The sequence below is a fragment of the Strongylocentrotus purpuratus genome, unplaced genomic scaffold (assembly GCF_000002235.5).
Source record: "Strongylocentrotus purpuratus isolate Spur 01 unplaced genomic scaffold, Spur_5.0 spur5_scaffold_12, whole genome shotgun sequence".
Taxonomy (NCBI): domain Eukaryota; kingdom Metazoa; phylum Echinodermata; class Echinoidea; order Camarodonta; family Strongylocentrotidae; genus Strongylocentrotus; species Strongylocentrotus purpuratus.
In genome coordinates this window covers 5443860-5567142 of record NW_022145597.1, presented here as the reverse complement: position 1 = coordinate 5567142, position 123283 = coordinate 5443860, and the positions used below count along the sequence as shown (strand labels likewise).

The following is a 123283-nucleotide window of genomic DNA, read 5'->3' as shown; positions in this document are numbered from 1 at the left end:
AAGATAATGTTAATGATATATGTTTATTTTGCAAACGAGTATTATTTTTCAACTGTTCTGTATGAACGTTATAAACGATGTAAATATGTTCATGTTTATTCAGGGCCTCATGGAAGGCCACTACTTATTGGTGAATGGGCTACCCTGTCAAAAGATTAGAAATAAATAAATTAATTAATAAATAAATAAATAAATAAATAAATAATGCTTTGGAATTATTATACACTTTGTGATATAATACATAAAGTACTGTTGAAAGATAAAATAAAATTCTGATACACTTTCTACTGTCATGTGTTTTTCTTCAATGAAATGAGCTTTTCAAACATTTAAAAGATATTTATAATGAGTGCGTGTATGTGTTTGTGTATGCGTAAGTCCTTCTTCTGCTACCTTCCTACATCTCGTACCCTTTTCCCACTACAGTCAGACTTCCATCCTACGTCTACCCCCATCCTACGTCTACCCCACCCTACCCCAGCCCCACCCTACCCCAACCCTACGTCTACCCCACCCTACCCATTCTTCAATCCTTCCTCTACTACCATCCTACGCCTACTACCACCCTACCCATTCTTCCATCCTAACTCATTTACCATCCTTCGTCTACTACCACCCTACCTGTACTTCAATCCTATCTCTACTACCATCCTTCATCAACCCCAACATTATCCATACTTCTATCCTACCTCTACTACCATCTATTATGTCTATTACCATCCTACGTCTACTACCACCCTACGCCTACTACCACCCTTGGTCTACCCCCATCCTACGCCTACCCCCACCCTACCTGTTCTTCCATTCTACCTCTACTACCACCCTACGGCTACTCCTACCTTACCCACTCTACCATTTTACCCCTACTACTATCCTACATCTACCCCATACTACGTCTTTCCCCTACCCATTTTCCCAGCCTACCTCTACAACCACCCCACGTCTACTACCACCCTACCTGTTCTTCCATTTTACCTCTACTACCATCCTACCTCTACTACCATCCTACGTCTACCCCCACCCTACCCATTATTCCATATTGCCTCTACTACGATCCTATCTCTACTATAATCTTTTGTCAACCTCAATACTGCCCATTCTTCTATCCTACCTCTACATACCATCCAACGTCCACCCCCAACCCTACCTGTTCTTCCATCCTACGTCTACCCTATCCTACGTCTACCCTCTACTCGTTTTCCCAGCCTACCTCTACTACCACCATACCTGTTCTTCCATTCTACCTCTACTACCATCCTACGTCCACCCCCACCCTACCTGTTCTTCCATCCTACGTCTACCCTATCCTACGTCTACCCTCTACTCGTTTTCCCAGCCTACCTCTACTACCACCCTACCCCTTCTACCTCCCTACGTCTACTACCACCCTTTCTGTTCTTCCATTCTACCTCTACTACCATCCTACATCCACTCCACCCCCACCCTACCTATTCTTCCATCCTACGTCTACTACCACTCTACCTGTTCTTCCATTCTACCTCTACTACCATCCTACATACACCCCGTCCCCACCCTACCCATTCTTCCATCCTACGTCTACTACCACCCAACCTATTTTTTCCAACATCTACTACCATTCTACGTCCACCCCCACTCTACCCCCACCCTACCCGTTCTACCTCCCTACGTCTACTACCACCCTTTCTGTTCTTCCATTCTACCTCTACTACCATCCTACATCCACTCCACCCCCACCCTACCCATTCTTCCATCCTACGTCCACCCCCACCCTACCCATTCTACCACGATACCTCTACTTCCATCCTACGTCCATCCCCCACTCAACCCCCACCCTACCCCTTCTTCCATTCTACTCTACTACCATCCTACCTCTACTACCACCCTACCTGTTCTTCCATTCTACCTCTACTACCATCCTTCCTCTACTACCATCCTACATCTACCCCACCCTCCCTGTTCTTCCATTTTACCTCTACTACCATCCTACGTCCACCCCCACTCTACCCCCACCCTACCCATTCTTCCATCCTACCTCTACTTCCACCCTACCTCTACTACAACCCTACCTGTTCTTCCATTCTACCTCTACTACCATCCTACCTCTACTACCATCCTACATCCACCCCACCCCAACCCTACCTGTTCTTCCATTTTACCTCTTCTACCATCCTACCTCTACTACTATCCTACATCTACCCCATCCTACGTCTACCCTACCCTATGTCTACCTTCTACTTGTTTTCCCAGCCTACCTCTACTACCACCCTACCTCTTCTTCCATTCTACCTCTACTACCATCCTATGTCCACCCCCCCCCCACTCTACTCCCACCATACCCGCTCTACCTCCCTACGTCTACCACCCTTTCTGTTCTTCCATTCTACCTCTACTACCATCCTACATCCCCCCACCCCCACCCTGCCCATTCTTCCATCCTACGTCTACTACCACTCTACCTGTTCTTCCATTCTACCTCTACTACCATCCTATGTCCACCCCCCACTCTACTCCCACCATACCCGCTCTACCTCCCTACGTCTACCACCCTTTCTGTTCTTCCATTCTACCTCTACTACCATCCTACATCCACCCCACCCCCACCCTACCTGTTCTTCCATTTTACCTCTACTACCACCCTACCTGTTCTTCCATTTTACCTCTACTACCATCCTACCTCTACTACCATCCTACGTCTTACCCCACCCTACCCATTATTCCATATTGCCTCTACTACGATTCTATCTCTACTATTATCTTTTGTCAACCTCAATACTGCCCATTCTTCTATCCTACCTCTACATACCATCCACGTCCAACCCTACCTGTTCTTCCATCCTACGTCTACCCTATCCTACGTCTACCCTCTACTCGTTTTCCCAGCCTACCTCTACTACCACCATACCTGTTCTTCCATTCTACCTTTACTACCATCCTACGTCCACCCCCACCCTACCTGTTCTTCCATCTTTCGTCTACCCTATCCTATGTCTACCCTCTACTGGTTTTCCCAGCCTACCTCTACTACCACCCTACCCCTTCTACCTCCCTACGTCTACTACCACCCTTTCTGTTCTTCCATTCTACCTCTACTACCATCCTACATACACCCCATACCCACCCTACCCATTCTTCCATCCTACGTCTACTACCACCCTACCTGTTCTTCCATTCTACCTCTACTACCATCCTACATACACCCCATCCCCACCCTACCCATTCTTCCATCCTACGTCTACTACCACCCTACCTGTTCTTCCATTCTACCTCTACTACCATCCTACATACACCCCGTCCCCACCCTACCTGTTCTTCCATTTTACCTCTACTACCATCCTACCTCTACTACCATCCTACATCCACCCTACCCCACCCTACCTGTTCTTCCATTTTACCTCTACTACCATCCTACCTCCACTACTATCCTACTTCCACCCCACCCCCACCCTACCTGTTCTTCCATTTTACCTCTACTGCAATCCTACCTCTACTACTATCCTACTTCCCCCCACCCTACCCCTTCTTCCATTCTACCTCTACTACCATCCTACCTCTACTACCATCCTACATCCACCCCACCCCACCCTACCTGTTCTTCCATTTTACCTCTACTACCATCCTACCTCTACTACCATCCTACATCCACTCCACCCCACCCTACCCATTCACCCATCCTACATCCACCCCCACCCTACCCATTCTACCATGATACCTCTACTACCATCCTACGTCCATCCCCCACTCTACCCCCACCCTACCCCTTCTTCCATTCTACTCTACTACCATCCTACCTCTACTACCACCCTACCTGTTCTTCCATTCTACCTCTACTGCCATCCTTCCTCTACTACCATCCTACATCTACCCCACCCTCCCTGTTCTTCCATTTTACCTCTACTACCATCCTACGTCCACCCCCACTCTACCCCCACCCTACCCATTCTTCCATCCTACCTCTACTACCACCCTACCTGTTCTTCCATTCTACCTCTACTACCATCCTACATCCACCCCACCCCAACCCTACCTGTTCTTCCATTTTACCTCTACTACCATCCTACCTCTACTACTATCCTACATCTACCCCATATAGTCTACCCTACCCTACGTCTACCTTCTACTTGTTTTCCCAGCCTGCCTCTACTACCACCCTACCTGTTCTTCCATTCTACCTCTACTACAATCCTATGTCCACCCCCCACTCTACTCCCACCCTACCCGCTCTACCTCCCTACGTCTACTACCACCCTTTCTGTTCTTCCATTCTACCTTTACTACCATCCTACATCCACCCCACCCCCACCCTACCCATTCTTCCATCCTACTTCTACTACCACTCTACCTGTTCTTCCATTCTACCTCTATCCTATCCTACGTCTACCCTCTACTTGTTTTCCCAGCCTACCTCTACTACCACCCTACCTGTTCTTCCATTCTACCTCTACTACCATCTTATGTCCACCCCCCACCCTACCCGTTCTTCCATTCTACTCTATTACCATCCTTCCTCTACTACCATCCTACATCTACCCCACCCTCCCTGTTCTTCCATTTTACCTCTACTACCATCCTACGTCCACCCCCACTCTACCCCACCCTACCCATTCTTCCATCCTACCTCTACTACCACCCTACCTGTCCTTTCATTCTACCTCTACTACCTCTACTAGATTCGTACATCCACCTCACCACCACCCTACCTGTTCTTCCATTTTACCTCTACTACCATCCTACCTCTACTACCTTCCTACATCCACCCCTCCCCCACCCTACCTGTTCTTCCATTTTACCTCTACTACAATCCTACCTCTACTACAATCCTACCTCTACTACCATCCTACGTCCACCCCCACTCTACCCCCACCCTACCCCTTCTTCCATTGTACCTCTACTGCCATCCTACATCCACCCTACCCCCACCCTACCTGTTCTTCCATTTTACCTCTACTACCATCCTACCTCTACTACTATCCTACTTCCACCCCACCCCCAACCTACCTCTACTTCCATTTTACCTCTACTGCAATCCTACCTCTACTACCATCCTACGTCACCCCCACCCTACCCCTTCTTCCATTCTACCTCTACTACCATCCTGCACCCACCCCACCCCCACCCCCACCCTACCTGTTCTTCCATTTTACCTCTACTACCATCCTACAGCTACCCTACCTTACCCACTCTACCATCTTACCTCTACTACCATCCTACGTCCACCCCCCCCCCCACTCTACCCCCACCCTACCCATTCTACCTCCCTACGTCTACTACCACCCTTTCTGTTCTTCCATTCTACCTCTACTACTATCCTACTTCCACCCCACCCCCAACCTACCTGTTCTTCCATTTTACCTCTACTTCCATTTTACCTCTACTGCAATCCTACCTCTACTACCATCCTACGTCACCCCCCACCCTACCCTTCTTCCATTCTACCTCTACTACCATCCTGCACCCACCCCACCCTACCTGTTCTTCCATTTTACCTCTACTACCATCCTACAGCTACCCCTACCTTACCCACTCTACCATCTTACCTCTACTACCATCCTACGTCCACCCCCCCCCCCCACTCTACCCCCACCCTACCCATTCTACCTCCCTACGTCTACTACCACCCTTTCTGTTTTTCCATTCTACCTCTACTACCATCCTACATCCACCCCACCCCCACCCTACCCATTCTTCCATCCTATGTCTCTGTAACACCAGGTTCGTGCTTCAATATCATGCATATAGTTACAGTCAACAAAGGGATATAAAGACAATAGTAATTGATTTACTGTTTCACCTTTAATCTGCTTATCCGAAGGGTGGATAAAGCTAAGGCATGAGATATACTTTTACAGATAATCAAATAACAAATGTAATATACTTAAGGGACCACTACGATTTACATTAATAAGACCGGTCGTTTATAAAGAAGAAGAAGATTGTCCGCTCATCAATGAATATGGAACGTTGCTATCAAACCGCGTATTGCCGGAGAACAATAATTAATTCAGGATAGCATTCCCTATATGATCATTCCTGCATAGCGTTCATATAAGTCGATTTAAATATGGAGGCCGTTATCCAATGGACAGGGTTGATGGGATGAGTTGCGTAAACTCTTCAAGAAAGCCGAAGATTCGTTTCTCCGCAGTGAAGGGCTATAAAAGGGAGGTTAATAAAACAAAGCAAGTATACTGGGCATACATTAATACATAACAAAACCACATACTGAACTGGACAGAGATACCCTTTATTGACGTTGACGCCCTCAGTAGCAGGCTGACTACCGATTTGACCAGATCAACGCCAGAATTCACATATTAGTTTGGATAATAACAATATGTAAAAGAGACATATAACACAACATAAAATAATCTCTTTCCAATTCAGTGTTTCACAAGAGTGGCAAACAATGCATTAATTGTTCAAAGGCAATCGCATAATAAGGCGAAACATAGTTAATAAACATAGTCAAAGATATAACAAAAAGCAATGTATAACGAATATAAAAAATCCTCTCAAGCAGAAGCCTGTAGTATAGTACATGTACATGTACTAAAACAATCAGATCCTTTCTCTACACAGACTTTTCCTTCTGTGTCCTACTGACCAACTGGCATCTAGTCTAGGTCATTCAGACCCTATATGCCTAGCTTCTCCAAATCAGGATAATTATATCTAATACTGTATTAACAAGGCTGCTGTTAACAAACAGTTATTTACATATAATACAAATATACTCCACAGGAGATGTACTATATGCCTATGCATTGACCGACATAACTCTCACTCATGAGACTATAAACAAGGTAAAAAAAAAGGTCTTCAGAGAATAGACTATGTAGTGAATCACAAGTTCCCTGCAATGACAAAACATCTGACAGAGAATGGAAACTTAAATGATATTCATCGCGTGAACAAAGTTTTAAGAAGTGAAATACATTTATCTAGCAATATACAAATACATATATATACATCACTCTAGATCAAGAATGAGAATGTGAGAATTAGTAGTAAGAATATCATTCTCTTACCTATAAAAGGGAGCCAGCACCAGTATACGTCTTCCCCTCACAATATTCAGGAGCAAAAGAGAATAACCCATGATTGCAATGTCCAAATAAGCGGACTAAAGATAACATTCAAGGAGAGAGGTGGTCAGAGAAGAGAGAGTGGAGGATAGAGAAGCCTATAGGATTATGTGCATAACAGGTGTATATCCCCACACAGTAGAGAGAGGGGAAAGGAATCGGAGAGAGATGAGAGAGAGAGAGAGAGGGGCAACTGTAGTTAAATGAATCAATGCTGAGGGAATGATGGCCATACTATATAGTCACAGTTTATGAGTGTTACATCTCCTACCACCTTGTTCTTCCATCCTACCTCTACTACCATCCTACATCCACCCCACCGGCCTACCTGTTCTTCCATTTTACCTCTACTATATACTATCCTACGTCCACCCCACCCTTCTATGCCTACCCCCACCATACCTGTTCTTCAAGCCTACCTCTGCTACTATCTTTCGTCTACTACCACCCAACCTATTTTTTTCAACATCTACTACCATCCTACATCCACCCCACCACACCTGTTCTTCCATTTTACCTCTACTACTATCCTACGTCCACCCCACCCTTCTATGCCTACCCCCATCATACCTGTTCTTCCATCCTACCTCTACTACCATCCTACATCCACCCTACCCCCACCTACCTGTTCTTCCATTTTACCTCTACAACTATCCTACTTCCACCCCACCCCCACCCTACCTGTTCTTCCATTTTACCTCTACTGCAATCCTACCTCTACTACCATCCTACGTCAACCCCCACCCTACCCCTTCTTCCATTCTACCTCTACTACCATCCTACATCCACCCCACCCTAACCCTACATGTTCTTCCATTTTACCTCTACTACCATCCTACAGCTACCCCTACCTTACCCACTCTGCCATCTTACCTCTACTACTATCCTACATCTACCCCATCCTACGTCTACCCTATCTTACGTCTACCTTCTACTTGTTTTCCCAGCCTACCTCTACTACCACCCTACCTGTTCTTCCATTCTACCTCTACTACCATCTTATGTCCACCCCCCCCCCCACTCTACCCCCACCCTACCCGTTCTTCCATTCTACTCTATTACCATCCTTCCTCTACTACCATCCTACATCTACCCCACCCTCCCTGTTCTTCCATTTTACCTCTACTACCATCCTACGTCCACCCCCACTCTACCCCACCCTACCCATTCTTCCATCCTACCTCTACTACCACCCTACCTGTTCTTTCATTCTACCTCTACTACCTCTACTAGATTCGTACATCCACCCCACCACCACCCTACCTGTTCTTCCATTTACCTCTTCTACCATCCTACCTCTACTACCTTCCTACATCCACCCCACCCCCACCCTACCTGTTCTTCCATTTTACCTCTACTACAATCCTACCTCTACTACCATCCTACGTCCACCCCCACTCTACCCCCACCCTACCCCTTCTTCCATTGTACCTCTACTGCCATCCTACCTCTACTACCATCCTACATCCACCCTTCCCCCACCCTACCTGTTCTTTCATTTTACCTCTACTACCATCCTACCTCTACTACCATCCTACATCCACCCCACCCCCACCCTACCTGTTCTTCCATTTTACCTCTACTACAATCCTATCTCTACTACCATCCTACGTCCACCCCCACTCTACCCCCACCCTACCCCTTCTTCCATTGTACCTCTACTGCCATCCTACATCCACCCTTCACCCACCCTACCTGTTCTTCCATTTTACCTCTACTACCATCCTACATGTACCTCTACTACCATCCTACTTCCACCCCACCCCCAACCTACCTGTTCTTCCATTTTACCTCTACTGCAATCCTAACTCTACTACCATCCTACGTCCACCCCACCCTACCCCTTCTTCCATTCTTCCTCTACTACCATCCTACATCCACCCCACCCCCACCCTACCTGTTCTTCCATTTTACCTCTACTACTATCCTACAGCTACCCGTACCTTACCCACTCTACCATCTTACCTCTACTACCATCCTACGTCAACCCCCCCCCCCCACTCTACCCCACCCTACCCGTTCTACCTCCCTACGTCTACTACCACCCTTTCTGTTCTTCCATTCTACCTCTACTACCATCCTACATCCACCCCACCCCCACCCTACCCATTCTTCCATCCTATGTCTCCTACCACCCTACCTGTTCTTCCATTCTACCTCTACTACTATCCTACATACACCCCACCCCCACCCTACCTGTTCTTCCATTTTACCTCTACTACCATCCTACCTCTACTACCATCCTACATCCACCCCACCCCCACCCTACCCATTCTTCCATCCTATGTCTCCTACCACCCTACCTTTTCTTTCATTCTACCTCTACTACTATCCTACATACACCCCACCCCCACCCTACCTGTTCTTCCATTTTACCTCTACTACCATCCTACCTCTACTACCATCCTACATCCACCCCACCCCCACCCTACCTGTTCTTCCATTGTACCGCTACTACCATCCTACCTCTACTACCATCCTACATCCACCCCACCACACCCTACCTGTTCTTCCATTTTACCTCTACTACGTAGAGAGGGAACATACATGCGCGTACCCTAGATAACACTGAGTGGGTGGGGGGTGGGAAGGGGAAGAGAAAAGTCGGGTGAAAAAGGGGGAAAGACAAGGAAATGGCGCTAAGTGACAGTAACGGCGAATAAGGGAAAAACTGTAATCGGGAGATTTGGGGTCATTCCAGAAGGCTTGGGAAACGTTATTGAATAGAGGGGGCCGGGCCGGCCGCATAAAATCTCGAGCCACGGATGCAAAGTTAAACGTTACAAACAGCCCCTGCTTTTTGAAAAAAATTGAAAAGGGCACAATATTTTGGATGTCTTTCAAATAGAAGTTATATACTAAACAGTCAAATTTTAAATTAACGGTAGGGCCGCTTCACAACTCTTATTTTGCCCTTCATTTGGATTCAGCTCATACCAACTCGCTTGTGCTTATATTAAATTTTGAACTAATGTTAGTAGTGATAATGGACAGCGGTGGCGATCCTGGGCCCGATAGAGGGACACGTCCCCCCGGAAATTTAGATATATAGCTAGAAAGAAATATACATGTAGCGGAAAGAACGTACATATTGGACTAAAGGATTTTCTAGAATGCATAATTTCAGCATTCTACATTGCAAAATCTCGCTTGGTCTCTACGCCCCGCGGCCCTCGCCCGATAACACAAAACTAAGATATGACGCTCCCGGTCGCGATTATTTCATGGTTGGTGTATAAATAGATCTTTTTCCCCTTTCATTTCTACTGACCTAATTGTATGCTATCACAATCATGATTGTTTCATTTTCCCTTTAAAGCATGCGTAGCTAGGGGCGGTAGGGGCAGTAAAAGGACATAGGACGAAAAAAGGAGCAGACAAAGAAACAATTTTGACAAGTCTAAAACGGTACAACAAATCATCTTCTTTCTCTAATAATTTAATGAAACGTTAAGCTTCTGCGCTTTGCGCTGGAAGGGGTAATCTGAATTCTGAGAAGGATTAAGAGTCGGGAATGGAACAACGAATTATCTTCTTTCTCTAATAATTTCATTAAACTATGAAAGGTCAAAGCTTCCGCGCCTCGCGCGGAAGGGGGAAAATGAATTCAAACAAGGATTAAGAATCGAGAATGGGACAACGAATCATCTTCTTTCTCTCATAATTTAATGAAGCGTCAGAAGCTTACGCGCTACGCGCGGGAAGAGGAAAACTGAATTCAGACAAGGATTTAGAGTCGAGAATGGAACAACGAATCATCTTCTTTCTCTAATAATTCAATGGAACGTCAAAGCTTCCGCGCTTCGCGCGGAGGGGGGAAACTGAATTCAGACAATAATTAACAACCGAGAACGGTACAACGAATCGTCTTCTTTCTCTAATAAATAATGAAACGTCAAAGCTTCCGCGCTTCGCGCGGGAGGGGGTATGGAAACTGAATTCAGACAATGATTAAGAATCGAGAACGGTACAACGAATCGTCTTCTTTCTCTAATAATTTAATGAAACGTTAAGCTTTTGCGCTTCACGCGGGAGAGGGGGGGGGGGGGGACTCAATTCAGACAAGGATTAAAAGTCGAGAACGGTACTCTTAATTCTCTAATGATGTAATGAAACGTCAAAGCTTCTGCGCTTCGCGCGGGAGGGGGTATGGAAACTGAATTCAGACAATGATTAAGAATCGAGAACGGTACAACGAATCGTCTTCTTTCTCTAATAATTTAATGAAACGTTAAGCTTTTGCGCTTCACGCGGGAGAGGGGGGGGGGGACTCAATTCAGACAAGGATTAAAAGTCGAGAACGGTACTCTTAATTCTCTAATGATGTAATGAAACGTCAAAGCTTCCGCGCTTCGCGCGGGAGGGGGTATGGAAACTGAATTCAGACAATGATTAAGAATCGAGAACGGTACAACGAATCGTCTTCTTTCTCTAATAATTTAATGAAACGTTAAGCTTTTGCGCTTCACGCTGGAGGGGGTAATCTGAATTCAGAGAAGGATTAAGAGTCGAGAATGGAACAACGAATTATCTTCTTTCTCTAATAATTTCATTAAACTATGAAAGGTCAAAGCTTCCGCGCTTCGCGCGGGAGGGGGAAAACTGAATTCAGACAAGGAATAAGAGTCGAGAATGATACAACAAATCATTATCTTTCTCTAATAATTCAATGAAACGTCAAAGCTTCCGCGCTTTGCGCGGAGGGGGGGGGGGGATGAATTCAGACAATGATTAAGAACCGAGAACGGAACAACGAATCGTCTTCTTTCTCTAATAATTTAATGAAACGTCAAAGCTTCTGCACTTCGCGGGAGAGAGGGGGGAACTCAATTCAGACAAGGATTAAAAGTCGAGAACGGTACTCTTAATTCTCTAATGATGTAATGAAACGTCAAAGCTTCCGCGCTTCGCGCGGGAGGGGGTATGGAAACTGAATTCAGACAATGATTAAGAATCGAGAACGGTACAACGAATCGTCTTCTTTCTCTAATAATCTAATGAAACGTTAAGCTTCTGCGCTTTGCGCTGGAGGGGGGAATCTGAATTCAGGGAAGGATTGAGGGTCGAGAATGGAACAACGAATTATCTTCTTTCTCTAATAATTTCATTAAAGGGAAAGTCCACCCCCAAAATAAGTTTGTTTCGATAGAGGCAGAATAATAAGAAAATCAGGTGAGTGAAATTTTGAGCAAATTCTGAATGAAAATAAGAAAGTTATGAATTATTGAAGTTGTGATCAATCAAATACAAATTGGCAACTCTGTGACTTATTATACGAGCTCTCCTTCATTTGCTTTGTGCATTATATTCCATAAAATCATGTTTTCTTCGTTATTGATGATGGAATATATATTTGTTCCTTGCAGGGGGAGTATATAGAAACATATTTGCAATTATTATATTTAGGGTGCATGTATGGTTGAAATTTTTCTTGAGGGAAAATGAAAATTTTAGATTTTTTTAGTACTGAGCAAATGGAAGTTGAGCTCGCATGATACGTCATAGAGTTGCCAATTTGTGTTTGATTGATCACAACTTCAAAAATTCTAACTTCCTTATTTTTAATCGGAATTTGCTCAAACTTTCACTGACTGTTTCTCTCATTTTTCTACTCCTATTAAAACTAACATAATTTCAGGGTGGACTTCCCCTTTAAACTATGAAGGGTCAATGCTTCAGCGCTTCGCGCGGGAGGGGGAAAACTGAATTCAGACAAGGAATAAGTGTCGAAAATGGTACAACAAATCGTCTTCTTTCTGTAATATCAATTAATGAAAGGTCAGAACTTCCGCGCTTCGCGCGGGAGGGGGGGGGGGGGGAGCAAGGGGAGGAACTAAATTCAGACAAGGATTAGGAGTCGAGAACGGTACAACGAATCCTCTTCTTTCCCTAATAATTTGCCCGAATCTTTTCTCGTATATTTTGGTGATAAATAACACTTTCACAAAATACATATTATCCTAAATTTTTTGCTCGCTCGTTTCGCTCACTAGCCGAACTGTGAAACCAGAAAATTACTTTTTCAGGCAAGAGGCTTCAGCCCCCCCCCCCCCGATGAAAATGTCAAAAAAATTACCGGTATGGTGCTTCTAATATACTGTAAAAAAGAATTTGTTCATTGGTAATTTTTACGTATTTTTTCCATGTAGAATTTACTTGAAAACATTAGTTTTGCCACTTACGCACTAAATTTAAGTCTTGCTAACTCAAACTTTCAATTTAGTAGAACATACGTGGAATATTTAAGTAAAATCAAATACATAAGAACTTTAAGTAATTTCAGCTTGTATTAATTTAGTAATTTTAACTCAAAATCAGAAATTATACGTATTACTCAAACAATTTATGTTGATTATTCTTATCTTTTTAAAGTAAGGACCGATGCAGTGCGTAATAGAAATATTTACATAATTTATGAATATTCATTAAGACCAAATTAAACTCTTTTTTAAATAAAACAATTCTTTTTTGTGGTTGAATGAAAATTTAAGGACTTTAAAACATTTACTAATTCATTTAACATGGCTAAGCAAAGACAAGACAATTTTTAATTGTTACCCAGTTCAAAACCAATCAAAACTTGATGTTTCAGGAAATTGTCAACCAATTTTCCTTTTAAGATGCTACAATCAAGTATATATAAAATTTGGAGCCTTTCAATATGTGTCGAATTGAAGCGTATGTAATAGTTAAATCTTAAATAGAAGTAGTGAATGATAAGTGGATTTTACTTGGTAGATTAGATGGGTACCAAATCGTGCAATATGTTATCCTATCATAGCTTTTTTTAAATTATCTTAAATGATTACAATACTTAAATTATTAACGTTAATGTAACTCGATTTAACTGAGTAAAAATTTATTCAGCAAAATAAGTAAATTCTACTTAAGATGCCGTAGGTAATATTTATTTAATAAAAATAAGGCAATTCTTTTCCTCAATTTTATTGAGTTATTTCGACTATTATTTGTTTACAGTGTATGACCTTGTCAGTATTGGTATGTTGAGTTGAAAAACGGTCTGCGCAATTTTCAAATTTCCGCCCCCCCCCCCCCCCTACTGGAAAATCCTGGATCCGCGCCTGCAACACACATGATGATGCTGTGTGTTGAGACTGACAGTGAAAGAGAGAGGAAGAGAGAGAGAGAGAGAGAGAGAGGGGGGGGGGGAGAGAGAGGGAGAGGGAGAGAGGGAAAAAAGGGCAATTTCGTTGTTAAAAGTATGGATGAAATATGAAGCAATATCAATTTAATTCTGGCCAATATAGCAGGAATATAGGCTAAAGAATACTCTTCTAATATAGCTGTTTCATTTTGATCGGTGGATAAACAAATATTAAAATCCTCAGTTTGGGCATGCCTGCGATTGCGGTGCAGGGCATAAGGGGAAAAATTAATTGCTGCGCAAATGAATCACTGTGGCAGCAAATCGATTCAATTTTATTTACACTCGAGGCCCTAAATTTATTTTCTAAAGGTAAAAAATTTAGGCCTCCCCCAATCTCTTTCTCACTAGTTTTAGCTCCTGTGCGCCTGCCCCCCCCCCCGCCTATCTACCCTGGCCTGGTTAGATGTAGACCGAATTTTCCGTCTCTTTCGTTCGTTAAGCCTCTTATTTGGGTAGGGTCGGATCTACCGAAATAAGAGGCACAGGGTCGGCGCCCGACCCATACACAAATAAGAGGCTTAACGAACGAAAGAGACGGAAAATTCGGTCTAGGATAGATGATGACACATTTAGAACTCCATCGCAGGAATAGTTTCACGGGTTAGCCCTCTGTATATATTTCAATATTTTAGATGTATTTAAATATAATTTACGAACAAAGTCATGAATGAAACGGGGGAAAAATAGATAAAAAATAAAGTTCATAGTGCGCAATCTGGAAGATACCATACTGCATGCTGTCATCAGAAGTTAGCTAGATTTAGTGTACGAAGTCATCATAGAGATATCTAGTCCGCTATCTTCCATTCAGAGCGCGCCATTTGAAGTTGAGAGAATCAAGTTCTGGAGCTACAAAACTGGTAATAAAGCCTAATTAAGAGAGGACGTCGTCGAACCGAACATCAATTTGTCAAGTTACAACCGACAGGCTAGCACAAGTACAGGTATTGTATATAACAGTTAGACCCTAAACCTGTTATATCTAACTCCTCATCCTTGGATTTGATCGTCAGCGATCCGCCCGGCTGGGCCCGGTCTCAGGACCCCTCGGCTTCGGGCTGAGCTGCGGGAGCGGGAGGTCTACCTCTACTCTAGTAGGGTGTCTAATCGCGCACTAGACAGAAATAACCATCTGATTTGGGTCATTTCTTTGATAAAACTGACATGTGTTGACATTCCCCAATACAGATGGTAACCCAGATATCTCGTACCGTGGGGGTAGCTAGAGCCAACAATGTACATCTTTTCGTTCAAAACATTTTCTCCCCGATTTTCGATTTTCTATTTGGATCTAGACTTTTCTGATTTCTAAATCAGATGTAAATTAGGTCAGTATGTCATCTATATTACTAATATGCAAAATCGCAGCGGGGGGTCCAAAACGGTTCCTCAAAAAACGTCTTTCCCCGACCCCGCTCGCCTCCGCCGTGGCGCGGGAACGGTGACACAATTCCACGAGGCATGTCTCCCGCAACCCGCGTGCCATGTCGACCTCGCGATCGACGTCCATGCCGTTAAACGTGGTATTCGAGGTTCCGGGGAGGACGGGCGGACGAAAGCACGGCGGGCGTCGGGGATTGCAAGGAGGCGACGAACCCGCGAGAGCGAGTTGACAAGGCGTGCTCCCGCCCTTTGTCTAATTATCAAAGAGAGACGAAGAGACACACAATAGACGAGAATCCACTCGCGTCAACGGGTGTAGCAACTATCTGTGATAGTACGCCTAATCAATCATTGCACACAGAGCATACAGGATTTCAAATGCCTTCCGGCGCCCAACTCAGGCGGGTCATCACGGCGCTCAAGCCATCGTTTTACGCTGCGCCGCAGTTACTGCACTACACTGTATAGATTCGATTTCCGTATGTTTGATTTCGTTTAGCGTTGGTTATTTGAAACTTTTGAACTCCGAAAGAATATGTTAAATAGACTCTTGATGTTGGATTTCTTTTCTACTGACCTGTTAATGAAAGCATGAGGGATAAACAAAACAAAATAAGGACTGCTCTGTAATCGGATGGTGGTGGAAATTATCACTCCCTCGATTTTGTTCAAATACTGGCCCTTCTATCACCCCCTCGGCTTTGCCTCGGGTGATAGAAGGACCGGTATGAACACCACCTTGGGAATGATAATTTCATCCTCATGAGCAGTCAATATTTGTGTATTTTCACTGAGACCTCCGGGACCTCTCTGAAGTATGATCCATGCAAAATATCATTTTGTTGATCATTTTGTTTAATAGAACATGTAGTTGTAATAATGTATGTTAAGCCAAATTAAACAATTGTTACTCATGTTTTGATTAATTGGAACAAGTTCTAATTAGAGATGAGTGAAAATATGAAAAATGAAAATGGGAGGATTGAGAACAGTATTCGTAAGAAACTGGACGGGAAAGGAATAATGGGAATAAGGATGGGAATGAATGAAAAACAATAATCATAAATAATGAAAGTGAAAACGAAAGTTAAAGCGTAAAATAGTTTGCATCAGTTTATTTACAAATTACTAATTTCATTTTTTCTTTTAATCTTCAAGTTTTATTATATGTTACAAATAAAAAAAAACATTTCAAAATGATATATGAAACAGCAAACAAAAGGTTGATATTCTATCGAATTAAATATTAATAACAAGAGTAGAAAAAGAATAAAAGGATAAAAAGTAGGCCTATACCAAGAGGGACAATGAAATTGAAATTAAAAGGGGGAAAAAACACAGAAAAACAAACATGAATAATAAAAATAGATCATCTAACATGAAAATTGAAAAAAATCGATAGCACATCATAAATACAACCACCCACCCCTTAGAATCCCGTGGATTTTCCACGGGTCCTCCTAGTTTGTCCTAATTGCAGTTATCAAAATTTGATAACTTAAATATTAAATGTATAATTTACGGACTTACTTATATGAATTATCCAATTTGTATCTCAGAACTGTGAAACAGTACGTACATGCACGTACTCGAACATAGGGTTATATGACCCGGCGGCCAAAATATTTCCGGGTCAACCTACCAACACATAGCCAAATGGCCAATCAGAGCACTTGTTTCGTGGGAGTTCGTTGGTCAAGCCGGGCTGACTCGTACGTAGCTACGGTAGCTATTGGACGTTTGGACTACTATTGGACGACGAGACTTTCTCGAATTAATCATTAATTTAGGATCTAAATGAGCTATGAGGATGTAAAGAGTGAAAATCTCGTTGCATATCTCATTCATCGCGGTCCGGTCGAACCGAACCATTTGTTCCGTACAGTCCCGTACAGTCCCGATAGGCCATACTTTAGTCTCTATAATCGGAGGTCTAGTGGAGCCAGACGTAGTCTCAGTGGAACAACCGACGACTAGAGAGACTGAAGTTTTCGGTCTAATCGCGCACCAGGTTTTGTGTGCTAAAACCCTTCCCATAGACATGACATAGCACTCATCCCTAGATCTATGCAGTCTATGTGCATTGCAAAATTGGTCAACGTTTAAAAAAAAAAAATTTAGATTCAAACCTTTATCTGTTGTGATTCTGAAGGTAATAGTAGGGTGTCTGATCGCACACCCGATGTTGTGTACTAAAATTCTTCCCATAGAGATTACACGCATCCCTATGCAGTCTACGTGCATTGTGCGACCATGCAAAAAAAAGTCAATTTTTTTTTTTCAATTCGAGATTCAAACCTTTATCTGTTGTGATCCTGAAGGTGATACTCAATAAATGAGGTGTCATATGAAAGAGCAGGTGAATTCCAATATTTCCAAAGAGGCGTAGCCCCCGAAATTCTAAAATTATCTTGGTCAAAACAGCAATTTAAACATTGTGTCCTGGCTAACTCTGAGGTTTGTCACTTTTGAGATATGACGCCCCGATCGATAAGTAGTCCCAGTCCTAAGGAACAATTCTATGTGCTTATATTTTCGCTAGCCCCCAGGGATCACAACTGATAACAGTTTAAAAATACCCTTCTTGCTATTTGGTGGATCAGCTAATTAGGGGGCGTGCGCTCCGCTCAGTCCAAACCATGGTTACATCGCGTAACGTCTCCGCGTACAAACGAAACCCCAAATTCAATTACACATTATAGTGAAAGAAAGTATGGGTGGCCATTCGCGCCATAGAACCCGGAAGTGAATACACGTAATAGTCAATGGCAATATCGCGGAGACAACGTGCGTTGTCTCCGCGATATTGCCATTGACTACAACGTGTATTCACTTCCGGGTTCTATGGCGCGAACGGCCACCCATACTAGTCAATGGCACATATCGCGGAGACAGCGTGGCTCAAGCTGCAAGTCGCGCATTGGCTTAGTGTCGTAATACGGAGTTAGTAAGGCACCATGCATGCAGCTTGAATGTGAAGGGTGGGTGATGAGCCCATTTATTTGTAAACAGCAATATACATCAGCATGAAGAAAACCCTGCAAATCAATCAGATGTGCCAAACATAAATACAAGACAAGTATAGATTCTTATCAACATATATCTGATACATAGTATACAACAATGTGGGCGAGGTAAACAGACAGTAAATTATCACGCCGTTGGTTTACATCATTACATAAACTGGCATTAATGTATTCTACATCAATGATAATATAATAATTAATTAAATTAACACATATTATATGAAATTACATATTCAAAATACATTAATAAACAACATTATACCAATTAAACAATGTGTGTATTAAATCATATCCTACCCAAGGTCTCTGAAGCAACAAGCCGGAGCAGCTCCCGGCTCCCAAAAGACAACACAGTCCCAGCTAGACCACACTACAGCTTCCAGCAAACCTCGCTAGCATGTCGTCTATAACAAATCATTAAAACATCCTTATAGTATACTAATAACATATTATATAAAGTAACTCATCAATTAAATTATCATACAAAGATTCCATGGGCGCCGCCATCTTTATCACAATATTAACATCATACGCCCTCAACGGCGAAATCATTACAATCAATAATTCACGCACTAAATACAGGTAGGCGTTAACCACTAACCATTTAAAAGACAATTTATCTAAACATCATATAGAATAAATGTAATAACATTTATTTAAACGATCAATTGATTTACTGGATACAATATCCCTATGAAGACATACTATTCTGACTAACGGAAGTTGTCAAGTACAAAATCAAATACATTCTCCTTCCAAAATAATCCTTATTTTCCTCTCCTGAAGGACATGAAAACATTTCATAGACACGTATCAAAGCTTACAATCTTTACTATCAAAGTGACATTTAAAGAAAACAACTTACTTCTTTCAAAGGTGTAAAAACGTAACAAGGGCGTTGCACACTAATATACGGCCCGACACACGCACAACCTCCTTCGCCCATGACAAGATGCAATGTGTGCCTACGTATCTGCTATGTCAGGCATTTGTCGTAATACGGAGTAAGTAAGGCACCATGCATGCAGCTTGAATGTGAAGGGTGGGTGATGAGCCCATTTATTTGTGAACAGCAATATACATCAGCATGAAGAAAACCCTGCAAATCAATCAGATGTGCCAAACATAAATACAAGACAAGTATAGATTCTTATCAACATATATCTGATACATAGTATACAACAATGTGGGCGAGGTAAACAGACAATAAATTATCACACTGTTGGTTTACACTGTATTACATAAACTGTGACATCATGCATCAATGATAATATAATAATAAAGACAATATCATTGTCTTTAATTAGCACATATTATATAAAAGTACATATTCAAAATGCATCAATAAACAACATTACACCAATTAAACAATGTATATATATTAAATCATATCCTACCCAAGGTCTCTGAGATACAAGCCGGAGCAGCTCCCGGCTCCCAAAAGACAACACAGTCCCAGCTAGACCACACTAATACAGCTCCCAGCAACCTCGCTAGCATGTCATTTCTTTCAAAGGTGTAAAAACGTAACAAGGGCGTTGCACACTAACGGCCTATACGGCCCGACACACGCACAACCTCCTTCGCCCATGACAAGATGCAATGTGTGCCTACGTATCTGCTATGTCAGGCAGATTCCCGCGCCCACATATAAAGACCTATCACAATTCTATAAACAAAATATCCTTCCTCTTTTTGCTATTCTTGTACAAACACCTTTTGAATGAAGTAAAAATTAGTTATTACACATTATAAGCAATCTTATTCCTTTTTTACATAGACTCACAATATATCAATTCTTCCTCAAGATAACAAAACAAACTTATAAATCGAGGAACTACATTTCATTCACCATATTTTTAAACGGCAGTTTTATGCAAATTATATACAAAGTCATTTGCATAAGAAAAACATGTATAAATCCAATTTCCCACATTAGCAACATGCGTACTATTTGCATACGCTTGCATATCGCGCGATACAGCTGTTTGTCTGAATTTAGCAAAACAACATCACTCTGCGTGGACGTCTTTTTCGTCGATTTGACCAAAATGATATGAATATACCAGCGTTTTGGAGGGGCTGTAACTTTTGATAGAAACATCGGTGAGACTTGAAATTTGAAATGTATTATTCTGATAACATTTTTTATTCAAATATCAAACAAAAATGGTGAAAAACGATCCCAAATTGAAAATTGAAAAATCGTTCAGACACCCTAGTAATAGTAGGGAGGCCAATGCCCAAATCTAACTTTTTAATTACTAATTTGTTTATAATAAAACAAAAGATTAAAAGAAAGCATTTTCTTTCACTAAGACAATATAGTGACGGGATATTGATCTTACTGGGCCTGCTGTTTAACTACGAAATACTATAAACTACTATAATAAGGTTTAGATCCTACCATAGGCTGTAGAACTAACTGGTACTTGAAGTCTCGATGTAGCACTGATGTGTGGAGCTCCACTAGACGCTACGTAGACTCGAAATTCAGTGAGAAGGGCAATCGGCGGGTGTTGCACGCTTGCTGTCTCAGTTCAAATCTGGCATACCCAGTATGGGGTATAACCAGGAAAACTATCTGCGAGTGCCGCCGAATGCGATACTCGTGCATATATGGGCTGAATCACTACATTATTCCCCACTTAATGAGTTTGAAGCCTACTTCTAACTTAAACTAAACTAAAACTAACTTAAAACTACTCCCATACCGCAGTGCGGGGTCACGCCGTTCCTGCTGTTGGATGGGTCAAGGACCCTCCTTGCCAGCACCAGTGAAGTCTTGGCCTTTCCAGAGGGCGGGCGCCTTTATCATACCTTAATAAGTACCGGAGCTCCAGATCCTTGGCTTAGGATTTTGCATGAACGCGCAATGCATGTGACGTAGACTGCATAGGGATGCATGAAATCTATGGGAAGGGTTTTACCACACAAAACAGAGTGCGCGATCAGACACCCTATTACATGTACATTCTATATTTGTGGGAAGTCCCAAGAGATCCTTTAAGTTTTAAGTCATTTTGAACTAGACTAGTAACAGCAGGTGGATTATCTACATGTACTGTACATACTATTTTTTTCTCACCAATCTATTCTAGGTAATGGACGCTTCAGCTTCATCAAAGCAAAGGACTGAAGATGAGAAGGATGCATCTAGTAGTAGTATCACGAAGAAGGTCATGGGAGATTCACTACATGAATATGAAACGCAGTACTTTGGATTCACACCAAAATCATTCATAGATGGAGGTGAGTCTTTCTTCTCTCTCTCTCTCTCTCTCTCTCTCTCTCTCTCCTTGTCCCTATCCCCTTTCCTCATGCCCCCACCCTCTCTCTTCCTGTCTACTTCCCCCTTTCTCTTGTTTCCTCCTCCTCTCTCTCTCTCTCTCTCTCTCTCTCTTTGTTTCTTCTCTCTTCTCTCTCTCTCCCTCTCTCTCTCTTCTCTCGTTCACTCACTCCCTTTCTCCCTTCCCTTTCCTCTTGTTTCCCCTTTCTCTCTTTTGTCTGTCTGTCTGTCTGTCTCTCTCTATCGCTGCCTCTACTATGCGGTGAGGGTATATTTGTTTACTCCTGTATCTGTTATGTTGAGTCCGTCTCATCAATTGATTATATTTTCAACAAAGCGATATAACCTTGATATCGAATTGCACTGGGTGAATGGGTGCGAGCAAAAATCAGAGAACCAGATTACCCCTTCCAAAAACAAACAAAAACTGAGATTCGTTCAGTCATTTTGATTGTAAAGAATTAGGGAAAGTAATTTTAGTGACATTTTAAAATGTAATATCTGATTCCCCATAATTTTGGAAGTGAGCTACTGTATGCACTCTGCCATATCAAGCAATCTCTCATATGATAATTGATATCCTGTCATTCCGTGCTGTCGCATTCTATTTCTTCATCTTATCTTGAATAATGTTATTGGTATCTATGTATGTATGTTTATGTACATGTATGCATGTATATGTCCAGCTCTCACAGCAATAGAAAGCCACAAGGGTGGGCAAAATTATGTCTTAGTTGGAAGAGGCGGTAGATGTTTTTTCATTTTCTTTTATTTAAAAGCCATCTTCAAAACCGGTTGCATGTACATTTATCCTTGAAAAAGTAATGTAATATATATTCTTTTTTTTTAGTAAATAAAGAATAAAGAACTTGATATAAATCCATAAGAAAGTTTGATCATTGGGGGATTCATCATTCTTGAAAGTATGACACTGGAATGACATATAACATGCAATTTGAATACCTAGTGGTTATTACAAAGGTTTTGATTTGTCCCCATACAGTGTACAATGCTGTAGCCGACTACCTGTATGACAGTGTTGATGCTGCAGACAAATATATAGCAACAGAGGTAAGCATGGTTGATATTGTGAATTTCATTAGAGGAATATATCGAGGGGTCAGTGACACAAAGACGTAACTCCATTTTGGCCATTAAGAAAAAGTGGTTTATGTGTCACTGAGCACTTCGGCCTTAAGGAGTTAAGTCTATGTTTCACTAGCCATTGACTTCAATGGGGTGTTGGGTGGAGTTAAGTCTTTGTGTTTCCTGGAAAGGCCACATTTTTCTGAACATTTTGATATCAAATACTCATTTTGGCAAAATATGGAGTTACGTCTTTGTGTCACTGAACCCTTGATGTGAGTTAATACTCCTTGATGGTGAAAGTCAGAAGCTAATTCCAATTAATTCCTCAGTTTTCTTATTTGTGGGTACAACAGTTATTCATTTCAGAATTATAATTGATCCAATACAAATTAGCAACTCAGTGACGTACCTTGTGACGGCTCCTCTTCCATTTGCTATGTATTGGAAATTCTTATGGTTTTTGATCTATTTAATAGAGGGGAAGATTTGTGATATTTTTGTTCCTTTGTAATTTTCTCTGCAGGCTCAGCAAGGGAGGCAACCTGTATGTACAGAGGCAGTTAGACAGGTATGAAAGTGTCTCTTATTTAAAGCCAATATTTTTATGTAAAGATGTAGAGGTGTCGTGGTCTAGTCGATGTCTAATGTCCTTTGGCAAGACATTAATCTACATTTGTTACACTCCACCCAGATGAGGTAAATAGGTGCCCGGTAGGAAGAAATTCTTGGAATGCTTGAGCGCCTTTTCATGGTAGCTCGGCTAAAGCCGGCATAATTATGATTGCAGAGCCCTTAAGGAGAACAGTATTGATAGGCCTACTGATGACGCTACCCTGGGTAAACAACACATATAATTACCGGTATATAGATATGTTCACCGATCAAGGGCTCAAGGATAGATTTATGAATTGTTAAATTTGCGTATAGGCCACACTAGCACTACCAATTATATAGTATTCAATAATTATCATTCTACTTCCGGGGATCACGACTCATTACTGATTAACACCAAGGAGTTACTCTTTGGAATCAAAATCATCATAATATAAGAATTTCTTTGGGAAGTGACGGCTCGTGTTATAGTGTAGAGACACCTTTTGTGACTTATGACAGGGCTTACTTAAGTGATTGCGATGCACAACATTAGATACTGGAAATATTTTTGCTTGTAGTTAAATTTGTGAAAATAAAAACCCTGTAAAAATAACCAGCTTACTTTAGTGATTGCGACCTGCGACAGTAGATGCTGGAAATATCTTTGCTTGTAGTTAAATTCGCTAAAAATAACTGCTTATTCAGTATGCAATTGGGAAATAAGAGTATTTGTGAGGAAAAGGCTGGGCTTTTCATTTCTTTTTTGACAAGTTCACATCTAAATCTGATGAATAAGCAGCTGTGCAACAATTAATTTTGATTTGATACAACTACTATCTATGTGTAATTGTGTATCCATGTGCATCTTTTCTCTACGCACATAACAAACTACATGCAATATGGAGAATGGACTTGTCATTAGGATTCCTGTTGATCTTCATTTTGTCTCATTGTTGCAAACATTTGTTTTTCTTCCAGTCTTCAGACAGGTTACTAGCCCATCTACAGCTTGCCTTTGATAAGGCATTTGACAGACTGGAGACATACCTCATTAAGAACATCTTCCCTATCCCATCTCATGTTGTCTTACCCGAAGACAAGGTAACCAGTCACCTCACAGGTCAAATGTCATAGGTCAGGGATAGAAAGAAGTATTAAGGAGTATCTAGGCACTTGATTGGCCAATTGCATATCACCTGATATTGCATGCTTCTCCGATTGATGGATAAAGCAAGATTACATTTGTATTATATTCATTTGTGTATGAAGTCAACTGTGTCGGGGTTGGGGATCTTGGGCAGTAACACATTTTTAAAGTGGATTTTTTTCTTTTTTCTTCTATATATCATTATATCAACAGTTTTCAAGAGTTTCAAAATATGGAGAGTCATGCTTTGACAGTGCAGTCATGTGCATGCATGGGGGATATCATCATGTCAAACAACTCCAATTTGTTTTAAAACCAATTATTAACAATCCCAATTCTTAAAAGTTTTCCTGTCAAATCAATCATTTGTGACATTGAAATTTATTAATTGCATTAAAATTAGTTTGAATGTTGACCTCAAACAGATTTGGTTGGTCCACATTAAGTATCTGAAAATTCATATTTGTGCATTCAAAGTTCAGACATCAGAGATCAAGATAATTGACACCGGAGATCAAATGTCAGAGGTCATTGGTAGAGGTCATTAGTAGAATGTTTTATTTACCAATTACATACTCCTGTTGACATCTTTGGTCTGATTTTAGTATGCCTTGTGCTTAAAAAAAATGATGAAATCATTGCAGTATTGAGATTTATTAGGCATCATTTGCCATTGAAGTTATTTTTTTCTTTCTATTTGGCTCTTCTTCTTTTTTTATAGATTCATGGGGAAGTGATATTGATGGAATCAGATGAAACAAGACTGGATTCAGAGCTTGAGGAGTTGAGACACAGAATACGCAATGTAAGACGTTTTTCTTCTTCATATTATGGTAGTATGTACGCTCGTGAGAACCAACTTTAGATTTTTGTCATTTTGGCACTCAGTTTTCAACAGCAAATCATGTAAACAAATAAGCTTAGATATACCAGCTTTGGTGAAAATAAGGAACTCAACTTCTCTTGTTATTCGATCTTCTCCAATGCATAATTTCACCAAGGATATTGATGGTTATATGAGTGATGGGAATTAGGGGATATCCCTTTGACCCCCAAAGCTACAGTCAGGTTCTGTGATTTGAGTTTTGACAGAAAAATGCTATTATTTTTTTTAGCTTAATATCTTGTTCGTAAGTAAAGTAATGATCAAATGAGAGGTAAAGATCAGCTTAATTCCCTGGTCATGATCTAAATTGTATTTTCATTTCATTTGGACTCTTTTCATAAATGTACATGGTTTTGAAAGTCATGTTTAGCTCATGGTGTTTAATACATGTTTTTTTATGTTACACTGTTATAACACAGCTGCCATCTACTTCTATTTTGAAGCAATTGTTCTTATTGTTAACCTTCAAACTACTGATTTGAACCCTGGATTATTTTTTTTCTTTTCTGAAGACTTCTGACTGACTATGCACATAAAAAAGAACATTGTATTATAACACAGCTGCCATCTACTTCTATTTTGAAGCAATTGTTCTTATTGTTAACCTTCAAACTACTGATTTGAACCCTGGATTATTTTGTTTTTCTTTTCTGAAGACTTCTGACTGACTATGCACATAAAAAAGAACATTGTATTATAACACAGCTGCCATCTACTTCTATTTTGAAGCAATTGTTCTTATTGTTAACCTTCAAACTACTGATTTGAACCCTGGATTATTTTGTTTTTCTTTTCTGAAGACTTCTGACTGACTATGCACATAAAAAAGAACATTGTATTCTGAAGTTGCCTTGTGAGATTCCTAGTTTTTGCTGTGGAATGTTGTCAGTTTTGCTTTAGTCTTAACTGTCTTTTTATTTTCCAGGCACAATATGTGAATGCTAGACTTGAGCAATGGTCCAATGATGTGAAACAGATTCAAAACCTCCTAGATGATTTACTCACTCAATTGGAAAACTACCAGAAAATCTGCATACAGGCAAACGGTAAATATATCTTTTCTTAAATTGTACTGCGTAAAATAAATTACTGTGCACATTTAAAACTTACGTACTCACATGAAAAGATGATAATGAACTTATATTTGTGTGGACTCTATTGTTTTTTTAATGATTTTTTTATGCTATTAATAATTAACTATTTTATGTTTCTGTGCTTTTCATTTTCTATGTTTGTACATATACAAGATATGCACTTGCAATGTTAGTCAAAATGTTAGGAATACATCCTTTTGTTGATACGATACCTTGGGATTCAGAAGAAAAAAATATTTGTAACTTTGGCTCAAGGTTGTATACATATTGTTGCCTACGGAAAAAATGTATTAAAGAAAATTGCATGGAGTTAATATTATGATGGATAAACACACACACATATATATCTTCTTCATTTAATGTAATAATAGTGGCTGATCTGAAAGAGTCAATTGTATTCATGGCAACTAGAGCAGAGAAGCTGCTTGATCTGTCGAGGACATTACATCTTAACAGCACAAGGGTAAGTTACCTGGGCATTGTTTCACAAAACTGTCATAAGTACAAGTTTATTGACATCCCATTGAAATGCGTGTTGAATTCAATACATTCGTTTTCAATGGGTTGTTAGTGAACTTGTGCACATGATATTTTCTTGTTTTTATATATTGCCTTGTATGCATCTTGTCAATTAAAATTTTGCTGTTGATTTTTATGCTGCTAGTAAAATGAAATATGAATAAATGATATGTGGGGCAGATCAGATCTTATTTAAACATATTTGTGGCTTACACCCAGTAAATAAGATTGATTGATTGATCTCATTTACTGGGTGTAAGCCACAAATATGTTTAAATAATTGAAATTTCTCCCAGGAAGCATTACATTTATAAAAGATCAGATCTTGTTTCACATGGAATGCACAAATATTTGTTATTTAATGTTCTGATAGCTAGTCGTGACTTTTCAACTACCGGTAAGTTTTAAACTTTGTATTAAATGTGATATTATTTTTTGAGGTTTGTACTTATGCAGCTCTTGGAGAATTCCCAGATTGGAAATATAAACTGTTGAAAAGACCTCCCATATCATCATATCATTTTTGTTTTTGTCATTCCAGAAAAGAGGTTTAGAAAATAACGATGATGCAAGCATTCCTGTCAAGATGAGTCTTCGGAGTGGATCGACCTGAATGGTATTGTCATTCTTATCTTTAAATAGCATGTTGGGAGGAATAATAAACCTATCACAATCTTGTTTGTGCCAAGAGTTTGCATGTTTGTTATCACCTCTTTGACTCATACTCTTGCTGTAGATGTGACAGGATGGTTAATATTTACTTCCAGATTGAACTATGACAAAGGAGCTTGGCTGGAATGTTCAAAGAATACTATCATTGAACAGATTGAATGTTGGCTGAATAGCTTAATACTTCTCGTTGTTTGGCTTGCTACACCAATTTAGTGGAACAATTTTGAACTATCAATATTATCGCCATCAAGATTTTATATCATTCTATAAAGAGTAATTATGGAGAGAACATCAACTTTGGATGTAGCTGTATTTCATCCTCTTATTTGCAAGATGTTTTTCTGCTGCAGTAGGGGCATCATCTTCATATCTTTTCTAAAGAAAACTATGATTCATGATCGAGTGAACTACACATGATGTATTATAGGCTGGACATTATCATTTTATTCTACAGTACACTCACCTCCAAAATTCAGAACTCCTCTATAATATTTCAAGTTATATTTAAGTTTCTGCCTGATGAAATGTAATTGGACTTTAGAAATCTGAATTTGTTTGTGGATATACATGTATTTGTTTTACTGAAATCTGTAGCATGCAGTTGAAATTTAGTGTATATAAACTATCGTCCTAACCCCTGGGTAATAGTTGTAGAGCATCAGATGTGTCAAGTCTGACCGACATGAGCGCTATACAAGAACCCACTGTTGTTAGTATTATAATGGTTAAAGTAACTGCCAGGGGGGGGGGGGGGGAAGAGAAAGTTTATTGATGTATTGATAGAAAGGGGACAGATCAAGAGCAATATATGAAGTCAATGCACCGTACATGCATACATCACTTAAAGGGATCGTTTAACATTGTTAAATCTGAGATACACGGCCCTACTAGTTATTAGTGTCTGTGATATGGTGTAATATTGAAGCCCTAACAAAATCGCGCTTCAAAATGATCAAGAAGTGCGTCAAAAAAGTAAAAAATCTTTGAGTGACCGGTTTTACCATACTCGTTTTCCCCAATAGACTGTAGTGTTATGAAAACCGTCAGGCGAACGGTTTTCAAAATTTGTAATTCCAATCATAAATATCTTGATAATCAGACAGGCGATCGGCTTGTAAAAGTCATGGGGTTCCTGACTGACCTAAAGGTTAATAATTATCATTGCATCATGAGCTAAATCCAGAATTTTGTTTCAGAATCTGAGACAAAGTTACCGGATCCCTTTAAAGGCACTTAGCCAAATTTATTCCTTTCAAATCATTACCGGTAGGCAGTTCTCACTGTCCAAACTATTATCATTCATAACCATATGGAATTCTATGGTTTCTTCATAACACTGTTAAATGCTAGCCCATTGACTACTGAATAGTCATATCCCCAGTGGGTTTAATACAGGAATCACTCAGTTATAGCAGGCAGTGAGTTAATTGAATGTGTTGCTCTTAATATTCTGTTGGTATAATTGGAAGTGTGATTTGAAGTTTAATTCAATTTTCTTTATCTGTCAGAATTTTTTCTTCTTCAGGAAGTCGTATGAAAAAATAAACAGTAGAGACTGTGATTTAGCTGCATAATATATTTCAAAGTATTTTATTATCACATTTTATTCTACTCAAAAAACTATATTGCAATTATGTTCTAATTTGAATAATAAAAAGCCCCTTTGTACATGCAATTTAAACTATTCAACCAGTTATACCCTAATACATCATTTGAATAAGAAAGATGGAGACAGAGAAAGTGAGAGAGAGAGAAAAAGAGAGGGGGGGGGGGGAGGGGGAGGTAGATAGATGTATAAAGATACATGTAGATAGATAGACAAATAGAGACAGAGAGAGGGAGAGATGAAAGAATGAAGTTATATTATCTCATGTTACATGTATATACATTGTATAAACCACTATCTTTACCAAGCTAAAAATGTGAGAGAAAAACAAAGGGAGATATTTTATGTCATACATGTATAAACTGTTGAAAACTGAACATATCCATATTCAAACCCATATAAAAATGTCCTCAACAACTAATCAGAATTTGATGAAGATTAAGATTCATCCAGTATTGTCAAAATTATAGCAAAGTGTAAATCAGTTACAAGAAGTGCAATGTATAGTTCAACTTACTTCTCTGCGATGTTTCTTCAGTTCCTACAATAGTTCAACTTACGTCCAGTAACTGATTAGGAACTAGTGAAACATCTCAGAGTTGAACTATACATTGTACTTTCGGTAAATGATTTATAATTCAATATAATAACTAATTGTAGTGTGTATGGTACAAAAGTAAAATTTAAAATGCTAAGCCATCAGGACTAACATAAAAAATAAAATAAAACAGAGGTATTAATACGAAGTATTCTACTTTCATTATGATTGAATAATCAAGTTTAATTTGATAAAATTGATAACACTTAACCATCAAGACTTACATAAAAATGAAATAAAAAATAGGTATGAATATGAACATTATTACTTCCATTATAGTTGAGTAATCATAAGTTTAATTTGATAAAGTTGATTATGCTAAGCCATCAAGACTTACCTGTATATTAAAAATTAAATAAAACAGAGGTACGTGTATTAATATGAACATTTTTACTTCCATTATAATTGAATAATAATATTTTTGATTTTATAAAATTGATAACGCTAAGCCATCAAGTATTCCATATAAACATGAAATAAAACAGAGGTATTAATGCTTCCATTATAATTGAATAATCACAAGTTCATCTTTTATGAGAAATATTAGCTTTGCATGTTGATCATTGTGTTTTATGTGTGAACCATATCTAGCCTAGCCTGTGAGGGGATTGTTTAGCCTTGGCCTTGGAGCAATGAAACTCTCCTTTGCTTACAGAATTCTGATATGAGTATCATGTAAAAACATTATAAATGATGAAATATATATACAGCAGCAGGTCTTATTTGAGTACATTAGCTATAGACAAGAGCTCGATCAAAATGTATCCATCGGGCAAATTTGCCATTTGTATTATGAATTGTACAATAACTTAACATTTAAAGTATTCAAACGTTGAATCAGTAACATAGGCCAAATTGTAGCCAAGAAAACAAGGATATTAAAGTGAAATATTTCTAGGGAAAGGAAATTTTCAAGAAGCAAATCTAGTACACGTATATTCCATGTGATGTAGTTTACTTTTCTGAATAAGTTATAGCCAGATATTTACTGTACTAAAATTGAGAGAAAGTGTATATTAAATGTTTCTTCTAATGGCACTCCGGGTTGATTTGTTTTTGTGTGTGAAAGTGATTGACAAAGTCTTTCTTAAAAGATTAAAAAGGTTTGTTTAAGATTCATCTGGGGCCCGTTTCACAAAGCCCTTTTTCAATGACAAATGACAAATGACAAAAATCAGTGACAAATCTGCTGATAACCAATCAGAAACAAGGATTTCAGTAGCTTATAACAAAAACTGTCGTTTGTCACTGATGACAAGTTTTGTGAAACGCCCCCCTAAAGTACATGTAGACCTTTCAGCAACTATTTATAAGGATCCCAAGACTATATTGTTTGGTCCAGCATAACTTCAGTCTCTTGAAGCTTAAACATGTGCTGTCTGGTACAAGCAATTAAATCCTTTCTGTCATGCAAATATCTCTGCTGAAGTTCTAACTACCCCAAAACTTCAGATCATCTCCATCAGATGTAAATGTGAGGTCAAACTACATATACCTTTGTGACTTAAACTTGTTCAGTAGTAAACATTTTAGCTATGGACATTTTTTAAAATAATGTTCTCAGCAGTATATTTTCATACTTTACAAAGCTCTGAACCTTTTTATTGTACCTCACCATAGACCAAACTTCTTCCCATTTTATAAGAATAAATGAGCAGTAATAGGAATCGAAATACACTATTATGAATACATCAACCATGAAACAAATTATAAATGTTGAATACAATATTTGAGTAAAGTCAACTTATTAGCATACATGTACATATTAAATATACACTTCATCTTGTCCAATTTCATTGTAAGTGTTGTCAATACCATATTGAGTACCGGTACAAATTATACACTATTTACATAGGTTTTACTTGAACCACAGGTATACCAAAAGCATCATAATATCACAGCTTTATACTTACATTACAATAAATTAAGAAATGTTACCATGTGATTACATACATTAGATATACATTTACAAGGTAGTTACAAGGTAGTTACTAGTTAGATATCATCATGATGTTATTAATATACACATTGTTATATTTGCTTAAAAAGATAAGTCTGGGCATTCTAATGAAATTTACAATGAAAATTGTCAAAGCAAGTTCCCTTTTGACATTCTTGTCAATACGTGTAGTTGTGAAGGCTAAGCCGTGCTCAGATTTTATTTAGTCTATTTGACCTGATTTTAGTATAAATGAGTCTTATCAAGAATAGCTATAAATCTTCATACTGTTAAAACCAAGTATTATCATTGCCAAGGGGATGTACTTGGTTAGTTTCAAGTGCCCAGGACTTTCCCTATCAGGAAAATATAAAATAATTTATCAGACTATCACAAATATATTAGTTTTTATAATATGGCAAGTTGAATACAAACATGAGATTATATCATTCTTAACACTGATTCCTCTATTCAATAGCTAATTGTAGTGTTACATCTTATAAAAGCATTTTTACAAGCAGAAAAGATGTGAAAATATGACCACTTTTAATACAGAGGCTTTAGAATTTGCAAACTTGGTGCCAAGAATATGGTTGTTTGGAATATTTCAATTTTTACAAACTTTCATTGATTCATTTCTTCTAAGTGTCACAGTGTTAGATATATAGTACATTTTGGTCCATATGTAAATTTTCACTCAGTCACAATGACAATTTTTGGGGTGTATATACAATTATTTCTAGAGTTTTGAAAGTAAAATTCTGGGACCTGTTTCACAAAGCCTTTTTTCAATGACAAATGACAAAACTCAGTGACAAGTCTGCTGATAACCAATCAGAAGCAAGGATTTCACTAAGCTTATAACAAGAACTGTCATTTGTCACTGATGACAAGCTTGTAACAAGGGGCCCTGGAGTAATATAAGATTTAGGAAGTAAATGCAGCTTTGTTTAGATATCTTCCGCCCATCCATTTTCCCGTCCTCCGTAGCGTGCCCTGGTAGAGTATGTAGGGAACTTCTCCTGGACATCTCTCAGCTGTTCTTCATTATCAACGATCTTAATAAGGAACGGACTTCCTGGAACATGTTTGTCGGACCATTTCACGTGGATTGTGTAATCCCCGACTTCACTTGGGTTGTACAGAACATCAATGGTACGATCACGCGTGTCGTTACGTTTCATTTCAACGCGGAACGCACCTGAATGAACACAACGATATTGTCGTCATTAAAACGTTTCATCAAATTTCTCAGTAGACAGAACATGGTTAAGAAACTGGCTAAGAATAATGATAAACTTTACTTTTTTTTCAGAGGACATTGAACTTTTTAATTGAACTATATGGATAGGACTAAGTTCATAGATAATAAGATCTGAATTGCTTGCTTTTCTGTTGTAATATAAGTTTGATGACTGACTCCAGTCGTCAGATATATGCATGTACATGTACATAATTATTGAAGCTGGTTTTCATAAACTTCAAGACATTTTGTATAAAACAAATCCATATATGACTTTTATACCCTGATCATGTTTTCACATGCATCGTAATTGTAGATATTGGCTGTTGCCCCTATATATTTTCATGCTTTTTATCTCGAAAATCTTTTTCCTACTTTTGTCTGGAAACAGGAAGAAAAATTTACACCCCTTTGAGAAAAATATACCTTCTTCCTATTTTTCCCATTGAATATATGAACTTTATCATTTGTGGACGATGTAGATTTCTTACCTTTGGGGCCATGAACTCTGACCTTGAGTTGACCTGATCCAGCTCCCTTAGTCTCACAAACAAACCTTCCTCTGAACTTGGTTAGGATACCATGCTCTAGACCAAACCCATGACACACCACCTGGCTGGCGTCAGGGGCACCAGCAACCCGCAACACAAATGGGCTTCCTGAAAACGTACAAAAGTTTATTTCATTTAATAATAATAATAATAATACAGCATTTATTATGCGCCATCGATCTAGTAAACTATTCTGAGGCGCAGAGGGATAGTATTAGAATGAGATACATAGAGAAATGAGAAGGGGGGGGGGGAGGGAGGAGGAAAAAAAAAAGTAGCTGTAACAATTATTTCCTTTACAGATTACCATAGTTGCAGTGCATCAATGATGTTTATTATTGTTTCTTCTAAACACACATCATGTATGTCCAGGGGGGTGTTTCACAAAGACTAAGATTGACTTTAAGTTGGACTTAACCATTTCAGGCCGTTCATGCCACTGTAAGCTCTCACCATTACTGGCATTGCTTTCTCAAGGGATGTACAAATCATGGTCGCAAATGTACAGAATTTAAATTGAAGGAAAAAATAATATCCAAATATCATAATGGTGAGAGCAAACAGTGGCATGAACGGCCTGCCATACGTCGATCTTAGACTTTGTGAAATACTCCCAGGATTACATTGTTACTTTACATGCGTCTCTATTCTGTCCAAACTTGTCCAATTTGAGATCTCTTTCAATACGATAATAATACTCGATAATACGAGGGACTTTGGAAAAATCAAAATTTGCAAAGGGGTGTAGCCTAATAATATACTTGTATGTTTGACTATATCCATGCTATCTTGTACTTTAGATCGGGGGTGTTTCACAAAGATTTTAAGTCGAACTTAACTCTAAGTTGGACTTAAATATTATGGAGAGCCATTTGTAGCCTTATCATGAAATACATTCACAAGCAAAATTGAAGTATTTTTAGACTTTTCATAAATTCCACATCAAGAATATGAAATCTCCCAAGATAATAGAAAATATGAATGATTTGAAATTTTGAATCAACATTTTATGCCTTTTAAAATAATTTGACAAAATATTTTCAATGATGCTAACGGCTTTCCATAATTGTTAAGTCCAACTTAGAGATTAGTTCAACTTAGGATCTTTGTGAAACACCCCCCCAGTTTTAATATGTGCACCTACCTTGGATATGATCTGATCCGTATTTGACCTCAAGAACGTGTTTACCTTGTTCCTTAGGTGTGATGAGCAGAGAGAATGTGTTATCTTGGTTATTACCAATGTGTACCTCAGCCAATTGAGCAGGACCCATGCAACGAGCCGTGAGATCACCTGTTTGGAATTAATCATACACCCGAATATGTCTTGTGCATAGGAAAGGAGATATTTGTGCAATTTGAAGTAAACTGTATAGTAGACTATGTTTTAGCTTGCGATGTGTCATGTCCAGTCAAGGACGCTTCAATAAGCCGACTGGTCTTTGGTTGCAAATGGTTGTTGACACATGACAGAGTCAAGGGACTTTGGGAAACAACTAGAAATCTTCAGAACTACTGAATTGTGAGAGAGGAAGATCCCTCAACATTTTCTGGAGTTCCTTGAATCCCGTCATGGGTCAACCACCATTTGCCGCTAAAGACCAATTAGACTGACGAAGAGTCCTGGAGTGGACGTGAAACGATGAAGCTAAAAATTATGGTAGGTCCAGTTGACTTGTCTGTAATATTTAACGTTATTTATCTACTACCTGGGTGATTGAGAACATTCATAGATGTATGTATGTAATATTGATACAGATTGTTTGGAGGGCAGTTTGTGAGGAACACATACAAGATCTTTAATTTCACTACAGACACACATATTTGTTGTAACTGTCAAGATTCAAATTTAATATTGATACAGAAAACCTTTATTGGTTGGGGTAATTATAACATGTAGTTTAAGCTTCTACCAACCTTAATATTTAGTAGACAAGCTTTCATCCACTCATATGGACTTTCTCAAGCCGAGTGATTATTCAAACAGTCTCTTGCTATCTGCTGCCTCAAGAACACTGGAGCAAAGATAGGTGACAGTCAAAGAAGGCTTGAGAAATTCCATAGAAGTGGATGAAAGCTTGCCTACTAAGTATTAAGGTAGGTAGAAGCTTAAACTGCATGTTAGATTTAAAGCCCCTCTGCACTTGTCTGCAATGGAGGGATTAGATCTCCTTGCATGGTCACTGACAGGATCTCATCAATTCAGCTCTCAATTAACATAAGAAAAAGGGCATCATGGATCAACGGGTACCTCTTAGGCATTGTTGGCTGTATAGAGGGCGCAAATAGCTATAAGTAGTGCAGTGGGGCTTTAATAATCTTTTCTTTGATTGGATTATTTGATGAAGTCTTACCAGCTCCTGCTTCTCGTCCATCGATTACGAGTCTTGATGTGTTATGAGCGACAAGCATTCCTAAGGCTGCTCCGGATGCCTTCACCCGATTAGCATGAGATTCTCCTGCTATGTTCACTTTGAAAGGTGATCCATTAACCTGCCTGTCAGACCAGGCCAGGTGAAGCAGATAGGTACCTGGTGAATAATAATATTTGATAATTTAACGTTTAATTTAACATTTTTAACGTTTTTGTATAGTGCATAGGCATAATTGCATGTCTCTATAGATGTGCTTTAGAGAACAGAATACAGAAGGAGTGGAAATGGTGCACTGGGTTCATAATTGTTGAATCTTATAAAGTGCTATATAAATATGGTTTTGAATTACTTTTGAACTATTAAACTGTTTCTGTATTTCTAAGGTATTCTGGCCAGTTATTCCAAAAATAGTGGCTGCATATGAAAATGACTTTTCCCTGTAAGACTTTGTCATAGTTTGTGGGACATAAAATAAGGACTTTTCACTGGAGGCAGCCTTCTTTGTGGTTTATACTGACCCTACTATTGAACAGACATTTCATTTTTGTTTAGATTTCAAGTAATCCCATCTCAAACAAAACATGATTTCATTAGTACCATTTCATAAATGTTAACAATGGCAGAAGTTTGGATGTGTTTCTGTCAAATAATAAATCACATGCCGGACTTGCTTTGGTTTTTCTGATATTTATGTTATAAGATTTACCAGATTTTGCTTATATGTAGGTTATATGGCTGGCAAGGTTTTTCTAGTGCGTAGGTTACTATTCGACCTATACATGGAGGTCTCATATGTACGTTGAAATAGTTTGAATTGACTTACCAGGTTTTTCTGGTGTGTAGGTTGCACGATATTTGTGGTTCTCAAGGCGTGTGAGGGTGACATCTATATCTTCATCTAGACCACTCATTCTTACGCTTGGGTTACCTGTATCATGAAGTATACATTGATTTAGCAAGAAGTGGAATAATGCACTCTTGTATCTGCTTCTCTCTCTCTCTCTCTCTTTATCTCTCTTGCTCTTTATCTCTCTCTCTCCCATTCCTACTCTCTTTTGTCCCCTTGTCCCGTATTTCTCTTTGTTCTTTCTCTCTCTCTACATCTCTCCTATTCTTTCTCATCCTCTGTCCTATTTTCATCCCCTTGTCTTTTGTTCCTATCCTCTTTTGTTCCTTTCCTGTCTCTCACTATATATATATATATATATATATCTCTTTCTCTCTCTCTCTCTTACTCTCTTTCCCTTCATTTCTCTCATAATCTCTCTTGCCTCTTACATTATCTCTCTCTCTCTCTCTCTCTTGCTCTATCTATCTCTCTCTCTCTCTCTCTCTTTCTTCCTCTCACTCTCTCCTACTACTAATCTTCTGACTGACCTGGTCCAGCGGTAGATCCATCGATGAGGAACTCAGTCTTCTTGAAGACTTTTCCGACCTCCATCCCATCTCCTCTGATCTTCACCTTAGTGTGATCCACTGGAATCTCTTCTGTCTTGGAGTATAACTTGAGTGGTGATCCTTTTATGGGGAAGCCTGACCATGTCACCTTCAACTCATGTTCACCTGTATTGGGAGTGTATACATTCTCCTTGATTTGCATATTGTGACATTGTGATTTTATTTAACCAGGAAGTTTCACTTCAAAGCCCAGCACTAGCTAACATCCTTTGGCAATACATTAATCCACATTTGCCACTCTCCACCCAGGTGTAAAATGGGTACCTGCCAATTGCTGGGGTAATAGTGATTACAGGGCCATCAGAAAGAACCGTATTTATGCTGATGAGGCTTCCTTAGGTAAACATTTTAATTGCAGTTATTTTTGTCGATATTACTCATCTTCTTTCCTATTGCGTCTCGCACCTTTCTTCTTCGTTTCTTCTTCTTCTTCTTCTTTTTCTACTTGTTGTTTATGTTGTTGTTGTTATAATACAGGCCTAAGTGTTTTAAGATGGTGACGTACCTTGTTCATCTGGTATGAATGTTACACTCTGTCGGCCTTGCATCTCCGCTTCTACATTGAGAGGTACCCTGCTGGTCGGTGTGTCTAGGTCCGCCTGCATCATACCTGAAACAAACGTTAAAGACGCATAGTAGTCAACTCTCTTTGGGAATGGGCTTACCCAATAACTGGTGTTGTCAATCACCAGGATTGGCCTTCAGTTGTATGACCAACAGGCCTTATGTTATGTTTTGCATTTTCAACCCATTTGCTCACATGGTGAAGTCCTTATCTAACTTTTACCTTACTAGAAGACTCTCTAAGAAACCAGAAAGGTCCCTCCCAACTCCCTGAAGAAACTAAGGGGTATTTCTTGATACTATGGAAACTATTTCTTGATCTGCATGAGGCGCAATGGCTCAGTGGTAGAGCAGTGGTCTCTTAACCAGGAGGTCCCGGGTTAAAAACCAAGTCAATTCACTTGTATCCTTTGGTAAGGCAGTAATCCTCATTACCAAGTCCCTCGGAGAGGACTTAAGCCATTGGTCCCCTGGTTGTTTACTCACAAGCATATACATGCTTTCTTAGCTTTCGGGTAAAACAATCATCAAACAAATGTATGTACTTACCAGGTCCTGCTTCAGTTGTATCAAAGACAATCTTGAATTCTTTGTTTCTTGTCATTTTGTGCATACCGTTGACCGTCTGATCATTCTTGATGCTGCTTTTCACCACTCTCACTTTTCTGGGATCAGTCACTTTGATGTGATAGGGACTACCTAGAGATTCAACCCAAAGAAATGTTGGAGATCTTGAACAAGGTTTTTTTTTATACCTCAGCCACACCAACGAACCCGACAGTCTGACAACAGACAGAACAAACAATTACATTACCACAAATGGCCAACAATTGGTTTGTTTGGATTTGGTCTTGAGCCGGCTCGGCAGTGTGACTGAACTGAACTGAGGTATTAGTCTGTAACAACCATTACTGTAAAACCAGAGCTCTTTGACTTGAAACTTTCATGATTTGTAAAACGACAGCCATTTTCACATCAAGAATAATTCTTGTAAAATTCAGTGTTCTGTCAATTTTTATTTAATAATTGTTTTATGGCATTAACATTTTGCGAACGTGAACCACTCATGGAATTCTAAATTCTAAAATGTGTAGCATAAAAAAGGGTTAATTCATCAACATGACGTTTTCTTGTCACTTTATTCAGGGCTCCATCCATACTAACATTCTTCATAGGGGTTCAGATTGATATTTTAAACTTCTGCAGTGAAAAATGTGTTTAAAATGTTTAAATTTTGGGTCAATGAAGACATAGATTTGGGGCACCCATGAGTCTATAGCCCTGTACATATTGAGCCATGCTTTATTACTTAAGAAGGGAAAAATGGAACAGTTTATAAGTTTTAATGAATGAGTTTATTACCTGGTATTTGTTTGTCCGACCAGAAGATCTTGAGTGTGAACATACCCACTTCCACTGGTATGTAAGTCACTGTGTATGTACCATCCCTGTTCTCATCAACACTCACTTTGGCCATGGAGTTTGGTCCTAGAAACAGATAACAGTGTGATAATTAGAATCCTTTTACATACAATTTTCCTTTTACAGAGGAAAGCGAATAATTAGAGATAAAAAGAATGGAGAGGATACAAATAACAATAATGATAATACTACTTCTAATACTTATAATATGAGAGCAAAATGCATTACCGTATATACAACACCACTCTCTTGTTCCTATAAGAAACATGATCACAAAAACTTATTGAAATGAGAGAATATTACAAATAAATATAATATGATTGGAATATCATTTCTTTAGACTACGTTATGGGATATTGGCATGGAGTTGATTTCTTGAAAACTTTGTGATCTTGTTATTACAACATTCTAGTACTGCACTTTCCTTTTACAGCTATATTTGAAGAAATTCTTCTTTCTAAAGTTGATATAAAGCTTACCTTCAACCTGTACTCTAAGCTCCCCTGGCCCTGCTGGTGTAGGATCTACGGTGAATATTGCTGGTGTGTCTTCCCTCGCTCTAGATAGACCCTCCCCTGTTGCTTTGCACTTGGAAGGATCCCTTACTGCTATCCTCATTGGGTCATCTGTGAAAGGAGGAATTCACCATTCATTATTAAGGGGTGTGTCAGTGTTTTTTACCTGTTCTGTTTAAAAATGTGGTATCTGCAATAATTAATAATGAAAATAAGTCAGTGTTTTCTTTTCCCTTTTCATGAACCATAAAGCCTGAACACCTTTTCATTCTGTGAAATTGAAAAATCCAGAATACTAGCTTAATAGCACGAAATATACCAAAATTCATTCATATAGTAGTAAACAAATCTTAGATAACATAGCATGATTTCATAACACAGATATTCATTTAATAATTCAGGATTTCATGATACGCTATATCTCATGAATAACCATAAAATTACATTTACTTTGTGATTGAGCTTGGTGAATGCAAAATCATTCAGTATGGTTCACAGAACAGTAACTTTAGCAGAAAAAACAAGTTAAACCAAAAAGGAGAGAAAATTATTACCTGTTATGGACTGTCCATTCCACTTGATATCCACGACATAGGAGCCTGTATCCTTTGCCTTGGTATGTACAGTGAAGACACGCCCTTCCCTCGTGATGCGGACAGGGAGTCGGTTGTGGCCATTAGTGATGTCCACACTGATATCACCTTGCCCTGCTTCCTGTGTATCAACTGTACATGATCAAACAAATAAAAATATTCATAGCCCATATTTAATGTTGTTTTCCATGATTAATCAATTTGTTCATGACATAATTGTTAATAATAATGATAATAATACAGACATTTATAACGCGCAACATATCCACCCAGAGGGTGCTCAAGGCGCTTACAATGAGCTACATAGTATACTTAGATACAATTTTGCTTACATTATACATGGTTTAAAAAAAATGATATTAGTTAAAGTTGGCCATTAGAAAAGTTTTCAGGCTGGCCTTGAAACTATCTACTGATTTACAGTCCTTAGGAGTGTTAGGGAGACTGTTCCACAATCGGGGAGCTGCTGAGGCAAATGCTCGATCTCCCCGTGATTGTTACAAGGTAAACCTAGTTTGAAGCATGGTGTGTAACTGTATGATAATAATAATAAAGACATTTATAATGCGCAACATATCTACCCAGAGGGGGCTCAAGGCCCTTACAATGTGGCCAAAGTCATGATTAATTTGTGAACCCTAACCTTCAAGGACCATCCTCACAAGCACTTTGCTTTTCTACTAGTCCTTTCCGTTATCCATACTGTATTTTGTATTATTTACTTGTGTTTTATAGCTATGGTTAAATAAAATATCTTGAATCTTGAAGATGATTACCTTGGAACTGAAGTTCCTCTCCAATGAAAGCAGATGCATTTCCTCCGACCTTGACATTCCTTGGGTAAGAAGACATGTCTTTCGCAACGTTGACCTTGATAGGGCTCCCTCTCACCATCTCACCTCGGCATCTAACTGAAACCTGGCAAATCAATGTGCATAATCAATAACAATAGTTCTGCGATGTCCCTATTAGTGATACATGTAGATATGTATAATCACCCAAGTCATCAAATTCAGGTTTACTTGCACACACTATATGCAAATTCTCCACTCCCTCGGGAGAATTCTAGGCAGGCATTTTATTACTTTTTTTTGCGGATGTCCACGTTAATGATAATCATTTACCCTTGACTTTCACAAGCACATTTTGTCTTCTTTATTTCAACTATTAATGATTTTTGTGTCACATTTTGCATGTCTTAGAATATTGTTGATCAAAATACTTGTTGTTACTATAGTGTATAATTTTGCACAAGTAGTTACATTTCATTTCGAAGTAAGAAATATTGTTATTTGAATGGAGTGGTCATTATGGGGGAGGGGGCAAAGGGGGTAGATCTTACCTTATGCATACCTGCATCAATGGAGTGACCTATATGGACTGGGGTTGGGGAGTGATCAGTGCTGGGGGGGGGGGGGGGGGGGGAGAGTGAGATCTTACCTTGTGCATGCCTGCATCAATGGAGTGACCTATATAGACTGGGGTGGGGGAGTGATCAGTGCCGGGGGGGGGGGAGATAAGATTTTACCTTGTGCATGCCTCCATCAAGGGGAGTGACCTGTATGGACTGGGGGGGGGGGGGTTAAGACCTTAACTTGTGCATGCCTGCATCAATGAAGTGACCAGTATGGACTGGGGTGGGGGTGGGGGAGTGATCAGTATGGATGCGGGAGGAGGTGGAGGGGGAGGAGGGAGGAGGAGAAGGAGGAGGGGGAGTAGATCTTACCTTATGCATGCCTCCATCAAGGGGAGTGAACTGTACTTCCACCAGCTCAGTACTAAGAGCTTTAAGACTGATCGGGACGGGGCTACCAGGAGACTCAATCTGAGCTGAGATGTCTTCCACCGAGACCTGCTGATCCAATACTCTCACATGTATGGTCACCTGATAAATCAAATCGAATCAAATCAAATCAATTTATTGAAATAGAATCCTTAAAACAAAAGGATCAAAACAAAAGATTAAATTGCATTGTACACCTGCCACCTGGGTCCTGTTGCACAAAACTTACCACTGACCTTTAACTATTCCATCAATGTTGACTACTATGGTAACATCACTCAACCGCCAAATCAAGGTACCCATGGAAGTGTTAAGCACATGGTGTCAGGCCTACTCACCTTGATTTCCTTATAGTTCTACCTTCTTTACTCTGCTATTCTACATTTTCTACTAAAATTGTTTGGCACATGTCATTTTTTTTGGTAATATTGAACATTCAAGTGTAAATTTCGTTGGGATTCTGTGAGAATTTATTTTCTATCATTACCAGAACTCAAGTTTATCTTAAACTCATATATTAAATTTAACACAGATATAATGCTCTTCTGGCTCGAAACAGATGGAATATAGTTGAAGCTTTCAGTGGTTAAAGAAGAAATACATATACCGTATACACCTGTGTATGAAAAGCAGATGAATGGTTTAAGCATGATTGCTATTCCTTTTCAGTGACTGTATTTACAGCCATATGAAGGCAGACAATTGCTGTTCCAAATATAAATTTATTTGTTCAAAGTTCACTAATGATGCATGACACATTCTGTTCTGGATCAGGTCTTGTTTGACTGATTTCATTGTTTGGAGTTACTGTGATATGCAGAAACAGGTATTGGATATCCTACAGCACCCACATGAACTGTATATTTGGATTAGGTTGCATTATTGTATCAATTATTGCCGCATTATTTCTTATATCAATCACTTAAGACTCAAGAGCTTCATGCTTGCTGCAAGGCGGCCTGCGCCTGATTGTAGGTGGTTCAGCTGAACCCAAGACTTATCAAACCATATGTGGCAGTTAGGTCCAAGAAGACTGCACCAGTCACATGCTTACGGTCAAAGGCTTGCTCAATAGATGATGAGTGAGACAATCAACTTGGTCGATTCATGAAATATATGACATCACACTATACCTTCTTTTACATTTATGTCACATTTCTATTCAATTGAAACCAAGACCACTCTAACTTCAGGGACTATTTAACATTCAAACTACATATCTAAGAAGCATAACCAAGAATGCAAATTTGAATGACATGAAGAAAAAAAATCAAAGATAATAAAAGTAAGCTTCATGCTACATTCTTACATGTCTTTCCCAAGCAAACAGTGTAAGGCTTAGAAAAGAAGGTAACAAATCTTGACAGCTAAATAATAGACGTTTAGCCTTAAATTTTCCATTTGTTTTTCAATATTTAAGAATCAATTCCAAAGTTAACCGCAATTAAGAAAAGACTTTTAATAAAGTTAAATTCCTTTCCAAAGTATCCATTACTCTATAAAAGAAGTGTTGACCTTGCATCTGTGACTATTTGCACTGTACCTGTTATTATGATACATGATTAATCAACCATGTACCTGCATTCCTCTCCCAGGCCACAACACATGATATCGAGTGTTTAGTGACACAAAGAAGTAACTCCATATTTTGCCAAAATTAGTATTTGATATCAAAATGGGCTTTCCAGGAAATACAAAGACTTAACTCCACCCAACACCCCATTGAAGTCAATGGCTAGTGAAACATAGACTTAACTCCTTAAGGCCCAAGTGCTCAGTGACACATAAACCACTTTTTTCAAAATAGAGTTACGTCTTTGCGTCACTGACCCCTCGATATATACAATTACAGAATTGAACACAATTCAACACCTGGTAGGATTGTTCATTCATGCTCACAGAGATAGAGAAACATTCTACTTTGAGCTGTGTGCAACAGGTCACAAGAAAATACAGTAGTGCTCTCTGGACGTGGTATTCAACATTTCTCTGGCTGTGGAAATTTTTTATAGAAAGTCTTCAGAATGCCAAGAAAATCAATATCAAACAAACATTGAGTTAAATATAATTATTACAAAAAATAGTAAGTGGTAATGGTGTTTCATTTCCAAGTGTGCATCACTAGGAATACAATGAAATACATATAGTGTATGAGGAGGTTTATCTTTTCAGGCACCAGGGAATATCCATTTGCCTGAAAATTTGTAATATGTTATTTTTCCAAACAGTTCATATGCACAGTTCAACTGCTTTAGTAATTTAATAACCTTTTCATTTTTACAAAACACCAATATGCCTTAATTTGGTTCGCAGTACTTTTAATTTGAAAATCAGCATGATCTGTTTCATTTCTCTGGGCTAGATATATTAGAATAATGAAAAAGGGTGAGTGAAAGGTCAACTTTAGACCTGATGAAAAGGCTCAAGAGAAACTGCTTAAATGAACATAATAGATCTTCAAAACTTAAAAAAATAATTGGTATGGATTTCTTATTGTTAATATTGATGTATAAAGGGATAATGATGAGAGATGCCATACATACCGGTACTTCTGTATTAGCTTCATGAACTTCTCCATTAGGATTAGTATCCAGACCAGTACATCTACTGAGATCAATCTTACAACACAATCCCCAATCTGTTGTCTTCTGAGATGCGTATGTCTCAGCTCCAAAGCTAGTCTTAAAGGTTTCTGAGACGGGTTTAGCCCGGTGGAACCCAGCAGCGTAGGCCATCACGTTCAGTTCATCCACAGAAGGTTGACTCAGTTCAGTCGCTGTCAATGTGGGATCAACATTCAGTTTACGACCCGCTTCGATTCCTGCAAGAAATCATTGAAAATCTGCCTTACGACATCTTGAACTTGATGCGAGTACTAGTGGTAGGAGTAGTAAAGTATGCTACAATACATCTTGCCTGATGCCACAAGTCAATCGTTTTGTTTCGTAAAGCAAGTTTACTGGAAATTAAAAACAGGTTGACAATTTTTTTGGAATAATTCTGAGCAAGTGTTGACTGACTTTTTTTTCAATTACAAGATCAAGCAAGCAATCTTTATTTACTGGGTGCAAGCTAACAAATTCTTTACCACAATTGAAACTTCTCCCAGGAAACTTCTCCTTGACATTAAAGCTACTGTCCTAATGGCTGACTAATAAATATTAAAGTCAGAATGAATCAGGAGAGCTGAGGTATTTGTTTCCAGTTCATCGCGACTGAGCAATTGACCAATGGCCTGGTGGTAGAGTCGCTGACCAGCAACGGTAGATTGCAGGTTCTAATCCCGCTGGTTCCAAGATTTTTAATGACTCGTTTTCAATTACAAGATCGAGCATGCGATCTTTATTTTCTTGGTGCACGCCAAAAATTTCTTTACCCCCCCCCCCCCCCAAAAAAAAAAATCTGAGCAAGTGAATTTGTTTTGTTGTTTGTTTTTAGAGCAAGTTTGTTCCTGTTAATTAGTAGTAATAGTAGATGTACATTCATATTAGTATAATATACAAATATACGAAGCTGTGAGAAAGAATAGTGGAAATTATTTATCTGAGGAAGGACTGGCAAAGTACTATTTTTTCTGAGGGGCAAAGCCTCGAGGAAGAAATAGTAACTATTGCAGTCCCTCCGAAGATATATAATTTCCACTATTCTTACAAACTAAATGCTTGGTATATTTGTTTTATATCACTTCGTTACGATCCGAACGTTTGATTAATGATTGGCTGGCATTATGATTTTTAACTTTATTCTTATGACACCCACATTGGGCCGGCGGTATTGGAGAAGTTTATAATCAGTTTGAATTTGTCAATTTAACCTGCGCACAATTATATTAACGCGCATTTAATGAGATGCGCTAATTGCGCATTATTTTTGACTGAACATGATGTGACGTCACAATGCTTTTCTATCTGAAAATCTCATAGAGCACGCGCAGTTCTGCCCATGAAAAAATAGTGGAAAATATTCGGAGCTCTGACAGAGATTTGTTTCAAATAGTGAAATTATATTTTATCACGTGACCACCAATTGACCAATCATGTATTTAGAAAACTCATGAATATTCATATTAGTATAATTAGTTATATTAGTAGGAGTAGAAATAGTAGTAGTAGTAGTAGTCATCGAAGTAGTAGAATTGGTAGTCCATATATTGGAAGGAGAAAAAGATAAAAAATCACAAGTACAATTATGAATGATAAACATTAATTAATATCTCAGAAAAATGTTCTTCGTAAGATGATGATTAGGAGTAAAAAATTAAAAAGTTCTACATGGGATTGAATGATGAATATTAGAACTGGCATAAATCATGATAAAACGGAGCAAAGATGGTTCGTCATTATATAATGAAATCATATGATTAGTATCCATAACCACAGATCAAGCAAGAAAAAAACATGGGTTATCTGTAGCCTTTATGTCAATATCCATCTTTAAATCAAGTTTTATGTGAAGGTATTCTATTCCCTATTTTGTACATCTAGATTGCAAATCACAGGATTAATAACACTTCATGTGATATGCTTGCAGGCAATACACCATGACACACCTTTGTAATCCTTTAAGATTCAGCATTCTAGTATCTGTAGCCTTGAATGTTCCATCTTGTATACAATTTTGATGTAAAACGTATTCTATTCCCTTGATTGTATAACTAGATTGCAAATCACAGGAAAAATTAATATTTCATAGTTCACCAAACACACATGTAGGGGAAGGGATAGCATTTAATGTAATATGCCTGCAGGTAATACAAACATAACACACCCTTGACTTCCATTGTCTTCATAGTGATTCAGCATTCATACCACTCCTTCCTTAACAAAATACCCCAACATTCCTCCAATCATTTTTTTTTCTTTAGGACTTGGACAAATATTTTTACTTTGAAGGTAGCTGTATTGTTAACTCTGATAATGACCATCGGGCCACTGAAAGATATTGCATTGGATGTAATTCAATAACCAAAGGGCCTTGGGCTAAACAGCAGTTCTCGAGTTCAATTGGTGGTTTTAACCCTTTTGGCAATGACCTTTTTAATACTGGCTCTTGATTTATGTATTCCTGCATGGAATATGAACTTCAAGAAGCCTTGAGTCGATGTTCTTTGAGGTTTCAATTGAAGCCTCGGGTGTGTCGTCAAGGTTCTAGCTTATCCTTTGTACAGTCATGTAGTACAATTGATGAATGTTAATCAACTGTGTGATGGAATGTTGTAATATGTTTGCAGCCATTATAAAAAGAAAATAATATTATCTCTTCACAGTCAGAAGGACATTAACTATGTGCGAAAGTAAACGATTTAACACCTTTTGGCATTAAACAGAAAATTTATCTCCTGACACAGGAAACTGTTATTGGTTGGGGTTATAATAGCACTAGTTCAGGCTTCTAACAACCTTACATTTTAGTAGGCAAGGAGTGGAGCAAAGCTTGCCAACTAAATTTTAAGGTTGGTAGAAACTAGAAAGCCCATAAAACATGTTTGCTTTATCTCTTTTCTCTATTAGATGAAGAGACTTTGTATAGGTGCGATCAAGTAAATATTGCTCAGTGATTTCAATTCAATGGTTGAGTGCTTGCCTGTGAACCTATTGCCCATATATTTGTTCTTGGGTGAAACCATTTCTGAATTATTTACTCAAAACATTTGAACGGTTTACAGCTGATTTGAGCAAAATCAAATTTTCAAACAATCAGTCTTTCTCTCTCTCTCTGTCAGTATTCTCATGTTTTGTTTGTATAGATACATTGCATAAATGTTATCAAGGTTCAATATTAAATAGCAGTAACAAATCAAACATGAGTGGGGTTTTTTTTACTTGCAAAATCTACAAGAAAAATTGTTTTTTTAAATTAAAATTAAAACCATCAAATTTTACTTTCTTTTTGTCAAAGTTTTGAATGTTGCATCTGTTTTGTATTAATAAGAAGGAACAAATCTATTTGTCTTCTTTTAATCATATTTGTTACATTGTTTTACTTCAATTTGCGAGAAGATATTAGTTGTTAAAATGGAACTTTGAGATCAAACATGCCTGCTGATATATGTTGTGTAAGAAGTACCCGGTAGTAGATCTTTACAAGTTTACATCTACATGTTTCATTAAAGCAACTTCTGTTCTATATATTTTTACATGTATTCATTGCTTAAAACAAATGATCTTTTTACTTTTGTTAAAAATATCAAAGTGAGAGTAATAAGAATTACTCATATAGCTTTCCTAATCTTTTCAAAAACAAATTATTGAAAAGGCATTAAATCGGAAAGCCACAACTGAGAGTAGTTCTACAAATTATATCAGCTTATACTTTACACCATGAAATGTTAGTTCACAGAATTATTACAGAACATCATTTCAAATATTACAAAGATATTATGGGGGGGGGGTATGATTTAAACATAATATGGTTGTGAGGCATGTCTTTCTGGTATATGAATGTTACTCATTTCACTTTCTTTTAATGAGGCAGTGTATTTGAACTGGAAAAAAACAATTCTGGAAATTCAGATGTTTCTATAGTTACAAGATATATTTAACTTTATCTCACTATATTATGATAGTAAAGATTGGAAGGAGAGTTATGAGAGTGGCTGTAAAGCTGTAAGAAAAAGTTGATAGCACCAAAACCATTGATATGATGATTAGTAAATATGCCTTTCTTGTATAGCACATATCACATTATGATATAACGTCTCTATGCGCTTCCAAAGGACTTTGGATATTAGCAGCCAATCTGTCTTCATACCTAAATTCTAAAAAGAGAAGGATAACTGCATCCTAGTTGGTATTAAAATGAGAAATATGAGAAATATTAGTATTCCAAATTCAAACCAAAATCAAGTAATATGAGGGAGAAAGAGATATATGTTAGTAAAGAAAGAAAATGCAAAGGTAAAATAATTTAAGTTAGTCCTTGTTTAGTAAAATGTCATCAGGGGTAAAATACCATTGGAGTGATGATGTTTGCCATTCCAGGTCTGATATCTTCTTGAGGTCTCCTGGGTTACATAGTTGTTATTTACATGGTTGCCAGGGTAGCTGTTTTGATGACTATAGTTATTATGGCTGCTGTGAACACTTCCGTTGTTGCTATGGATACTGCTTCCATCTCCTCCTCCTCCTGCTCGTCGCCCTTCGTCTTGAACAGCTTGTCCTACAACGTGGTTTTGTGTCCCGTATTGTTTGTTTCCATAGCGACTGCTACTGTTGCTGCTGTAACTGCTACTACTACTGCTGCTCCTCTTTTGGGGTACGGTGTAGTACCCATCTACGGTGGAGTTGGTATTGTATCCATCGTCGGGCGTGGCGTAAAGCACATCTCCTCCTGTTGTGTTGTATGTGTATGCATTGCGCATACTGGACTCCTTAATGTGATTCATTCTAATTTCTAGTAGTGTTTATAAACCTATTTCACTCGCAACGTTGGGAATACCACCTTGTTGTTTCTCTCTCTCAGTACACCTTGCCTGTAAATCTAGATGATTAAGGAAGGGGAAAAATATACATATAATGATAATAATACCAATGATAATAGTGAAACTTAGATAATAATAATCTGGTGATACATTAAATATTATATACCTCATACATAGATTCTTATTCACTAATTGGTCAAAACTATTTCACATGACAAGAACCATCTCAATCTATCATTGTGTCAGAGGGTTTGCCACGGCCGGGGGGGGGGGGGGGGATAGAAGGGCCGGTATAAACACCACCTTGGGAGTGATAATTCCCACCATCATCCTCATGAGCAGCCAATATTTGTATACCATGTGACACGTGTGCATCATTTTCACTCTCTGCGGAGTAAGAGAGCTAGAAGGACATAAACCCTGTATTAGAGTACAGCTGTATATGAGTTTACATCCTTCCAGACCTTAGCATATGGTACAATCCCTACAATCACTATAACACTGTTATGCACAGTTTTGGTATATATGATAATGGCATCTTACTGGGTACAAAATTATCTCTCGGGTATTGAGCGGCAATGTGGATTATTTGCACATTGATTGACATCAGTAGATTACACATGCTATGGGTCTTAGTATTTTCTACTTAGTATAAAATCAAGAGTGATGAAGAGATATATCAGGTATGCTGTCATTAATTCCAACTTCCCTATATTCTGTACAAAAATTACATCTCACAGACTCCTTTCTGTAAAAGCCCATTCAGACCATAAATTTATACGAAACTCGTACTGTTGCATAAAGAATCACCGTATAGCAAAATGAGCGTCCAGACTAGAAATCAACATCGTATATAGAAACAAATTTTGAAGAGGTCGACTCAAATGACCACTTATGATAAGCCCCGCCCATTTATATGATTTTCATACTATACGACATTCAGACCAGGGCCGGACCTTAATTCTTTTATCGAGTTTGAACTTGTTCAGAATTATGCTCAAACATATGTTGCGTTATACAATGTTCCGACTAGAAAAATATAATTACCTATAGAGCTAGATACAATTCTTGTATAGCTGAATAGACAATGTTCATAATGTTACCAAATATACTGAAGTGCCTTGATACAAGTGATTTCATACACCTGTTATGAATACCGGAGGTAATTGTATTTCAATAGTCAAAATACAAATTGCTTTTGCAATGTATTACCTATTGTTACGCAGGCAGGCATAATGTTTGTTGTTCCTATATATAGCAACATCAAATGTGTGCGATTTGATTTCTGACTATATTTATTCCTAACGGGTTCATGAAAAAAAATTGTATCGAGGCACGTAAGTATAAATTTGGTTGCATTACGAACGTGGCCTATTCTGTTAGTATGAATGCAGGGTAAATCACCTTAAGATTTCCCCTGCAGACAAACCAATAATACTCTAATCATGATAATCCATTTATTAATCACACATGATAAAGACCTTGGATCAACGTGTGTGGCAGTTGAACTTTGTATGCCAACTTTAGAATGCAGTGGCAAAACACATGACATCATACCTTTTTTTCAAATAGAGATGATTTGAAATGAACTAGTTTACCCTATTATTGAATATCTCTTTCAAACTGAAATGAGGTAAGAGATTATACAAATATACACTGCCAAGTTAAACATGTATGGGTGCAGAGGTGATTGTGATGGTACTTTTTTACAAGGGGCACAGCCACAAATGGAAATTACACTATTATGCACTTTTACAACATCCTACATGTAAATACCATTCTGAAAAATCATACAATTTTTGGACCTCCATTTGCACTACTGAAAAAAACCCATAAATAACCAGACGGTGCTTGCTCATAATGGTTTATTGGTGAGTAAAAAGGAGGAAAGGTGTGGCATAAAACCTGACTTTATGAAGTGAATGTAGGTTAAAACCTTTCAGATTAACCCATTTTGGTACAAAACATTCATAGGTGTACTATAGTCAGGTACATTGAACTATATGAACCGCATTGAGGCTCTAACATAAAGCTCTATGAATTGTAGTCTCACATTAATCACTTGGGATTAAACTAATTGTTTTAACTTCAATTACATTTTCAATTTTCTCCTTCCACAATACAATAAAACTGACAATAAGAACATCCAAAACAACCTTTAACATAGCAATGCAGTGAAGGCATAGAGAAATTCAACAACAATAAAAGGTGTAGGGTAGTACAAAATCACAATACTGTAGATAGAAATAATAAAAACAACATGTCAAAGTGTGGGGGACAAACAAAGGCCAAAGGCCTATCACAGGCTTGTCCCCATAAATATATAATGTATAATAATATACTTAGAATTACCAATAGTTAAGACACATGCACACACAGCAAAAACTAGTTTTAGTAATATCTGCTGGTCAGTCTTTCTTGAACTCTCTTCTCTGCCTTTCGGCATAACTTCATCTCTTTTCATTGATCATCAATAGATCTTCTATCATTACCCTAGTTCCAACCCCATTTCATTTTAAGCTTGTTCTATTACAAGTAGGCTTTTACTTTTAATTCAATAAAGATATTCCCTCCTGGTATAGCATGTATTTGATTGTGATGTAATACCTCTTTGCTCTTTTGAAAAGCTTGAAGAACCATTCCTAGTGCACAATGCATTTCAAGGAATAATCCCTACCAGGTACCCTCTTATTTTTTTTAGTGTAGCAATTCCGCAGATTAAAGTGTTGCCAAAGAAAATGTTAGTGAAGTGGCAGGTACTCATGAAATGTTTACTTCCTAATTTCCTAATGCGATCTAGATTTGATTCCCAAATGATATGCAATATTGCATCTGATGATTTCAAATGAAATGTATACACGGGGAGAGGGCAAGGTATAAACATGTGAGTATATAGGAGGTTCTATTTCATTAGAAAGTGCCCTAATTCATGCCCCTGTTTGAACTACTCTGCACCCCTGATAATGAAAATGTAGAACTATTACGTATCAAGAAAGAAAAATTGCCATATCCCTCTTCATGTAAACTAATTGGGCCTAAATATCAGCTGTGATCTTCTAACAGCCATGGTAGGTTTACTTGACAATTTGGCATCCATCTCTATATTTAAAGAAAGACAAAGTTTGTATGGAATGGTGAAAATATGCCAATTTTTAAAAAAAAAAATTGCGGGGGGGGGGGGGTTGTTCCTACACAATATGCTTACACACATATAAAGAATAATTCCATATTACGGTATTGAAACCTCACTCTTAAAAATAAGTAATATGAATTACATAACTATAAATATAAGTACTTTCTTTCTTGTAATGACATTGTGTAAAAAGAATTGGTCTCTTGCTTGATTAGGTATCTTATTAAAGTGAAATGCAGTACCACCAAAAGATGCTTGTGTAGTGTAAAAAGGTGTAAATATTTAAAATCAGCAAGAGCCGACTTTAAGGTCTGAAAAGTAGACTACACAAACACGAGCAAGTTAATGAATGAGCTATGTCTGGAGCTGTAGACTAATTTATGCAATCTGTGTTTGCTTTGTATTGTGGGAATACAGTAAAGTATGAAGGTCGCTGGGTTGGGCGTTATTTATATCATCTTTAACAATCATTTCTGTATCTGTGGGTAGTTTGTTTTCATTTGTTTCCCAGTTGTTGTGTTATCTTTTCTACTGGTTTTCACCACAATCTGTACTGGTTTTCACTACAATTGGCTAGAATTGTCATTTAGACTTTGCTACAGAGCTACAAGTTGATGAAACATGTTTTTTAAATCAATAGTATGCAATAGTATGCATTAGTAATATACATATATATACACACATATAATACAAAAATACAAGAAATAATGATGCTCTGTACACAAAGAAATTATTTCTTGTGTTGTTGTGTATTTTCTCAAACTCTGAGCAGAAATCTAGACTTCCTTCTCCAATTTATCAAATATACACATTTTAAATTTGTAATAGAATTATTTTGTTCCCCCACAAACTTAGATGGTTTGCAATTTGTGAAGTATAATTTTGTCAATTGAAAGAGAAAAAAACATGTTCCCCTTTTACAGACAAACATTGTTTAAGGTAAAGACCAGTATTGGAAACGCGCCAATTTCAAAAAATGAAATGGAAGCTCTCATTACCAATCATGTGAAAGAATATGTTTTGACTAATACATGATGATAAAAAATTTGCCGGGAAACCACCTTCTAATTCATATATTTGGTAAATTTGTTTCTCTCATGGTCTGTGAGAGATATAGGGTAGTCCCATATACATCTTTCTGTGTATAGTGCTTGTAACTTTACGAAGAATGGGCCATTTTTCTTATCATTTTGATGATTCCAGAACCTTGCAGATGCTAGATGCTAGATGATCAACCTTTTCTGATCGATTCCACAACATTTCTTTCACAATGCAATTGCATGACCATAACTGGTCTTTACCTTTAAGTTAGTAAAAAAATCAGGAGAAAATGTATTTTTACATGGCTACCTTAAGGCCCAGATAATAATAATAATTACAATAGTTCGTTCTTATATAGCACTTTTCAGGACCGCAGGACCGGCTCTTTAAGTGCTTTACAGATTATATATTATTACACATGACAATTATACACATGGCAAATCAACAAGATTTAAACTTCTCATTTTAAGGAAGGAGGAGAAGGGATTGATAAAATATTAAATCAAGAAAAGAGACTATATTCTACCAGTATTTATATGAGACCCATTCACCGTACTCTAATTTGTCTGCAGTACAGATTTACAGAAATTGTTTATACATGATCTCCTTCCATTCAGGTGTGTGTTAATTAGTCTAGAGCCCCTATATATTCGCTATTCAAAATGACACAATAGCACAAAGGTCCTGTATACTCTAAAGGCTTATACTTTCATAGTGTCAATAGAGGCCATTTGGTGAATGGGTGTTATATAAATACTTGTAGAACAGTCTCTTTATTTATTTAAATCACTCGATCTCTTCTCCCCATCCTTAAATTGAGATGTTTACATTGATACATTGATACATTTTGCAATGACACAGACCGTGACTCTCTGTTTATGAATGCACATGTAAGACTTTCTAGAGCTACCAAGTTTAATGTCACAAAACATTGATTGCAATTTACAGGGGCTATCAAATTATGAGACAATCATGAAGGCATGCAAGAACATGACATCATCTGTTCAGATGCAGATGGGCGTTAACTCTTGTGTTAAAGTACATGAGACAACGCCCCTCTGCCTCCAAACACTGAGCGACATGTAGAGTCAAGTTTAATACTAACCTGTATCTCTAAGTATATTATCCAATTTACCTCATCTTTATTATCTCCTTTATTCTCTTCCCCTTCTCATAATCTTGATATTCTCTTTCTGGATCTGAAGAGATCACTTCCTAAAAGGCACACAAACCTCAAATCTCAGAATGACACTTTCCAGTTTACAAGTTGTTCAGGTGTAAATCCACTGTTACAAACTTTCCAAGTTCACAAAACACAGATAAGATAACAGAGAAGTTTTCCAAATCTATGACACATATATCTCTCCCGTTCACCACGAGATATCTGTCTATATCTTCTTCATAGAAAATAGAAGGCAGTTGTATTTTTCACTTTGGTAAACATAACTTGATGGCCCATGAAGAGTGAGCATATAAGCTCCTATGTGTATGACTTGCAGGCTCTCACTGCTAGTGCTAGCTCTCTGTGTGCCCTAGCAAAACATTTCTTTTCTTCCAACCTGACCCACGAATTCAATAGCCCTGCCTCCAGAACAGGTAGTTCTGTGACAAATACCTCTTTTTTCTCCCCTTCTATTGTCAACAAAACTCTTTCAGGCATAACAGTGAGGTATGTCAGTGCGTCAAAGCGAAGAAAGGATGGCAAAAGAGGGTTGGTTTTTCTCTCTCTCTCTCTTTGTAAAGAATTAAGTTTTAACAGAAAATATCCACTTTGCTTCAGGAGATAAATGGCTGATTGTCCATATTAACCAGGGTCAACCTGTAGCCTAGTATCTGGCTTAGCTTTAATAGCTATCTGGTTTAGCTTTTATCGCTATCTGGTTTGCTCTGAAACATTTGCTTTATCCAATTACTCATATTCCTGCTCCTGTACTTTGGTCAAAATACTAGTTCTCGTCACAGAGAACATGAAATTGCAAAAAGTTACGCTCACAATGCAAATCCTAAAGGAGAAATCAAACCCTAATTGTAAACTACCAGTACTGTAAAAGAAAGCAGAACAATCAGAGAAGGAGACTGGTGAAAGTTTGAACGAAATCTATAAAAAGTTATGAATCTTTAAAGTTGTAATTACTAAACGTATGGGCACTTAAAATTGGCTGAATCGGTAATGTCACTATGACAAAGTGCCAGACAAACTGAGTTAAATGCTGTTTTTCGTAAGTCTATGATTAGAGAGTTTCTTTTCTGTGTAGAGAACCTTTAATAATATGAAAAAAAGCTAGTAGCCATGATTTCACCTTGGTGGTGAAGGATTGTTGCTTTTCCAAGGTGATTATTTCCAGACCATCAATATACGTGTCCATACTCTAGTCTACACAATTACATCCATTTGTATTGATAGATTTCAGCACACTTCAAGTAATCTGAATAGATTAAATACTTCATTTTATTTCATCTTTATTCATCCATGGTAATACATAGAAATTATGTTCCCATTAGCTTTGTTACAAGGTACAATAATATATATATATATATGTTTGGCAAAGGCCTTTTTTGTGCACAGTATCATTTTGGACATAATTCAAGTTCAAGTTCAAGTTCAAGTTTTATTTATCTTTCTTTCATAACACACTTTACAAATATGACATGAATATAACAAGTTAGCAGAATATGGCGTTACAATAGAAAGATGAGGTAACCTTGGTTGAAAGCAAGGCATATTAGTTGAAACATGGAGTTTATCCATGGTTGAAATCATGTTTATCACAACAAGCTGTAAGAGGTGACTTCACTTCACTTTCTTAGGCATTATGTAGAAGTAGGTCTACAGAAATAATGAAAGAAAAAACATTCTGGTTATGTTCCAACATCATTGTGAAACATCATTGTGAAATTTACGTTTTTTTAAATGGCATTTAATGGTATAATTGAGAGAGAAAAAGGTATAATCGATACTTCAATGGCTATAAACACTACTGATAATACATGACCAAATCGTGCCTCTGAATGCCCTCCTAATATATGTATCTCTCTATAAATATCTAGATTTCCAAGAGGTCTGTAATACAATTATCTAAAAACAGTATTTGTTAAGTGAGGAGAGACCCTCTTGTGAATAATGCTCAGTATTGGTAGAGATTGGCCCTTTATGATATAATGTTGAAGTTAAGAGTTAGATTGTGACATATACATTAGACAGAGAATAAATATATAAAGTAAATAGCTTAATTCCAATGGAGATCAATTCAACTTACAATTGAACATGCAAACTCTGAAGAAACCATTGATTAATTCAACTTGCATGCAAAGAGCTCTGAGGTTATACATATATTTCACAAAATAATCCACATTATAGTCCTTCTCACCCCCTATCTCTCTGTCTATCTCTCTCTCTCTCTCTTGCTCTTTCTTTCTCTCTCATATTTCCTTCTCACCCCTATCTCTCTCCATCTCTCTCTCTTGCTCTTTCTTTCTCTTCTACAATCTCCCACACTATCTGTCTCTGTCTCTCTCTCTCTCACTCCGTCTCTCTCTCTCTCTCTCTCTCTCTCTACATATATATGTCTTTCCCCTCCTCATCTTTTGTTTGTTCTGTTTTGTTTTGTTTTGTTTTTTCTTTCTTTTTTTCTCAACCACTGTTGTCCTGGGATTCTCCAAGGTTCAAGTGACATATAATGGATCAGAGCTGACAACAGGCCATGAAACTCATGTGACAATAAGTTCACTAGACAGAAGACTGTGCCTTACTTGCAGTCTTAGCCGTGCCTACTCTTCTTTTCCTACATGTGTCTACCCGTCTTTATTCAAATCGATCATCCTTTTCATTTTGCAAAACCTGATTTAAAAAAAAGAAAAAGAAAAGAAGATCATGAAATGAAATTTGAGTCTGCCTCAAAAGGAAACAAAAAGTCTTCAAGATTGTTTGTTTGACTAAACTGAAGTAAGTTTTAATTTCATAGGTGCTATAAGCAAGCCATGTTTCCCCCATGGAGAAAGAATTGTCTTCAAAATGAAACTAGATCATATGTGACCTATGGAATATCTGCACGTAGTATATATCTTTTATGGATATTTACCAAAGATATATCTGGGAATTTACCAGTCTGGATTAAGAAGAAACGAGGGGCGACGAATGTTGACATTAAAAAGGTGTATACCTGTAGCTCATGCGAAACGAAAGATCAAGGGCCAATAATGATTACTCCATGTTATGCACATACATGTATGTTCCACTGGTCCGTCATATCTATTATTTCCATATTCTGTGCTGTCAATTAGGACCAGGGCTGGTACATATTCAAATTGTATGCATACTTTTTAAACAAAGGCTGTTCTTGACAACCTGAGAGCTTGCCCAGACTTGCCCGACGTAGCAACAATTGAGATATGTAGACTACATTCCGAGTATTGTAGTTCATTCATTAATAACAGGTTAATGGAGTTACTCGTCACTAGGTCCCCAGAAAACAAACATCCATCAATTTGGAGATGTTTGTAAACTTGTCTATTAAATACCTGGATAAAGTTTACAGTATATTTGGTATTTAGCCTAAGTAAAAGCTTATATATGATCACATTCAAGTTTTGTACCTTAGCAGGTTTATTGTAAGCCACAATACTTACTGATGACTGTTGTGACATCACTTAACCAAGTCAAAATCATGCACATTTATGCATGCCAATATAATTTGCTTGTTTGCATCGTATAATGACCCGTGTATTATGGGAACCCCTGCCATCCAATAAGGACTTCCAACTAACTGGCTTAAGATTGCCAGCTAGCGTTCTTTGACTTGGGTTAATATAATTTTCCTTAATTTCAACTGAATACCAAAGCTTGCTAAGTATTCTGTTTAAGTTTATTATCAAGGGAAATCCAACCTTGATAGCAATCTACTCTGGAGGAAAGCAGATAAATCAGAGAAGTAGACTGGTGAAAGTTTGAATGGAATCAAGCAGAAATTGAGATAGTTAAAATATTTGAAAGTTGCAATCACTATAGGTATGGCTCTTCATATTGGTTTAATTGGTAACGTCTCTGCTGTGTAGTGGTAGACTACTTTCCCATTTGTTCCAACACACAAAATGACTACAAATTTCAATTTAAAAACAAAAGTCTATGACTCTGGATGGTCTTTTCTTTTTAGAGGACCTGTAATAATATACTCTCCATAATACCTTTTGAGTACCGGTAGTGCTTGAAATGTGAAGGGAATTGAGATAAAAACAGAAATTACTGATGTTTGTTTACATAACAAAAGGGAGAGTTATCCGCCACTTCATCACAATCCACTGACAAAATTTCAAATTTGAGATTTCCATATCTGTTGTGATCTTATATTTCAAACATTCATAACTTTCTTATTATTGGTCCAATTTACTTCAAAATTTACTTCAAAATTTCATTATTCCATTCTTCTGATTTTTCTGCTTCTATTAAAATCAACTCTATATCAGGGTGGACTTTTCCTCTAAATGAAATTGGATTTATCCCTGATAAAGAGTACTTATATTACAAATTTACCCTTGTTAGTTTTATCAGTTTTTACAAATTTACATTTTAGACTAGATCGACACAATCCCTGTGAAAATGTAAAGAAAGCTCTTCAGTGGAAATTGATTAATTGGGGATTTGCCTGATAGCATAGGGTTAATTGTCACTCTTCACTCCTAAATATATTTTCAATGGGCTTACTTCGAATCATTTCAACCTTTTGTGAAACAAAAACGGAAGGTTATGTGAAGCTGCTGCTTTAAGGTGCAATCTTTGGTAGATTTGTCATAGGGATTTCACAAAGTGTCAGGCAAATGAGACCAGACCGTTTGTAGATGAAAGGGGTTTATTTCATAAACTTTACCCCCACATTTCGTGAATAAAGGAGCATGTTTTCACAAAAGGTCGGGTAACACGACAATTGATCTTATAGTAGGCTTGCGGTTGCACCATGTGAGAGAGGGGGAGGATTGCTGGGGAGTCCTGATCTTGAAGAAAGAGCTAGAAATGCATCTTCAGGAGAAAGGTGGCAATGTGAGGATTAGATTGATCTTCAAGAAAGAGATAGAAATGGATCTTCAGGAGGAAGATAGCAATGTGAGGATTAGATTGATCTTCAAGAAAGAGATAGAAATGGATCTTCAGGAGGAAGATAGCAATGTGAGGATTAGATTGATCTTGAAGAAAGAGATAGAAATGCATCTTCAGGAGGAAGATAGCAATGTGAGGATTAGATTGATCTTGAAGAAAGAGATAGAAATGCATCTTCAGGAGGAAGATAGCAATGTGAGGATTAGATTGATCTTGAAGAAAGAGATAGAAATGGATCTTCAGGAGGAAGATAGCAATGTGAGGATTAGATTGATCTTGAAGAAAGAGATAGAAATGCATCTTCAGGAGGAAGATAGCAATGTGAGGATTAGATTGATCTTCAAGAAAGAGATAGAAATGGATCTTCAGGAGGAAGATAGCAATGTGAGGATTAGATTGATCTTCAAGAAAGAGATAGAAATGGATCTTCAGGAGGAAGATAGCAATGTGAGGATTAGATTGATCTTCAAGAAAGAGATAGAAATGCATCTTCAGGAGGAAGATAGCAATGTGAGGATTAGATTGATCTTGAAGAAAGAGATAGAAATGGATCTTCAGGAGGAAGATAGCAATGTGAGGATTAGATTGATCTTCAAGAAAGAGATAGAAATGGATCTTCAGGAGGAAGATAGCAATGTGAGGATTAGATTGATCTTCAAGAAAGAGATAGAAATGGATCTTCAGGAGGAAGATAGCAATGTGAGGATTAGATTGATCTTCAAGAAAGAGATAGAAATGGATCTTCAGGAGGAAGATAGCAATGTGAGGATTAGATTGATCTTGAAGAAAGAGATAGAAATGGATCTTCAGGAGGAAGATAGCAATGTGAGGATTAGATTGATCTTCAAGAAAGAGATAGAAATGGATCTTCAGGAGGAAGATAGCAATGTGAGGATTAGATTGATCTTGAAGAAAGAGATAGAAATGCATCTTCAGGAGGAAGATAGCAATGTGAGTATTAGATTGATCTTGAAGAAAGAGATAGAAATGGATCTTCAGGAGGAAGATAGCAATGTGAGGATTAGATTGATCTTGAAGAAAGAGATAGAAATGGATCTTCAGGAGGAAGATAGCAATGTGAGGACTACATTGATCTTGAAGAAAGAGATAGAAATGGATCTTCAGGAGGAAGATAGCAATGTGAGGATTAGATTGATCTTCAAGAAAGAGATAGAAATGGATCTTCAGGAGAAAGATAGGAATGTGAGGATTTGATTGATCTTGAAGAAAGAGATAGAAATGGATCTTCAGGAGGAAGATAGCAATGTGAGGACTACATTGATCTTGAAGAAAGAGATAGAAATGGATCTTCAGGAGGAAGATAGCAATGTGAGGATTAGATTGATCTTGAAGAAAGAGATAGAAATGCATCTTCAGGAGGAAGATAGCAATGTGAGGATTAGATTGATCTTGAAGAAAGAGATAGAAATGGATCTTCAGGAGGAAGATAGCAATGTGAGGACTACATTGATCTTGAAGAAAGAGATAGAAATGGATCTTCAGGAGGAAGATAGCAATGTGAGGATTAGATTGATCTTCAAGAAAGAGATAGAAATGGATCTTCAGGAGAAAGATAGGAATGTGAGGATTTGATTGATCTTGAAGAAAGAGATAGAAATGGATCTTCAGGAGGAAGATAGCAATGTGAGGATTAGATTGATCTTGAAGAAAGAGATAGAAATGGATCTTCAGGAGGAAGATAGCAATGTGAGGACTACATTGATCTTGAAGAAAGAGATAGAAATGGATCTTCAGGAGGAAGATAGCAATGTGAGGACTACATTGATCTTGAAGAAAGAGATAGAAATGGATCTTCAGGAGGAAGATAGCAATGTGAGGATTAATTAGATTGATCTTGAAGAAAGAGATAGAAATGGATCTTCAGAAGGAAGATAGCAATGTGAGGATTAGATTGATCTTGAAGAAAGAGATAGAAATGGATCTTCAGGAGGAAGATAGCAATGTGAGGATTAGATTGATCTTGAAGAAAGAGATAGAAATGGATCTTCAGGAGGAAGATAGCAATGTGAGGATTAGATTGATCTTGAAGAAAGAGATAGAAATGGATCTTCAGGAGGAAGATAGCAATGTGAGGATTAGATTGATCTTGAAGAAAGAGATAGAAATGGATCTTCAGGAGGAAGATAGCAATGTGAGGACTACATTGATCTTGAAGAAAGAGATAGAAATGGATCTTCAGGAGGAAGATAGCAATGTGAGGATTAGATTGATCTTCAAGAAAGAGATAGAAATGGATCTTCAGGAGAAAGATAGGAATGTGAGGATTAGATTGATCTTGAAGAAAGAGATAGAAATGGATCTTCAGGAGGAAGATAGCAATGTGAGGATTAGATTGATCTTGAAGAAAGAGATAGAAATGGATCTTCAGGAGGAAGATAGCAATGTGAGGACTACATTGATCTTGAAGAAAGAGATAGAAATGGATCTTCAGGAGAAAGATAGGAATGTGAGGACTACATTGATCTTACAGTAGGCTTGCGGTGCACCATGTGAGAGAGGGGGAGGATTGGGGAGTCCTAATCTTGAAGAAAGAGCTAGAAATGCATCTTCAGGAGGAAGATAGCAAGTACGTTCACACATGTACCCACGCTGTAGGACATCCTACCTTGGAGTGTGTGAAGATGACAGCCTGCCAGTGTCCCAGGCTAGCTATAGTCCAAGGTTGTAGGCATTGTTAACAGGTATCAATAAAGACCATGAATTGCTCTACAGCGTGCTATGGGAACAAACTTGTTAGTTCATTGTGTTGTGGTTTGTATCCTTCACACATCTGAACAAAACCAGGGAAAACATCTCAGGTATGGAGTTCAGAAAACAGTGTCACCCGAATAGTTTTGAAAGTATTCACTATGATGACAACATCAGAAGTAGTAATCATGTACTTCCTTATCTATGTATATGTATTATGAACACAATTAATACAAATAATTGATGATTATCTGCTCTTGATACATTCATTGTTATTCATCATTTTGATCAGGTTCAAATCCCACTGGTTCCAAGATTTGTTCCGACTTGTTTTCAATTAAAAGATCGAGCACGCAATCTTTATCTGCTGGATACAAGCCAAAAAAATATCTTGACAACAATTGAAACTTCTCCAAGGAGGCCTGACAATTAAAATACATTTTGATCTCTTTTCAAATTTCACTGTGCAGGGCAATTCAGCTCAAATTAGATTGTTCACATGAGAGTTACTTCCTCTTGCTTTAATATTTATTTCCTCTATTTGGAAGTAGAAAGTAGAAAGTTATGTACAGCACAGTCATTCATTAAACATATCAGATTAACAAAAACATAGTAGTCTCATGTCGTCTAGCTAGATACTGGATGCCCAAATTGACCAATGTGTGCTGGAAATAGCTTTGTTTTTGTAATCAAAATATTGTTGCTTGAAAATATAGTGTGCTTTCACAAATATGTAAATTCTCAAGGCCGGTGGTCATTTTTGTGTGTGTGTCTCTTGTATCAGCCACAAATTCTTTAAAGACAGATATAAGTATAGGTGACTAAAACATATTGTATACCACAGAGGTTACTTTAAGCTCCTTGATATAACATATTATTGGCCATTAAATATAAGATAATATAATACGCCATTTTCGGTTCAGATTTTTAAAGAAATACAGGTTTTCATTTGCATGTTGTGTCTTGTGATGTATTATGTTCTGTCATGAAATGATTGAATGTCATATTATATATTGTTTTGAAATCAATTACACTATTTCTTTAAAGTTCAAATCATAATTGAGTACCACAGAATTGTTTTTTAGTTGCTACAAAACAATTGTAACACATATTGTGTATTTGTAAATGTTGATGTTATGACAAATAAAACCTTTCAAGATAAAATTAAAAATAAGAAATTTTTAAGTGTAATCAAATTTAATGCACAGATCTTTGTTAAGTGCCTCGCTGCAATTATTTCATCCACCTGTAATGAATAATTGTATTTCAATAGTCAGAATGCAAAATTGTAAACATTATCTTTTGCTAGGTAGGACAAGCCATAATGTTTGTCCTACCTAGCAACAATTAATGTATGCAATTCGCATTCTGACTTTCGAAGTACAAGTATTTGTAACATGGCACTCAACAAAAACTTATGCATTAAATTTTATTACATCATGCAAAATGGTCTATTGATATGTAATGTAAAACAGTCTGCCATTGGTAGAACATCCTTCAAAGTACTGAACAGACTGAGCATCAAATTGTGTGAAATTAACAGCTGTTAGGGTAAATACACAGATTTTTAATTCATAAGCTGTTTGTCTATATAAACAGCTGTACATGTAGATCTAGTTAATCTCCAAATTGATTAAAAATAAATGGTACTCGATCGTAACATGAATGTATTTTCTTTACAATATATCATGCAATACATAAAGTATAAAACATTAAATGATGCCTTTACATCCAGAATTGAGAAGTCAAAGAGTGCCCTCTATGTCAATATACAGACCATTTCTAACTGTATTGGTGTTGTGTAGGGCTACTAATGCTCTGCTGCATTGAAAATGTTATATTTTAATTGAATACATTCATACATGGAAATCATCATTGTGAAGAAATATGAACTAGAATTTAAAAATATGAACTAACACTCAAGAAAAGGATTCCTGAATGGAATGGATATATGAAGTTTGAATACCCACATTTTGTAATTCAGAAATACCGGTATAAATAGGCCCAACGAAATATAGTCATTTGGTTAAAAAAAGCTGCCTGTTAGGGGAAAAAAGGGTGAAGTACCGGTACATGTTTGTTCTTGAAAGAATCATCATCACGATTAGTGATGCCTAAGAGTAGACTTTGGCAACAACTTTAAACTAGAGGTCAGACAAATAGTTTTTGTAATCGGTTTAAATTACATGTAATACTAAAAATATGAATTCTTTTGAATAGTGGCAGCTTTAGCATTTTGCTAAAGCTAGGGTAATAATTTCCAAAGCTCTTTGGAAGTGCATAGGGACGTTAAATTGTGATATGCGCTGTACACGAACAGAATATTGTAATTATTATTTTTCTTTGATATCTCATGTGTGAAAATTATGGTTGCTATGGTATCAGTGGATGGATGGAAGCCTTGGAGAAAGCTTAACCCTGAGTCGATTTTTCAGTATTTAAAAAAAAAGTAATGATGTTTGGATGGATGTGATGGTTATTTTACTGCTAAGAAAGCATTAATGCTTGTAAGTAAGCAACCAGACGGCTGATGGCTTTAGGTCCTTTCCGAGGGACCTGGTAATGAGGATTAATGCCTTACCAAAGGGCACTTGCGCATCGTCTTGGTTCGAACCAGGATCATCGGATTACGAGACTACTGCTCTACTGACTGAGCTATCGCGCCTCCATTGAAGGTGTTGATGTGAAGCCTTTCTCAAACTGTTATATTATTTACGTTGATTTAATGAAGGGAATGCATGGTAATGATATGAAAAGGTGCGAGGAGGTGACTTTGAATGACTTACCTTTATGACAGTTGTTAATCTTGTCATCTCGATCCATGTCTTTCCAGTCTGAACAGTCTGAAAAGTCCCCTCCTACTGCATTCACCAAACCACACAGAGCAAGACCATCGTTCCAATCAGACTACAAACAATGAAAATACAATTCATTGATCAAATCTAGGGGTTATCATTCAAGATGCACCCAGGATATAGACCTTCAAAGCTAGTTGAAAAACTTGCTCTGGCAGCTTTTGTCCAAAAACAAAATGTAGTCATCGAACACATACTTTGGAGAAGAAAAACAAATGTCACATCACAAATTTGGAGTAACTATGAAAATACTGGTCCTGTGTATTTTTTTTGTAGAATGGAAATTGAATTAAAAATGTTTCTTCTCTATGCATTCATATCTGCAATGAGTTCACTGGCTGCTCCAATTTTTTTTTTTTTTTTTTTTTTTTTTTTTTTGGGGGGGGGGGGGTGCTAATTGTAATTCTTAAGCTCTAAAAACAATGCCATATATGCCACACTCCATGAATCAACAATTAAAAGCTGTGCTTGTTATTAGTTTTATGGATTCATTTGTTTATTAATTAAATTATTCATTCATTCATTCGTTCAGTTGTTTTATATCATGTATCTATTTATTTTGGTTGGTCAATAGGCTATGTACACAGTAGTCCACTATTTTATAAAGTAAGGACCTTGCCATCGAAACTGCTTGTATCATTTGGTACTCTAATCTTCATGTTTAAATATAACTCTGGCAATAATGTTTACTTTAAATTTTGATGTACATTCCTATAATACTCCTCAGAGTTGTCAATCTTGCACAACATTCCTTTCATTTTAATGCCATCCAACATTGGAATGCTCTTGATAAGAGCACTAAAAGCAGTACCACTCTATCCCGTTTTAAAACGCTTGTCATAATCCTTTTCTGCTCTTACTTAAATAATGTTCATAATAACTTGTGCAATATTTTTCTACTATTCTTCATCTCTCTTCATTCCTTTCCTAATTTTCTGCCTCCTTCTTTCTTTCTCTCCTTCTCATGGGTGTGTGTGTGCCTATATTATGCTTGTTATGATTTTGTATTACATAGTAGCGCCGATTAGTGTACATTTGGCTGCACTGAGGCACTGCTTCGGCCGAGAAAATGGGTTTAGTCCGCTAAGCCCATTGTTCTACTTGTGCGCATAATTTTAAAGCTGGTGAATGCTGACTGGTGCTTTGGTTTAGTTTAGTTTAGTTTACATTATTATCTGTATTTTGTTATACAGTTCTACTTGTTCTTTTGTAAAGGGAACCTCACTTACAAGCTCAAGCTTCTTTCAGGTTCCTTAACCATTTTTTGCTTTGTACGTCAAATATGTTTTGTATATATCTTTCGAACATTGTTTGTAATTTTAAGTGTTTTTTTTTTAATGGTTGAACCAAAATTAAATGAAATTTATCTTTACTTTCTACAGATGGTATGGAAGCTGAGCTGACCTTAAAGTTCTGTACATCTTCTTCTGGAACATTCTTCCTAACCCAGTTGAGCGTAGCATACCATCCCGGTCCTTCATGCTTCAAGAAGTATGACAAGTACGTCATGCCACTCAACTCATCCATGTGTTTACTGCTCAGATCCTCGGGTGACACCACCATAGGGATGCTGTACTTCTCATTGGCTATCTTCATGGCTTCACGGCAGTTCTCAAGACCGTTGGACTTGTCCAGTTCATGCCAGTTGGTCATCAGGGAGGGGTCACAGTAGTTCAAAATGGCACTGTGCATGGTAGAAACAGAAACATTGTTGTTTAGCTTGTACATTCAAACCTGCTTTAGCGAGCACCTGTATATAAAGACCACATTTTTTGTTTCCCTTGAATGTGGTTTCTCATTTGAACATGTACTAAAGGAACCTGTACATAAAGACCACCTGCCTATAAAGACCACTTTTCATGTTTACCTTGAGCGATCTTTATGTACAGGTTTCAATGTATTCAATAAATCAGATTAAGTTGATGCATAAGAACATTGACAACATTGAAGTATGAAAATTAATTCTAGGAATTTTGTGTACTTGTACGGTGTATCCATTGAAGTTAATAGGTGGTTATTTAATATGAAAGGAAGAATTTTTATGTTGCACATTTAATGTGTGTTTAGGGATTATACAGTTTTCTTGAGAAGAAGAAGAGCTCCAACACTTTTAAAGAACCTATTCTAAACTCTGATACACATGGTGAAACTGTCTAACTATATTATGTCTGCTGTCATTCAGATCAATAATCCATCTTAAACCATGCAAGGCTTGAATTCCAAATTCAGTCATCAGTAGTAATACACATATGATAAATGCGAATGAGGTCATTATACGATTTATCCACACTAGAGTTGAGGCTGTATGCATCTATCGTACGAAGCCTTCAGTCATCATACGATAAGTGCATACAGCCTCAACAAGTCTGCTTTGTTCAGTTATTATGTGATGTTACACGGGGTGAAGAGATTGTCCAAATGAAACTCTAATCTTTATCTGCCTTGTGCAGTCATTCTAGGCTGTTACCCTAGCTTGTGAGTGTCTCAGAGACACTAGGTATGTCCACATCAGCTCTAGATTGCCAAATAGCCTGTTATTTCTGATTTGGGAAATAAGCCCAAAGCTACAAATCGTGTCTTCATCAGCTCGAGCTTGAGATATTTCGCTCAGCGTTCGCGCATAGTGTGAGTCTTCGGGCTGGTGAGGACGCACCGGACAAAAGGCAGGATATTTTGCAAACTAGCCCAAGATATCTTGGGATGATTATCTCGACCAAATATTCTGATTATTGCAACTGCGGGCTGATAAAAATGCAAACTAGCTTGATAATTTGCGATCGGGATGGTTAAAATAGCGGGTTATTTGGCAATCTGGAGCCGATGAAGATGAGCCTACTGTGTCTTAATGATAATAATGATAATATATGAGATTTATAAGTCACCAAATCCACTTGAGATTAAATGCTCAATGCTCACTTGTGAGGAGAAACAAAGAGATCACATGAAAGCATCTGCACTATAAATAAAGGAACAGAAGTGAGATTTAACATACAAAAATGACAACAATTAATTATATATTTGCCAAATTAAACAGATGCGTTTTAAGATTACTTCTTAAGACTTTAACTGATCTGCTATTACACATCTCTTGAGGGAAAGCATTCAAAAGCATGAGCAAAGGTTCCCCCCCCCCAAACACACTTAATATCAAGCTTAGTAAGAACAAGAAATCTGGAGTTTTAAGGGCAAATAGATCTGGACGGAATGTGATGATTTATCAAAGTAATGATTTATCAAAGTAATATTATGGAGTGTCGCAGAGTCTACTTTGTGCAGTCCATTTTACCTGAGAATGATTCCATTATTCCAATCTGATGAGAAGTTCTTGACGACTCCTGCATCCTCTGGAAGTACACTGTTGATCCATTTCAGCATGAGTTTCTTAGGAGGTACCTTTGGGGCACTCTTTTGCTGAGGGGGAGCCGTCCCGTCCATGCTGCCATTCTGAGTTACACCTGGTCCTCCCCCTCCACTCAATTGAAATCTCTGGATGATGCGCCAAACAAGCCCAAGAATCAGCTTCAGGTTTCCCTCAACAATGTCCTCATTCCCTGCAACATAGAGGAGCAAAGACATGTTATATCTGGGGGTGTTTCACAAAGCCTTTTTTCAATGACAAATGACAACAATCAGTGACAAATATGTTGATAACCAATCACAAGCAAGGATTTTGGTAGCTTATAACAAAAACCGTCTTTTGTCACTGATGACAAGTTTTGTGAAACGCCCCCCCCCCCCCTGGTCCATTAGAATTAGAGCAGTTGTCATTCTGATAAACGTTTTGGAAGGCAAGGAATTCGACCAATACCTGTCATTTCTTAAATATTAAGTCTATCATTATCAATTATTTCATTTGAAATATGTTCATCACTTGAGCATATATGTATGATTATCTGTATGATGAATACTTTGAGAAATGTTTTGTTCAAATGGTGGTGTGAGAGGCATTATATTTTCAGGTTTTCCATCCACCCATATAAATTTCTTATTCCTCGGTATCTCAAGAGTATTTTGAGACATACACTCTAAACTCAGTCTTAGTATCACCATAGGGAGGTCAAGGGATTACATTTGTGGTTATATCATATGTGTTACTGGTCAAAGATCACATTAATATGTCGAAACCCTTGATTTGAGGATTTTTCTCTTGTGATCGCAAAGTTCTAAGAACCATTCGAAGCATTGACTTCACAATTGGTACACAAAGGTATCACCAAAACCAGAAGACGAACTGATTTTTGGAAATGTAAGTGAAGGTCCTATACATCAATTTGAATACAATGATACGCTATTGGATACTATGTTTGTTATCAAGATAGTTGAAGAATCATTCTATTAGTTTTTAATTTCAAGATTTGAGTAAATAAAGTGACCTCAGAGACATTGGGTTAGGGGTCACAGGGGTCAATTTACATGGATGATGATCTAAAAGATAATTATAAACGAGATATAATAAATTTATTCATGATAATACATGTTCAATATAAGACAGAAATAGAAAATCAATTTAGGAGGCACTTAGGAGATACTGACATATTCATCCTTTTGTTTCTATTCATATTTTCTATTCAGTCATATTCAGATGATTTTTGAAAAATTTATTTCTCATGCAAAACATAATACAATGAATAAGTCTGATATTTCTGATCACCTCCCCATATTTGTTATTTCCCCTACAATTCAGTTATTTAAACATGAGTCCATGAAGTATATATACGTTCGGAAAGAAACGGATGCTAATATTCAGAGCTTTCGGGCGGACTTAGCATCAGAATCTTGGGTTGATGTATTTAATTTAGTAGTTGCAAATGATGCTTACGATATATTTTTGAATAAATTAATGTATTATTACAACAAAAATATACCTTTGGTTCGAATTAAGTTAAATAAAAAAAAGGCTAAGAAACCATGGACAACGAGGGGCATTTTACGATCGATTGCGACTCGCAATCGATTATATAAGAAAGCGTTAAGAAGTAAAGATCATATTGATTTAGATAAATATAAAAAATATAGAAATAAGTTAACATCTATTATTCGGCTATCCCGCAAATTATATTACTCAAATAAAATTGCGAGTACTCAAAACAATAATTCTCTTTGGAATATTATCAAAGATCTTACGGGTAAGAAAAAACATATTAATACAACCATTAATGTTAATGGACAAGACATTAATAATTTGAATGAATGTGCTAATTATTTTAATGAGTACTTTGTTAATGTAGGTCCCACATTAGCCTCTAAGATAGATGCTGGCAACAATCATTTTTCTCAATATCTTTTAGAACCCTCTGAAAATTCATTATTCTTTACTCCCACAACAATTCATGAGGTAGTTAGTATAGTTCAATCACTGAAATCAAGCAAGTCATCAGGACCAGATGGGTTAAGTATGAATCTCATTAAGCAAATAATACACTTTATTGTTTCTCCATTGGTTCATATATGTAACATTTCTCTTTCTACTGGTTCCTGTCCTAACTTATTAAAAATTGCTAAGGTTATACCGATTCATAAAAAAGATGACCCATCCAAACTTCAAAATTATCGTCCCATATCATTATTATCAAGTATTTCAAAGGTTTTTGAGAAATTGGTATATAAAAGATTGATCTCTTTTTTGAATAAGCACGATATTTTGATTCCTAACCAGTTTGGATTTAGGAAAAATCATTCAACTGATTTTGCTTTAATTAAACTTTGTGATAAAATAATTGAATCTCTCGCAAATAAGAAGCATGTTATAGGTGTTTTTATGGATCTGAGTAAGGCCTTTGATACCATTGATCATACAATCTTACTTCATAAACTAGAACACTATGGTATCAGAGGCCTTGCTCTATCCTGGTTTGAGGACTATCTTAAAAATAGAACACAGTATGTTTATTATCATTCTAATAGTTCCTCAAAATTGAACCTCACATGTGGAGTTCCTCAAGGCTCCATCTTAGGCCCGCTCTTATTTTTGATTTATGTAAATGATATAATAAAATCATCAAATATTCTAACTTACATTCTTTTTGCCGACGATACAAATATACTTTACTCACACAAAAATATTGATACACTCGTTGATACTGTAAATCATGATTTGTGTAATATTTCAATATGGTTTAAATGTAATAAATTATCCTTAAATATAAGTAAAACTAATTTTATCCGTTTTAGAACTATTAACTCCCAAGACCAACCACAATGTAATTTGTTTATAGATGGTTTATCCCTGGTAGAAAAACAATCAACGAAATTTTTAGGAGTTATTATTGACTCAAATTTGTCTTGGAACGAACACATTCATAACATAAATATTTTGATATCCCGGAATATTGGTATTTTGTATAAAATGAAATGTTTGATAAATGATAGATCTTTGTTTATGCTTTATAATACTTTAATTTTACCATATATAACATATTGTAATATTATATGGGCAAACTGTAGTAAAACTAAAATAAACTCAATATTTCTTTTGCAGAAGAGAGCAATTCGTATTTGTACACACTCTAACTATCTTGCAAATTCGAACCCGTTATTTAGTCAATTAAAAACATTAAAGGTTTATGATATACATACGCTCCAAACTGCCATTTTTATGTATAAGTACACTTCCAAAACTCTTCCAGCATCTTTCTTAAACTTTTATTTATTAAATGTAAACGTACACTCATATTTAACTCGACATGCTCATGATTACCATCTTAATAATCCCAAACTTAGTTTAGCCCTACGATCAATTAGACACCATGGACCAGATATTTGGAATAACTTACCGAACCATATTAAAACTAGGACCTCCCTTTATTCTTTTAAAGCTTATATGAAAGCATATTTGTTAACTCAGTATAGTTTACTAGATCTTATAACATAGAAATTTAAAAATTATCTAATTTGTTATGTCTTGAATTGTTCTGTCTTTGTCAACAGAAATGGACCCTGCATACATTTTAATATTATCACCCGTATCTGAAACCAACACACAATTAAATATCACGGTATTAGTCTCTTTTTGTTCCACCAAGCTAAATTTTTTGCACCTTGCACAAATGCACTTCTCAACACGAAATATTTCACTAAATTTGTTTTGTTATTTTCACTCAAAATTAAATCAGCCATGCTCACTTTTAATCACTTCACTTATATCTTATTTAACATTGAATACAATGCAGTTGCATGGGTTGTTCTTTTATTTTGTTAACTCGGCAGAGGCCACGGTCATGTTCAAGCATTTACGCTTACGACATGTGGTCTCCTGCTTTTTCCTTTTGTAACAGTATGAAACTTTTATTTAAACTAGAAACAAACTTTGTCAAACTTACATGTTATTCATTATATTCATTTGTATGTTTCTTTGTATTGATATGAAAAAGTGGAAATAAAACAAACAAACAACAAACAACAAATATACAATGAAAGTTGAAACGACAAATCTAATAGAAATAGCACGAGAAAAGAAGATCTAAATAACTGAACTAACTGAAGTATTAGTTCCTCAGATGCTGTTTTACAATATATCTTGAACAAAGTATACTTAGAAAATCAATAAATTGAAAAATATGTAGCAAAGAAATGATGAATTATACAGGATTGAATAGATGCTCCTTCACACACTACCACCCCTTGGGACTGGAGCTATCCGTCCAGTAACAGGTAATCTAAAGGGGTTAATTGTCAAGTGGTTGAAAGGGAGCTAAGATATGTATTTCCTGGGTTTCTGTTCTTCTCCTTTGTATTGAATGATTACAAAATAAATTCTTTACTTTGACCTATGTGACTGTATACAAACATATGGTCCATATAAAAAGAGAAGCAGTTTCATGAGCAATGCTTCAAGTTAAAGTTAAAGATTTACTAATCTCAACACCACTGCATACATTATTTCTGTCTATTTACAGATAATTTTGGACTTTGCTCAGCAATGCAGTCCAAAGTCCTGATATTTGATCACCCTCCTCCCTTAGCTAATATCAAGATTATGTACACAAATATTATATTGTACCTGTAAAGTGCTCTAATAATATATAATTTATTGGATTTGTCTTTTGGTATCCGATCCACCTTTTCAATGATATTGCCACCAATTAATCTAGGCTTGGCATCCTACTCGTACTACTCATATTTAAACGGACCTGAAGTAAATGACTTATATGGAGTTGACGTGTTCAATTGATTATTTATTGTTAAATATGCATTATTTAGGCATACAATATCTTATAGGTTCCTATAGTTAAAACATTATTGAATTGAATTGAGGAAAAAAAAATCCTTTTATTTTATCATTTCCTTTATTGAAAACAATTATCAATGAATGTATTGTATCACATATTCACATCTTTAATTTCATATACTAATCAACATGTATTTTGCCTCGTAGTCATGAGTGAGACATATGTTCTTTATCAAGATTTATACCTATGCCATTATCATTTTATAGGATATATTTTTATTTTTAACAACCTAAGAATGCTGATGTAATGTTGATCTGCCTATTCAAAGATAGTTACTGCCACCAATTGATATTAAAGAGACCTAGAGCACATGACTTATATAGAGTTGACGTGTTAAATTTGTTATTTATCGTTAAAAATTTATTATTGAAGCATATATTTTAGGTCCTTATAGTTCAAATTCTATTTCCTTTTATTCTATCTTTTCCTTTATGAATTCTTCACATCTTTGGTTTCATATATACTAATCAATATGTACTTTGCCTTCTAGTTATGAGCGAGACATTCCAAGTGTACTCAAAGTTCAAGATCTACGCCCAACTTTACATCACTATCATTTCTTAGGATGTGCTTTGGAGTTTGATATCATTTTTGGAGGTGTGGCTGGTCTTGAGTGTTCATGACATTGACGGACTGATTGAGATGTGTTTATTATTTCAATAAATGCCGCATGAGAGAAATTATCACAATATTTAAAAAATTTCATCCGACCTGTATAGAAATGCTGATGTAATGCAAAAAAAACCACAAAAAAATAACCTAGAACACAGATAAAGTACAGACGTTAATAATTCAATTTTCCTATATTGAATTAAATTGATTTTGACGTAGTTTTACATGAATCATACAAGAAAAATTAGAAATAAATTATAGAGGTGTCATGGTATTGTGGATTCGTCACCAGACTGTGGAGCACATGGTGCACTGTTAGATTCCCGTCTCTGCACTAATGTCTGTTGGCAAGATATTTACCACACTCCACCCAGGTGAGGTAAATGGGTACCTGCAGGTACAAAGATATTCCTTGAATACTTGAGTGCCTTTTCATGGTAGCTCACCTAAAGCCAGGGTAACAATATGATTGCAGGGCCCTTAGGGAGAACAGTAATAATATTGATGAAACTACCCTGGGTGACAAATTATTATTATTATCAATATTATTAATATTATATTACTTTTGCACTTTGTAAAATATTTATTGTTTCATTGTGAATACTGTATATAATGTTTAACATGTACCATGTGTATGTTTGTTTTCCTGGACAGAGCTTTATTGTAAAAAAGAGTCATTTTAACACTGAATAGGGCTAGCATGTATATGAACAGAATGCAGATTAAATAAAATGATTAGACAAAGTCCAACTTTAGACAATCTTTATCTCAAACCAAACATCATGTCTACCTATACTTAATTTTTAATGGAACTTTTGTGTCTGTATGAAGTTCAATAAAAAGAACAATAATAAATGTTATTACTAGCCAATATTTCTGTGTCATGCATTTGCATATATTCACATTGTTACATCAAAATGTCTTTTAGTTGTTCATGACAAGAACTCTAGGTTACCTTGAATTCGGTATCTGATTGCAAAGTAAATGTCTATACCTAAACTATGTTAGACATCTACTAGCAGTCATTTATACATTCTGTTTGTTAATCAAGGGTAATTAAATTGCATTTATCAACAGATAATGTCAATAAGTAAATAGTCCCACCTTAGATTGAAAAACATACTTTGACCTGGTCATTGATCTCCCCATATTAACAATTGATCTCATTCATTATCTTACAACAGATGTAGCTAATTGATCTACCAATAGTCTTTTTAGCTTCTTGGAAACTACTACATTTAGTGTTGAATCTGAATAGGCCACATAAGTATCATTCTTGCCGCTGTTGTTAAAACCTCACTAAGGATTTGAACGTATACAATAAAGTGACATTCTTAGGTTATGAAAGGGAAATCCAACCGTGACAGCAAACTACTCTGGAGGGAAAGCATAACAATTATAGATATAAGTAGATGGGTGAAAATTTGCATGAAATCAGACTAAAAAATGAAAAAGTTGTAATCACTACAAGGATGGGCTCTTCAAATTGGCTGAATCTGTGATGTCTGTGTGATGTAGTGGCAGACAACTTTCTTGTTTGTTTCAACACACAAAATGACTTAATTTTCAATTTTTCAAAAATGTATGACTCGGGAGGGGTCTATTCTCTTTCGAAGACCTATAATAAGATGATATCCAAAATATATTTTGAGTAGTGCCCCAAGAGCGAAGGCAGTGCACTTAGGATAAAAATGGAAATTAATTATGTTTTTGTACACTACAAACGTGAGAGTTATCAACAATTACGAAATATACCACCGACCAAACTACCGATTTGAGATTCGCATAGACTGAGTGATCTCATATTTCAAACATTCAATACTTTCTTATTATTGGTGCCCCAAGAGCGAAGGCAGTGCACTTAGGATAAATAATGGAAATTAATTATGCTTTTGTACACTACAAACGTGAGAGTTATCAACAATTACGAAATATACCACCGACCAAACTACCGATTTGAGATTCGCATAGACTGAGTGATCTCATATTTCAAACATTCAATACTTTCTTATTATTGGTGCCCCAAGAGCGAAGGCAGTGCACTTAGGATAAATAATGGAAATTAATTATGCTTTTGTACACTACAAACGTGAGAGTTATCAACAATTACGAAATATACCACCGACCAAACTGCCGATTTGAGATTCGCATAGACTGAGTGATCTCATATTTCAAACATTCAATACTTTCTTATTGTTGGTGCCCCAAGAGCGAAGGCAGTGCACTTAGGATAAAAATGGAAATTAATTATGTTTTTGTACACTACAAACGTGAGAGTTATCAACAATTACGAAATATACCACCGACCAAACTGCCGATTTGAGATTCGCATAGACTGAGTGATCTCATATTTCAAACATTCAATACTTTCTTATTATTGGTCCAATTTATTTCAAACTTTAGCTATTCCGTTTATTTTATTGTTTCTGCTTTCATACACATGAACTTATTACAATGACCTACAATGATAACTATACAATGATAAGACTCATCGCACTATACCAAATTAATATACATGTATTTCAAAAAACATGTCCAATATTGTTAATGTTTTGTAAACACTTTGAGCTATGAAGTGTTTGATATATTACGTTTACAATAGAAAAGATTCAGATTGCTATACAAGTGCATATGTGATAAATTTGTAGCCGATTATATTGATTGTAAATCTCTTAAGTGTGAAATCACAGAAACAGACTATTTACAAGCATATTTTCCCATGATTTGTCTTCTGCACTAACCCTAATCCTCTCTATTTTCATAATTCTCTCTTTTTCTCTTTATCTTTGAGCTCTTTCTTTCTCTCTCTCTCTCTTTCCCTCTCCCCTCCCCCTTTTACTTGATCTCTTTGGTATTCACTATATCTCTTATTCCTCTTTCAATCTATCATCAGCACATTGTCATTATATACACATAGTTGTATTTTTGTTCAGAAAATCACTAAAAGGCTATATTGATATACAAATATAACTAATTTGATGCTATGAAATAGAAAGATGCCCGTATGAAGTTCCCACTCACAAACTTTCACTATTTTGATTTTCTCGAACTCCTTGCATCACTCATCAGCATTCATATTTTTGATTCACTTAAACTTACCAACATTGACCATTTTGATTCCAGCCCTTTCCATCATCTGTAGGGCATGTGAAACATTTTCCATCTTCTGTACTCGAAGTTTGGGATTCTTGCAGTAACTGCTTCTCTTCTTGTACATGGGTAAGCCTCTGGATGCGACCAATCCATCCAACAAAGTGATGAGCATCAATCCATCTTCGAAATCGGTGACGAGATCGTCGACCTGTTTGCCGGCTGGTCGCAGTTGTTCATTCACCCAATTTGTGAATGTTTTCTGTTGGATTTGAACCCAAGGGGCACTGATACTACTCGAATTGTTTCTCTCCATGGCTGCCGTGAAGAAACCTAGCTCGTAAGCGTCCTTCCTTCGTAAGCCCAAACCAACCAAAAGATACCAAGACACACTTGGTTGGCCAAGCTCGTTCACGATGATTGGACAGAAGTTTTCACAAGAATGGGCGCGACGGATCGCTTGTCAGTCTGTTGATCAACGCTGAGATGAAAGAAACCGCGCATCAAAACCACGGATGTTTTAGTTTTAATGAGACGAAAAAAGGGTCCAATTACGAAGCTCTATTTAAGAAGAACACTCGTATTCTGTGATAGTATCTAATGAAGAATGTTCAGATAGATTCTGATGAGCGTATATAAGACCCTTCGACTTGCTTCGGTCTTTGAGCGCCCTGTAACTTGTGTGCTGCCAGTCCGCCTCATATCACGTCTACCGATGGATGTGATATCGATATACATGCAGTGCACATTGACCTCAAAGCGACTAGAACACGTGGGTCGTTTTATACAAATAATTATAGTGCCGCGTGTATGATGTTTGGTATCCCATTAATCTCTTACTTCTTTTGTAAACAGCATCAAATAATCGAATTATCATCAGTCCTTAAATTGTCGCACTGCTGCACCGAAATATGCGATTACCAACGATATATGAATGGCAATAAGAGGACGTGTACTAATAGGCTTAACAACAAAAATATACATGTAGAAAAAATAATCAATATTGCTCAAATCTATTTTTTGCCAGACCAACCAGATGTTACTCCTACACACCCTGGTTTTATTTTGTAAACGCCTATAAAAGAAAAATCTGGAAAGGATAAGAGAAGATTCGAATCACACAGTGGTTTAAATATGTACATGTACATGTCTCCGCTACTGGATTACGGGACAGGGCGATCCTCTTCACTATGCGAGAACAATACATACAAGGTATATAATGTCTCATTACAAACGGTGACCACTCGATCCTACAAATACCTTCGAAAGCGATGATAAGAATAATAATTATAATCATATTTATACAACTATAGTACAAGAAGTAGAAAAGTATAGGAGGAATATGAGTATACAGAAGTAGAAGTATAGTAGTAGTGGTAGTAGTGGTAATAGTAGAGTAGTAATAGTATATAGTAGCAGCAGAATAGTAGTAGAAGTAGTAGCAGCAGCAGCAGTAGAAGTAGTAGTATTAGTAGTAGTGGTAGTAGTAGTACTCTCTTAATTTCTAGGACTTAAATTTTAAATCCATTTTGAGACTTAAAATATTTCAAGTCTTTAAGACTTAATAAATTGGGAATTCGACTAAAAGTTTGATCGAAACCAGCTTCTAGATATAAATCTTGGAAAGACTTAAACTTCTCGCCAATAAGATGTGCATATTTCCAGTTGCACCTGTTGATGACTGACTGTTGGCATATTTCCAGTTGAACCAGCTGACACCAATTAATTTGCATATTGAATATGGGGTGCGTGCAGATCTATGTTTTTTTAACAATTTTTCTGAATTTACAGCATATTTCTTAATTACTGATGATTTAGGTATATGCAATTCATTTCGAAAATACTACAAATATAAATTACAAGTTATTAGGACATTTCGCTACTTCATATGAATTCCATTTAATTAAACATGAATAAGGGAAACATTAACTATGAACTAAAATAATTTCAATAAAATACAAGTATATGAAAAAAAATTCGATTAATTAAATTATGTATAAGTCTACTTATTACCGATGCCTTTACATTGATAATACAGACGTACCAGTATTGAAGTGTTGTTGCCGTTCAATTGGTTGGAAGTTTTACCAAATGGTTCTAATGGCTTAGCTAGACCAGTAAATCTAAAAGACTTGAAATATAAATACAATTGACTTAAACTTTAAATCTTTCAGGGACTTAAAATTTTAAGTCTTAGCTTAGATTTATTTTTGAAATGAATCTAAGAAAGGTTTAAAATAAATATTAAAAGACTTGAAATATAAATCCAATTGACTTAAATTTTAAACCTTTTCAGGGACTTAAAATTTCAAGTCTTAGCTTAGACTTATTTTAAATCCCAAAGGGTTCGTCACTAATATCAGTCTCTGTTAGATTTAAAAGTAAGACTTTAAGATTTAAAAATAAGACTTTCAAATTTAGAGAGTAGTAGTAGTAGTAGTAGTAGTAGTAGTAGTAGAAGTAGTAGTCAGTGGCGGATCCAGGGGGGCCTAGGGCCCGAGCCCCCACCCCTAGGGAAAAAACGTGTTAAAAAACGTGAATTTTACTTTTTTTTTTAATGCACCCCCCCCCCCCCCTGGCGCTCAAGGGGGTTGGGGTGTGCGCGATTTTTCAAAAATTGAGGGCAAAACAAAATTATTGCTCACTACTTGATCGTTTTGGGGGACATTAGGCGAGGGAGCGATATTTGGGGGGGGGGGGGGGTTATTGGTCTAAACGCTGCACTAAAGAGCCTAAAAGTGTGTTGCAGTCTTTAGTTAGTATTTGCTATACATTTTTTGGCACTTTTTGAAATTTTACGTGTCCCCCGCCCCCCCCCCCGATCGTCGCCCCACTAGTAGTGGTAGGGGCAGAAGTAGTAGTAGCAGCAGGAGGAGGCACGTAGCCATGGGGGGGGGGGGGGCACAATTCTTTTACAGGATCGGTTGAACTTTTTTTAGACCCCCCCTTTTTTTTTACCTCAATCGATTGCATGTATGTGCCCCCCCCCCCCCCAACATCAAACTCTGGCTACGTGCCTGAGCAGCAGTAGTAGTATAGTAGTTGTACTCCCTGGTTAAGAGTTGCTAAAGTTGCTGACTTGCCAAAGCCTTAATGAGACTATAGGTGCCGCGACCGGGATTTGCTCCAAATTCGTTAACTATTAAATTATCCACTATAGTCCACGACATGACCACGATAACAATGATAGCAATGACGATAATACATTATTGTTCAGCTACTTTATCAAATCAATATTAGTCTTACGATCAATCACTGCGGGCAGGCAGGGCCCTGGATATTGAGAGTCATGGTACACAATAAGTATGTGGGTGATGGACACACGTGGTGACACGACATTTGCTCCTGCGACAATTGCTCCGGGCTTTATTTCGTCTAAGATGTAGGGTTAGGATTAGGGTTTCAATAGGGTTTTATGTTAGGTTTAGGGTTAGGTTTTTTTTCTGCTTCCATTAATTAAACCAACTCATTATCAGGATGGACCCCCATTTTGATATATTCAATACTCGCTACGCCGTGCCCCCAGGTTTTAATTGGGTACCCGGGAGGATTCGAACGTCTTTGTAGTTGGATTCAGTGGCGGATCCAGGGGGGGGGGGGCCGGGGGCCCGGCCCCCCACCCCTGGCAAAAAAGGGGAAAAAAGAAGGGGAAAAGAAAAAAAAGAAGGAAAAAAAAGAAGGAACAAGAAGTAGGAAAAAATATTTTTTTAAAATATAAGAAGGAAATAAAAGGGGAAAGATATCAAAGGTATCAAAATATACTCATCTGACCGTAATTAAATGCCTAAAACCCCTAAGTTTTCGGGGCTCCACCCCCTCGACCCCACCAGGGGCCCTAAGTCGGGCCCCTGCATGCTTGTCTGACCGTTTTAAAATTCCTAAAACCCCTTAGCTTCTGGGTGCTCCGCCCCCTGGACCCCACGCCAATTAGTGACCTGCCAGTGTCACAAATAAGGTATGAAAATATGCTTATCTGACGATAATTTAATGTATAAAACCCCTGAGCTTCCGGGGGCCCCGCCCCCTGGACCCAACACCGATTTTTGTCCTGCCAGTGTAACAAATAAGGTATCAAAATTTGGTCATCTTACCGTAATTTATTGCCCAAAACTACTGAGCTTTCGGGGGCTCCTCCCCCTGGACCCCACGCTAATTCGTGACTTGCCAGTGTAAAAAATAAGGTATAAAAGTATGCTCATCTGACCATAAGTTATTGCCAAAAAACCCTGAGCTTCCGGGGGCTCCGCCCCTGGACCCAACACCAATTTGTGACCTGTCAGTGTCACAAATAAAGTATAAAATTATGCTCATCTGACCGTTATTTATTGCCAAAATACCCCTGAGTTTCCGGGGGCTCTGCCCCTGGACCCAACACCAATTTGTGTCCTGCCAGTGTCACAAATAAGGTATAAAAATATGCTCATCTGACCGTTATAATATATTGCCTTAAACCCCTGAGCTTCCGGGGGCTCCGTCCCCTGGACCCCACGCCATTTCGTGACCTGCCAGTGTCACAAATAAGGTATAAAATTATGCTCATCCGACGATAATTTGATGTATAAAACCCCTGAGCTTCTGAGGGCTCCGCCCCCTGGGAAAAAAAAACGTGTAGATGCCCCCCCCCCCTGGCGCTCAAGAGAGGGGGGGGGGGGGGTGCGATTTGCACATTTTCGAGGGCCAAGAAAAAAAGGTGCTCACTAGCCCCTCCCCTCCCCCTTCTGAGCGAAACATTGGCCGGCACGATTTTCAATTTTAGCACACTAAATTTCAAATTGATTTCAAATTTGGGCCCCCACCCCTAAGAAATCCTGGATCCGCGCCTGGTTGGATTAACATGTGCGCGTCCGTTAAAAAGGCACTAGCTGGAACGCTCTCCAAGGAGTGGAGAATGTGCACTATGATGCGCAAAAGAATAATTAAATACATAATATACTGTTAGCGCTTTTGTTGGTTGAAACTTGAAAAGTGCATTACAAGAAACAGTTGTTGTTATAGTGATCGTTATGAGATAACCATCACTAGTGTTGTTATCATCATCACTATTATTATAATCATTATTATTATTATTACATTAAAACAAATCTTAGTTTTCGGTTGCCTTGCTAAATTCCCCAAAAGGGTCAACGTACCTATATTCTTCGGCAGAGGCAGCCTTACCGGGGTGGGGAAACAGGGGGCACAGTGCCCCCACTTTTTCAAGTATCCCAAAAGTACCCCTTTTCCTTCGACAGGTTCCCATTTCCTTTGCAATAAGTATCCACTTTCTATTCTCATAAATGCTCTTTTTAATCTCTAGTAAGTGCCCCTTTACAGGTACGAGAAGTGCCCCTTTTCACTTTTGATAAGTGCCCCTTCCCCTCCTAATAAGGGCTCTTTTCACCTTAGATAACTGCCTCTTTTATTTTGACACGTGCCCCTTTTCCTTTCTAATATATGCTCCTTCCCCTTTTTAAAACTACCCCCCTTTCATCTCTGATGAGTGCCCCGTTTATTTTAACATGTACGTTTTTTCTTTTTAATCAGAGCCACTTTCCCCCTTCTCATAAAAGCCCCCTTTCAACTCCGATAAATGCCCCATTAAAATATGATCGATGCCCCTTTTCTTTCAACTAATGCACATTTTCCTTTATTTTAAGTGCCCCGTTTTTATTCACATAATTTCCCCTTTCATATCTGGTCAGTGCCCCTTTTCAGGTGCGGTAATTGCTCCTTTTCACCTCTGATAATTCTCTTTGAACAGTGATACGTGCCCCTTTTCCTTTCTAATGAGGGACCTATCCCCTTTTCACCTCTTACAAATGCCCCTATCAAAACTTGATGGGTTCCCCTTTTCCGTCGGCAAATGCCCATTTCCCATTCTCATAAATGTCATTTTTTCATCCCTGGTGGGTGCCTCTTTTTGTAGGTGTAAGAAGTTCCCATTTTTACCTTTGATAATTACCTTTTGTATTTTGACACATTAATTAGTGTCTTATCACTTTCGATAATTGTTACTTATCAAAGGTCTTTTCAGTCTTCGTTATGACAATGTGCTTATAACCCCATTAGGATCATGGGTTTTTTCCTCTCTAAAAGATGTAGTTTTTCGCACTGCGACCTCACAAATCTTTAAAAATGTCCTCGCTCGCTTCGCTTGCTCACAAATATTTACAGACCATCACACCCAACTGCAAAGTATGATGCTTAAGCAATATCTTGTATGGCGTATAAAGAGAAACAAATATTGAAATCATCCCTGATAATGTATATCACAATGTAGGGGGATATACCAATGTATATTTTCGCTTAGAGATTTCCCTTTGTAGGTGCCCCCTTTTTTCTCCAGAAAATGCCCTTTTTGTCGGTGCACCCCCCCCCCACTAAAACTAAAAATGCGTCATCAAGATATGATCTGAAAACCCCGAATGTTAGGGCGCTTTTGATAATAATAGGCTAATATTAATAATAATGATAACAATAATAGTTATAATAAACAACACCAACAAATCAAAATTAATTTCAAAAAATCTCCTTCGCTCTGCATCCTTTCTTGCAATGTGTAAAGAATGATTTTATTTTGCCTGGCATTCCTAGGTTTTGAATTCAACCAAAACACGATCGCAACTATTTTTCAAAAAAATCAACTCAATGGCAATTTTTAATCCCCTATTATTAAGATTAGGTAATGCCTCATGTCATAATTATAAGATTATTTCAAGAGGTGACAATGAAGCCTAATGACAGTTTATTAGCTTTAATTTTCGCAAAAAGGTGCGATTATGTTCCAAATTCATTCTCAGGTAAATGCCATAATTTCCGAATTCTGGTTGTAATTTTGAGCTTGAACGTTAGAGCACTAGGGGTGCAATTTTATTGTTTGTCCCGGGCGCCATAATTTATTCCTAGATACGCCACTAGGCTGAGGGGAGGGGAATAACCCCCCCCCCCCCCGAAAGTGTTGGAAGGGCCAATGTTCAAGCAACTGTCACTATATATTCGGGAAGCGAGGAGCCAGAATATCATTGTTATGATAATGTTGATCATTATCTGTTGTATCCTATCTGGTGTATTTTTTTATGACGGAATAACTTTACCATAATAACGTGCCATCTATGCTCGCTTTTCTTGCTCTCTCCTAAAATGAAGAATTCAAATATTGTATTCTGACAAGAGGCATCTGCCCCGGGCCAATATTTGCCCAAACGCTAATTAGGATGACAAACCATTTTTTTCCTTCCACTTATAACATGCTTTCCAACAACTTGTGCGACCATTTGTGCATATACAATGTCAGAGATTAGCTTAGAGGACAAGGTAGACCCATCTTCCGCGCCGTCAATCATTAAAGTATTATGTGAGTGTGAAAAAATGGATGAATGAAATTAATTTCATTACAAGCCCATCTCAGATTAATATTGCATGGCAAAAAACCCTGAAGGATTGGAAGAAAGGGAACATGTCAGGAAATAATTTTCTGCGGTGATATCGACTACCCATTGCTAGAAGTGTAATAGCGCCATCTATTGCTTAGAATTTGTTATTACCTGTTTTTTTCACACATGTATTTTGTTTTGCTATCATTATTGGTAGTTGTTTCTGTCAGTTTTCTATCTTCTTAAAATGCTACTTTGAAAACTTTGAGTGTAAATATCACCTGCAAATACTATTACTCTTGTAACATATGTGTCATAAATTCTGCTATCATTCAGTTCTGAATGTACGTTAGAAAGTCAATTGCTTAAACTATATGGGAAGATGAAAATGATTTCAAACAGAGCTGGAGTAGCAATGTAATATATCTCATCGTTCATTGCAAAGAGGAAAACCAAATCAAGAAGCATATGACAAAGTGGCAAAATGATATTAATAGGTTACCTGCTGTTCTTTCACCCCCCCCCCCCCCCCCCATCGAAACCTGTGCTCTCATTATCTGTTTCTGAATGCGTCTTGAATCAAACAAAGAAAGCTAGTACTTGTTACACACCAAAATACATTATATGCACTTTAATTTTTATTTACATATACACAGTACAACTTCAGTAAATTGTAAGTATTGAGCTGTCATATACATGTGATATGATATTTTTACAATTTTGAAAATCTTACCACATGTAAATCCTACAGTATAATTATGCAATTGTAGACATGCGATCTAGTGAGCTCTAATGTACATGTCGCAGCTGATGAAGTCCAATTATTCTTACAAAGCTACAATTCTGGTGCAAGAAATTCCTTGCGATATTATAATATCAATGAAAATACTGTTTCCTAAAAATGACATTTCTATCACTTTGGAATGACTTTGGAATCAAGACAGAAACAAGAAGGCCAGCGTAGTCCGAAATGCTCGTTTTCTTGACGTGTGAATAGAATTCTCTTTACCTTTAATCCAACATTCTATCGATAACACTTCAAATTAAAAATCGAAGCTACATTTAATACAGACTTGACTCTATGTAGATCCCATTATTTCATAACTGTAACATAATAATGCATCCTCTATCATTTCTATTCATTTATTTTGGGGATTAAATAGTTTTTTAGTATGTGTTTTGAATATATTATTGACTTATACAGCACTCCAAAATCTAATATTCCCTTTGTCTTTAGAAACCAGCGAAAATATAAACATGACTTCTTATGGTGTTCTGAACGGGCTCAATTTGGTGCAATGCAAATTTAATAACCAGCGAATATGTTTTGGGGTCGCTCAGCGCGAAAAATTAATCGCGCGAAAATAACAGCGTTTACAGTACTTTGTTTTCCTTAATAGTGAGATATGAAATAAAATAGGCAGGAAGCATCAAGTAATTAATATTATCTAGGAATATGTGTACAATACAATCAAAATCTCTGCAATGTATAGAAACACTTTTTTTCTGAATTTGTTGGAACTAGGTAAAAAAAAAGGCAACCAAACAAATTTCAGACTGCCTTCTACTGAGGTTTTATATCATATAATAACCAATATAAACTTTGTTCCAAAAAGAGAGTTCTTCTATTTTCTACATTCATATCTATTTTACCTATATCTAACTAATAAATAAGCTTTTGTTTTGGCATTAAAAAAACTTTTTAAAAAAAATAACGCCACCAATGACAAAATACATCTATGTTCCACTTCAACCTTCATTATACAATGAACACAATGCTTCCACTATTTTTATGCTGCATATTAAGATTTTAATCCCCTAATTTGTCAAAACTTTGGGCATAAACTTGGCTCCCTTTTACTGATTCACAGGCAACTTAAAGAACGTACAAGTTCTATTAACTGTATGACAGGGTCCCTAAGTCTGCGCACCTACTTAAAATTGACAAGAATTTGTTAACATATCCCCCTAATGCTTGATCACATCTTGATCCTTATATTCTAGAGAGTAAGTGTGAGCTTTTTGGATTCACATGCATAAAAAGTGAAATGTTTTAATCTCAATTAAAAGGACACTTCAATTTCATGTATTGCTCTGCGTTTGAATGCCCCTTATAATACATGATACAAAGTTTCTGGAAAACATGCAACAAGTTAGGTAGCAAACCGAAATGTAATGGTACGAAAAGATGCATTCGGAACACAAAATACGTAACAGATAGTGATGTTTGTTAATCAAAAGTTCCTCTTTGACATATCTGAATGAATATTTAGGTAATGCAAAGCCTCATTGAGATGGTACAATGCATTTACCAGCTCCATATCTTAACCATGTGCTTCTACCTCTGTGTGATAAGATTACGATTTTCAAAAATGGGATGCATCTTTTTGTAGCAGTAAATTACGCTAAGCTATACCTTGCATGACAAACATCCCCTTCCCCTGTGTAGGGTTGCAGCCCTGTTTTATAATGTTATCACACTAATAACTAGAAGTGGTATAATTTCTTACTCTCATAACTCTCTGAAAATATTGCACATTTATGAACATCAATTTGAGCTTCCATCGCTGTATAAATTCTGTAGCTAAATATGAATTTGAACATCATTTTGCCACCCTTCTGTTTCTCAGTTCTATTTCATATCTATTTTGTTACAAAGATACTTTGTTTGGTATGGAGTGGTTGACACTAGGCCTTTCATAAATCAGCGGTATATAGTCACATCAATTTTACCTTGATCTACATTTAAGGTGCAGCCTTTGTGTTTTATTCATTCTTCTGGTGAATATGAGGTCTAATAATCATTGGATGATTATCATTATTTATGATTAAATGATTATTAGAACATATGAATAGTAGACAAAATGGGCAATTAGACAAACTGGGAATTAGACAAACTGGGAATAAGACCGACTGGCAATCAGACCAAATGGGTAGTAGACTTATTGGAGATTAGACCAAATGGAAATTAGACCAAATGAGTAATAGCCTGAATGGTCATTAGACAAAAGCAGACACGATGATTATTAGACCATGTGGATACTAGACAGGCTGGGTGTAGACCATTTGGATAGTAGATGAACTGGCTGTAGACCAAATGGCAATAAACCGGAAAAGCAGCGAAACCATGTATTGTGGCTTCTAACTTGGTCGATTGGTTCACTTACATGTACAAGCTTTAAAAAAATATACTTGATGTCCAAACGCCACAGCTGTAATTGAGGTCTCTTCGCCAACCCTCGTAGAGTCAATCAAGTATAACCCGTTGACAACTGGATTCACATAGGCTTAATACAGGAGCCGCCCGGTTCCAGTAGGCAATGGGTTATGCAAGGATGCCTCCACAAGGACACTTTGCTGACTTGATCATCCAGATCCAGATACAGATCCAGAACCTCAGAAGTACTGAACTATTCTGGAGTGAATGTACGTTGTTGGTTATCAATGTCTGTTGGCATCTAACATGGTTCTGGCTAGTTCGCACACAAGACACAATGCAAAGTTTGAACTTGATCCAGCTTAAAGAATGCAGCCTTAGTGTTGGGTTCCTTCGTCCGCTGTGAATGCAGGTAAACCCCGTATATAGGCATCTAGCTTGGTCTTGAACAGCAAACTCTCGATAGGTTTGTTGAGTGAACATAGAGGATTCCTCACAATCAGATCTACATAGATCTAGAGAATAGCAGAATAAAAAAAGAAAAAATTGAGAAATTGGTTATTGAATACGGTAATCAATAAATAGAATGTCAATTAGGAAATAAGCAGAGAAAGCTTCTATCAACAAAGGATAATTGAACAAATGTACTATAAAGCATCTAATCTTAACAATGTGCAAGTGAAGGAAAGATGAGGATTTTTTTACCAATCATTTTAAAAACTTTTGTTATCTATTAAAGTTTGTCTTTGTCTAAAAACTAAAGTCTTGCTGAGAATCACATTCATTAATTTTCTAAGCTAAGCTGCTTAGTAATTATTTCTTACCTATTATCCAATTTATACCAAATTGTGTGGCAGACATCATTCATCTTAAACATTCATTAAAAGGTACTGTTGATTCTTCAAAAATACATTTTCCATCAATACCACAATTTTAAAAGATTACCTGTAGTCAAATTTCTCCTTTTTTCATGTTGATTAAACAAAAAAATGCTTCATGAAATCTGACAAGACAATACATTAACCTGCATCAAGAGACTAAAGAAGCTGCTCATTGCCTGAAAATTTGGGACAAAATTAGAATCTGGATGAACTTAACTTTTTACAGATACGAGGATGAAGGAAGTTAAATAAATTAATTACCCCACTGTATAAATGTTGAAGAACTTCTCTCATCGGTCCTACATTGAGGCCTGTATTGAGGATGAACTTGAGACCACTCGGAGTCTCAAAGAAGTGAAGTCTGTAGCAGTTAGTAGAGTAGTTGAGAAAGCCATCTTTGCTGAATACTCAGGGTCAAGGACTGATAGAAGATCAAAGTGTTTTTACATTATTTAAAGCCCCACTGCACTACTTATAGCTACTTGCGCCCTCTATATAGCAAACAATGCCTAATCGGTGCCTATTGGTCCCCCATGATCCCCTTTTTCTTATGTTAATTGAGAGCTGATTTGATGAGATAACTACCTGTCAGTGACCTTGCAGGGAGGTCTAATCCCCCTGGCCAAACAAGTGCAGAAGGGCTTTAAAAGAAAGAATCATTCATGGTATAAATTAAATGTGATTAGCAGCCAATGGCTGGATTGGTCACATTTTACAAGCAAATTCTAAAAATAGATATATAGAATGGTAAAAATATACAACCACCTGATAATAATTAGGGCAATTGTGAACGATATATTTCCATCATTCCCACTATTCCATTATCACCCACAATGATATGTGGTATTTAGCTCTTACAATCATGCAATCCTTCTACCATGCAAACAAACAATGAAAAAAGCCTTTTTAATATGATATATTTTAATAGGGAGATTGATTTCAAATTCAAATAAATCTCATTTATGGATTGACTGATTTCAAATAAGAATAAATAGCAATAAAATTATCTTTTCATTCAAGATTACTTATTATTCAATTTGAATTGGATTGAATTTCCAGAATTGCATTTGGTTTCACATCATCATCACAGCCACATGCACATGTACATCATTTAAATACAAATAATGAAATCAATCAATGTAATTATATGAAGATATTTCAAAGAAAATTTAGTGCAAAGATATTCAACTGGTTTGTAGTACTACTCATCTGATCATTCAAACTTGTAAACAAAGGCGGATAATTACACCATAGATGTAGTTAATCATATCACAATATTAATGTAATTCAGGAAGGACACATTAGGATATAATAGGAATAAAAAGGAGAACAAGAATTAATCAAATATCTGAAATAACAAATGAGATACGGTAGACCTTGTACGCAGTAGTATTATAAAAACTCAATGATTCTCCACTGTAATAAAGGATACAAGTCCATTGGCGATATCCTACTGATGAAGGATTTAATAGAAAATATCAGGCCATACATCAACTTATACTCCTGCAAGAGAGAGAGAGAGAGAGATGTCAGTTTCTTATAACAAAAACAAATGATGAAGATGATTCACAGCATTTACATAGTGCCATATTTTTGTTTAAAACACACACAAATAAACCTGCTTCATATATATATATATATATATATATATACTATTCATGCCATGATCTTTTCAATTATCATGAATTAGTGGATGCTTTGACAATTAACAATTCTATAGAGTAAGTTTCATGACATTTGTACCATGCAGGGGGGGGGGGGATGAAAAAATTCACATTGATTCATCTGTACATGGCAAGATATCCAAGAAAATAAAAACACTGACAAAATTTCTCATTTTGTAATCTTTTTGTGGTCTCTACTTTTTTGACTGAACAAGATTTCAGTGCTATTAGGCTAACCTTTTGTTTTGGGCAACATGTTGAGAGAATGGTTTGGGCTTACTTCGAAGCATTGGGTCATCGCGATGGGTCGAGTGGCCACGTTACCCAACCTTTTGGGAAAACATACCTTTTTATATACGAAATGTTGGGGGCACAGTTTGTGAAATAAACCCCTCTCATCTACAAATACCCTGGTCCAAATTACCCAACACATAATGAAAACCCTACGGCAAACGTACGAAAGCTAGCATGAGCTTTCGTTTTTGTCTCACGAAAGGTCGTGTACACGACTACCTGACCTTACAGGATGACCCAATGATTTGAAGCAAGCCAAAGGCTTGACTTTAGCTTGTCCCTGACGAACCTTACCTCATCTTTAGACATGCCTGACTGCTTATATCGATTCCATTCTTGATAGAACAAACAGGTTCCAAACCGATCAAATACGTACAGGTTATAGATCGTCATCTGTATTGGAGTAAAGGAAAACAAAATTGAAATGCCATCGTTAAAGTGCATTGGAATTTTCATTTACCTATTTATATATTTGATAGACCTACGGTACATATAAAAACTAAACTTTACTTTACTTTAATCCAAGGATGTCGTAGGTCTAAGGGTATGCTTATGCTCACCCTTTTCAGGCCAGAATGAGGCTTTTGTTACACTTTTAGTTCATAACAAGGTTGCATCCTTTTTCGTATAATTTTCGTATAAACGCTGATAACGCTGATCGTAAACTCACAAATAGGTGCGTTTTGGATCAGCGTTTCTCCAAAAAGATGGTTTCTGGGGGAAGCATAAACGCACGATCATTTGTAAATGCTTTTAAATAAAGTCATAATAAACGTGTTTCCGGTTCACTTGAAAATCCACTCGCCGCCAGTATGGTGTACAATATTTATACTAGAGGGTCTATGCTTGGTTTTTCTCAAGGCATGCACAAGCAGACAGGCACAAGTAGAGTCATCCGAGCAATATCATTTGTAACCTGTAAACTTAATACTACACTGTAAGTACTTATTCCATATTTATATCATTGTATTGAAATGAGTGCTCAAACTACAGCGACGAGGAACTGAGGGCCCTTCTCCTCGCTTGGTCCGAACCCTACAGTGTAAATACAAGATGAATTAAATGAGTTTTGAAAAAAGGCGTGCCCCAACTTGACCTGCTTTCCCGGGTAAACGTAGCATGCGCAGTGCAGGTTTGTGAATCCAATCCATAAGCTGAACCTTGGAACTGCGTTTATGATGAGCGTTTCAAAATGCTCGTTCTGTTGACTGACTTAGCTGACATTGACAACATGTTTTCTGGGAGACGGGGGACCGTTTCTCGAAACTGTCATAACTACAAGATCAACGACATCTCGCCACTGTCGCGCAACTTGTCAGCTAAGTGTTTCACGAAGCCGTCTTTGTCAAGATGAGCGACAACTTCCGCGACAAGCGAGTTGTCACTGCTCCGAACCTGTCATATCTTTTTAATTGCTGTAAAGCGCCATCACAAGTCAGTTTGTTGCTGTTCCATGGGCCGCGAAATGTACGATTAGTTTCACTATCATTTTGAGAAAAATATAGACGAGTTCGGTACGTAATTCTCTGGGATGCGAAATGCAAATGTACAGAAGTGATAATAAAAATTATACAGAAATTTGTAAAAGCTGAATATAAACATTAAATCACAAATCATTAAACTATCACATATAAATAAAAGAGATAAGAATGTTAAACACCGTTGTCCATAGTCAATCCATAGTCTTTCTTAGGATACCATTGTACCTTTGGGGCCTATGTGCATTATTATTCCCTCTCTAATTACTTCTTTCAAATTAAAAACTGGCTGAGAAAAGGTATTTTGCCTAAAATTCCTCGTCACAATAAACAAAAAAATTATGTATTGATAAACTATCACATTACGGTATCCTTCAACTACCTTTTGAGTGAATTGTCGAGAAAAAAAAACTCACTGGTTTTTCTTCAATTTAACTTTAAGAATCTTTACAGAAATATGCAAATCGTTTGATGATCTACATTTGATAATGACACTATTTTTTATTTATTTTAGGAGAATTAATATGTATATGTTTCTTTTTGAACAATTTTAGCCCCAAAACTTGTTTTGGGTTATTCGTGATAAATCAAATGGATCGTGACAAAGACTATGTTCTTGAGCTGCTAGTATCGCGATATATCGATATCATGTCTGTCATGGCTTTGTGAAACGGTTTATCCACTTCATGACATCTCCATAGGTCGCCGACAAAGATATGACTGTCATGGAGTTGGTTTCGAGAAACGGCCCCCTGATCCACAGCTCCACAACTGTCTCTAGTAATATTAATATTGCTAAAATTGTAAAAAAGTATGATCCCAATTCATTTTGCCCATTATTTTGTAGTTGTTCATACATAGACCTAGGTACCGATACACAATTAATAATATTAATACTGTGTAAAAGGAGATCGATCCAATAATAATATGCAATGCGTGTGATGCATGGTTTCCTATTTTGTGGTTACGCCATACGCCCTTCCAAACAGACATATTTTTCTATCTAACAAAGTTAATGTGGCATAGATTTTAAACTACATGCAGTGCAGTCTCTGCCTGCGGAGCTCGACCAATCCGGCCCGGCCACCCGAGGCCCAGCCGGCAGCCTCAGCCGGGAGGAGCCAGCCTGGCCAATCCGCCCACCCGAGCCCAAGCAGCCAGGTGAACGTGAGACAAGACGCACAAACTATGACCAAAGGCAAAGTCTTGGCTGGACAAAGTATAACAGTAATAGTACCTCATACATGATTTACCATATTCCATACACACCCGATCAATTTCAATTTCGGATTACCTCTTTAGCACCTTCTTCAAACACTTGACTTCCACAGCAGATATACGACGTATTTAGGGTGCGCTAGCTGATGACCGACCCTGAAGCTAGCAGCCTAGCCTATGTTTCACTAAGTCGAGTCATGGGGAAATAAAAGTTGCCCAATAATATGGGCGATACGATACGTACCTGTGTAAGGAATTGCCAATTTGATGAGTATACAAATCGCATTTTACATCCAACCGCTTTGCACATAAACACTGATGGGGGAGGAGGGGGTTGGGGGGGGGGGGGCAATTAGCCCCCAAATAAAATTCAAACGTGGTCTATTTCTAATTCGATACCAGTGATTTACAAATGTTGCTGAAATGACATGATTTTAAAGTTTTTTTCCTCACTTTGGCCCATTATGCCAGAGGCGAAACTCCCGGTACGGGGGGGGGGGGGGGGGGGGGCACTGTGCCTTTTTACATTGGTAAAGAGCCCACTTTCCTTTCTAATAATTGTCCATTTCCTCTCTTTTCACCTCTGATATTTTCACCCCTTTTTTGTATACTTAATTTGATTCGTACCCCATTTTCTTTTTTTAATAAGTGTACTTTTCCCTTCGTAATAAGTACCCCCTTCCCTTTCTTTTAAATGCCACCTTTCCCTCTGATAAGTGCCCCTCTTACCTTTTAGTATGAGCCGCTCCTCCTTTTCCAAATGCCCCTTTTACATCTGATAAATGCCCCTATTAAAATCGGATAGGTGCCCTTTTCCTTCAACAGAATCCCCATTTCCATTCTCACAAGTGCCTCTTTTCAACTCTGTTGAGTGTCCCTTTTCAGGTGCAATAAGTGCCATTTTCACTTCTGATAATTGCCCTGTTTACTTTGACACAAGCACCTTTTCTTTTCTAATAACTGTCCTTTCTCCGTAACACGCGTCCCTATAATATAGTTCAAGGCGACTTAGAGCCCCTTAAAAAAAAAAATCTCTGGAGCTCGCTCGCTATATATATACGCTCGCTTGCATGCATTGATGTTATAAGTATGTTATTTATAAAAAGAACTTTTCAGTCTTTTTTCATTAGATTGTGCTTAATACTCATCAGGTTTTTTGTTGTTGTCTTGTTATTAAGATTTTTTTATTTTTTATTTGCACTGAGACCGCACAAGTCTTATTTTTTTGCTCACTCTCTCGATACAGACCATCACACCCAACTGCAAAGTATTTTGCTCAATTCAGTATCTATACCACGTAAAAAAAGAAACAAATATTGATGCCATCCCTGGTAGTGTAATCACAGTCATGACGATGTAGGGGTATATACCAATTTCCAAAAATGATGTATGTTTTTGGATGTTTCCCTTTGTAGGTGCCCATTTATGTTGGTGCCCCCTATTTTGGAAGACGCTCCGTCGCCCATCCATTATACTTGGTGTGTCCTGTCCCCCAACAAGTTTTTGCTCATTACTCCACTGCACATTTATGTGCAGTGGTGTAATACAGTGCGTCCCAGAAAATCGAAACCGAGAATTATCGATGTTTTATCATGATTTAATCATAATCATAATTAAGGAATGACACATATTTGTAAAGCTAAGATCCTTCTCTTTCATCTGATGCAACTCGTATGATGCTTATTTCACGCATGAGTGATTAAAAACAATTTGAAGAGAGGAAACCAAAAAATCATTTGGCGGGTGGTATCTGAATTTCAAAGAGTACATCACGTTTCTAGAAAGTTTATTTTCTGCCCTTTCATGACACCTCAATCAGGAAAAATGAGCCAGGAATAACAAAGTTCTGTTTGTTTAAAGTATAGGCTTGCATTTCCATGATTTAATTAAACGAATTTGTTTTCACTGGCTGCCTGCCGTAGCAACAAACAGAGTTAACAATATACTTAACTCCATTTCGTTGACGATCAGCCATGCACAAAAATCGTCAACGAAACGGAGTTAAGTCTTTTGTCAACTCTACTTGTTGCTAAGGCAGGCAGCCAGTGAAAACGAATTTGTTTGATCAAATTTGAAATGCAAGCTACTTTAAACAAACAGAACTTACTGGCTAATTTTTTTCTGATTTAGGTGTCATATATGAAAGGGTAGAAAATGAACTTTCTAGATATGTGACTTTTCTCTTTGAAATTCAGATAGAATACGAAAGACTTGATGCATGGCTGATCGTCAACGAAACGGAGTTAAGCTTTACAAATATGTGTCATTTATTAATTATAATTGTAAGTAAGTTATGATAAAACATCGATGATTCTTGGTTTCGTTTTTTTTCTGGGACGCACTGTATAATACCCTGACATGACATACGCGTGCACGTTCCATATACGTATTTGTAAGATGCGATCTTTTCAGACACAAAATTGGCAATACTTTATTCATTCGTGAAATATGAAATGGCTACTTTCATTCCCCCTGACTTTGTGGAAAATAAGCGCACAATCCCAAGACCCTATACGTTTTTAGATACATCACTCTATGGTGCTTTCGTCGTAAGTTCAGACTGCGTGGATTAGCAAGTAACATGAATTTTGAGATTATGGAAAAATATCATAAAGGCTCAAGGAAATCCCATGGGAGGGGAGTAACTACCCCCCCGGAAAATGTTCCCCGTACGATCGTTGTGAGGCTCCAAAACTAGCTTTTGCCGAAGAGATTTTTTCATCAAAAGGCTTCAAGTTGCAGGCCAAAAAATGAAAAGGTTAAATTCCAACGGCAATTGAAGTATAATACTAATTTAAAACTTTCCTTAAAAAAATATTAAAAAAAAGGGGGGGGGGGGGCTTGAAAATACTTTAAATGGGAAAATAACGACTATTACTTTTCGAATCGATTTAAAAGCTATAGAGCCAGTAAGTGATTTTTAGACCATTGTATCGAATTGTGTACGTTCATAATGTTGCGCAAAGATTCAATCAGATTCAATTTTGGTCATTACAAGAAGTGGGTTATTGATGTAGACAAATGCTCATGTACCCTTTACAGCTCAAACTTCACACGACAGCCCCCCCCCCCCCCACCTAAGGGGCGGCGATCTCCATCAAAGTGTACATAAAATTATATTGCTTGTTTTATACTATCGTTTTCAAATGTAATTCTTTAATAAAACAAAACTTCAAAAACCTGTGAGGCGGGTAGTCACTTCCGTCACTTTCACCCCTCTCGTTCACTATGCTCCCTCCTGGGGGGGGGGGGGGGGTGGTGCTTGGGGGCAGTTGTCCCTCTTAATAACATTCGAACGTGGTTTACTTCTAATTCGATACCAGTAATACAAATATTGCTGAAATGGCATGCTTTTTCCCTGAGCTTCCAGAGGCTCTGCCCCTGGGCCCCTGGTTGCTTATCTGACCGTAATTAAAACGCCTAAAACCCAGAGCTTCCGGGGGCTCCGCCCCTGGACCCCACCAGGGCCCTATTACGGCCCCTGGATGATGCTCATCTGACCGTAATTAAATGCCTAAAAAAACCTGAGTTTCCGGGGGCTCTGCCCGCCTTTACCCCACTCTGATTAGTGACCTGCAGCTGCATGACAGTGTCACAAATAAGGTTTCAAAATATGCTAATCCGACCGTAATTTAATGCCTAAAACCCTAGAGCTTTCGGGGTTCCGCCCCTTGACCCCACCAGGGGCCCCAAGGCTGGCCCCTGGATGCTCATCAGACCGTCATTAAATGCCTAAAACCCCTAAGCTTCATGGGAATACGCCCCTTGACCCCTGCTGGGGCGTTGCCCCTGGACCCCACGCCAACATGATGCGGATTTTTTTTCTCCCCCCAAACTATTTTGCTCATTACGCCACTGCTCCCTCGCATCGTCCCCCCACCCCCCGGTCATGAGAAGATATCGCCGCCCCTACGCCTCCCCAACTATTATCTCTCTCTCTCTCTCTCTCTCTCTCTTTCTCCCTCCCCTCTCTTTCTCTCCCAGACTCTCCCTCTCTTCCCCTCTCTGTGTGGGATGCGTGTAAGGGAGGAGGACATAATTATAGATGATTGAAGAATAAGAAAATATAAAACCGGACAGAATCTGGACTACCCTTTCTCTCGCTTATCTTCCCTTTTTTAAAACAAACTTCTTATTACCTCCCACAAGACACTAAATCATTTTGCAGTAAAGCTATCAAATTGTAAGTACACTGTACTTTACCCTAAAATAGAGGTTTCACTATTCTCACTTTATAGGTTGAACTCTGTAAATGCACAAAAGAGCAGTGTATGTTAAGTCTGTTTTCACTGCCGAAAGTGGGGCAGATTTTTCCTTCTATATCTGGGGAAGACCGGGTTAGGGGGGGGGGGGGGGGGGGTGAATCCCCCTATCCTCACAAGCCTGATATCTCTCTAGAAAATTTTGAAGGGGCAAATCATTTTTCCCATAACATCAATTATGTTGTAGTTTAAGAAAGATTTTGTATCACTCTAAAAATACATAATTCCATCAACATCAAAGAAATACAAATTTCCTCCCTCGGTCGCCAAGCTCTCTTGCACATTAAATTGTATAGGTGTGGCGTTACTTGAGATAGCACTAACCCTGTCTCCCAGAGGCTCTATGCGAGGGGCAGATACCTTCTTCTATATATTTGTCACCCCCCCCCACCTTTACAAGACTGTAATTCTGAGTATAACAAAGAGGGACAAAAAAGAGAATTACTTAAAATAATTTTGGTGTAAAACGATGTATATTAATAAGTTATGTTTGGCTCTTAAATACACATTAAAAATTAAAAATTCAACTTTTTACTTTCTTGGTTGGTACGCTTCGGAATCCTTGAAATATAGTGGATGCAGTATTTCTTGTTCATTGCAAAAAAAAAAAAACGCCCCGAAGTTTGGATACGGTAGGTGCTAATTTAGATCTTATTTGTATCGTCCTCCTCGGAAAACGAAATGAATCATCATTCAGCCCCATAATGGAAAAGGTTGCTAGCGCTCTCACTGAGCTTTGAAATTAAAAAACTTATAAAAAGAGATTCTCACTCGATCGCTACGCTCCCTCGCCAAGGAAACATTAGGCTGCAAACTCCACGCAGATGTAGTCGGGGGGGGGGGGGGGTTCTTGGTTGGTAGGTCCTCCAAAATACTCGTTTGAGTGTTAACTGGAGGTATGGATAGGGTGTATAAACAGGCCCGTAGCCACGGGGGAGGGGGGGGGCACAACAATTTCCAAGATCGGTTGAACTTTTTTAGTAGACCCCTCCCCAGGACGTCGATCAATTACAATATGTCCCCCCCCCCCCCCCCCCCCCCCCCAACCAATCATCAAACTCTGGCTACGAGCTCCATCGCTCTAGTCCCTATAGATCCGCCCATGACTTTATAATGTTTCCCGTTCAAAAAAGGAAGAAGAAAACAAAGCAATAAAGAAATACAGAAAATTAGACAATTAAAATTATCAGAAAACGTCTGTCCTTGACTTCTCCGTTCGATGTACATCGTAATGTATCGAGTGGTATGTCACACATGCACAGGAAGTTGAGCGCGATTGAGACCTCTCCGTAATGCAAGTTCTGTGCACTACATGCACTGCACTGAACTATGATTTGCAATACGATTTGAAGTTTTAAACCTTCTCGATATCTACAACTACAAGTACTTGGAAAGATGGGCTGCATGTGTACACTAAGGCTGCATTTATTTACGGGTTCCTGACTCTTTTCCACTTCGTGTTTGTGTGATAAATGCTGCAGATAGATCTAGATCTATTTATTAGAGGCTACGCCTACGGTAACCGGTAGCAGAGCGTAGCGTAGCACACATATAACCTGTATTAACAGCATACCGTATGCGAACCGGTAGTCTACAACAAGATGACAGCGGCAAATATACCGGTGCCTGTGCTGGAGCGGATATTTTCATATTTGGATTTAGCGGAATTACTTTGCTGTTCACTTGTTTGTAAGGGTTGGTACGATTGTCTTTACGATGAAAATAGCCCCGTCTGGAAAGTGCAATGCCTACGCAAATTAGCAAAAGACGCTGTCAATGGTAAACTTCTGCAGCATCTCCCTTCATACAAGTCGAGACTGCGGTCGTTCCACCATGCATTCAACCCTAATGACTGCTCCCGTAACATTTACATCCGACCAAACGGGTTTACACTGCACAGAAACCCTGTCGCACAGAGCACGGATGGAGCAAGGGGGAAGAAGGGCTTCAACGAAGGGAGGCATGCTTGGGAAGTATGGTGGGAAGGGCCTTTAGGAACTGTAGCCGTTGTTGGTATAGCCACCAGACATGCTTCAATGCAGTGCCAAGGATATGTAGCCCTTCTTGGCAACAATGACCAGAGCTGGGGATGGAACTTGGTAGATAATCTTCTTATTCACAATGGGGACCATCAAGGCAACTTTCCAAATTGCAATAATGCTCCCAAGTATGAGGTTAGTATTTTACTGCATCAATATATTATTACTTACTTACTTACTTACTTTAATCCATCGATGCTTGTAGGGCAATGCCTGTTCATCGATCATTGGGTTAAAAACATTTCCATCTCTCTTCGGGCGTAAGTCTTATCAAGTGAACATTTGTCTTTCATACATACATGTATGTTTAAACTGGATAGTGATGTGTGTGCATGGAGCAGAATCAGTTCTCAATTTGAATTTCTCTCTCCTTCGGGGTCAAAGACGGTAGGTAGATTCTTCCAGTGTTTGTCTAGTCTGTTTTTGAAGGAGTTTACTGAAGGAGCTGAAACTACCTCTTCTGGTAGATCATTCCACGAGTCAACCACTCTGTGAGAGAAGAAGAATTTTCTCACATCCAGGCGTGTGAATGATTTTTCCAGCTTTAGTGAATGACCTCTTGTTCTTTCTCCTCTGTGAAGATGTAGGAATTCTGCACCAGCATTGTATAAGTCATGCAAATACTTATAGACTTCGATCATGTCTCCTCTCCTTCTGCGATGGACAAGGGATGGCAACTTCAGTTTTCTCAGTCGTTGTGGGTAAGACAAGTTCTTCAGGCTTGGTACCATCTTAGTGGCTCTTCTCTGTACTGTTTCCAGTCTTCTCCAGAGCAGAGGGGTAGGTAGGGAGGTGGATCTTACAATCATTTGTTGATGTTGTGTAGACTAGACCCTAGTCATCTCTAAATTAGTAAAGAAAGGCTGATTCTCAATTCTGGTGGAACCAACATTGATGGATTAAAGTAAAGTAAAGTAAAGTACAGTAATAATAATTTACTTTCAGTTTCAAGAAAATTATGAGAAAAACAGATACAAAAAGAAAAAAAAAGAGCAGAATTTGGTGAAACTTGTGAAAAAGATGCAAATTTGAAGTAGATCACAAGCCATTCATGCTTTCAGCATCAGCATCAGTGAACGGAACTGAGAGAGGTGATCCTGTTCAAACTTCCGGTCGTTTCATCAAGTGGTGCTTGATTTTACCCTGAACTATTAAAATTCAATTTCACTTTTTTAATAAATCAGACGGTTTCAGAACCTTTAGTAATTTACAGAAGTTCTGGTGTCTGATTTTTCTTCCTTACTTAGACGGTAGACTATATTTTTGATTTTTGAGGAAAAAAGAAGCAAATTATTATCCTTGTGTACCTTGTGTTGCCTACATTGGAAATATTTAGACGAGTGTGTGTTGAATTTTGAGAAGTTTTCAAAATAAGATTAAGACCTTTGGATTATCAGGATGCGATGTTACCCGTATTCATTTATTGCATTTGAAAAAGGACATGTACAGGTATAACATAAATTCCTTTTTTTCCTTTTAGATTTGATTGTCTTACAATGAGTCTTTAACTGAGACTCGCAGACCTGGCTAAATGCCTTTGACATGTTCGGTACAATTGTACATGACCATGTACATGTCTTGCCTACTCTTAAAAGTTTCTTAAAAATTACCTAAGTGGTCAGCTGGAAATTACTCACATTATAAAGGTACACCTGTAATTGTCTGAACATACATGTATGTGTGAGGCTTTGTCTATTTTGGCCAAAGTTGACATGGATGATTAAATGGATTACCTTGATGAAGTTTTTTGGTTTCTTTTTTCTTCTTTCTCTTTTGCACCATGGTAGCTGAACTTTTGCTCAAGTTTAATTATAATACATGAAGTATATACAGGAAGTCACTCAAGTACTGTCTGGTGTACAAGATCATCCTATCAAATTCCTAATTTATTACTTAGTGCTCAAGCCTCAAGGCATATTAGTATGTAGACCGAATTTTCCGTCTCTTTCGTTCGTTAGCCTCTTATTGGGGTAGGGTCGGCTCTCTCTTTAGAGACGGAAACCGTCTATACACATTCCCTTGATAACGCCACGGCCATTTCAGGTCGTAGCGTTTTGCCCCCCAAATCCCCCAAAATGTCATTTTACCTCGTGCATATCCACATGTAAATTAGGCCTAGGCTATAATACATCGGTTCCACTTAACAACTTGACTGAAATAATCAGTTTAATAGTCCCTTTTTAGGAAATTATGGGTCAAAATCGAAATCCATTTTGAAAATCTTTTTCAACATGGATTTCGATTTTGACCCATAAATTCCTAAAAAGGGACTATTAAACTGATTATTTCAGTCAAGTTGGTAAGTGGAACTGATTTATTATAGCCTAGGCCTATTTTACAATATAACATGCACGAGGTAAAATGACATTTTGGGGGATTTTTGGGGCAAAACGCTACGACCTGAAATGGCCGTGGCGTTATCAAGGGAATGTGTATAGACGGTTTCCGTCTCTAAAGAGAGAGCCGGCCGACCCTACCCCAATAAGAGGCTAACGAACGAAAGAGACGGAAAATTCGGTCTAATTAGTATGGAGAGGAAACTGTCTTATAAGGCGTGTCTGCACTATCTCGAGATTGCCAAATATCCAGCTATTTGAACTATCCCGATCGCAAACTATCCAGCTAATTTGCGTCTTCATTAGACCGAAGTAGCAAATTAGCCGGATAGTTGGTCGGGATAATATCCCAAGATATCTCGGTCTAGTTTGCGGTTTTCCGTGTTTACTCGAGGTCAGTGGTTGTACTAGCGCGCTGAGCGGTATAGATCGCATGTGCGAACCGGAAATCGTTGTGCATGATGGGATCGGGATATTTGACTCCGTACTTCGGTCTAATGAAGACGGTCGTGAACTATCCCGCTAGTTCGGAAATAGTGGGATATTTTGCAAACTAGACCGAGATATCTTGGGATATTATCCCGACCAACTATCCAGCTAATTTGCTACTTCTGTCTAATGAAGACGCAAATAGCTGGATAGTTTGCGATCGGGATAGTTCAAATAGCTGGATATTTGGCAATCTCGAGATAGTGAAGAGGGGCCTACTGAGTGCTATCAACATGGTCTTTGTGATGATAATAGGGACTTTTAGATTTGCACGTTGACATATTGGACTGCTACGTAGCAGTCCAATATGTCGACGTGCAAATCTAAAAGTACCTATTCAGTATTGTAATTACGTGACAGTTTTAGTCTTTTAGACCATTTTTACGTACATGTACATGTAGGTAACGTTTCTCTACAAATGTGAGATTTGTTCAGGGTTGGGCGGTAAATACCGGTGGCGGTAATTACCGGCGGTAAATACCATCCGGTAAATAAGATGCACATCCGGTAAATATGTAAAAAACGGGAAATATGATTTTAATTCTCTATTTATTAATAATTTTACTTGTTTTTAGCCTCACAACTGAAAATATTGTTCTGAAATAATTAGCAGCACAACACTCATAGTAGAAACACACAAACAGATTTATAAAACCCTCACTGCATACATGTACACACCCAAACACATGGCATTTTGTTCATATGCTAATTAATAGGTATTCATGAATATGGTAATTAGCAACTGGGAACCAAAACCTTCATACCAAGTTACTTTTATTGTAAAGTTTAAGATATTTTAATAAAATCAGTGAAAATTTTAACAAAATCGGGCAAGGAATAAGGAAGTTAAAGCTTTTTGAAATGATTAGTCACTAGAGGGCGATATTCAATTTGATGACATCATTTGTGGACAGCTCTCCATGCCTTTTGGACATCAAATTTCATGTTTTTCCTTCTTTCTTGTGATTGAGATAATCTACTCCCCTGAAAGCAAGGTATAGCATGCAAAATGATATTCTGCTTCACATGTTATGAAGTCGGATCAAGAACACAAATAAATACAAAGGAAACGAAAGAATTGTAGTAAAATATAGCAGTGCAGCTCAAGTCAACAATCATGTCAGACTACATGTACATGTAGTTTTGTTCTTGTGTGAGTCTTGCAACTGGTGGCACCATTGGTTTTTCTGCACTAAACTACTCTTTCTGCCTTCCTTCATGTAGAAATTCCTGCATTTTTTTACAAGTGGTAAGTTGCAAAGTGAATTTCTCCCTCCATCTTTAACTGTGAAAGTGAATGTTTGAGAGCATGAATTAACCTCCCTTCATTTTTACCTGAGGTAGTTAGTGTTATGTGAGTTCACCCTACTTCATTGATTACTAAATATTTATCTTGTGTTTTTGAGCCTTGATTACTTCCTACAGTACATCAGTAATTTTGTGGATTCCTGCATTCATCCTTCATCAGTGAGTGAGAATTTGTACCCTTTTTCATATAGAACAGAATTTTTTTCATCAACTCATCACAGTCAGATTGCATGTATAGTCTGCCTTTGGCTGCTGTACATTACAGCATTCTGCCGTATAAACCTGCACCGCATACTCTACATAGTTTTGGTGTAGCAACATTGTACCAGTTGCAGAATCCACCCTCTTTCCATTATAGCTGCTCACCACAGATATTTCAACTGTCGAGTTTGCATTTTTTTCCATCTGCACTTCAATGGATACGCCAATTTGAGGTTGGGGCAGAGGCTTTCTGGACACCGCTATTAACTTACAGTTTCCTCCTTCCGGCAAGACTTGCGGGATCGGCCTTCATTGTTTGGGAGAGCATGTCTGCTTTGGACAAGAAGGATTTCAAGAAGGTGAAGACTAAGAGAAACTCTCCCAGGTTTTTGGCCGGACACAGTTTATTGACACATTCAAGTCTTGTATTATGGCCCAAACTCGCCAACCAGGTGAGCCTTTAGAAGTGTTTGCATCGGCCATTGCTTTCTTAGTAGAAAGAACTTTCCCATCTTAGGATAATGCAAAAGGTGGTGAGAGATTTCGACGATTTGTTGCCGGGGTAGACAAACTGCTTCAAGTGCAGATCCTCAAGCTCGGAGCCACCAGGCACACTATTTTGGTATAGTGGCAGCAGTAGATGATCAGGTTAAGGACAAGACACCTGCAGAGTCATCAGTCTTACGGCTGCTTCTGCCAAGACTAAACGATTTAGAAAGGAAACTGTAGGAGATGTCCTTGAAGTTTGAGACAGCCAACAGGCCTAGCGGATCTCAGCAACGTGGTGGCAGCCCATCAGGACGTGGCCATGATGGGAGAAACATGGGACATCGCGGTTCTCCATCACCAACCCGTGACTATCAGAAGTACAGATCTCCAGATCAATTTGCAAGACACAAGTCTCAAGATCAATATGCAAGACGTAGATCTCCAAGCCCTAATTGGAACTACATTTTCACCCTTACAAGAAAGGACAGTCACACAGAAATGCGGATGCATTATCTAGACGCCCAGTAGAGAGCCAAGTCACTCCAAGATCGACGGATCAACTACTCAAGCACACGATGACCCATTCACTGTGTAATGCAATCAAAACTCGCTCATCAAAATCACGACCATCACTGCTCTTGAAGATTCAACGAGGCACTCTGCACCAAATGTCCTTCATCCTAACCGTGGTGTAATTCTTGACAGTGATGTACATGTAGATGTACAACATGGACAGCAACTAGATCAAGACATCAGTACAGCCATCGAATGCATCACAACCATTTCAACAGATCTGTACATCTAGGTTTACACAACCCCCAGATTAGACGTGTGTTGTGGCAGTATCCCAAATTCATCCTCCAAGATGGTAGGCCTATACTCTACAGGAAGAAGAAAGACAAGCTTGGTATAAACCTCTCACTCTGACTCATTATACCAAACTCATTCATCCCAAGAGTACTCCAGAAATTACACGGTGACCCATCATCCGGACATCTTGGCGCACATCGCATGATACAGAGAGCAGAGTCAATGTGCTATTGGCCCTTCATGAACAAGGAAATCTTTGATTTCTGCAACACATGCACAGCTTGCGAGTCCTTCCGGTTACCAAGCCCTATTAAAGCACCAAGCACCCTTACGCCCCATTACCACTACTCGTCTTTTGGAGATGGTCTTTGCCGACATTGCTGAGCTTCCAATTACAAGACAAAGATTTTGCTACATACTCGTTAGGACTTATCATTTTAGCAAATATGTCAATATCTTCCCAATGAAAGATCAGACTGCTCCAACTATCGCCAAACATCTGTTTGAAGAATATGTGAAAGAATATGGTATTCCAGAGACTTTGCACACGAACCAAAGTCAACAGTTCAAATCAAGAACTATGGAGCAAATTGGGCATCAAAAAGTCTAAATCGATGTCCACCCTATCATCCCCAAGGAACTGTCATAGTCGAATGATGTAATCACACCATCAAAGATCAACTTGCGAAGTACATATCTCATCAAGGAGGAGAATGGGACCCTCAAATCAACACAAGCACTCCGCACACCTGCAAACATCACCTGTTCAACCCCTCCTCCTTCTTCATCTGGCAACACACTCCTCGAATACACAACCAACCTATCTGAGGCTCTGAGCAATTGAGAAAAGCATGGGAGTACACCATACAGAAAACACGACGCAACAAAAACAACAGAAACAACAGTTAAAGTATTTTCCTCATCAGATGATGGACAAAATTATGACATCCATGATGAAAGGATCAAGCGACGTGTCAATCATAATTGTTTGAATCTTCATCGAGCCAGAGCCCCACGAGCGATGTTGACTCCACTATCCCCACCAACCGCACTGCCTATGTCAATAGATGGGACTGAGAGGACCACGATACGGTATCCACCAGGTTCCCCAGCAGAAGACAAGACTGAGAGAAAGGTGCATTCACATCAACCTACTAGCCATGGCCCAGCCTATATCATGTGGTCAACTCGACCACCAGATCGCATCCTCCATCACCAACAGTTAGACCATGACCGACAGCCACTGTCAAGTTTGTCTGTTCTGCTACAAACCTCAAACCAGCCAACCAATTATAGCCACCAATCCAGGCTAAGTGAGTCAGCCCCACTCCAGCAACAACCTACACTGTAGGCCATCCTTGCCGACTTACCAAACTCACACGAGGTATTCCTCGCTGACTGGCCAACCCCAACTGAGGCTGTCCTTGCCGGTTGATCAACTCCAACTCAGACCCCAATATCAACGGAGGTCGATGACTCACCAAGATCCCAACCTTGCCCATCTTCATCAGCTGACCAACCCCAACCTATTAAAACCGTCCTCACCAGCTGGCCAATGGCAACTCAGATTCCACTACAACCTGAGGTCATCCGCTAAGAAGCCAGAACACGGTCTAGAGCAGCCGCAACAAAATGTCGAGGAGAATGAACAATTACGTAGTAGTGAACGCCTACCAGAAGATGATTCGGATCAAAATCATCAAGATACTTATTCGAGATATGGTTGACGGGTTGAAGTACCCACCAAGTTCCAGGATTACAAACTGTATAGACTTTGGAGAGCTAACGTTTGCAAATTTGATAGAATTGAGGGACATGCTGATTTGAACTTTTTTTCTGTCTTACAGTGTACATGTACTTGCATTGCTACATTGTTAGTGACAATATTTGTTTGTTTTATTTTTTGGAGGCCATTCTCGATATGAAATTGTGAAACTCTTGGACATTTTTTCATTGGATTTGTCAGTAAAGATAAGATCAATCAGTCAGTTTTGTAATGTTTATTTAGGATTTATCTAGAAATTTCTCCGTGTTCCTTGCTATGCTTGCATGTCGTAAAATATCTCCTTGGAATCGGTCAGTAATAAGTATCTTGTAGATACCTACATGTAGATGGAATTTGTTATCAAACTTTAAAATTTACCCAAAAGGCTCCATTCAGTGCAGGAAAATAGATTGTCTGGCAGGACAGGTGACCCCAACCTAGGTTGTCCTACTTTCAAAACAAATTGCAGAAAATGTAATATATATTTGATATAAGACGATCTAGATGAACATTCTGAGCAAATGCTGGCAATTGACTTACAACGTATATTAGAAGCTTTATACAGAAGCTTAAGCATCAGATTTCATAATTTGGGTACAGTATAATGTTTGTATTTCCTATAAACATGAAGGCTTCAAATGATGGGTAATCTCAAATGGTTCTTTTGAAGAAGAAAACTATAATTGCTTTATAGGGGGCATTGCATGCTTGGAATAAAGAGAAGATGGAGGTTGCTTTAATTCATGCCCACGTTGGTTATAGGACAGTTGTCATAATAAAGGTGGTGTCGCACCCTGTTCATACGTAAATGGATTTGTGTGAACTTTATCCTGTTGCTACATGATCCACTTCCTCATGAGAGGAAATGGAGGCAGGAATGGCTGATGTTGTCTAGCTAGAAGAAATTAATTCTTTCTTGAAACATGATTAACCTGTCGTAACATGCTCCTACATGTACTAAAGATAGACATGCAGTGATGTGGAAACAGTTGTATCTCTTAAGACAGACAGGGGATTCTAATTGCCTGAGCAAAGGAAGCTGTAATAATCACATGATATTGAGACAGTCTGAAATAAGACTAGAGCTCCCTCGACTGTTTGGGTAAACAGACAGGAAAGAACCAATTTTCTTATTCTGTCTGTTGATAGAAGTATGTGGCTTTGTTACAGAGTTTACAGTATAATCAACCAATTAAGGTACTTAAATCAACAGAGTATTACTGTTTCTTTCTTTCTTAAAAAAAGAAGAAATAATTGACAAGTGTTTCATTAGAATTCAATAGAAATGTGAGATTTCTTACAGGTTCAATTGTAGAAAATCTTTCAAGGTTTCACGTAATATGTGCCTTAAAGAGAAGGTTGAGTTCTGGGGAGAGGTGAACAATAGTTTGTGAGCGTTATCATTAAATGCAAGTGTCAAAGAACATTGGAGAAAAAATGTTCCCTGAAAAGCATGGCTTTTCAAATGCCTCCATATTTCTAAATATGACAAGTAACAGCTTCAAAATGAGGGCCGATTTCTATGCCACATGTTTGTGTAGTCCCATATAAATTTTTCTGTGTACAGTGTATATTGCTAGAACAAATTTCTTATTCAAAACTGTGCAGTACACACCATTACTTATAAGCTACATGATCAACTTTTTCTGATCAATTCCACACCGTTTCTTTCACAATGCAATTGCATGACCAGAACTCAACTACTGTATATCTTTAACTTCAGAATTTCAAATATCCGAAGTCAGATGGACTTGGCAAGTCTATCCCAAATATATCAAAATCGCACCTTGCACAAACCTTCCGCCACACTCTCAGCAGAACATGAACGGTCTGTGGTGGGAAGCTAGCAGGCTGGCAGTTTACCAGCGAGGCTACTGCACCAGCAGCAGATCCGCTGCACAAAAAATTACCAGGACTCTACATGTTCATGGTGGGAAACTGGCCTGCTAGCTATTTGCCAAAACAATGCTATCTAGATCGGCTGCTGGCAAAATGAAAATAACTGCGATCAAGAACATTGCACATGTTCTTAACTTGTCAATGAGAGAATTCCAAATTCTATTTGAGATGAAATAATAAATGAGAACAACAAACAAACCTCGACAGATCTCTAATGAGTAATGACTATACAATTATTACTCCATTTGACATTTTGTTTTCTTGATCCTTCGAGCCATTTGGTCATGCGCGAGTCGATGCAATCTGTGTATGACCGCATAAACGTGCCTACCAACAGGCGCATTTTCACGGCAAACATTTAGGCCTGGCCGTCTAGTTTTAGATGATCAACAAGCGCAATTGGTGGCTCTACGAGCTCAAATTTGCGCCCTGCACCCGCTTATTTCAAGGATTGATTAAGACCATGTTTGTCATTCATAAAATGCTGTCAGTCCAACCATCATCTGAATGTATGTAGTTTGGCCCCTTAGCATCTCTACCAATGACCCCAAGACTGGTTGATTTCAACCTGTGGATCTAACCATTCCATGATCCAAACTTTGTTTAATGTACATGTAAGTAGTATGGTTGTACTACAATACATATTGACCAATAGATTTGTCAGTCGGGTACCATTTAAAAGACTTATAATTTCAATCCATATGATGGCCCATGTAGATAACCCATTGACCAAACTTTTGGCGAAAGAAGTAGTGCTGTACATCACTACCAAAGAACTGAGTGTACAAAATTGTCCATTTGAAAGAGGAAGGGGTTGTTAGACCCAGTGGCGTATTGAGCAAAAACTTATTGGGGGCAGAAGAAAAAAAATCTGCATCACCACCAGGTGGCATAATGGGCAATACAAACGCATAAAAAAGTATAATTTACAAAAAAGTGAGAAAACTCCCTGCCCCCCCCCCCAGAAAATCATGTCATTTCAGCAAAATTTGTAAATCACTGGTATTGAATTAGAAATAATTTTATTTAGAGGGCAACTGCCCCACCCCCCATCATTAAGCCACTGGTTAGACCCTTCCCTACAAATAATCCATAATACCATTATCCAAACCCGTATACTGTACATTGTACAAATGAGTAAAACAAAAAATACTTCTAGTAACTTTTTTAAAACTAACTAGTTCAAATTCTAAGTAACTAAACATTAATTTGAATTTATCCAGTAAATTCTAATATTGAAATTAAATTTTGATGAAGTTTTGATACCAAAGGATCAGCATGCATGTACAATACATGTACATACATATCTGTAATCAAGGTGAAAATGATAGCTCACATTCATACATGTACTTATGCAATGATGAGGTTGTACACTGTCCATGCACGTTGTAGTAAGGGCCCTATGATTTTTTTGCTCTTCATATTTATTTGTATGAATTGTATTTTATTGCTCTCTGATATTATGTGAATTACTTCTTTACATAAGAATACAATGATGCAAGAAACTATTGAATGGATTTAGTGTGTATCCTGTACATGTATGTGCTCGACACAAATCTCCTTGGTTGTACATTTCTTATAATCTCTCAAATGTATGGAAAATAGTATTTGTGAATGAGCACTTTTATTATTATGAGCGCATCATAATGTATGATGATGTGTGACGAAGCCAGGTGCTGTAAAGCTACTATACGTGTAGTGTATCCTGGTATACCCTGTGGCCCTCTAATAAATCGACCTCGTCCAACGAACCAATTTAGATATAACGAGCCGTCGTAATCATGGATTAATGAGAGGTTTTTCTCCATTTCTCTCATCCTCCATCTTTCATTTCTCTTTCTGCACCTTTCTGTCTCCATCTCCTATCTGTCTTGGTATGAACATGTCTCTCTTTCTCTCTCTCTTCAAGCAATGGTAGTCATGGATTAATGAGACGTTTTTCTCCGTTTCTCTCATCCTCCATCTTTGATTTCTCTTTATGTCTCCATCTCCTATCTGTCTTATGTCTTTCCGTCTGTCTGTCCCTCTCTCTCTCTCTTTTTCCCTCTCTCTCTCTCAGTGGATTAATGAGATGTTTTTCACCATTTCTCTCACCCTCCATCTTTCTTTTCTCTGTCTACACCTTTCTGTCTCCATCTCCTATCTGTCTCTTTATGTCTTTTTCTCTCTCTCTCTCTCCCCCTCTCTCTCTCCCCCTCTCTCTCTCTAACTCTTTTCTCTCTCTCTCTCTCTCTCTCTCTCTCTCTCTCTCTCTCTCGATCTAGCCCTGGTAATCCTGGATTAATGAGTTGTTTTCTCCATTTCTCTTATCCTCCATCCTTTCATTTTTCTGTCTTCACCTTTCTGTCTCCATCTCCTATCTGTCTCTGTCTCTGTCTCTGTCCCCCCCCCCCCATTGCAATCTTCACTATCACTGTGTATCTCTATTTCTCTCTCTCTCCACCCCTCCCACATTCTGTGCTGCAATCTCTATTTGTTAGCTCCGGTACATTTAAACACATGCTTCTGATCTGGGATCAGTTGGAAACACATGCCACTTACCAGACCTAGATAATTGAAGTTATTTGATGTACATGTAGATTTATATGCTGTTTTCAATAATTTTAGAAATTAAGTTGGATTAATGCATGATTGGAATCAGTTAGAAATTATATAAATCGGAATGCGTTTTTTTTCCACAAAGCAGCTGTACGAGTACTACATCAGATTGCATGCAGCCATTCATATGTTAAATGCCAGTTTCACTATTTAGTTCACATGCTTACAAATGTGCATAGCAGTTTTGCATGCCTAGATCAAGGTGATTGCTAATGCTATTAACACGTTTTACAGCAAGACGTACTAAATAAAATGAACTTGCATTTTACCTGTAGCACATGTTTACCAAACTAGGACATGGTGAAATGCTCAAATACATTATAGGAAATGCATTGCAATTCTTTGAGCAGTAAAATTGGTATTTTCCAATTTTAGGGTGATCCTGGTTAGACACACTACATCTACAGTACCTATTTATCAATTACATGTTTTAAAGGGGCATTACTACGTGGGGGGGGGGGGGGGGTGACGCCCCCAATTAATATTTTCTGTCGACAAATCCACCTTTTTTAAAAAGGCTGTTGGCAAATCTACATGTAGCATGGTGATGACTGATGTGCACATTATCTTCTGTACCGCTGGTTGAGAATTATTAGAGTGTGCTTGCATAAAGACCCTAACTTGAGAGTAATCCAAACATAACCAATTGTTATCCTTGATTTGAGACTGGATTACAATGTATCTTGTTTAATGATTCAAACCAGAGGAATGTGTTAGGTTTAATGTGAATTTCAAATTTTGAACCAGCGCCCTGTTTCATAAAACTTATTATCAATAACAAGTTACAATAACTGTTACAATAACTGTTATAAGCTACTGAAATCGTGGCATTTGAGTGCCTAAGAGCCTAAGAGCAAATTTTTCGTAGATATTTTGCATTTGTTATTGATCACAAGTGTTTATGAAACAGGGCCCCCGATATATTGTAGCTTCCCTTAGGTACAAGCACTATCATGTAATTCTCTGTGGAATTGAATTATGCATCTACATCTTCAGCAGATGACCATTCCTTGAGGCGCTCAACCGTGTATAATCCTCCTGCACAGCATGATGTAGCTCTCTCTCTCTCTCTCTCTCTCTAAGCCTGTCTTCATCAGCTCGAGATTGCCAAATATCCCGCTATTTTCAGACTCGGGAGATTATCCCGATGCTCGAATCGCGTCTTCACCAGACCGATATGCTCATCACAAACTAGCTCGAAAAATAATCTTGAGATTGACGCATGCGCACTTCAGAGACATACATGTACTGTACGACCAGCGTGCGGATTTCAGCTTTTAACCGCGCTGTAAAATGTAAACAAGTACCGGCTGTGCATGCATGAAGCGCAGGTTAAAGCGTGCGCTACAAGCTCTATACACGGTAAACCAGAAATCATTGTGCATGATGGGATCAGGATATTTGACTCCGTACTTCAGTCTGATGAAGACTGGCGCAAACTATCCCGCTATTTGGGAAATAGAGGGATATTTTGCAAACTAGACCGAGATTTCTTGGGATATTATCCTGACCAAATATCCAGCTAATTGCTAATTCGGGCTAATGAGGACGCAAATTAGCTGGATAATTTGCGATCGGGATAGTTCAAATAGCGGGATATTTGGCAATCTCGAGCTGATGAAAACATGCCTTCTACGCAGCGTGCATCTCTGTATGGGCATACAGTTGTTTACTCTTCAGAGTTAATACAGAGGTGCTCCTCTCATTGAGCCAGTCAGGCACATGTAATGTGTGTTTCATCATCATCTACCTCTGACTAGATCTAGCCCATGTTTGTCCATACGACATAGGTTGCGTTTATCGACCAAATTTTTGGCTAGAATCAGGTTTCTCAAACATCTTTCAGGCAAATTTAGAGGGTGATAAACGCAAAGCCTTTTTTAAAGGGCTTTAGATATGGGCATATCTAAAGACGCAAAAAGGTGTGTTTTGAATGTGACATACAGCCAGAATCATGTTTCTGAGAGATCGATAAACGCAAAGCTGTTTTGAACCTCACCTACAAATAGGAATTTCCAGGCTAGTTTCCGGTTTGGAGAAATAGCGCTTAGCAGCTGCGAAGAGACAAGGACTTTATTGTGAATCGTGAAGAGTCGATAAATGCGACGTCCCGCAAATCACGATCATATAGTGGGGTATGATAGTGGGGTACGATATGTACATGTCTAGTGGCAAGCCCCGATAAACGCGCCCAGAGTGATCAATGTAATGTCTCAGTCACATCTTTGCGTATTTGGCTTGCGTATTTATGGCAAGCCGTTTTAAAATTGATTCCTATTTCTTGATATCAAGAAATGAATTCTTGATGCCAAGAAATGATTTTCTGTTGTAAAGCAATGGTAATTCTTGATATCAAGAATTCAATTCTTGGTATCAAGATATAGGAATAAATGTTAAAAATGGCTTGCCATAAATATGCAGCAATAATATATGCAAGCCAAATATGCCAAGGTGTGACCGAGGCATAAGTAGTTGCCCAGGAAAAATGAAAACTGGATGCATGCATTAATTGATGTTTTGGATGTTGACACTAACATACATTTTGTTACGCTACATGTACATGGCGATGTATTTCATACTTCATGCCTTGTTTACACATACATGTACTAATGTAAATTGCCTAAAATATTGCTGATGCAAAGTGAAACAGTTTTAGATGTAAATGATAAAAAGCAAGTAAAACTTAAGAAACACGCACATGTACATGTACATGTAACTTGGTGCATCCAATGCCAATACATGTGCTCTACTGATCTCTGTGTTATCTTTGTTCGAATTTGGCCATCTTACTTAGGATGCTGGGCTCCCGTAATTGTACACCTTTTTATCGTATACCGGTATTATGATGTAAGCAGTGTGACAAATGCATTACATTGCATTGAAATGCAATTTTGCAGAAAGTGTACACAGCAAGCTAGCTCACTGTGACTGTAGGGCTTTTGTAATACATTTATGTGTATCTTGTCTTATTCTAAGTTATTTTTTTTTCTTCAACAAAGTGATCTATCTTTGCTTATTTTGCTACTATGTTTGTGGTTTCACATTAAAGACAGTGCATTCATGAGAAACATCCAGCAGCTTTTCCCATATTTGTGATATAGGCCTATCCCCCCCTCTCTCTCTCTCTTCCCCTCTCCCTTCCTCTTCTCTCCCTCCCTCTCTCTTCGCTCCCTCCCTCTCTCTTCGCTCCCTCCCTCTCTCTCTCTCTCTCCCTTCCTCTCTCTTTTTTTCCTCTCTCTCCCTCCCTCTTCTCTCCCTCCCTCTCTCTTCTCTCTCTCCCTCTCTCTTCTCTCCCTCCCTCCCTCTCCTCCCCTTCCCCCGCTCTCTCTGTCTCTCCCTCTTCTCTCCCTCCCTCCCTCTTCTCTCCCTCCCTCTACTCTCCCTCCCTCTACTCTCCCTCCCTCTTCTCTCCCTCCCCCTCCCTCCCCCTCCCTCCCTCCCTCCCTCCCTCCCTTTCTCCCTCTGTCTTTCCCTCATATCCCCACCCACCCACTCACCCATTATCCTCTCCTGTTGTGTATGAGTAATGATCAAGATGAGCAAGCCAGGTCTGACTCTTCCCTTTAATTGTATTCTGTGAGTCAGTGGCTAACTGATGCATGCTTTAAACTCCCTTGCTTATCAATCAATGCCAACCAGCATCACAAATTGATTGAGAATTCTGAGAATTAGATATGACGATACCCTGGAGCATCCCAATTTATCACAAATGTGTTTGCATTGAATTATGGCACATTTGTTGCGCTAGACTAATTGTAGTTATAAGGTCCCCATGCAGTAGCCTAGAGACCATTTAGTTGGCAAGCACATACCGTTACCCTTGTCAGTCATTATGGGTAACAGAAGGTCTGAGCAGGGACATGTCCCTGGTCTGAGCAAGAAGACTATACAGAGACCACATTCAATAGGCCCTGTCTTGTAGCTGTATTTGACGCAGCCAGAGACTGACAGAGATAGGCTCTGCGATAAGACCCTATCAGATTAAAATAAAACTTTATATCAATGGAAAGCTGAATAAGAAATATTTTCCCTTTCAGTATTGCACAAAAGCAAATTAAAACCTCATTTTCTGCACCCCTCCAAATTAAGGGTCAACAGGGGTCAAATTTGTTGCAGTTACGGTGATGACATAACATATGGACCTGATTGGCTCGCCTTTTTAGCCGAAGCGATGAGCCATGCTTAATAAATGGACAGTCATTATGAATATACGTACTCCACATAAGATGATGTCATCAAGTAGCTTTTTTTTTAGGTCAACGACTTCCAATAGGAAGCTTTAGATTTCGAGTTTTCACTTTTCAGAGAGCTGTTACTCCTCTGACAGACCCTAAAATAGCATATAAAATAAGCACTGTACACAGAAAGATGTATATGGGACTACACACACGTGCGCGACACGTGCATTTCGTATCTCTCAACAGGTGAGAGATACACTAATTTACCAAATATATCAATTAGTAGGCGGTTTACCGTCAAAATTTTAATCATCATGTATTATTCAAAACATATTCTTTCACATGATTGGTAATAAAAGCTTCCATTTCATTTTTTGAAATTGGGGCGTTTCCAATACTGGTCTTTACCTTTAACTACGGTAGGCAGGGCTTATCATGAGCATACACTGATGATTGGCCAACTTCAAGCATTAGCTTCTTTATATGATATTGTTACCTAGTCTATGGTATGCATCTATTGGTATACGATGATTCTGTATACGTTTCCTTATACAAGTTTTGTTTGAATTCCTTCTGATCTAAACAGGCTATAAAACCTTAAGTATATACAGAAGTATAAACTATACTGAAGTATATATACCGAGTCATTGGGATTATACTTCACGGTTGCATTCCATCAAGGTAATTTGGTTAATAGCATTTCAAAAGTGTGGTGAGAGCGAGCGTGAGGTGTGAATATAGTCACTAGGTGTGTGTGCTTGACGTATACGTGTGCTTTGGAGTGATGTGACTACCAAGCTCTCAATAAACCTGTAATCCAATGAATGAAGGTGATACCGGTCATCCTACTAAAGCCGCTTCCATATCATCCGCTTGCTATCGTAACTGGGTTATTTATGGCATATTGTATGAGGGGTTGTGCTGACTAAATATCATTTACATGTACTCTGTTACCTGTACATCGAGATATGTGAGGTACAGTGTGAAGACTAGCATCCCACCCTCCCCCTTCCCCTTATAGAATTCAACCAAGAAAAATAAACCTCACTTTTCAGTTGATTTTGAAATGACTTTAAAATCTTGAATTATCATACATTTTGTTTCAACTTACTTGTCAGTAGGATTGGGGATATACCGGTACACATGTAAGTGAATACTGCACTCACAAGCCTCTGAACCTACTGTGGATGCTGGTATGACAAAATTGAAATGTGAGGAGGTTGTTTTTCATGGATGTGTGCTATACTTTGTAGGGTATGACTATGTGTTTGAGCAAGGTTGATGCATCATGTTCTCACATCTTGCTTGAAGGAGAACACCAGCAACTTGGACGAGAGACTAGAAAGAAAATCAAAAGCCAGTGCCTAGGGAGCTGCTGAAATCATTGCTGTGATCTCAAAGGTCCTTCAATCCCAATGCCAGAAACCAAATGGCTTCTTGAGTTACCCATCCTGGCCTATTCCCAAGTCCCAGCAGCCAGCTAAACATTGATTCTACCATACCTGTTTTTCTTTCATTATTTGCCCCAAGGCTTCACCATCAAAGTGAATCATGTTCTTCAAACCTCTGTCTTGTTTCAGCCTTGTTTAACATGTAAATGGTACATGTATGCCTGTGAGGCAAGCAAGCATCTTAGCTTCTGGTTGTGACTTGTGAGTCACAGGGCCATCACTCTCCCCTTGTCTATTTAATCACACACTTTGCTGTACGAAGGTCAGGTACATCCTATCAATGATTTTATTGCAGGATCTATCATCAGCATTCTCCATTAATTTTCTTCCAGAGGCAAATTTATTTTCATAACTTCGTATTTTTCACCCCTGTTCTTTTGTGAACCAGTGAATCCTTATTTTGAGGCCGTAGAGCTCTCTAGGGCAATTCCACACTAAACTCATCTCCACCTCAAGGCTGGTCCTATTTTCCGTCAATTAATCTATCTTTAAAAGCCAATCCAACCTTTGTACGAAAGCTGAAAAATAAGACGAACAGAATGGTGGAAGTTTGAAATAAATAAGACCAATAATAAAAACAAGTTATGAATGTTTGAAATATGAGATCACTCCATCTCAAATTGGCACTTTGGTCAGTTTGATTGTACGGATAACTTTCCCATTTGCAAAGTAGGCCTACAGTACAATATTATCATTAATTTATGTTTTTCTTTTAAGTGCATTCTTCCCGTTGGGGCACTACTCAAAAGACATTATGGATAGCAATGTAATTATAGGTCCTCTAAAAAGAAAAGACCCTCATAATTCATACATTTTGAAAAAATGACTACCTGTATAATAGTCATTTCTGTGTTGGAACAAATAGGAAAGTTGTCCGGCCCTTCGTCACATTGACACTGCCAATTTAGCGAATTTGAAGTGTTCACTCTGTATATTGATTACCGGTACAACTTTTTAATATTCATTCTGATTATTTGTCCGATTTTGTTCAAACTTTACCACTCTGCTTCCTTTTAGTTAGTTTATTCTTAAGGTTGGATTTTTCTTTCAGTAGGTTTTGGCAAGATGCATTGTTAATTTAGAATCCTGAACCATGGGCCATATGAATGCGCTTACAACCTCAAGATTGTCTGTGAGACTACATGTACATGTATGTAGTGCTTTTTGATTCCTAGTGTTCTAGGTATTTCACATTGCTGTCACCTGAATAAAGAGCTATACAATGTCAGGTTGATGGAGAATGGGTATTTTACTTTGTTCTGATCCAATCACTTTCTGATATCTTAAATTTCATGGTACAAAAATACTTTTGTAAAAATGAAATGAAACTTCTGTAAACATTTCATACGGGATGTAACCGTCAAACTTTACTGTAAATGCAAACTTCATTCCGGTAGGAGTTCGATATATATTTGAGTCACTTACATGTACTATCACTGAAAACTGTTTTTATGTGAGTTCTAAGTCAGGGATGCCAGTTTTCAGGCAAAAGCCTGATTTCAGGCCTTGGTAATTTATTTTCAGGCCATAGTTTAGGCTTTTTTGGTACAAAATAGCTCATTCTAGGTGATTTTCAGGCCCTCTGATCAATTCTAACTGGCATCCCTGCTAAGTACATGTAGTGACTAATGTACAATGTACTATGAATGTAAAGTCAAGTTGAAAATTCATATTGTAAAGTCAAATTAACCATGAAATTAAACGAACCCATTTTGTGTTACAAGTAAGGTGAATGCATGGCTCAATTTAGATGGCCATTTTCATAATTTATTTTCTGATTACTACTTTGTAATTGAGATGACAACCGTGGAGAATGACTAATACATCCAACAAAATTTGAAAATGGCCAAACCATGCGTGGTTATATTAAACTCCAAACCTTAATGGCATCTCACTTCCCCACGTCTCTCAGAACCAGGAGAGGATAAGGCAAGGTTCATTCAGAGTTCATATAACAATTAATTTACGGATCATGTGACCAACCGTTGGGTATGATCCGTTTACTAACATTCAAATTATGACATACACTTTCTTAAAGGGGAAGTCCATCATGATATTAGGTTAGCTACATGTATAATAGAAGCAGAAAAATTAGAGTACCGGTAAGAATTTTCTGAAGGGAAACTATTAATTCGGAGTTTTTTGATACAGGGCAAATGGGAGGGGACCTTGCAAGATACGTCACAGAGTTACCAATTTGTGTTCGATTGATCGCACCTTCAAATAATTCATAACTTTCTTATTTTCAATCATTGCATAATTTGTATAAAAATTGATGGGAAACGTCAGGTTTCATAAAAAAAATATATATACTACATATTAAAAACAGTGTAATTTGCCTTCATGTCATGCTTACACTGTATGCCCTTCAGGATCCCTATAATGCATTACAGATATATCTTCACTGTAACTATATTGATTTCACTTTATGTATTTTATTGATTTTTGCAAATTTTCTATTCATATCATTCGCTACAGGTCGGGGAGAAAATCCGTGTAATTCTTGACTGTGAGGACAACTACCTGGCGTTTGAGAGAGGTTACGAGTTCTTAGGTGTGGCATTCAGAGGTTTACCCAACGAGAAGCTGTATCCATCAATCTCAGCCGTGTATGGTAACACGGAAGTAACGATGGTCTACCTTGGGGAACCGTTGGATGGATGACCCAGACCAAGACCCTCCACCTTGCCGTTTTCATGAGAACACTTTCATTTAGCAAGATAGCTAGCCTACAACGATGTATATACATGTAACAATATACACTATAGATTTCTATATCAGTGTGTGATTGAAGAAAAATGGCCATTTTGGATGGGAAGTTGGTTATTTGTGGAAAGAGAATTGGAGATAACATAGGAGAAAAACACACAAGGTAGTAACACATAAACTATTCAGGGAATTATTGAAAGTTGCCTATACTGTAGACTTGTTCTTCAGTTACATTTCATAGCAATTAGCAAGAAATGAATTTGTTAGACGACCTTTAGAGTAAAATTATTCATACGAGGTTGAGAATGGATGCTATTAAGGCTCAAAATTACATGAAGATTATCTTTGTATCTGCATTATTCATCATTATTCCAATTACAGATTGCAATTGTTTTTTATCAAGAAAATGACTTGATTTATTCCTGCTATGCACCACAATCCAATGCAACTGTTTGTAAAGCATTTAAACGGTTTGGTTCTCTTTTATATCAAACTTTGAAAACTCCACTGTCCTTTTGATGCTGGGGGGGGGGGGGGGGCATTTCACAAAGCAATTTTTCAATGACAAATAAAAAAATCTGTGTCAAATCTGCTGATAACCAATCAGAAGCAAGGATTTCAGTAGCTTATAACAAAAACTGTCATTTGTCACTGATGACAAGTTTTGTGAACGCCCCCCCCCCCCCCCTGGTCTTATTTAGCCAGGGTCATATGAAATAGATTAGGGGTGAGGCACGGGGGCTTCAACTTACTGGCAACAAGCAATTATCATAATGTAACCAAATTTATACATTGTGAAGCGCCTTGATACATATTATTTCATTCACCAGTTACAAATAAATGTATATCAATAATCAGAATTCAAATTGCATACAGTAGTTGTAGCTAGGTTGGACAAACATTATGGTTCGACATACCTCCATGTAACAACACATAATACATGTATATGCAACTTGCATACTGACCATTGAAATACAATTCATAACAGGTGAATGTACTAAATGGTATTGAGGTACTTGAGTTTAAATTTGGTTCCAATACGAAAATAGACTATCATGGAACATGTATTTTGGTAAAAATAATCTGATATTTGGGCAGTCTGTTATTTGCTCATAATTTTAATGTTTTGTCAAACATACTTCTTTGTCAACATGACATTAAAATGCTACAAACATACTTCTTTGTAAAAATGACATTACAATGCTATAAAGCTATTAAGCGTGCCCAAAATTTGAAATTTTTACCCAAATAACCCATTTAGGGTTCACTCACTAGTAAGCTGCATTCTGGGCATTGACTGCTAGTTTTTCAGGTCACACCATGTCGGTTAAGCTCTAGCCATTTAGAGACTGTTAATGTCCCATTTGCAGGCCAAAAATATGAAAAGGTTAAATTCCAACGGTATTTGAAAGTAAATACTAAATTAGAACTTCCCTTAAAGGTAAAGACCAGTATTGGAAACGCCCCAATTTCAAAAAATGAACTGGAAGCTCTCATTACCAATCATGTGAAAGAATATGTTTTGACTAATACATGATGATACAAAATTTGCCGGGAAACCGCCCACTAATTCATATATTTGGTAAATTTGTTTCTCTCATGGTCTGTGAGAGATATAGGGTAGTCCCATATACATCTTTCTGTGTATAGTGCTTGTAACTTTATGAAGAATGGGCCAAATTTCTTATCATTTTGATGATTCCAGAACCTTGCAGATGCTAGATGCTAGATGATCAAACTTTTCTGATCGATTCCACAACGTTTCTTTCACAATGCAATGGCATGACCATAACTGGTCTTTACCTTTAAGAAAATGGGGGCTTGAAAATGTCTTTAAGTGGGAAAATAACAACTATTAGTTGTTGAATCAACTTAAGAGCTATAGAGCCAGTAAGTAATAGTCTGATTTTCAGACCATTATACCGAATGGCCGTACGTTTTATGCTGTGCAAAGATTCAATCAGTTTAATTTCTACAGAATTTGATGTTGGCTACAAAAGGGACATAATATCTTTAAATACCCCTAAACTTCATCAACTGGCATGGCACAGTTCTGAGATCACCTTGGGCAATAGTTAACTAATATTGACTGCTTTGAGGTTCACAAACTTCACAGTGAAAACAATTGCCCAAGGTGATCTGGAAACTTGACTGTGCAGTCTAAAGATCTACAGGAAGCTACAGTTTTAACTCAATAAGCAGTCAATATTTGTTTTCTTAGCAAAATATGCTTACAGTCAAAGTGTATTTATTTGGAGAGCCGAAGGAAATTCACCGCATATACCCATCATTAAATCCACACACAATTCATGCACAACCATTGTGTCCTTGCATTGTACATGTATTAAAGTAGAACTACACCAGCTGTCTGGACAACAGTTTGTGCTATACTGCCCAACAGTCTGTAGTGAATATCATGCCTGGAGTTTTGACCAATCTGAGACCTAGATTCTTCATAAATGGGGTATGTAATTTTAATGATGTCCCTCAAGGCACTCAATATTTGTAGAGATGGCAAATTGACAATACGTTTGTTTGTTGTTAACCTCACACCTAACCGCTTTGCAGCGATTCATGACAACAGCTTTTTCAGTATTGTACAGGTGTGGCAATTTATTATGACATTCTGATAATGATAATCATTAATAGTTACAAAACCAATTACAGTAAGTAGATATGATAATGATAAAATGGATGATATCTGTCCTGTAGTGAAGCTCATGATATTCTTGGAGCTGCAGAGTACATACATGTTTATTCTTTAAAGGGATAGTTGAGTTTTGTTTCAGAGGGCGCTACATAAAATAATTATTTTGTGAGATTTAAAAAAAAAAGTGTCATATTTGAAAGAACATAAAATTTAAATGACAAAATCATCTTTCTTTGATCGAAATCGGTTCAGAGATGGCTGAAATATCCATAAATATAACGATTTCTAATATTTGTGGTGC

At 37.8% G+C, this 123283-nt stretch overlaps 4 protein-coding genes and 1 long non-coding RNA gene across 9 annotated transcripts; 2 read left to right on the top strand and 3 right to left on the bottom strand.

Annotated features, from left to right (window-relative positions):
* Positions 1-5753: 5753 nt before the first annotated feature.
* LOC115922583 lies at positions 5754-7089 on the bottom strand. Its single transcript, XR_004063491.1, has 2 exons — positions 7008-7089; positions 5754-6131 (listed from the first exon to the last, which is right to left on the bottom strand). It is a non-coding gene; the product is annotated as an uncharacterized LOC115922583 (long non-coding RNA).
* A 7914-nt stretch (positions 7090-15003) lies between these two features.
* LOC762503 (protein MIS12 homolog) lies at positions 15004-27950 on the top strand. The gene is made up of 9 exons (XM_001198150.4): positions 15004-15176; positions 21743-21893; positions 22934-23001; positions 23543-23587; positions 24592-24714; positions 25482-25565; positions 26572-26692; positions 27112-27203; positions 27801-27950. The coding sequence occupies exons 2-9, from the start codon at positions 21746-21748 to the stop codon at positions 27870-27872; spliced, it is 753 nt and encodes a 250-aa protein (XP_001198150.3). The 5' UTR covers positions 15004-15176; positions 21743-21745; the 3' UTR covers positions 27873-27950.
* A 1542-nt stretch (positions 27951-29492) lies between these two features.
* Positions 29493-78456, bottom strand: LOC587438 (filamin-A). 3 transcript variants are annotated; one of them, XM_030981661.1, is made up of 18 exons: positions 77764-78456; positions 69111-69375; positions 67229-67508; positions 65756-65876; positions 45122-45399; positions 42522-42680; positions 41572-41713; positions 40757-40927; positions 40167-40313; positions 39628-39753; positions 38815-38964; positions 38207-38311; positions 37621-37806; positions 37067-37171; positions 36223-36399; positions 35013-35162; positions 33809-33976; positions 29493-33275 (listed from the first exon to the last, which is right to left on the bottom strand). In XM_030981661.1, the coding sequence occupies exons 1-18, from the start codon at positions 78068-78070 to the stop codon at positions 33025-33027; spliced, it is 3288 nt and encodes a 1095-aa protein (XP_030837521.1). In that variant the 5' UTR covers positions 78071-78456; the 3' UTR covers positions 29493-33024. The 3 variants fall into 3 exon arrangements, with proteins under 3 accessions (XP_030837521.1, XP_030837522.1, XP_030837523.1); XM_030981662.1 differs by lacking the exons at positions 65756-65876; positions 67229-67508; positions 69111-69375; positions 77764-78456 and adding exons at positions 49530-50057; positions 55278-55701; XM_030981663.1 differs by lacking the exons at positions 65756-65876; positions 67229-67508; positions 69111-69375; positions 77764-78456 and adding exons at positions 49530-50057; positions 55308-55701.
* Positions 78457-88175: 9719 nt separating this feature from the next.
* Positions 88176-93978, bottom strand: LOC590413 (trafficking protein particle complex subunit 1). 2 transcript variants are annotated; one of them, XM_790018.4, is made up of 5 exons: positions 93875-93978; positions 91397-91495; positions 90577-90647; positions 89406-89544; positions 88176-88778 (listed from the first exon to the last, which is right to left on the bottom strand). In XM_790018.4, exons 2-5 carry the CDS (start codon positions 91493-91495, stop codon positions 88641-88643), a joined length of 447 nt encoding a protein of 148 aa, XP_795111.1. In that variant the 5' UTR covers positions 93875-93978; the 3' UTR covers positions 88176-88640. The 2 variants fall into 2 exon arrangements, with proteins under 2 accessions (XP_795111.1, XP_030837520.1); XM_030981660.1 differs by having other exon boundaries at positions 93850-93958.
* Positions 93979-99314: 5336 nt separating this feature from the next.
* LOC754083 (F-box/SPRY domain-containing protein 1) lies at positions 99315-120459 on the top strand. 2 transcript variants are annotated; one of them, XM_011675587.2, is made up of 2 exons: positions 99315-100265; positions 100866-101837. In XM_011675587.2, exons 1-2 carry the CDS (start codon positions 99662-99664, stop codon positions 100913-100915), a joined length of 654 nt encoding a protein of 217 aa, XP_011673889.1. In that variant the 5' UTR covers positions 99315-99661; the 3' UTR covers positions 100916-101837. The 2 variants fall into 2 exon arrangements, with proteins under 2 accessions (XP_011673889.1, XP_030837518.1); XM_030981658.1 differs by lacking the exon at positions 100866-101837 and adding an exon at positions 120102-120459 and having other exon boundaries at positions 99320-100234.
* The last annotated feature ends 2824 nt before the right edge of the window (positions 120460-123283 follow it).

Excerpts from the sequence above, each read along its gene's own strand:
- LOC762503 (XM_001198150.4), top strand. The coding sequence starts at position 21,746 with ATGGACGCTTCAGCTTCATCAAAGCAAAGGACTGAAGATGAGAAGGAT. Across the intron at positions 23,002-23,542 it reads ACAAATATATAGCAACAGAG|GCTCAGCAAGGGAGGCAACC; the intron begins GTAAGCATGGTT and ends TTTTCTCTGCAG. Across the intron at positions 25,566-26,571 it reads TGAGACACAGAATACGCAAT|GCACAATATGTGAATGCTAG; the intron begins GTAAGACGTTTT and ends TTTATTTTCCAG.
- LOC587438 (XM_030981661.1), bottom strand. The coding sequence starts at position 78,070 with ATGGAGAGAAACAATTCGAGTAGTATCAGTGCCCCTTGGGTTCAAATC. Across the intron at positions 39,754-40,166 it reads GCTTAGAGTACAGGTTGAAG|GACCAAACTCCATGGCCAAA; the intron begins GTAAGCTTTATA and ends ATCTGTTTCTAG. Across the intron at positions 36,400-37,066 it reads CTACACACCAGAAAAACCTG|GTACCTATCTGCTTCACCTG; the intron begins GTAAGTCAATTC and ends ATTATTCACCAG.
- LOC590413 (XM_790018.4), bottom strand. The coding sequence starts at position 91,495 with ATGACGATCTATAACCTGTACGTATTTGATCGGTTTGGAACCTGTTTG. Across the intron at positions 89,545-90,576 it reads AGGATATCGCCAATGGACTT|CAAAGATGGCTTTCTCAACT; the intron begins GTATCCTTTATT and ends CTGAGTATTCAG. Across the intron at positions 88,779-89,405 it reads TTCAACATTTATACAGTGGG|ATCTATGTAGATCTGATTGT; the intron begins GTAATTAATTTA and ends GCTATTCTCTAG.
- LOC754083 (XM_030981658.1), top strand. The coding sequence starts at position 99,662 with ATGACAGCGGCAAATATACCGGTGCCTGTGCTGGAGCGGATATTTTCA. Across the intron at positions 100,235-120,101 it reads ATAATGCTCCCAAGTATGAG|GTCGGGGAGAAAATCCGTGT; the intron begins GTTAGTATTTTA and ends CATTCGCTACAG.